Source organism: Vigna unguiculata, chromosome 11 (assembly GCF_004118075.2).
Source record: "Vigna unguiculata cultivar IT97K-499-35 chromosome 11, ASM411807v1, whole genome shotgun sequence".
NCBI classification, from domain to species: domain Eukaryota; kingdom Viridiplantae; phylum Streptophyta; class Magnoliopsida; order Fabales; family Fabaceae; genus Vigna; species Vigna unguiculata.
The window spans coordinates 31,056,456-31,174,472 of NC_040289.1; the positions used below are offsets into that span (position 1 = coordinate 31,056,456).

The 118,017-nt window shown below is 32.0% G+C and overlaps 12 protein-coding genes, 1 long non-coding RNA gene and 7 other non-coding genes across 20 annotated transcripts; 12 read left to right on the top strand and 8 right to left on the bottom strand.

Annotated features, from left to right (window-relative positions):
• The first annotated feature begins 293 nt into the window (after positions 1–293).
• LOC114170088 lies at positions 294–2,968 on the top strand. The gene is made up of 2 exons (XM_028055570.1): positions 294–843; positions 1,508–2,968. The coding sequence occupies exons 1-2, from the start codon at positions 475–477 to the stop codon at positions 2,771–2,773; spliced, it is 1,635 nt and encodes a 544-aa protein (XP_027911371.1). The 5' UTR covers positions 294–474; the 3' UTR covers positions 2,774–2,968.
• A 501-nt stretch (positions 2,969–3,469) lies between these two features.
• LOC114170089 lies at positions 3,470–6,087 on the bottom strand. The gene is made up of 4 exons (XM_028055571.1): positions 5,849–6,087; positions 4,982–5,052; positions 4,749–4,835; positions 3,470–3,723 (listed from the first exon to the last, which is right to left on the bottom strand). The coding sequence occupies exons 1-4, from the start codon at positions 5,952–5,954 to the stop codon at positions 3,697–3,699; spliced, it is 291 nt and encodes a 96-aa protein (XP_027911372.1). The 5' UTR covers positions 5,955–6,087; the 3' UTR covers positions 3,470–3,696.
• A 6,489-nt stretch (positions 6,088–12,576) lies between these two features.
• LOC114170359 lies at positions 12,577–14,769 on the top strand. Its single transcript, XM_028055834.1, has 5 exons — positions 12,577–13,395; positions 13,475–13,698; positions 13,809–14,047; positions 14,125–14,493; positions 14,552–14,769. Exons 1-5 carry the CDS (start codon positions 12,577–12,579, stop codon positions 14,767–14,769), a joined length of 1,869 nt encoding a protein of 622 aa, XP_027911635.1.
• Positions 14,770–19,135: 4,366 nt separating this feature from the next.
• LOC114170360 (QWRF motif-containing protein 3-like) lies at positions 19,136–20,797 on the bottom strand. The gene is made up of 6 exons (XM_028055835.1): positions 20,234–20,797; positions 19,965–20,084; positions 19,701–19,817; positions 19,539–19,628; positions 19,353–19,460; positions 19,136–19,183 (listed from the first exon to the last, which is right to left on the bottom strand). Exons 1-6 carry the CDS (start codon positions 20,795–20,797, stop codon positions 19,136–19,138), a joined length of 1,047 nt encoding a protein of 348 aa, XP_027911636.1.
• Positions 20,798–27,290: 6,493 nt separating this feature from the next.
• LOC114170361 (QWRF motif-containing protein 3-like) lies at positions 27,291–29,215 on the bottom strand. Its single transcript, XM_028055836.1, has 4 exons — positions 28,202–29,215; positions 27,718–27,837; positions 27,481–27,597; positions 27,291–27,401 (listed from the first exon to the last, which is right to left on the bottom strand). The coding sequence occupies exons 1-4, from the start codon at positions 29,213–29,215 to the stop codon at positions 27,291–27,293; spliced, it is 1,362 nt and encodes a 453-aa protein (XP_027911637.1).
• Positions 29,216–32,059: 2,844 nt separating this feature from the next.
• LOC114170461 (probable galacturonosyltransferase 10) lies at positions 32,060–34,809 on the bottom strand. Its single transcript, XM_028055941.1, has 2 exons — positions 34,434–34,809; positions 32,060–33,722 (listed from the first exon to the last, which is right to left on the bottom strand). Exons 1-2 carry the CDS (start codon positions 34,584–34,586, stop codon positions 32,271–32,273), a joined length of 1,605 nt encoding a protein of 534 aa, XP_027911742.1. The 5' UTR covers positions 34,587–34,809; the 3' UTR covers positions 32,060–32,270.
• Positions 34,810–39,418: 4,609 nt separating this feature from the next.
• LOC114168164 lies at positions 39,419–41,707 on the top strand. Its single transcript, XM_028052900.1, has 2 exons — positions 39,419–39,867; positions 40,755–41,707. The coding sequence occupies exons 1-2, from the start codon at positions 39,564–39,566 to the stop codon at positions 41,450–41,452; spliced, it is 1,002 nt and encodes a 333-aa protein (XP_027908701.1). The 5' UTR covers positions 39,419–39,563; the 3' UTR covers positions 41,453–41,707.
• Positions 41,708–53,855: 12,148 nt separating this feature from the next.
• Positions 53,856–53,928, bottom strand: TRNAA-AGC. The gene has a single exon. It is a non-coding gene; the product is annotated as a tRNA-Ala (tRNA).
• Positions 53,929–55,174: 1,246 nt separating this feature from the next.
• LOC114168429 lies at positions 55,175–55,839 on the top strand. The gene is made up of 3 exons (XR_003600672.1): positions 55,175–55,419; positions 55,559–55,661; positions 55,735–55,839. It is a non-coding gene; the product is annotated as an uncharacterized LOC114168429 (long non-coding RNA).
• Positions 55,840–63,762: 7,923 nt separating this feature from the next.
• LOC114170965 lies at positions 63,763–63,899 on the top strand. Its single transcript, XR_003601315.1, has one exon. It is a non-coding gene; the product is annotated as a small nucleolar RNA snoR134 (small nucleolar RNA).
• A 239-nt stretch (positions 63,900–64,138) lies between these two features.
• Positions 64,139–64,226, top strand: LOC114170962. The gene has a single exon (XR_003601312.1). It is a non-coding gene; the product is annotated as a small nucleolar RNA U36a (small nucleolar RNA).
• Positions 64,227–64,312: 86 nt separating this feature from the next.
• Positions 64,313–64,404, top strand: LOC114170925. The gene has a single exon (XR_003601278.1). It is a non-coding gene; the product is annotated as a small nucleolar RNA Z223 (small nucleolar RNA).
• Positions 64,405–64,472: 68 nt separating this feature from the next.
• Positions 64,473–64,587, top strand: LOC114170943. Its single transcript, XR_003601294.1, has one exon. It is a non-coding gene; the product is annotated as a small nucleolar RNA Z278 (small nucleolar RNA).
• Positions 64,588–64,673: 86 nt separating this feature from the next.
• On the top strand, positions 64,674–64,789 carry LOC114170944. The gene has a single exon (XR_003601295.1). It is a non-coding gene; the product is annotated as a small nucleolar RNA Z278 (small nucleolar RNA).
• A 63-nt stretch (positions 64,790–64,852) lies between these two features.
• On the top strand, positions 64,853–64,957 carry LOC114170957. Its single transcript, XR_003601308.1, has one exon. It is a non-coding gene; the product is annotated as a small nucleolar RNA snoR97 (small nucleolar RNA).
• Positions 64,958–69,027: 4,070 nt separating this feature from the next.
• LOC114169881 (external alternative NAD(P)H-ubiquinone oxidoreductase B1, mitochondrial) lies at positions 69,028–74,813 on the top strand. Its single transcript, XM_028055259.1, has 10 exons — positions 69,028–69,323; positions 70,124–70,394; positions 70,673–70,876; positions 71,030–71,280; positions 71,404–71,623; positions 71,792–71,896; positions 72,165–72,428; positions 72,619–72,740; positions 74,201–74,320; positions 74,597–74,813. Exons 1-10 carry the CDS (start codon positions 69,247–69,249, stop codon positions 74,682–74,684), a joined length of 1,722 nt encoding a protein of 573 aa, XP_027911060.1. The 5' UTR covers positions 69,028–69,246; the 3' UTR covers positions 74,685–74,813.
• A 1,160-nt stretch (positions 74,814–75,973) lies between these two features.
• On the top strand, positions 75,974–84,790 carry LOC114170040 (external alternative NAD(P)H-ubiquinone oxidoreductase B3, mitochondrial-like). Its single transcript, XM_028055507.1, has 10 exons — positions 75,974–76,068; positions 76,175–76,427; positions 76,566–76,772; positions 76,942–77,192; positions 77,461–77,680; positions 77,753–77,857; positions 83,087–83,347; positions 83,471–83,592; positions 83,906–84,025; positions 84,282–84,790. Exons 1-10 carry the CDS (start codon positions 75,974–75,976, stop codon positions 84,367–84,369), a joined length of 1,722 nt encoding a protein of 573 aa, XP_027911308.1. The 3' UTR covers positions 84,370–84,790.
• A 3,331-nt stretch (positions 84,791–88,121) lies between these two features.
• LOC114170362 (protein MAIN-LIKE 2-like) lies at positions 88,122–88,970 on the bottom strand. Its single transcript, XM_028055837.1, has 3 exons — positions 88,686–88,970; positions 88,209–88,609; positions 88,122–88,140 (listed from the first exon to the last, which is right to left on the bottom strand). Exons 1-3 carry the CDS (start codon positions 88,968–88,970, stop codon positions 88,122–88,124), a joined length of 705 nt encoding a protein of 234 aa, XP_027911638.1.
• An 8,116-nt stretch (positions 88,971–97,086) lies between these two features.
• On the bottom strand, positions 97,087–99,711 carry LOC114168672 (vesicle-associated protein 4-2-like). The gene is made up of 7 exons (XM_028053573.1): positions 99,219–99,711; positions 98,590–98,660; positions 98,290–98,371; positions 98,076–98,194; positions 97,888–97,965; positions 97,513–97,632; positions 97,087–97,418 (listed from the first exon to the last, which is right to left on the bottom strand). Exons 1-7 carry the CDS (start codon positions 99,478–99,480, stop codon positions 97,359–97,361), a joined length of 792 nt encoding a protein of 263 aa, XP_027909374.1. The 5' UTR covers positions 99,481–99,711; the 3' UTR covers positions 97,087–97,358.
• A 6,721-nt stretch (positions 99,712–106,432) lies between these two features.
• On the bottom strand, positions 106,433–107,046 carry LOC114168906. Its single transcript, XM_028053879.1, has one exon. It carries the CDS (start codon positions 107,017–107,019, stop codon positions 106,753–106,755), a length of 267 nt encoding a protein of 88 aa, XP_027909680.1. The 5' UTR covers positions 107,020–107,046; the 3' UTR covers positions 106,433–106,752.
• Between the last annotated feature and the right edge of the window lie 10,971 nt (positions 107,047–118,017).

Sequence of the window (118,017 nt, forward strand, 5' to 3'; positions counted from 1 at the left end):
AACATCAAAGTTATACTCTCACATCAACCAAAAAGAGATCTTAAAGGTTTAAGGAAGTCAATCAGTAGTAACTTACAATCAGGAAAACACTTTTAAACTAAATAACAAAATAGCTGGACACACATCATCCCATTTGACACACATGTAGTACCTTTAACTGGAAGTAACTCAGTTTGTTTGTGCTAATTTGTGCATTGGAACACATTAAGTAACTTGTAGAATAAATTTATCAATTAGTGGTTCTAATTATGAACATAATGTTGATAACATATCATAAACACAATGTTAGAAGGAGTCATGGATAACAAATACCAAGGTAGTATTTTATGTAAGAGGGTGTAATAGTCAAAACGAGGAGAGCATGGGAAAGAGAAAGAGGTTGTCACAGATGAAATGCCTGACACAATTTCCATGCACACTCAACTTTGTGAACTCCGCAACAACAGATATGAGTAGGTGGCACTTTCTTTTTGCATGACAAGCAATCCAAAATCTGAACTCTTCAGGAAGAGAGAGAAGAGAGAGAGAGAGAAAGACCCCACTTCATTCTTCATTGTTCCTTTCCAAGGACAGAAGAACTTAGTTGATGGTGTTGCTGAATATACATTCTTCATCTTCGTCTTCATCATCATCACTGTGAGAGAGATGGCTTACAACAAGGGTGTGCATAGCAGCAGCGGAGGAAGTCACAGAGGAAGACCTTATGCTTTGATATTGTTGATCACTTTTGGGGCTGCACTGCTTGGGGTTATGGTGCTTCACAAGCTCAGAGAGAGGCGCATCTATACCCTTCTTGTCAAAGAGAAAGATCATCAGATTCTTGCTCTTCAGCTTCTCTTGCAGGTCACTAACTTTTCTTTTCTCAGTTTCTCTCTTCCATCAACCCCTTCCACCCTCTCTCTCTCTCTTGGTTTCTCTTCCTTACTTTTGCGTGTCATTCTCTTGTCACGACACGCAAGGTGCCACATGCAATAAAGAATATTAAAGCTTCCTTAAGAACACAAACTCTCTTTTTATCAATGCACTTGTTGACAATGAAATTGCTTGTGAATCATGTAACTTGTGAGTTTTAACAGCTTCAATGCATGTCTGGAAAATAGATATAAAATTCAAAAGAGGTTGTATTGGGATTGTTTTAGGTGGATTGTCAAAAATTTATGTCTAGGATGAAATATGGTAAAGATGTTTGGATTTTCAAGATTCTTTTGATTCAATTCTGCAAAATGTTTGGTGGGTTGTAAAGTGGATTAAATTCCTGTTGAGATAAACTTCTATACAGGAGAGAAGAAAAAAAGAGAGACAAAAAGAGTTCTTCTTAGCTTCTTAGCGTGATGAGAAATGTTAAATAAAAATAAATTATATACAAAAAGAAGTGCCTAGATTGCTTATAGCTTATGGAGAAGTTAAATATATTTTATTTTCTAATTTTTCTTCTTCTGGAAGTACTTAAGGAGAAGTTAATCCAAAAAGTTTTAATGTAGAATAACACTGTTACCTAATCATACAGAAGGAAAGAGATCGCAGCAAGGAGCTGAGAGGGAAAAACGAAGAGATTAAGGGGAAGATATACACTCTGAGAAGTCAAAAGATGGAGTTGTCTAGAACAGTTGTGGAGATGCAATCCACATTGGATTCACTGAAAGATGAACAGAAACTGATGGAAACAGCATTTGAGGAGCAGCAGAATGAGCTGAGACTGATGCAAGAAAAGGTGGGCGATGTGGGACAGGGAGGCTCTGAGATAGTAGCATTAAGAGAGAATCTTAAGCATAAGGAAGCAGAGATAGAAGACTTGAAGCGCCGTCTTGAAAGCCCAGTTAATGATCAGCCAACAACCATTCCTGAGATTGTGACAGCAAATGGAACAAAGCAAGCCCAAGATGAATCTGAGAAGGAGGAAGATTCCGGTGAATCTGTCAAACATGAAAGTGAATTAACCAAGTCCAAAGATGGAGATGTTGCAACTGAGATAAAAGATGAAATTTTGACTGATGGGGAGATTGGAAAGGCAAACAGAAACTCACAAAGCGATGGTGATGGTGTGGTAAAATATATTGATGATGCCGAAGTGGTGGACGGGGGAGAGAAGAAAACAATGAGCGAAGAACATGTTGGAGAAGTAGAGAACATTACAGATAGTGGAGGTCAGGTGAAGCAATTGGCAGGGATGAAGAGGAAACATGGCCATGCAAGAAGAACAAAGGGGAAGCGCTGGAGAACCAATGTCAATAGTAGTTTAATGGAGCACAATGTGGTTTCTGATAATCGCATTGGCAATAGAAAGGTTTATAAAGATGAGGCTAAAGGTAGAAGAGTTGGGAAAGTCTATGATGAGGAAAGTTTTCTAAGGAACAAAAATAGCCCAAGAAAAGACAAGTCACAGGCCAATTTCTTAAAGCCTGACCGAGGAGAGCCCAATGTCACAAGCAGTGGTACTAACATATACCCAGAGAAGAATCAGAATCTGGACGAGATGAGAGGGTCAGAAGTGCATGAACAGAGTCTTGCGCAACAAAACTGGAGCAAGAGACATATCAACAAAGCTGACAAGAATGCAGGACAAACAAAAACTAAAGTGTTAATTGAACGCCCAGAAGAATTAGAGGATATTTTGCATGTACAAAAGCAACATAAAGATGGTATTGACACTAGCCATGATGATGATGAGGATGGTGATGAAGATAATTTTCAGAAGTCGCATTCTGAATTTCAAGATGAAAACAATGATTACAAGGAAGAACTAAACGAGTCAGAGTATCAGTCTGGTTTGTAATTAAGCTATATTCTATATTTTCTCTACCCATCTAGTGTGTCTGCGAGATGTCCTCAGAAATATTCCAACTCATGAAAGTCTGCATCGAAGTCAGGAAGATGTCTAGTAGTAATATATCAGATTTCTTATTTTTCTTATTTGTAGTTAATATATCAAACATTTTGTTTTACGACAACTAATCTCTTTAAAGTTTGTTCAAATAAAAATGGTCTTTTAACATATCAACAACAGCGCATAATCACCCCTACCTCTGCATAATTTGTATGACCTATGATGTCTCTTCATTTAACATGGACAACGAGATTGAAAACAGAATTCCATTGTCTACTGAAATTGAATGACCTATAAGATTTGCGCAGCTAATTAATTTAGAAAAGATGACTATTTCGCTCGAACTAAATGAGCTAGGCGTTGCTTTCGAGTTGCAATGGAAGAAACACATTTTCCAACATAGTTTTAGTCAAAACATAAGTATTTCAACTCGTTAACTGATTCAAATAAGTGAACATTAGTTGAAAGTACATTGGCAGATCCAAACATATAGGCGCTTACACGATCTGAGAACTAACTTTCGATGTCAATAAAAGTGTTAGGCTCATTAAGATCATTCAAGTATTCAAAATTCGTGAGGCAGGAACGTGGCATAGCTTCCTCAGTAGTTAAGGCAATGTCAGTAAAAGTGTATGTTTGCAAATGTAAAGGAAAGCAGAAATTTGCATAGACGGGTAAATAAAACTTAAATGTAACACATTGTTCTGGAAAAGATCATCTACCGATTTTCAATGTAGCGTAGCCATAAATCAATGGATAACAGACCAAAATATTTGTTTGCCATCAAACAAGACCGAGTCAAAAAAACTCGGGAAAGTCAGGTCGCTAGATTATTACCAAGAACATTTTGCATTGTAAATATTCTCCAAAGCTCAGTGTGATGCTTCTTTTACCAAATTCTGCACATATTGAGAGCATTCAGTGAAGGAGAACTAAAATTTTAACACAGTATAAATAAGATACAGATGAGACTAAAATGAAAGTACACAAATTTTCTGAACACCAAACTGGCCATCTAATATAATTAGAGGATTAAATTTCATTTGAAGTGCTTCAAAGAAAACTGTTGTATAGCGGTATATTTTTTTGGCCAATATGACAAAACTCACTATCAGATCCAGAACCATGCTAAAACAATTTTTATAGCTATAAATTAAATTTTTATATGCTAAAACAATTTTTATAGCTACAAATAACACTTCATCTGATCCATTGAAGTATTACACCATCTGAACACAATATTGCTTACAAAAAACAAACAGCCTTCAGTGACAACAAAGTAGAAATACCAAACTTTCAAATGAAAAATGCTAGAGTTTATTCGGATTGAATAGAAATCCTGACCAAAGCTGAAGTTTTATAATTGAATTAAAATTTCTCCATTCCAACTTTCTGTGTAGGAAGAATTTTCCCAAACTATGGATATATTGAGTAGAACAAGAGCACTGAACTAAAACAATGCAAAAAAATTTCAATGGTATACAATTGGAAAGAACTCTTCTGACAGATGGCAGAACAGTATTGCATAATGGAGTTATAGCAAACAATGTCATACAGATCCTTAATCAACCACAAGCACAGGAACTTCAAAATAATATCAGCACATAGTAGTTGCGCAATGTCATACCCATGTCACATACATACCCACTCATGTTAGATATTTGACAAACATTTTGAAAACGACTACCTGCATGTAGTAATTCTTTTATTATTATGTATCATTATAATTACGTAATCTGGAGCATTTTATCAAGTCTTCAATAACCTGTCCTCAATTTTAAAATCAATAACTTTTTTAATTAAAGATTTTTGTCTTACGTCAAATGTTATTTCTATAAATTTTACAATTTCCCACAATTCATGTTAGTGTGGCATTGCACCCAATAAACTGCTTCTAAGCAGCATCAAATAAACAGGAAAGTACCTCTTCTTTCTTTCCCTTGCCTCCTGTGAAGAGCTTATATCCTCCATAGACGAGTAGTCCCCAGCCAGCTAAAGAGATAATTACAAACTGCAGACATAAAACAACCATCCCAGAGAATGTTCACACGTTATTTTCAAATTCCAAAACAGCAAACCAATCATCACATGGCGAAAATTAACAATTCAACTCCACTGAGCGCAGTGGAAATTCAAAACACAAAACAAGAGACTCACGTGCTCTTCCTTCCATTTAGACGGGCTCATTGGGTCTTTCCAGAAGTTAACTTTGGGAGGTCCATGGTGATCTACAACAATCAAAACATTAAATGATTAAATCCATTCCACATATGGCACTATACACAGACCTATAACACACAAAACTGATCCCAATGGCAGAATACAAAAAATAAAAGAAACAACAAATATCAGTTGATTGAACAATATCAACTTGGGTTCACTAAGTCACATTACACTATCAAAACTAAATGGTCCTTGTTTTTTTGGATTATCATGTTATTGGTGTGAAGAATTTATCAGTTTTATTGGCGACTAATCTTCGACACGAAACATCCTTAATGCAGATTTGTCAGTTTTTCCCACAATGTTCAACCCTAAGATCTTAGTTAAGGATCCAGCTCAGTACCACTCATACCACAGACAAATCGAAAATAAAAAAAGAAAAAAATCACTGTTTTACTCCACCATCATGAGACATATAACCAAGATGGAAGACCTAGATTAGTTTTAACAAAGTTTGATTTATTTAAATATTTTCCATACCATTCCTCATCGTGAATACTCCTTGTACAAGCCACATTTAAAAATTAATCAAAGCCGTACTTTTCAAATCAGATGCAACATATTCCCATCAGATGACATTTCCCAAACAGTGTTTTTCACAGCACATCCGAGTCCTAGGTTTTCGAAAAAAGTAGCGGAGGAACAAGAGAAAGCGAAACGAACAGTCCAGAGATTTTGAATTCGATCATCGAGAATGCAAAAAGAGGGAATAAACCGAATCGCGGGAATTTGAAAAAAAAAATGAAAAGAGAATAATGGGAAGGGGTGAATTGAGGGAGAGAATTGGATGGGGAAAATTACCAGCTGCTCCGGCGAGACCACGGCGGTGGATGAGTTGAATGGGTGTCTTGGAAGAGGAAAGACCGACGCGAGTTAGGGATGCGGCTCCACGAGCAAATGAGGCCATGGTTTGAGGTTGGTGGCGAGAGACAGAGAGAAAAGGCAGTGTTGTGGTGCTGTGGAAGCAATTATAGGTCGGGAATGCCCAAAAGGGTGTTATTAAAACGGCAGCGTATTTTTCTCATCTCCATTTTTTTACTTTTGACTCTACCAAGGTCCTAAACTTCTCATAGGAAAAACAAATATAATACAACTAACAAATTGGTTCTATTTTCTCAAAGTAAGAGAACATTTGAATCATATTAAATTAATGTTTTAAATCTAAATTATTTATTAATAATTTATTAAATGATCAATTAATTAAAAGTTATAAAAAATTACAAATAAAAAATAGTATAAACAAAAATGTGAGACCGACTAAGATATAGAGTCTGCTAGCCTTAAAAGTCTGATCCGTATAATCCGCAGTCCGTGCGTACTGGACTATGGCCTGCATTAAAACAAAAAAAGAAGAAAAAAAATCATGCACTTATGTATATTGATTACTTCCCTTTTTGACTTTTACATGAGCGTTCCAAATTATTGTATGAGTGAAAAACACTAATGTTATGTATTTTTTAATGTACTACAATCTTGAAGAATACATCGTGTATGTTAAAGTATGAATATGAATATGATAAAAATGTTGAATTATCAATTTATCATTCAACTTCTCAAAGTCTTTACTTAAATTTATGAACTTGTTAAAGTTTCCGAATTTGTTAAACATTGAAAGTTTTATCATAAGAATTTTTTATTTACAAAAGAACGGATCGGCAAGTAGGCCCATAACGTATGCAAAGCGGGCCAGAATTTTCAACCTACATTTTTAATGCGAGGTGGGCTAACTCGACCCACATTTTACATACCAAGTGCGGCCTAAACAGGTCGAACTTACCTGCAATGCCACCCCTACTTGTCAACAAAATAAACATAAATAATTAAATAAATTTTTTAAGATATTATTTTCTTATATTATTCTTATTTCTTATATTATTTTTATATTATACCTCGTAACTTCTTTTATTTTATTATAATAGATAATATATTATATTACAAGTTTTTGCATACAAAACCTTATTCAGTTTGTGAGATATCATCAACTAGATTTCAAAAAACAAGAAAATTTTAATAAATACCTTACATTGTGTCTAGATATAGAAATTCACAATTTAAATATATTAATTTTGAATTTATCTAATTTTAAATTGCTTTATTTTTTAAAATATTTTGTATAGATAAAAGATTTAAATTTAATGAATTTTCATTTTCTTATTTGGATAAAATGTTTTAATTAATATTGAATATAAAAAATATTTAAATATTAAATAATTATTAAAAATTTAAAAATATTAAAATTGATTATTATTTTTTAATTGATTCTTGTTTATGTTATTTTTTTGTTAAAGTTTGTCAATATATTTTTAGCTAATATTTGCAACATTTTTTTTCTACTAATGTTAATCCATATTGTTTTTAGTTAATGCTAAGCACAATTATTTAGGTTAATATCGATCTACGATGTTGATAGTTGATAATTTTTTTTTTCAAGACATCATGGCCAATACATAATAATAATGGTAAATTGTGATTAAGTTAAGGTAATGACTAAAACATATTAGTATATATTAGTATAGTATTAGGCAAAGTTAATCAAGTTATTTAAGTATGTGGAGGACTCATTATGTAAAAGCTCATAAACATAATATAAATAACGAGGTAAATTGATTACATTTTATTATTACATCATTTATTATCATATGAGCACTTAATTAACTTGAGCATCAGAATGTCCTCTGTATAGGTACATCACATCTCGATCTTAAAGAGTCTTGGACCTAGGACATCTGCACCTAAAGGTGCAACATTGAAAATTGAAGCACATGAGAAGAGTTACTCGTGAAGGTCTTTGCATGATATATTCAGTTTTACAATAACAAATAGTAATCTACAAAAAGAATTTAACAACTTAAGTCACCAAAAAAGTAATTACTTGGACAATATCTTGATCTAAGTTATCAAAACCAAAAGTTGAGAGGAAAATATGAGAAGCAAAATGTGAATTGAGGAATATGAATAATTTCAAATTCTTACCTTTAAATCAAATTTATTTTTGTAAATTTTAATCAATCCAATTACTTTAATGAAATTATAGAATTTCAATTTCTTTTTAAATTTTTTACCAACATAACATACTTTATCAAAAAACATTGAAATTCTCTAAAAGAAATAACTATCTCATTAAAGTTTCGTATCATATAGCAAATTTTATATATCAGATAGGAATAAAAATAAAAACTAGGGTCATTACCCTATGTAATCAACTTTTATAAAACCCCATCATCCACTCCCCTCTTCCTCTTTATGTTTCATTTTTTTCCATTTTCCCTTCTTCTAACACTTTCTCCCCTCCACATCTTCACACAACAGCACCTTAGAGGAGAAGAGCTCCTTTCTTTGCAAATTTCTTCAATCAACTCTACATCAAAAGAAGGAGAGCTTCATTTTCACCTTCCCTTTCTACAAAAGAGTAAGTTTTCCTTCTTCATCTTCTCTTGAGTCAAAAATTGATCCTCATGCTTGTGCGGTATAGGGTTGTGCATGCGCTCTTAGAGTGTCTTATAAGATTTCTTAGTCTGTAGCGAAACTAATAGCATGTTAGATTTTGAAATTGAGCACTTTCTTGTTTTATTTAGAACTTTCGTGGCATCTAGCGATTAAGGGTTGTAAGAGATCAAGAGAAATTCCTACACCAAGTGAGAGAAGCTAATTTATAGTTTTGCATGTTGAGTTGTTCAATTGTTGTTGGAAATTGCAAATTTTTTGTTTTAGAATTGTAAGTTTGTCAATTTCTAAATCTTGATGATGAACTGTGTGATTAAGACGTTAAAATGATGATTGAATTGTGTATTAGTTTGAATTTGTGTAGAAGCATATTGAGTATGCATTGTAATTATGAAAAGCATAAAAAATTGAATTATATGTTATTGATGTATTTGTGTGATCTTTGAATTGAGTATTTTGACACTCGTGAGTTAAGAAGTTTGAAATTTTTAATCATTAAGAGGTTTGTTAAGTCGGGATTAGCTCAAAGAGTGTCAAATTACTCAATCAAAGATCAAAATGGTAAATCTCAGTTTTTTGATACCGTCGGGCATCGTCGTAATCCCGCTGAGAGCCACTTCAATAGTGGCCACTGACTTGGGGGCATTGGATGCCACTTTTGGACTATTAGGCATTCTCAAATCAATGGGTTATGAGGGTCGTAGGGTCGAGCGCCCATTTTCCAGTGCTAGGTGCCTTCAAACAAACATTTAAAAAAAAAATCAAACACCACTCATTACATGACAAATCCATCAAAAGACATGTCTAGAAAACTAATAGGAAGATAATCTAGTGCCCATGTGAGGAATCAAAATAAAAAATAAGGTATAAAGAAAAGTTGTAAAATCAAATAGAGAAGCCAAAGGATAAAAAATAAATTGAAAAGAAAAGAACTTGACATGTTAAAGATGGAAGAAATTGTAAGAGAACCTATAGGAAATCTTGAGAGCTTCATTAGTGAGTGATGGTTGAGGAGCTTGCATTATAGCTAGTTACAAAGATAAAAAAACAAAAACGCAAAATGAGGGAAAAATCACATAGAAATAACACATAAATGAATAAAGTGTCAGTTTAACAGAATAAAGAGAGAAGAATAACCCAAAAATTCTACTAAATACAAAATGTGAGAGAGCAGACTCACAGAGTGTAGAAAGTGAGAGACTGTTGGAAAAGGGAGAATAATATCTGGAAGCATATTTCAATTTGAAGGGTTGGAGAGTGAAATTGAATTTAAAGATGCAACAAAATTTAATCAAGTACACGTGTTAGTCATTCAAACTACCACTTGTTCAATTCCCAAACTCCGGATGTAGTTTCCCATTTAGCTTAAAATGTTTTAATTTTTATTTTCATTTTCTTTTTAAAAACTTGAAATTCCATTTGTGTTACCTTATTTTGTAGTATTTATAGATGTGGACGTTGATATTTTTCATTTTTTGAAATTTTATAATTTTTTTAATATTTTGGAAAAAAGGAAAGGCACAAAGTATTATGCTGACAAGGACGACCACACGAGTACTTAGATCTTTATTGGGAATATAAAACTACGTGAGTGACCATACAAGTACTCAAGAAAAGAAGTGAAAACATATTTTGAATTATTGAGTATAGAGTACTAAGACAACATGAACGGTTACACGAATACCCATATGTTTAAAGTACGTATTTTAATTTTGACAAAGAAATATATTAAGTATTAGGACAACACAAACAGTCACACGAGGACTCTTACCTTTATTTTAAAGATGTCTGCACAAACGACCATACAAACATCCAAAAGAGAAACATATTTTTTAATTATTTTAAAAAAAGAAAGATACAAAATACTAGGACACTGTGTTAACGAAAATTATCAAATTGAATTATTGATTTAGTCCTCTAATTTGTTAGTTTGTTTTATTTTGGTCCTCTTATTATTTTTTGGTTTAGTTTGGTCCTTTAAGTCTTTAAAAGGGTTCAATTTGATCTATTTTGTTAAATTGACGTTAACATTGTGTTTGTCCATGTCATGTGTCATTTTGTGGAATTTTTTGTTTTTTTTTTATTTTTTAAAATTAAACTGTCACTTGTCACGTCATGATCGCGACACATGTCAATTCGTGAAATTTTTAACTTTTTTTATCTTTTTTTAATTTAAAAAAACTGCCACCTAAATATTTAAAATACTTTATTCTTTGCAAGTGTAAAAAATTCTAAGTGAAAATTTTAAGAAATAAAATAACATGAGTATTAAGAGAGAGATTTAATGTATAAATGATAAAAAAATTATTTTAACATGAAAATATAAGTTGTAATTAAACTTAATTACTAATTTTGTATCAGATTACAAAGGAGAAAATTGAATCATTTTAAAAATAGGGGGACTAAATTGAATCAAAATTGTACATAGAGGGACTAAATTGAAAACTGTCATTGTTAGTCTCACATGTAGCACAACCATGACTTTCCACGTGGCAGTTTTTTTTAACTAAAAAAATCAAAAATTTAAAAATTAAAAATTCCAAGAATGAACACGTGGCACGACCATGACATGACACATGGAAGTTTAATTTTAAAAAAAAATGAAAATTCCACATAAATGACACATGGCATGTACAAACAGAGTGTTAACGTCAACTTAACGAAAATGATCAAATCAAACCTTTGTAAGGAATTAGAAGATCAAGTTGAACCATAAAATAATAAGATGATCAAAATGAACCAAACCAAAAAATTAGAGGACTAAACCACTAATTAAGCCAATAACTAAAAGCTCAATATATTTTTGGAACACGTGTCAACAGAATAAACATGAGTATTTAAGTAAATTTCTTAATATATTTTTTTATATATTATTCTTACTTCTTTTCTTATACTATTCTTATTTCTTACATATGTGAATTTTAATAAGAGCCTTACTACATGGTATTTGGATAGAGAATTCTACGATTTAAATAGGCTTAAATACCTTTTTCGTCCTCATTTTCATAGTGTTTGTTGCGGATGATCCTCAATTTGACAGAATGTTTAAAATGGTCCTCATTTTCGCATTTCGTGTTTTATTTGGTCCTTTTTTGTTACGCCGTTTAAATGAGTAACAGAGCACTGTACGGGTGACATTGTTTCTATTACGTTGCATTGAGGTGTGTTACGTGTACTGTACATATGGCTAATTAACGTTAACTTTTCAATTTGGGGAAAATTTTGCAATTAGGGAAATTTCTTCATCTTCGTCTTTCTTGAGCTCGGATTTGCAGAGGAAGCAACTAATACTTGTCATTTCATCGTTGGATTGCAGTTGCGCTCTTCATTTCAATTTTCTAGTTAATCATCATCAACGAGGTAAGTGGGTTTAGGGTTTTTTGGGTTGTGTTTGCTCGTGGGTTAAGGTTTTCGTAATTCTATTTTGTAGTTTGTTTGTGTTTGGATTGTTGTGATGTTCTGCATGGTTTCTAAATTACTTCCATGATTTTGTGTTGTTTGTGTCTGTAGGTGGGGTTCAATGGGGTATTATTTTAGTTGGTTTGTTTGTCGGTTGTCGGTGTTGGTGTAATGGTCCCCATTATTTTATTTGTAATTGATTGTAGCAGTGGTCCCTCATTGTGTTAAAGTAGGCTTAATAATACATCTTTTTTATCTGTTTAATTTACTTTAGGGTAATGAGTGATGATATGTTCGATGTTGTTGTCCACCACGGTGGTGAAGTAGAGGCCCATGAAGAGGCTGTTGAAGTAGAGGTTAGGGATGTCAATGGTCTGAATAGGGACAGTGTTGAGGATCCAAGGCTTGTGGACGTGGATTTGAATGTAGCTAGTGATGTTGAAGTGGAAGGTGAAATTGAAGTGGAAGGTGATATTGAAGTGGAAGCTATGTATGAAAGTGATGATTCTAGCAGAGGTAAATTTGAAAATAGAGCACGTCATTTAACCGAGTTATCTGATGATGAATGACATTTAGAAGAATTACTCAGTGGGCCAGATAGCGAGAGTGAAACAGCTGGGGATGAAGAAAACAATGATGAAAGGACAGGATGTGGTCCATTCTAGACATTTGTAATGCCAAAAAGTATGACGGATTACAAATGGGAAGTAGGAACTGTTTTTCTAGACAACAACCACTTCAAGGATGCCATTAGGACTTATGCTATTCATGCAGGGAGAAATATGAAATTCTTGAAAAATGATAGTAAGCGAGTTAGGGTTGGTTGTTTGGGTGCACAAAATAAATGTCAATGGTTCGCATATTGTTCCTATGTTCGTAGCCGTAAGATTTGGCAATTAAGGAAACTACTTGATGTTCATTCTTGTAGCAGGGAGTTCAAGATTAATATCATTAAAGCAAAGTGGCTTAGTGAAACCTTGGATCAAACTCTAATAGAGAATCCAAAGCTAAAGATAAATGACGTAACACAAAGGGCTTTAAGAAAATGGAATACACATGTGTCAATATCAACAACTCGTAAAGCAAGGGCAATGGTTGCAGATATAGTAGATGGGTCATTTAAAGAGCAATATAAAAGAATCTACGACTATGCAGATGAATTACTAAAATGTAATCCTGGATCAACTATAAAAATCAAAGTGGAAAATGATAATGATGAAGCAATTTTTCAGAGGTTTTACTTCTATTTAAAAGCATGTAAAGATTCCTTTGTCTTTTGTAGACCCATCATAGGTTTGGATGGTTGTTTTTTAAAAGGAAAATACGGAGGTGAGTTGTTGAGTGTTGTGGGTAGGGATGCTAATGATCAGTTACTGCCCTTAGCGTATGCTGTTGTGGAAGTTGAAAACAAAGAAACTTGGACATGGTTCTTAGAATTGCTTATTGGTGATCTTGGAGGTATTGACGTGTGTGAGACAATGACCTTTATGTCTGACCAACAAAATGTATGTTTAATATATGTTTGGGACGATGATCTTGCTTTTGTTTACTGTTGTAAATACTAATAATCTTATCATTTCACAGGGATTAGTACTTGTCATTCAGGACCTATTACCAACTGCTGAGCACAGGTTTTGCATGAGGCATCTGTATGCAAATTTCAGAAAAAGATTCTCTGGACAAAAATTAAAGATACTCATGTGGAAGGCTGCTAGGAGCACACACCCAACAGCTTGGGAAAGAGTGATGTTAACAATTAAAGAGTTCAATATTGATGCTTACAGATACCTTATTGATATACCTCCAAGGTATCTCTACTGTACAAATACCTGATTTATGTACAAATACCTAATTTTTGTACAAATACTTGATATCAATACTGACGCTATCATTCATGCAGGTTCTAGTCCAAGTCTAGATTTAGTGGTCGAGGCATATGCGACACAATTGTCAACAATATGAGTGAAGCTTTTAATAGTGTCATAGTGGATGCAAGAGGCAAACCCATAATCACCGTGCTCGAGGAAATCATAGTTTATTTAATGGAAAGGTGGGCCACCAAGAGAAAAAAGGTTACAACTTTTGAAGGAAACATCTGTCCCAAGGTCCTTAACAAACTACATAAGGAAAAGGAGTTAACCAAATATTGGACCCAAGGTTAGGTTTTTGTCTTTTTTTAACACAATCAATTTATTCGTGTACTGATATGTGTAATGATATTTGCAACTGGTCAGGAGAAAAGCTATTTGAAGTGAGGCACATATCCATGGTTGGAAATAAGTACACAGTGAATGTGGATGCTCAACATTGCAGCTGTAGAAAATGGCTTTTGACTGATATCCCTTGTTGCCATGTTATTGCAGCAATGAATTTCATCAATGTCAATGCTGAGGACTTCATACCAATCTACTTTAGGAGATCCATCTACGAAGAAATATATCAATCCATCATTTTTCCAATCAATAGTGAAGTCTTATGGGAAAGAACTCCCTACCTTGACGTCCATCCACCACATAAGAGGATCTTACCAGGAAGACCCAAGAAAAAAAGAAGGTTGGAAGAGTGGGAGTTGAGAAAGGATAACACACAAATCAGCAAAGGAGGTCATAGAAAAAATGTAGCATATGTCGTTAGATTGGACATAAAGGAGATATTGCTTAGATAAGCCTGTGGATGAGCAAACTACAACACCTGCTGAGACTGCACCAGATGCCCAAACTACTGAGAATGCATCAACTACTGAAATTGCTGAGAATGCACCAACTACTAAAACTGCTGAGAATGCACTAACTACTAAAACTCAAACAACTCAACCACCAAGGAATGAAGTGAAGAGTCAAGCAACATCACTACCAGCACCAAACGAACCATCTCAGTAGTTTAGGATGAAATTACAGATTAGGAGGAGGCCATGATAGCAGCTACAAATGTCTTAATTATTTGTTGGAATTTCTGATGCAGAATTCATTATTGATGTACTGCATTTTTTGAGGAGGCCATGTAGGCAATTATATGTATTTTCACTTTCCTTAAACTTTGTTTAATATCACTTTTGTCAAACATTGATGTATTGCATTTTGATGAGGATGAATTAATGTTATGAATTTAAATTCTTCCAGACCTAGATCAATTTAATCTCACCCAAGCTTAGATCAATATCACTTACTTCAATGCTTATACTAAGATGTCATTTTGAACAGGTTGGGACTAATATCAACATAATCAAACTAATTCATTTCTTCATTTACAATAGTACAAAACAAATTGGACTTTAAAAGATTACACACAATAACAGTACGAATAATACAATAACAACACAAGTGAACCCTATTACTAATTGCAGCCTCTTCTCAGCAACCTTCAATGACTTCTCCAAATCATTAATCTGCCTCATTTGTGTCGTGATGATGACATCCTTTTCATCAACATCACCATTTCAAAAAGTTGCAGCCCACATTATTGGAACCACCACTCTGTAAATCAATAAACCAAAAATTAAAACCAATTTATTATTAGCACAAAAATAAAATAAAATTGTATCCAAAATTTTCTACCAATATTCTTTGGAGTTCTTGCCATCCTCAGAGCTACCATCTCTTCGCAGCTACAAATTGAGGTTAATCCATTTCTCGTTGAACCACCAACAGTGCATGAAGTGATACAACACGGTTGCCTCCAACGATTACAACCAGAGGTAAAGGAGAAAGATTTGGACCGTGACATACCTATATAATGGGATTGCATGAAGAAGATTGCAACAACACCAATTGGGAATGGAGGAACAAGATTGCCAAAACTCATCAATTGCTCAAACATTCCTTACCAAAACCCTAGCTGACTTATTTATCCCCAAATATCTAATTATCACACTTGTACAATACACGTAACACACCATAATACAAACAGTGCCACATGTACAGTGCTCCATTACTGATTTAAACAGCGTCACAGAAAAGGACCAAATAAAACACGAATTGCGAAAATGAGGATCATTTTAAACGTTCGGTAAAAATGAGGACCATTTTAAATATTTTGTTCAAAATGAGGATCATCCGCAACAAACACAACAAAAATGAGGACGAAAAAGGTATTTAACATCACCTTAACAAAAATTATCAAATTTATCCTTTGTAAGGAATTAGAAGACCAAGTTGAACCATAAAATAATAAGATGACCAAAATGAACCAAACCAAAAAATTAGAGAACTAAATCACTAATTAAGCCAATAACTAAAAGCTCAATATATTTTTGGAACACGTGTCAAAAGAATAAACATGAGTATTTAAGTAAATTTCTTAATATATTTTTTTATATATTATTCTTACTTCTTTTCTTATACTATTCTTATTTTTTATATATGTGAATTTTAATAAGAGCCATGGTATTTGGATAGAGAATTCTACAATTTAAATATATTAATTTTGAATTTATCTAATTTTAAATTGCATTATTTTTTTAAAGATTTTGTATAGATAAAATTTAAATTTAATGAATTTTCATTTTGTTATTTGGATAAAATGTTTTAATTAATACTTAATATAAAAAATCATTTAAATATTAAATAATTATTAAAAATTTAAAAAATTTAAAAAAATTAAAATTGATTATTTTTTTAATTGATTCTTGCTTATGTTATTTTTTGTTAAAGTTTGTCAATATTTTTTTAGCTAATATTTGTAACATTTCTTTTTCTACTAATGTTAATTGATATTGCTTTTAATTAATGTTGAGCACAATTATTTAGGTTAATATGGATCAACCATGTTGATAGTTGAGAGTTTTTTGTCAAGACATCATGTTGGCCAAGAAATAGGAACAATGGTAAATTGTGATTTAGTTAAGGTAATAATTAATAATAGCAAAGTATTAGACAATGTTAATTAAGGTGATTAAATATGTGAACCAAACTCGTTTGGGTACAAGTCCATAAACATAATATAAATAACATAGTACATGATATAAATTGATTACATTCCGTTATTACAACATTTATTATCATTTGATGCACTTGACTAATTTAAGCATCAAAGTGTCTTTTGCATACACATCTCATCTCGGCCTTGAAGAGACTTAGACCTAAGACATCTAAACCTAAATTGCAAGATTGAAGGTTGAAACACGTTAGAAGAGCTACATTGAAGGTCTTTGCAAGGTATAGTCCGGCTTATAAAAACAAATAGTAATTTACAAAAAAGATTTTAACAACTTAAACCATCAAAAAAGTAATTATTTGTATAATGACTCAACCTAAGTTAAGATGTCCAAAACTAAAAGTTGAGAGGAAAATATGAAAAACAATATGTGAATTTAGGAATATGAATAATTTCAAATTCTTACTCTTGGATCAAATTTATTTTTTAAAATTTTAATCAATCCAAATACTTTAATAAAATTATAGAATTTCATTTTTTTTTAATTCTTTATCAACATAACATACTTTATCACAACAAATTTGAAATTCTCTTAAAGAAATAATTATCCTATTAAAATTCTATATCATATAACAATTTTATATATCAAATAGGAAAAAATAAATAAAAACTAGGGTAATTACCATATGTAACCAATTTTTTAAAACCTCGTAACCCATTCCCATCTTCCTCTTTATCTCTTTCATTTCTTTCCCCTTTCCCATTCTTTTAAAAAAAATTCTCCCCCTCTTCATCTTTGCGCAACAACACCCTAGGGGGAGAAGAGCTCATCGTTTTGCAATTTTCTTCCACCCATCTTTGTTCAACCCGACATCAAAAAGGGGAAGGCTTCATTTTCACCAAGCCTTTTTCCAAAAGAGTAAGCTTTCCTTCTTACTCTTCTCTTTTATCGAGAATCAATTGTCATGCCTGTGTGGTGGGAGGGTTGTGCATGTGCTCTTGGAGTTTCTTCTAAGATTTCTTAGTCTGTATTGAATCTAATAGTATGTTAGATTTTGAAATCAATCTCTTTCTTGTTTTGTTTAGAACTTTCATGGAATCTAGCAGTTAGAAGTTGTGAGAGATCAAGAGGAAGTCCTACATTAGGTGAGGGAAGCTAATTTCTAGTTTTGCATGTTGAGTTGCTCAATTATTATTGGAAATTGCAAATTTTGGGTTCTAGAACTGTAAGTCTGTGAATTTCTAAATTTGTGATGATGAATTGTGTGATTAAGACGTTAAAATGATGATTGAATTGTGTATTTGTTTGAATTTATGTAGAAGCATGTTGAGTATGCATTGTATATACAAAAAGCATAAAAACTTGAATTATATGTTATTAATAGTGTCTTTGTGTGATCTTTGAATTAGGTATTTTAACACTATGAGTTAAGAAGTTTGAAAATTTTAACCGATAAAAGGTTTATTAAGTGAGGATTAGCTCAAAGAGTGTCAAAGTACTCAATCAAATATAAAAATGGTAATTCTTAGTTTTATGATATTGCCAGACGCTATTATAGTGTCACCGAGAGCCACTTAGACAATGACCACTGATGTAGGGGCATTAGAGGTCACTTTTGGACCGTTGGACGCTCTTAAATCAGTGGGTTCCAGGGTCGTATCGTCAAGCTCTAATCTGTTTTGTTAATCGTCAGATCGAGCTAAAATTTTTACTGGTCCTAGATAGATAATTTTGTTCTTTGACCACTCGTATCTTCAATTGGAGGTCTATAGTAAAAACAACTTTTCATGTAACTTTCCATAGTTTAAGTTGTTGATAACTTTGACCTTTGTTACTTGTTTGGTGCATAATTTTTTCCACAGTTACCCAATTGAGTTTATTCTCTTTGAATTGCATTTTTTTATTCAATTATTTTTAATTTGAATGTAAGAACATAATTTTCCGAGTTTTATGGAAACTGCAATTTTATTTGGAACAGAGACGAATTTCAATTTTACATTAAAAGTTAGGGAAAAACATATTAAACCGAATAAAATATTATGACATGATGTAGATCATAACAGGTTTTGAGATGATAATGGAGATGAAATTTCTAATGAAATGAGTGATGAACACAAATTGAAATTGGAGAACGGTGTGAAAATGAATATAAATTAGTTACGATAATTGAATAGATAATTTTGTATAAAAAAATTGAAAAATAAATTTTAAATAAAATACCTCTCTTAAAGGACTTACTTCCCATTCAATTTTGTTTGTTGTTTATAGTTTACATGTTGATGATAGGTATTTCTTAATTTTGCTATCTACTATTTACATCAATACCTTTCAATTCATCTCTCATAATATTTGCAGCTTTAACATTTACCTTTTCAAGAATTATGTTGAATAAGACTGCACCTTAGGCTGCTTTCTTCAAGCTGTCACCCCATAATGAAAATTAATAAAAAAATATGCATATACATATATATATATATATATATATATATATATATAATATAATATAATATAATATAATATCTCATAAGGTAATGAAAACATCATTAAAAAGGATTATAAAAAAGAATAGCTAAAAGAATATCTAGTTACCTGAAGGAGACATATGGTGTGGAACATGTCATTGAATTCCTGTAAGAGAAACTTCTCCTGTACAACAACTTTTGCTAATTCTGATAGCAATCCAGCAATCTCGTCAGCCTGATTGTGAAAAAATTTTAACTTTATTTCAATTTTGAGTCCTCACCAGATAATGACTAATACACTTATCAAACATACCAAGGGTAAATAAGTAGACAAAAGTGAATTCATGGAATTTGTTAGATTCAATGCACGCTTTTCATAACCAGATGCTAATTTCAAATCCACCTGTAAACAACACAATAACACGAAGTCTGTAAATGCGATTTTTTTATATTGAATGTCTTTAATTTAACTTACCTTTGCACCTTCTAAAAGATGAACTCTGCATGCAACAGAATACAAACATTCTTGCAATAAGGTGATTGCAGCTACATATGGCTTTTTCATAGATCTCCATGTTTTCAATAGCTTCATCTACAAACATATATCACACACCAACGATGAGAAAATTGAATCTCTAAAACAACAACAATGGCATTGTGCAAATGCACATCTCAATTAGAATTCATTTCAACCAATTCAATCATAACTAAATGAGACACACGTACACTATAAACTCACTTGAGATTGCAGTATACCCTCCAGTTTCATCTCAAGCTTCTCTCTCTCTATCTCTATTTTCGTTAGTACTAGTGAATATCGCAATTTGGCTTGACTATTCAAAGCACATATGAAAGTGCCCTAAACACAAAACAATTGACAACAAAATTGTTAATCTCACTATAGGTGAAATATAAAACCATTTCAGAAATAAACAACCCAAAAACCTTAAACAAATGAACATAATAGTCTGTGTCTAAACAGTCTATTTTCTTTTATCGAATCATTACCCAAACTTTGAGGAAAATGGTGTGATTCACAGCACAAGCTCTTGCATTTGCAAATCGCCATTGAATGAAATGATTATCAAGCAAACGTAGTTGATGAACCAACTCAATATTTAAAGGTTTCTTGTGTCTGAAGAGATCAATGCCCTTGCTCACAATCTTCTCCACACTTTTGGGTTGTGGTGCCCTCAGGCTAATATGGCTATGAGACAATGCCCAGTGAGACTTGGAACTCACATACCCAAGAACAGAATTGTTAGCTTTCTTCACCGCTTTGTGCGTCTTCGCCACCCATGAGTCATGAGAATCTCCCCCTTTTGTTCCCATGTATTTAGAAAAAACCTTATCACCCTCTTCTCTCGAAATCCATGTTCTTGCCAGAGAATGTGGTATCTGATTCTTAATCAATTCAATTCTTACAATAATGAAAGTTTCTTTAAATGATGCTTTATTTTCGTTCAAGGTGAGTCTTTTAGGAACAATATGGGAATCAAGTTTCTTCATTTCATCGTCTCCTTCGAAGCCATTAACGTTGCTTCTTAACTCCTTGCAACTTCTTTGTTTCATGCGATTAGAGAAAACAAAAACATGTTATGATTCTGATGATGGATGATTTATTCTCTCTTTCTCAACCTTTCGTTATCTTTGTGATCGTCCAAGAGTGACGGAAATTTAGTTCTCAATTTTAAATAAAATCTCACCTTTAACTCTCATCATCATTCATTATAATTTTTTTTATTTCTATATAATATTTTGTAAAATGGGTATTGTGGAATTCACCGTTTATCTTAAGTTATTATTAGGATAGTCGTAATTTATTTTTATACATATATTTCCTTTTTCACATAAAAATATATTTAATTAAATAGTCTTATATTATTTAAAATTACTGTTATGTTATAAGAGAAAAACAATTATTTCAATTCTTCCCTTCCTAGTTTCTTCTTTTGGATAATTTGAGAGGCTTTTTCTTCTTGTTTTGTTTTCTTGTTCTCACAAGAGTCTTGCTTGATCTTTCGTAATCTATTAACTCTACAAATTATCTCATCTCAAAGCTGGTTAAAACTAAAATAAAATAAAGAAACCAATTGAAAAATAGGAAAATGATATAATAAAAAAACTATTGCAAAAAGTTTATTTGGGCCAATACTTTTCAAAAAACTCAATTTTCTAAATTTGTTTAATTCAATCTAAGAAGCTTTTAAGATAAATAAAATGCACATTTAAGAATTATGTACCTATAAATCACTATAAGAAAAAACCAATTTTGCTAGAGAAATTAGCGAGGAAATAGGAAAAGAATGAAATTGTAGCATGTATGTAACAAAATAGCTACAAATTTATCATAATATATATTTGTAACTAACCCCTCTCTAATTAACGAGGGAATAGTGAAGGAAATAAGGTGTAGCTTCTTTGTAGCAAAATAGCTACAAATTAACTAGAACATATATTTGTAGCTAATTTCTTACTAATTTGTGATGAAATAGCAAAGAAATAAAATTGTAACTAGTTCGTAGTAAAATAGCTATAGATTTACTTGAAAATATTTATAGTTAACCTTCTCAATTAAAATCATACTAAATTTATTTTTAATTTTAGTATATATATATATATATATATATATATATATATATATATATATTAGTTTAAATATTTAAATATTATTTTTAGCTTAAATATTTTAAAATTATTTTTAATTTAAATATAATTATACATTGAAATATAAATGATAAATATAAATATTAATAAATTAATTAAAATATATAATAAAATAAGATAGGATTTTTTCGGTAACTAACAAATATAATTTATATTTAAAAAATAAAAATATTCTAAGGAAAATAAAATTATTAAAAAAATTTAAAAACTATCAATATATTAACACATTATAAAAATATACTTTATTATTATATATGAATTAATTTTTTATTTATAAATTATATTTATTATATATTTTTTAAATGGTAAATAATATTTACAATATTTTTTATTTTCCATTTAAATGTTATAAAAGTATTGAAACAATTCTTTTTAGTTATATTTAAAATGAAATGATTAATTATTTCTTTTAATTATTTATCATCTCTTATGCTGTTTTTTTCATATGTTAATTGATTTGAAATAAAATAATTATTAATTAATTTATATTATTACAAATTTATTATATTTAAGGTATAATTTTTATATGTTTATTTTTTTTTAAATTTTAAATATAAAATAAATTATTTATGATACATTATAAGTAAAGGTAAATTGTAAGTAAATATTTTATTTTTAAAATATAAATATTTAACTTAATTTAGTTATACACTTAAAAATAATCTAATGTTTAATTAATTTTAGTAAAAAAAATAAATTTTTCATAAATAATTATCGATATTATTATGTATTCTTTTATATATAAGAGGATAAAATTGAATATTTTAAAATTTGTTGTCTAAAATTTTCAGAAGTTTGTGGAATTTCTGAAAGCATCCGGTGTGTGAAGCTCAATCTTGGTAAGTTTTTCAAATTTCAGCTTAAACAACTCAAACTCTAGACTCTTTCTTCAACCTCATTTCTACTGAAATTGGGAAAGGATTTGATGTCGTAAACGAAGTCAGATTCAAATCTCCGTTTGTTTTGACAGAAACACGAGTTCGCCAGCTATGGTCGACTTCGAGTTCGCGGATAAAGCTCCTCCTTAGTTCGATCAAGTGGTACACTTTAAATTACTGGTTCAAACCTTCAACTTGAGCATCTTCATTACTTTACATCTCATCTTAATCGATTCCTGCACAATATTCTTCATTGCACATTTTTCACAGATTAATTAGGATTTAAAGTTATCGATCGAACCTTTCTTGTTGTTCTGTCGTGTTTTATTCTCAGATCTTTGGAATTGTGGAATCATTAGCATTTTGCTTGATTTTTTTTTCTTCGTGTTTGACCTTTTCAATGTTCCCAATTATCAGTCAATTATTAGTGATTTTAAAGTTACAGATTTAGTGAAGAAAATTAAATTAGGATTTCTTTTCATATATATATATATATATATATATATATATATATATATATATATATATATATATATATATATATATATCAATTCTATATATCAATGTTCATAAGGGATTTTCATTTTATATCAGTTTTATATATCAATCAGTAGTTGAATTTTGGTCCAATCAATTCAGAACGATTTTGCAAGGGAAAGGTAGTTTGGGATTTTATCTTAGTGGGCTTGGGTGTTTTGGATAATGTGGAGGATATTAATATTTTGTTTGAAGTTTTATTAATATGCAGTTACAGTGTATCATATTTTATGATTCAATTCCATCAGAATTTTATCTCGAGAGTGCATCAATCCCCATCATCTTCTCTCTTGTTGTTCCACTCCCATTAATAATTCATTTCAAACACTCTTTTCTTCTTTAAGCAAGGTTAGACCAAAATTATTTATGGTTGAAACATCAAAAAATGATGAGGATTTTTCAAATGAGAAAAGTTGTTAATGATTATTTTCAAGATGGTGGATCAATGGGAGTCACAAATATTGCTCTTGATGATGAGAAAATACAATTGTTTTATGACAATGCCCCAATGGAAGAGGTAAACATGGATGATGTAAATTATCCGATACACAATGTGCATCGGATAAAATATTTCAATTATTTGAGCTAATCCAAAAAAAAATTCAAGATAACTTAAGGTGTGTTTTGCATCTGTTTGTTGTTTCTTGATATTATAATACTCAAACACATGCAAAATGCCCTGAGGAAGAGGAAGAGGGCGAGGTCGAGGTTTTATTACTCCATTTCATCCTACTCAATCTCTCATTAACTCTTTAGACCCGAATCCTTTTTTGCACTCACCAGGTATAGTACAAATATTTTAATGATGTCTTATATATTAACTTTTTTTAAGTTTTTTAACTACAAGGTATTATTTCATTATCTTTTTCTTAGGTGCTACTTCCATCCATGAACCATGAGTTGATGTTGGCCATTCAACCAATGGTGATCAATCAACAGACACCACCTCAACAATCTTTTAAGAGAGAATTATTGTCTACTTTAAAGAAACGAGAATGAAGACATGCCTCAAAGAATCCAAAACTTTGTTTGTGTTTTAATTGTTGATGCGTTACTTTTTGTTGATACCCTCTGATGCTTTTGTGTCCTAAAACTATTATACATTAGTGGAAACTGAAAACTTTTATGTTGTTTTGTATTATTTGATGGATATACTTTGATCATTGTAGGATCCTTTGTAAACAGGTATTTCAAATATTGGAAGTATTTATACACTTTTTGTGAATCATTTATTTTCTTTGTCTTCCTTTTTTATCATGGGCATAGGTTCATGGACATGACTCATAATAGAGAGTGAATAACAATAAAGTAAGTGCAATTAACAAAATAATATTTGTAGGAGAATAATAGAATTGCAATAAATTAGCTAATCAATTGTGATACAGATTAGTGATAAACGAATTGTGACAAATTAACTATGAAATAGCAAGAATAAAATTGCAATAGATTATCGACAGATTAGCTACGGATTAGCGAAAAAATAATAGCTACATATTAGCTACTGATTAGAGATAAAAGAATTGCGACAGATTAGCTACGGATTAGAGAGAAAAGAATTGTGATAGATTAGCTATGGATTAGCGAGAAGATAATCGCGACAGATTAACTACAAATTAGCGAGAAGAGAATTGCGGCAGATTAGCTATGAATTAGCGAGAACAAAATTGTGACAAATTAGCTACGGATTAGCGAGAACAAAATTGCGACAGATTAGCTACGAACTAGCGACAACAGAATTGCAACAGATTAGCTACGAATTAGCTAGAAATTTTAAAACTTTATCACTTCAAATAGAGAGGAAATAATAGAGAGGGATTAGCTATGAATTAGCTACAAATTAGCTACGAATAATATTCCTCTCTAACTAACTACTTGTATTTAGTTACGAAAAATTTCTTAGCAATTTGGTAAGTAATCTGTCGTAAAATGTTTTAGCTACGGATAAACTACAAAATTTTTCGTAACTAATTTATAAAATTTTTGTAGTGAATTATTTACCATTTATTTATTAATTTCATCTTATAAAACATATAATATTGTTACTTGTACTAATTTATTATTTAAAAAACTTAAATATATATTTCCAAATCATAAAACATATAACCTTTTTATTTAACCCCCAAATTAAAATTATCTGTTTAGATTCTAAGTTATAGAAAATGTTTTTTTTTTGTCTTTCAGTATTAACATGGTATACTTGGAGTTGAAATCAGTAACAACTTCCACATCACCAATTAAATATCTAATTAAAATAATGACATGAATTTTTTTAGTTAAAGTGTCTTTTTAGTTCTTTTCATTTAGGTCAGTTTTATTTTAATTCATCCCATTTAAAATTATTTTAGTCTCTCTAATTTAAAACTACTTTTTGTTAATCTTTCAAATTGATTTTCTTGAAATTGAAGATCTAAAAATGTAGTTTTTTTAGAAAACTAAAAGAAGAAATTAAAAAAATGGAGGGATATATATATATATAAACCTATTTGAAAATACAAAGGTAATTACTATTCATTCTAATTCAGATGAAGTGGAACTAAAGTAATAAACTATGGAGTAGTTTTTTCATCGATGTTACTTATAAAACATTAGTTTGAATCTACAGTCTTCTGTATTTCAAAATTTTTTTAAAGACTTCTTTGAGTTGTTTTTTTTTTCCGTTAAATTATTGTTTGTTCAACATTCTATTTATCAAATTATTTGCTTGACGTGACTAGCTTGAGGAATATTTGAAATTGTTCAACGAAATACAACACCACACATCAGTATAAAATAAAAAGTTTGAAATATAGAGATTCATTTCATGCATAATAGAGTCAAAAGTTTGATTCTTCATGTGCCAACCAAAACTCAGAATACTGAGATTCATTTCATGCAGAATCAACTTTTGATTCTATTATGCATCGTATTGGTTTAAATGACTATTAACCTTTTACTATCAACTAGTAGAGCTTTCATGAAGATTAAAATGAACAACATCAACAACTATTGCACTTCTTACGAGTAAAAATTAAGATTAGAGATCGTTTTCTTGAAGGAATGCGCTCAAAGTGTAAAGAATTGAATTAGTTAAACATAATTATTTTCATAAACTCCAGCATAAGATTTCGTAGTAGTTTTCAGTTCTAACCCAAGATTAGTGTAGCCTAAATTTCAAGTAAAATGAGCAATTTTTCTCTAATCTGATATACGATCATTGTACTCGAGGAGAAAAAGAAAAAATAGCACAACTATCAAAAGAAGCTGACACCAGTAAATTGCATATAACGAAGTTCAAACTTTTACTGAGAAATTTATTGCAGCTAAAGAGAAACTAATCATGCATGGTGAGCCAAAAAAGAATCTAATCATTGTATGAACAAATGTTAATTCTATGTTAACAGTCTCTATATACAAATACTTCTTAGTTTGTTACCATTAAATTTCATATCTAGTTTTTACATTTGATAATTTTGCTGATCAACTATGTACTTGAATACCTACCAAGTCAACTAAGTAATTGCAGCTTTGATATTTTTCTTTTCAACATTCAAGTTGAATGAGACTGCAGACTAGGCTCCTTTCTTTAAGCTGACAACACATGGTGAAGATCAATCAATAAATGAGTAGAATATTTTGTCTAAGTAATAAATAAAAGTTTTCTAGTTTGCTACAAAATTAACTAAAACACATATCTTCAATGATATTATGGTAAAATCCTAATGAAGTAGAACATTTTTTTGCTTCTTATTTGCTCCATCAAAAGGATAAATGTCATGAAAAAGATTAAAAGCACATGGTAATATGAAGAGAAGAGAGAAACAGTTACCTCAAGAACACATATGTCATGGAAGACATCATTAAATTCTTGTAAGAGCAATCTCTCTTCTGCAACAATTCTTGCTAACTTTGATATCAATTCAGATGTTGTATAAGCCTGGTTACAAAGAAATTTCAACTTCAATTTCAATTTTAAATTTTCAATAGATAATATGAATAGTAGTAGTTCAGTGTGTTACCAAACATACCAAAGGTGAAAAACCAGATAAAACTGACATAATAGAATCTGTTAGATCAGATGCATAACGCTGAGCAATTGATGCCAATTGTATATCCACCTGAAAATACAAGGTAACATCTCTAAAAAGATGTCTTTTTATAGTCAAATAACATCTATATGTCTTTAGTTGAACTTACCTTTGCCCCTTCCAATAGAGGAACTTTGCATATAACATAATGCAAACACTCTTTCAGTGTGGTAATTGCACCTAGATGTTGTCTCTCCATACATACCCACGTTTCCAACAACTTCATCTACCAACCCATAAACAGAAATGACCACAAAATTAAACTTCTAAAACAATACAAATATCTCAGTTGGAATCTCTTTTAATCAATTCAATCTTAATCATTGATATACACTGCTACACTCACCTGAGAATGCAATACAAAATTTAGCTTCATCTTGAGTTTTTCTCTCTCAACCTGTATCTTCTTTTGCATCACCGAATGCCGCAACTTGGTTAAACCATCCGAAACATTTATCAAATTGCTCTATATACATAGATAACAATTCACAACAACATTAACCTCATTATATATTCAATATAAAACCATTCCATAACACAAAAATTCCAAATCTTTTCCCAAAGAATGATAATTGTTTAGGCTAAATATAAAACAAATAATGACTTAATTAATTGTTTAATCAGATGTAGCCATATATAGCAAAATGTAAATTTACATTCATAATAGCTATCTTAAATCATTTACCATCATTTTACATTATTGTAAGGATGATTTTGATTGATCCATTAAAACTTTTAAAACTCTTCAAAATGAACTGAATCAACCAACAGATCTATGTATACTTCATATGAGTGGCAAACTATACAAAATTCAAGAGTGTGAACAATACCTCAGCCTGAAGAGACATGGACTGATTCACAGTATGAGCTCTAGCATTTGCGAACCGCCATTGAATCAAACGGTTATGAAGCAAACGCAACTGATGAACCACCTCAGTAGTAGAAAAGGATTTCTTAGTCCTAAAGAGATCCAAACCCATGCTCAGAATCTTCTCCACTCTCTTGTGTGGAGGTTTCAAGCTGGAAAACGACAATGGCTTATCCTTGCTTTCGAAAGACAAAGGTGGTGATCCTGATCTTCCCGGAGACAGTGCCCACTGAGACTTGGAACTCATGTACCCAATAAGCGAATTAGCCTTCTTCACCGCTTTCTGTGTGATATACTTCTTCATCATCCATGAATCATCAAAAGACAAAGGGTCAGAATCAGAAGCTTCCCCTCTTCTGCCACACGCTGCCATGTACTTAGAAGAAACCTCCCTACCCAATTTCCTCGAACTCAGTGTTCTCTGCAGAGGAACAGAATCCAAACTCGTATTTTCAGATTCTGAATCAATTGAGTTCTTAGCACAGAGAAAATTTCCCTTAAAGGTATTTTCATCCAGAGAGTGTCTCGCAGGATCAAGATAAGAACTTGCTTTCTTCACCACAGGAGAAGGAGAAGGAGAAGATTTTCCTGATACACCATTCTTCGTGGTCCTACCAACAACGTCTCGATCTCGATCTTGATTGTTTTCTTCTAAGCCATAGCCATTGGTGTTGTTTCTGAACTCCCTGCAACTTCTCTGTTTCGTGAGAGCAGAAAAAACAGAGCCTGTTCTGTTTGTGGGTTTCTGATTCTGATGGTGGTGCTGTTCTTCCCTTTCTTTGAGCCTCTCGTTGCCAATGTGATCCGCGAGAGTGGTGGAGTCTTTCCTCGCCAAGCGGTTGAACCGGCCGAGCGGGGAGCCTGAACCAGGTTCAGGCGAAGCAGTCGAGTTTGAAGACATGAACCGGGAACTGACAAAACGGGTTCTGGGTTTGGGAGAATAAGGAGAGACAGAGCCATTGGAATCGCTCTTCATTGAAAGAAGAAACTGAAAGAACAAACAAAAATTACTGATGAAAAAATGGGTTTGAAACAGAACAGAAAGAAAAAAGAACAGAGAACAGGTAGGAGAAAACAGATGAAACAGGTAGCAGAGAACAGATGAAGTTTTAACGTGTGAGTGCAACAACGTTGGTAACAGTGAACGCATGAAAAATGGCGCGGCAAAATATTAATACAGAGAAATGCGCCGGCACAAGTGGAAGGGGTTACTCTGTTTTCTCTCGTCAGTTTTAAATTATTCATTTAATCATCTTCTCTGTTCTTGACGAAAGAGCGAAAAAAAACAAATTTACACAAGGAAAGTTTATCATCTCTTATAATTTAATTAATTGTTTGTTCCAAACAATCATTAAGATAAGAGTTCATTTCGAAAATTATAAAACAGGAAAAAAATGTCCCACTTGGATATTGAAGCGTGTAATTTTGGTAATGGATTCTTTTTAATGTTTGTAATTAGTTTTATGAATGAATTGCATATAAACTTTTCCTATATAAATTAAAAAATATTTTTATTGATATATATTTTTTAAGTTGAAATTAATACTAATTACCTTTTATCAATTATGCTTTACTTTTTGCATAATTATTAACTAATTAACACTTTCATATTCATAATGAAGTAAATTAAAAAAAAATAAAAAAATCGCATAAATTAAGTTATGTAAATAAAAAAAAAATACACTATAATTTGAGAAATGAGCATAGTAATTATGATTAAATGTGAATCTATTATACCGAAATGGAATCATAGATAATATCGATGAGCACAGCTGATATTGTAGCATTTATGGGATAATAAAGGAACATATTTAAAAGGTGCAGTATGTTAGTATGTGGTGGTTGATTGGAGGCAAAAAAATGGAAAGTGATGTTTTGTTTTGAACAAAGTGGTGAAACTGTGAAAGCATGGAGCCAAATATTAAGCCAACAAAGAACTGCAAGTTTTTGTAAAGCCTGCTCTTCTTTCTAACTTTGGAATTTTAAGAAACTTTTCTAATTTTCAATTTCTATTTCCCTACATAAATTATAAGCAAAACAAAATATCTGTATATGATGCCTAAAATTTGAATATATGTAGAGTAGTTGGCAGTACTATAAATTAAGATAATAAAAATCAATAATTATTTTCCATTTTAATAAATTAATTGAATCTATTAAAGAAGAAAAGAGTGAAAAAATACATGTTAAGAGTGTTGATAATCAATTCAATGCAGAAACAAACCAATTCAAATCAAACTAAAGTGCATTTGTTTTTATAAAAAGGAAAAAAAAAACTACATTTTGTTTTAAACTTTGGATTTGAGGAAGAAGTTACACTAAAATCTATCCTTATACATCTACAAAAAGTTCATGTATCTGTTAAGAGGAAACTTTAAAGAAAAAAATAAATAAATGAAAAATACTTGCTTGATGGGAATGTTTATAATCAGTTTTTTTTTTTTTAAAGTCAAATCTAACAGAATATTAAATTTGTTTTAAACTTTGGATTTGGCGACAATTGTACAAAGAATTAATTCAATCATATTCGCAAACACTTCCAAGGGTTGATTAAGGGAGAAGTGTAGTTAACCATTGCTTGATGGAAGAATACTTAAACAATAGAATGTGAGAGTGAAGTGATTGTCTCACTCAGTAAAAGAACAAATCAACAAAAATATCAAATACTATATAAAGATTTTAACATTTTTTTTAATAATGTCATGGTTGGGTGAAATTAGTTCTAATCATAACGTGCATATTAAACTCTTCATCGCCATATTAGTACACACTAATTCTCATATAACCTAAAAGTAATTATTTGTTAGAGTTTTTTTTTTTTCACTTGTTAGAATTATTTGTTGTTGTAAACTACTACTATTTCTCACTTCATATTAGTTAGAGTTTTATTAAACAATCCCAAACAGACTATTTGTTTGTAACTGCAGTAATTTTTTTTTTTAACATTGACATCAATATTATTCTTTATCAATATTTTGTTAGGATTTTTTTTATATTATGTTAATGTCAATCAACAACTAGGATTTTTTTTTTTATATTAATGTTAATAAGAAAAACTTTTTTTGTGATCGATGTCAACCGAGAATTTTTCACCCGATATCAATTAACAAATAAAAAAAATCAATTAGCAACGGTACTAACCTTAACAATATCAATTTAAGTAATTGTAGTTGATATCAATTGATACCAACTTAAGTAATTGTAGTCACATCAACTGAAAACCATCTCGACTGACAATAATTAAGAAGAAACTTTGTTCATTTCAATTAAAAAAATATTAACTAATTTTGAGTGAAAAATAACATCATTAATCTGAAAAAAAATATAAATAGTAATATTTTTTAATTATTAACCATTATTTAATATTTAAATATTCTTTTGCACTTGATAATAATTCAAATTAAAATTTAATAAATCTAAAACAGATTAAATATATTGAATGTTTTAGAGATTATAAAATGTCATATCTAAATAATGCATTGAATTTACTTTAACACCTTTAAAATAAATCATTCAACACATTTTAAATTCTTCAAATATAAAAAATTGCCATATATTTTCATTTTTTTTAAAGAACCCTACTCAAAATATAAAATGGATGCTTTCAATACAGTTTTGTGGAGATTCGAGTTACAAATTTTGGAGAGTTAGAATAAGAGAATACGAGATACCCCTACCTATACCAAGAACTTCATGGCATCACCATTTTTTAGTTAAACATTATGAGATTAACGTGAGGAAAACAAAGTCTCGTTGAACAGAATAATTAACTAATCCCGTAACATTAATAGAACATTGAAATACTAAAACTCACCTGGGTTTTTCATGAAAAATGTAAGAACTGAGGAGAAATTGGCATAAATCTTTAAAACTTCGATGCCATGCTAAGGTGGATGTTCGACCTTTGGTTACAAACTCTCAAACTCTTAAAAACTAAAAAATGTATCAAGAACGATTGGTTACTTTACTATATGTATGTGTATGACTATTTTTGCTACTACCGTCATCATCATGACGCAGTGGGAAGAAAATCAATGAAAATTACACTGTTGCAATAATGGGTGAGAATAATCCACGTACTTTTCCCACAGAGGCTTGTACCTTTCCATTCCAATCTTCAACCACGGTTTAGAGTTCCCATTGAAGTGTAGAACAGCCCCTCTTTCTATCAACTGAGGATCAACATTTGTGTAGCCAAAACCCAGCACATGCCATGATGGATCCAATGGCTCAGTGAGCCCATAGAAGGTTAACAACCCAGGTGGCAAGGTACCAAGTTTCCACAATGTTCTGTCTGCATTCTTTTCTTGCCAATAGTGGTAGATTCCTGTCACGTTCCTTTTCCTCCATTGAACCAAATCAAACACGTTCATCCCAAATGCCCACCCACAAGCATCAGGGTCAAAATGTGTTCTTATCAGAGGGTGTGTGTAGTTCAAGTATTTATGGTATCTGTGAAATGTCTCCATGCATGTCTCAACCGCTCCATTCACATTCCCGTTCAAATCAATGGTGAAAAGATCAGAGAGATCCTTCTGAACCACAACATCATCATCCAGGAACACCACTTTCTTCAGCTCAGGAAAAACTTCAGGGATGTAGAACCTCAGGTGGTTAAGCATGGACAGATATTTCGGATTCCTGAACTTGATGGGAGTTTTGTTATCATCATTGTTGCCTTTGAAATAATAGTTCTGTATCTCTGAGTCTTGTAGCTGCTTAAGCACAGGAACGTATGAAGCATTCAGCCAGCTGAAGTCTTCGAACCTTTGAACTTCAACTGTCACCCCTCGAAAATCGTTCAAAGAAAACCATGCCTTCATTGCAGCATAATTTATTTCATCTGTGACAAGGTGAAAAACAATCTTATCTGGGTTTTTGGAATTTATCGAAGTGGAATTGATTACAACCGAGGTAGCGAGGATATTATCAGAAAAGACACAGAAGTGGTAAAGATCATTGTCCTTCAGTTTCATGTCCACTTGTCTTTGGTCCTTCAAATTCTTCTGCAGGCTCAGATTCGTGAACCATTGAGATGTCAACCTGACACCAAGGCAAAATAGGCTCTTTGGGACTTCTTCAGCAGCTATTTGTCCATATTTTGAACTCTTCTCACTTGCAGAACTCATCTGTTCTTCAAGACCTTGAATTTTTCCTTTCAGTCTCATGATCATGCTTGCACTGTCATAATGGAGCTGCTGGGCCTGAAACAGTAACAAGGCCATATCACGAATTGCATATTCTGATTCCTTGATTGTTAATGGAGTACGCCTCGTGGCAGCATTTGAGAGAAAAATCTGTGAAATGCGGATCTGAGAAGTTAACTCCCAAGCAAATTGGTGGTTGTTACTTTCTTTGGCAATTACAACAAAAGCTTTTGCCAGTGAGATTTGATCATTAATTTGTCTGGTCACAGACTCAGGACTTAACATCTCGTCCGTAACATTGAACCCTTCAATAACCCTGTCACGCCTGAAAGTTCTCTACACAACACCATACAATAACTTATCAGTAAACAAAGGACGGATTACCAAGAACTCAAATCAACCATGACATGGAAACTTAATCCTTATCATTATTCACCATAACAATTCAATATTAGAAACTAAAAAATAATAAACCTTTATAAGCAATGAACTTTTTATGCATTGTGAATATTTGACAAAGTTAAGGCAAACACAAAGTTGGAAACAACGTACGTTATTCTTGTCATTGAATGGAAAGGTTTTCCAATAAGATTGCTAGGAACTTGGAACTAAGAACTAAGAACACACCCCAATATAGTTACATACTGTATTTGATCATATCCACCCCTTAATCCTCCCCCCTCCCGAGCAATACATGAACAAAAATATTCTGGCATGGTTTAAACTAGTCATTTTACTCCACAGTGCACACAGATACATGCATGTACACCATTGATGAATCCAAGAAAACCAAGATGACCCTACGCATTAGAAAGACGATAAAGATACAGAAACAAACAAATCAATTATCCGTAACTCGCCATTATCATTATTCCTAAGTCACTTAAAACTAAATGGATTACTATTTTACACTTGAAGACCTCAAAAGTCTAGAAGTGAATCAATATGCATGATTTTCTCCAGAACAATACTAGAAATCTATAAACTGACAGAAGAAAAAAGAAACAATTAAAGAAAAAGAAATTGTGGTGATTAAATAATTCATACCCTTGAGAATTGGTGAGCGGAGTCGATTTTGGTGGAACCTTTGGCGAGAATATAAATAAAGAAAAGAATCAAAACGGAACTCGATATCCACCACACTACATCCTGGAGCCTCCTCTTCCCTGGTCTTCGAAAATCTGCGCTTCTTCGCCTCATAATTGGAGCTGAAGACAGAGATCCGCTGCTGGGTTTGGATCTTTTGGAAATAAAGAACGAAACTTTGAAGAAATCTTTAAGTTTCAGTTTACCCCCAAGGGCTTCTTGATCAGTGAGTGAGCACAGAGAAGAAGAGAAAGAGACAAATATGAAACCGTTGGGTTGGGAATGGGAGAGAAGTGGGTTTCTGTGATTCTGTTCGTTACAAACTGCTCTTCCTACTAACAAAAATGGTATATGCCACATGCACATTCATTTTTGGTAATCCTTTTTCTAAGAAAAATAATAATCATGATAGTAAACCTCATACCAGAAATTAAAATGTTTATTGATTTAGTATATATCATTTTTAAAAAATAAGTATTTTTAAATACATTTGATGTAACGCAGTACCATTGTATTTAGATTATAGATATCAGATTAGATATATTTATATTATTTTCCGGTAACATTAGGTTACATATTACTATTAAAAAGTGACATGCATGCAATAAAAATCTGACATTTCTCCAATAAAATGACTTGAAAAAAATATATTACCAACCATACAATTTTGATAAGCCCTTATGATTGTATGTCAGACTTTATTTCTTACCTTAACTGGAAATTTCAAGAATTGCATCACATACTATCACAATATTTTTTAAAAAAAAACTATAAAAAGATTGTTTGAATGTTATTATTTATCTTTCGATTAATATATAATTCTATAATAATCTTTACCTTTTCACATTTTTTTGCAAAATGCTAACTTTTTAACATTTTTATATCCAAAAACTATTTTTCTGAAGTCAATTTTAAGAAAAAAATGTTACACCAATAGGCTTTAAGAAGATAACATTCACAAGTTTAGAATAATTTAAGAGACTGTGACGGTCACATTCACAAATAACTTCAATGCTTAAATGCTTAATGCTTGGTTGCGCTTCTCACCTTCATAAACATTTGAATTCTCAGCTAGAAAATAAAGAATTATTTTGATGGTTATTTCACGTGAATAAATTGTATTTATTTTTTGTGGCTACATAGGTTTTAGAAAAGGAAGAATTTTGAAAATTTAGAGAAATATTTGAGAAAAATTTTTAAAAAATATATATGTGGATTGCACGTACATATAATAAAAAATGATAATGACAATTTTCTTCATTTTTTTTACATCCAAAACTCTCTCTTAATAAATGGAAATGAATTAAAAATTACTAATTTTGGTGGACTGCAAGTTGTTTCTAATAAATTTGAATGAGTACATGGCATTCTTAATAGATAATCACACGCACAGTTTTAATATATTCTTTTTAAGGGAGATTTAATAACATTTTATAAATTTCATTCTTAAAAAGCATTTTATAAATTTCATGGCAACATGTTTTTGGATATTTTTTTTACTTTTATCAGCATGAATATATTAAATTATAGTTACACATATTTATTAAATTATATTAAAACTAATTATATGTTTGTATAAAAAATTAAATTGGCGTACCTTAAGTCTTTCACGTTAGATATATATTTTTTTATTATCAACGCCTTTTTTTTTTAATTTTACATAAAACATTACCGACATTTGTATAAATATAAACATTAGGTGACATGAAATAAAACAAATTTGTTTACAAATTGAATGTTAAAATTTATTTATTAACATGTTAAACTTTGAAACCCTTAAACACATGGTATGAATATCTCGAAGACTTTTTCAAGAGTCTTCTCACCCGTAATTTTGTTTACAAACTTTATACTGTCTCTTATTTTACATCACCTTAAAATTGTGCTTAATATACGTGTTATTCTTTTTCCAACCTGTTTTATGTAGCAAATTTCTTATTATTTTACTTATGATGCATGAATCTTTTATTCCTAATTAATAATCAATTAAATTATATTATATTATATTATATATATATATATATATATATATATATAATTACAAAGTGTTTTTTGGACCGTTTTAACCCTATTTCAAAAGAATAATAAATCCATGTTTATGAAAAAACTATTCCTATTATAGATATCATACAACCAAACATAAGTGTAGTTATCTCTACATTTAGTAATCATTCTACTAACAGATCCAAAGTTTTCGGTTGTTATTAAGCATCATACTCTAATATATCTATAATATGTTGTTCAGTCCCCCACATCCATTTCTTATTACACTTTTGCTATATATATCTTATCTTATTGGTGCATCCAAGTTGCCTTTAAATATATTAAGAGTTGCAAGAGACAAAATTCTACCATGACTCCTTGGACAAACACAACTAAAAGTCTAACAGGGTTAGATTGTCTTGAAAAGATACAAAACACCAAACCCTCATTTCATACCTCTTGACAGACATTCATGATCCCTATCCAGTTCCTTATTTGTGATTATAGTTATATTTTCTAAGTGACCGAATGAATACACTAAATTGGACAAAGAATCTAGTTTGAATAAGAAAAATTAGTATTACCAATTTTATACTTCATCTAAGCCCAAACATTTAATTGTGTCAAAGTAAATATTTCTTCTACATATGATCCCATATGTTTCTTATAATTGAAATCTATAACCCTTACATAACTTATTTCCTCTTTATTATTAAGGGTCAATATCAAATTGTTGGAAATGAGCTTTTGGTTGATTATCATGCATTATTTTCACGAAATGAGCTTTTAGTTGTTGCACATTTTTCAAATATTTGTTGCTATATTGTAAGTGAGAAATAAGTGTGTATTAGTCTCTCCACCCACATAATACACGGAAAACATCACTTAGTTATACACCTTTCCTCGTAACATTTGTCTTTGTAAGCACCTTATTCATGACTAACTTCAACCATCTTCGTGGCACTTGATCAACTTGACCTTCCTCTCATTCGTTCATCTCTCCATGCATCAATCTCATCATCTTGATCTACAAATTGCCTCCAATCATCATGAATCAACCTTAGGCCCTCTCTCAGATCAGATCTTGCGCTCTTGATCACGCTTTAGCCTCGATATTTTCCTCGCTTGATCGTGTATCAACCTTGCTCTTATACATAGGCGGCAACATCAAGTTTGATTCTCGATTGAATGCTCTCGTGCCTCCTTTGATTAGCATCCAACGGATCTAGCCACTCTCTTTAACAAAATTGTGTGTTTTGGGATAAGGACTTAGTCAACACTTCAATTGACTAAAACAAGATGCTATGCAAAAAGAGATAATTGGAGTTAAGGACTCACATGAAATTCAGTAAAAATAAAGAACTTCCTGACAAACAAAGTTTTATTAAAAAGATTGTTCTAAAAAGAACAAAACTAAGTACATTAAAATACTCTTAAAATCAACTATTTTGTAAATTTTTCTAAAAACTTTATTTTTTCTATACCATCTACAAAAATAATTAATTAAAGACAAAAACATATTTATTTAGCCAAAAAATTTAAAAAAAAAAATTGGAGTGCTAACAGTACGCGAGATCCAATTGCGCTGCGAGCAGACTTTTGATTTTTCTTACGCTTAATCAGCTAATGTAAATCATGCAATCAGTATTAATTCTGCGGTGACCAAATAAAAGCCAACTTGAGCAGAGAACCAACCATTTTCGGACAGAAACTTTATCCCAAATTCAACCATTAATATAATATTAACAACCTACGCAAGAACATATTTGCCAAAACCATGTACCGTTGAAAGAACTAATACGAGCACCTCGTGAATGGAATCGTTAACAAAAGAAGCTCACAATGTAGACATAACCATTTATAATGGAATATCATTAGTTTGTTTGCTTCGATTTTTTCTTTCGCTATCTTTTTGAGATGTTTTGAAAGAAAAAAATGGTTAGTTTTCTTCAAAAAGAAAAAAAAAATGGGTGGGATGGGTTGTATTTTTTAGACTGTGTTATATAAAATGGCTGACCTGTCCCAGTTCATTTGCAATGAGCCAAAAACGGGTCGGATAAAAATGGGTGGGACTGGACCATTTTGTTGTTCCCAACTTGAAGAAGAACTTTAAAAGTCCAAGTAAAAATGAAAATATTTTTGGTGGTGTTTAAAGATTATGATTTTAAGTTTTGACTTAAAATTAGCTTTATTTATTTATGTTTGATTCATTCTCACTAAGTATTAAAGGAAGATTTTCTAATTCAGCATACACCCTATTCTAAAAAAAAGAGAAAATGCTTTTTGAAAGTTAAAATCAAACTTAAGAAGATTTATAAGTTTTTTCCAAACTTTCAATAAAATTTGGTTTAACATATTAATAATACATTAAAAACTGGTCCAACACACTAAAATTAGTTTTGACAAATTAATAAAAAAAAAATGATATTGAACTTGAGAGGTTTTAAGAACATAATAATCAACTAATAATAGATTAAAATAGAGTGCTCTTTCAAGATTTAATGCTTTTAGCAAAAATAATTATTAGGAATTTTTTTAATCGATTAAAATTATTTCATAACTAATGATGAACCTATTTAAATGGTTAAAATGAATAATAATCATCATTTCATAGAAAACGCTGCAAAATTTTCAAAATTCAATTAGAATAATTGATTAGGAGCCTAATTTAATCAATTAAAAGCGTTAGAAGATATTTTTAATCAGTAATTTGAAAAAACTATAAATAGAGACTTACTCTAAAATCTTTTGAACAACTTTTGCAATTAAATAGAGTGAATCAAAATGAGTTTTTTTTTTTAATTGTATAGATAATTTTTTTAAAATAAAAATATATATGATATGATATAATTCCATTGTTATTTTAAACCAATAATGTTGTAACAAAATTTCTAAAAATACTTTCTCAATTTAGAAATACAATTAGAAGAGCTAAATTAATTGATACGAGTACTTTTGTGCTTGATAGTTACAGGAAAAGGCAAATAGGGTAGGGGCAGCGAGGTTTATCTTCCACTGCAGCATATGCAAGTTTTGGTTCCCCTGTGATTCCAACACAATGGGTTACCCTCAATAGTCTCTAATCGAACACGAAGGAACCCAAGAGCCATGTCCACAACAATCCCAACCCTCTTATCTCCCACACTCTCTCTCAAACCCGCATTCCCTTCTACCCAATTCCAACCCTTAAGGCCCCAATTCAGACGAAAACTCATCGGCTTTTCCGTCAAATCCCCCACCTTTTCTCTCGGGAGGATTTTCGCGCTAAACGACAAGGCCAGTAACGGCGACGTTTTGAATGGATTGGATGAAGCAGAGAAAGAGGCGCGAGGGAATAGCACCATGCCCGAACGCTTTAGATACCTCACCAAAGAAGTTCCAAGTCCTCCTGTTCGCTGGCCATGGTTTGTGGGTCAGTTTCATTTCCCCCTCTTTCTCTCGTACAGGACAAACAGGATAAATTAAATAAATTTAACTTTTTTATTTTCAGCTGAACAATTGTGTTAATATTTTTTTTTTGTGGAATTATAAAGAATGATGCTTGGGTTGTTGTGAAGGTTTTGTTTGGTTGTAGGATCGATGGGCAAATAAGAATTGGGGAAATTTAATGTTTTTAAAGTTGTTGCGTTTCATGTCATGGTTAAACGTTTTGGCATGCACAATTATTCAGGGCTGAGACTTTGTTTGACATACCAGTTGAGGTTCAGCCCCAAATTTAGAGTTTTTTTTAGTGATTTTGTCATTCTATACGTTTTGATGGAGTTATTACTAATTAGTGATTATATAAAATCAGTAGGAAGAGATTATCACTTGTCATGCACTATGTGGGTGATGTGTGTGTATATACGGTTTTCTTTTGCTATGAGGTGTTCAAAACTAAACTTGACTGAATCACCAAACTCAATCGTTGTAAACCGTCGAATCTATCCCAAAAAATCTGAAATCTGATGAAACTAGAAAAACTACATTTTTTTTATTGCGGTTAAGTTTTTTTTTTTCGGCTTCTTTTGGTAATCATGCGGAATCTCATTTTTAATGCAGTCGTATTGATTTGTAACATTGTGTAGTAACATTTTGAATTTCTATAATGTTATGGTGTGATTCCATGTGTTTTGGATACGTTGAACTATGAGTTTATGACATTAACAATATATAGACTCAAAATTTAACTTGAATGGTCTGTAGTGCACTCTTTTACCAAAGGTTTTTAGCGTGTATTGCATTTATTGCTCTTTTGCTTATGCTGTATGAATTCATTTTGTGTGATAATGTAACCATTTGATTCCATGTTATGTACAGTGATGGCTTTTCTCATCTATGCTTGGAGAGCTGTTCTATTTGAACTTTCAAACTGGAAGAATGCTGCATTCGCAATTGCTCGTTTTATAGGATATATCTTGAAATACGCATTTGCTGTAGTGTACCATTTCATAGGAAGCCCAATCACGTTTTCAATTAGATGCATGGAGGATTTATTTTACACAGTTCGGGCTTGTTACTCTTGGATAATTGGCAATGCCCCTGTACCAGACCTGACCCTCATCATCGTGCTAGCATCAATTGTTTTAGCCATTGGTGAAGCTACTGTGCCAAACTGCATCAACAGCCAACCTTATGTTTTGACCATATCTGGTGTTATTGGCTATGCTGCTGTTAGAGGATATGTTTCTGAACCTTTGTTCTGGACCCTTCTGGTTGGGGTGTATGCCTTTTCAAAATTTGTGAAGAAGAGAGATGATGTTTCAGCTGCAATGCCAGTGGCAGCCGTTCTTGCTGGTGTTGGGGAGCCTTGGGTTAGAGTTTTGGTGATTATTTCATACACGGCCTTAGCCATATATCAGTATTCCAAAATGGGTTTAGAAGGGAAAGAAGGTGGAGAAGATGAAACAAGTGAGATGAGGCTTCCAATTCCACTTGTTCTTGCAGCTTTTGCTATTGGTTTGCGAGTTGCTGCTAAGTGGGCTGGGTACAGGCACTTGACATGGATGATTGTATGAGTGCAAAGAAGAATGCATTTTGGTGATCTATAAAGTTGAGGTAGGTTATGATATAGATGTTCTACTTGATGCTGTTATTGTAGTGTTCTTTGCATGCTTTATAATGAGTAGTGAATCCTTAGGTTGTGCCTGTGCGTATAAGCTTCTTGTCAGATTTTCAGAAAATGTACTGTCAGATTTTATGTTTGAATTCTTTTAGGGAATTAATGGAATGAAATGCAAGAAGAAAATGAAAGGATTTTGGATTATTGCCAAGACATGTATTTTATTAGGTCAATTATAAGTAATTCTTCATCTTTTTTTTTTTTTTATTCAATGATACTTTAATTTGCATGATTTATGAAACTCACATGTTTTATGCATTGTTTGATAAGAAAATAAAAGGTAGGGATGATTCTTAAGTTATGTAGTAAGAAAAAATTGAAAGGAGAAAGGTAAAAGATTTTTTTTTTCTCACTTTGTATGTACAGAAAGTTGAAGAAAATAAAATATATGCATGCAATGACATAAATACCCCCAATTTGTAAAAGTAGGGACTGTTTGTTATTTAATTTTAGGTTTTATTATGATTTTAAGTGTCTTAATATTGGGATAATATTGCTTCTAGTCCACTAAGTTTGAAAAACGTTTTCTTAAATTATTCAAAGCTAAAAGAAATATGATTTTAGTTTCTGTATACTAAATTTAAAGAATTAAAATGTTATTTTAGGTATAGAATGATGTAACGTTTAAAGTTTAGAGTGTAAGATTTAAAGTTTATAAATGTTTTGTAGTCTTTTAAATTTAATATTTATATATATTGTAATTCAAAGTACTAAATAAATACTTTTTAAAATTTAGAAAATTGAAATTAAAATATTTTACATTTTCCCTTCCTTCTTCCTCATCTCCACTCCGTCTACTGCACTAAAAAAAAACTTTAGTTATAGTTGCTCTACTAAAAATGATATTTTACCCTCTCCTTTATTAAATATATTTTTAGATAAATAATACCATTACGCATGATGATTATATAATATATAAAATATTATCTATTAAATGATAATATATATATATATATATATATATATAAGTTTAAAAATTAGAATTTATCAAAAAAAATTGGGCAAAAATAGATTGGAGAACAAAAATACAAGGATACTTGATGAATTCTTTAAAATCAAGTGATATCAATTCATGGAAGAGATCACATTAAGGGGTTAAATACGTAAATATAATAATTAAATTATTAATTAATTCTAAATTTATATTTTTAGGATGGATAATGATATTTACTTAATTTTTTTTTCCACTTTTAACTCATCACTCCTCAACTCTTAAATCATCAAAATAAATGATTGATTATTAAAATGATGAGTTAAAAATGGATAAAAAAGTGGATCAAAATATGATTATCCATATATCTAACTTATCCTTTTCATGTGGGATTGGGGTCGAATAATAAGGACAAACTAAGTGTATAAGTTGTTTTCTCATGCTTATTGTTTGAACTACATTGTTCATTTTAATATTTTTCAAGTCTTCAATTTGTATGAGAGTTTCTAAGTCTAAGAGTATCAATTTATTTTGTTTATTTTTTTCGACATTTTTAACCTTTCTCTTGAGCTTTAAGTAGCATTGTTGTTTTACTTAGTTTTATTGATTTTCCAAGGTCTTCTTGCATTTGTTTTTTTTATTTCTTGTCGATATCACATGCTTTTGGAAAATTTTACTCGTTTTTCCCCGGGCATGTCAAATATTCTTACAAAAAGTTGAGATGATTTTCCGAAAAATTTAATTTTACTTTTTTCTTCTTGTTTGAAAGTTATCATTTTGATAAAGCTTGAACTGACATGGCAGTGTGTGTGCAACGACACTTCAATACCAAAATTAAACAATAAATAACTAAGCTAATAATGTATAATCAATTAAGAATATATACCTTAATAGCACAGCCTATTTATATTATTTTAATAAGTTTTAATTGGATAAATCTTATTGATTTATCTCAATTTTCTAATAATGACTTATCCATCTTATTATTAGTTTAAATGTTCAAAAGCATTACACCACTACAAGAAAATTTTATTTTTGCTAGAAAAATTAGTGAGGGAAAACATTTGTAGCTAATCTCTAGTTAATTTACGAGGGAATAGAGAAGGAATAAAATTGTAGCTGGTTCGCAGCAAAATAGCTACAAATTCACCATAACATATATTTGTAGCTAATTCCTCACTAATTTGTTAGGAAATAGTGAATGAATAAATTTGTAGCCGGTTCGTAGCAAAATAGCTACAAATTTACCAGAAAATGTATTTATAGCTAATCTCTCACTAATTTGCGAGTAAATAGTGAAGAAATAAAATTGTAACTTATTCATAGCAAAATATATAACATGTATTTGTAGCTATTTCTTCTCAATTAAAATTATACTAAATTAAAAATTAAAATAATTTTTAATTGAAATATCTATTTTTTAAAATTTAAATATTTTAAAATTATATTTAATTTATATATTCTAAATTAATTTTAATTTAAATATATAAAATTGTTATTTTAAAGCATAATTGTATATATTGAAATATAGAATATAAACATAAACATAAATATAAATATAAATATCAATAAATAGATTAGAATATATTTATCTCACAAAAATATAAAAGAATTCATAACAATCGAGTTATAATAAATATTTAGTAATATAACAAATCTTAATAATATAAACCTTAATCATTAACTAAAACTAAACAATAAAATAACACAAAAAAAATTAGATATATAAACTTTAATTGTAGTAAAAGAATTATAAATTTAAGAAAATATAAACTAAAACAAGAAAAAATATACTTGATACTTTAACTAAAAAATTATCATATTTATAGTTTACAAAATTTTTAAAAATTTTCAATGTTTTATTTAAATTTGGTTATTTAGGAAAAATAGTTTTTATTTGTTTAATAAAAAAAAATTATTTTTATTGGCGATTGATTTGGAAGGGTTATATGAAACCGTTAGAAAGAGAGATTGTGTTAGGATTTTTTAACAGCTAACCACATCTATATTATTTTAATATTTTTAATCTTTTATACTTCTTTCTTCGTGGTTATTTTTTTTCATAGATATGTTTCAGTGACCTTTCAAAGGATGAAAGAGAAACGCATTCGAGTGTGCGTGAAGATTAAACCATGGACGACGAACTGCTCGAGCTGTAGCGACAAATCGAGTATACACAGTAAGCCAAGTCGATCATTCGATTATCAGAGCGAAATGTTGTCGAATTGGTCCAAAAAATGCTCCAACTATTTCGAACTTCTTCACACCGTCTCCGGCAAAGAGTACATCATCCTCATACGCCCTATCTACTTCTTCTGTCGATTAGGTTTCATCGCTCGCAATTTTCGTTTTCGATGGATTCAGTCACCGGTAATTGATTATATTCCCTCGCTTCATTCACTGAGTTGCGATAATGCTTAATCTTAATCAAACGTTTATTAAAGCACTTGCGCATGTTGTTAGGATCAACTGAGGAATGAGATGGTGGCTGAGGTGAAGAGATTAGGGCACGTTTCTTTGATGATCTCACTTACTCTACTGGAGTTGACTTGTACTACATGAAGAAGCATGCGCAGGAAAATATGTAATGCTTTTCATGTTTCTTTTCCTTTCTTTGTTTCATTATTGCCTTGGTAATGTCCGTTTGTGATCTGATTTATTTTCTTGTACTTATGCTTCAATCAGTACATCCCCTTCTGGTCAAACTCAGGCCAAGAAATCAATACATCAAGTAGTTACATTTGCTATTGCTGCCTTATGAAGGGAACCTGAAGAATGAACCACTGAATAAGATCCTTTATTGTGTTTTGTTTTATTCCTGTCACAATGAGTACTAGAGTCTTTTCCAGTAAAAGTTTATTGAAATAAAGGTTTCTTATTTACCATATCGAGCAGGGTATATTTTCAAGTATGGATTACCACTCTTGCTTTTGTCACCGTTGAATTCATAATTCTAACATAACTATCATCATCGCCTTTTGAACATAACTAGTTGGGGAAATTCAACTAGTTTTGGTGATGTTCTGTTTCAGTATTTGATGGTATAGGAAGTTTATTGAGTAGTTTCAGTAGCACAGTTTTCCTTTTTACCTTAGTCCTGTTTTTACTAACCTGACTTTGACTAACCTGACTAACCAGATTCCCTTTTGTTGACCAGTTTACACTAACTATTTGTTAAATAGTTCTAGCTTTTCATTTTGATTTTTAGTTCTGACTTAGTCTTGAATTTCTATTTTGCAGGTACCTATTAGAATTACATAGAGCCACGCTAGTTCTATATTATTTACTTGGCTAGTTTTAATTTTTAGCTTTACTAGTGTTCAATTTAGCTTGATAATCATAGGTAGTATTATAGTACTTTTTAATTCTAGTAATTAGTTTGTTATTGTTACTTTTAACATGTAAGAATAGTTAAATAGAATTTTAATTCACTGTTTTCAGTTTCAGCTTTAAATTTGTTTTGTTATATTAAGTTGTCCTAAGTAGTTGAAAATTGTTAGATGTTTAATGGAAATCCTACCCACACTCTAATAGAGAGGTAAATTCGAGATTGGTGAAGAGATGACCAAGTTGTGTCCAATACGGTACTAACTATTTGATTGACTAAGATATGAGTAGAAAACTTTACGTAAACAAAGAGATAGACTCAAATTAAATGTAAACCTCAATTTATCAAGAAATATAGTTAAATTATAATATATATAACTCATTTCATCATGTCAGTTTTATAAATTATTTATAGTTTTTTAATGTTGGCATTTGGGAATTAAAGTTTTTTTAATGAAAAATTAGGATTAGTTAACTTATTTAAGGAATCTTAAAATTATTTTATATTTTCATAACTTGTTTAACTAATTTGTTAGTAATATATTTAACATATAAAATACTTGATTCTGTTTGTTTATTTTAAGAACTAATTTTCATAATTTATTTCTTTAAGTATTACTATTAGTAAAATTAATAAATTATTTACAAATTGTTTTGTAATTTAAAAATAATGTAAAACAAAATTATATTAAGATTTTATTATAAATTTTATTTGTGATATTTCTTGTTATTGTAATTAACAAAACAATATTCGTGAGGGATTAGTTATAGATTAGCGACACCATAATTACGATAAATTAACTACAAATTAGCGATAACAAAATTGCGACAAATTAGCTACGGATTAGCGATAAAAATTGCGAAAAATTAGTTACGGATTAGCGACAAAAAAATTGCAATAATTAGCTACAAATTTATAAGAGCAAAGTTGCGAGAAAATAGCTACGGATTAGTGAGACCAAAGTAGCTACAAATTAGCTACGGATTTGTGAGAACAAAGTTGCGACAAATTCGCTACGAATTAGTGAAAGAAAATTTGTGACAAATTAGCTACGAATTAGTGAGAGAAAAATTGTGACAAATTAGCTAAGGATTAGTGAGAGAAACATTGCGACAAATTAGCTACGAATTAGCGAGAGAAAAGTTGCGACAAATTAGCTACGGATTAGTGATAGAAAAGTTGCGACAAATTAGATACGGATTAGCGAGAGAAAAGTTGTGACAAATTAGCTATGGATTAACGAGAGAAAAGTTGCGACAAATTAGCTACGGATTAGTGAGAGAAAAGTTGCGACTAATTAGCTACAAATTAGCTAGAAATTCTAAAACTTTATCATTTAATTTTAGTGAGGGATTAGCTAGGAATTAGAGACAAATTAGCTACGGAATAGCGAGGGATTATATCCCTCTCTAATTAGCTACCTAGATTTAGCTACGGAGCATTTCCTAGCAATTTCATAGTTAATTTGTAGCAAAAGTTGTTAGCGAGGGATTAGCTACGGATTAGCTAAGAAATTTTTTGTAGCTAATATGCAATTTTTTTGTTGTACTTCAATTGTCAAATTAATCCTAGTATTGCGTCCATACATTGCCCCATAAATAAATAAAAATCTATGGCTAATAACATGCTCATACTATACCATACCATATCATGCTTTATAAAAAGTGAAAAATCTATTTGTATGGCTAATAACATGCTCATATTATACCATTCTTGTTACAGAAAAAAAATCATATAATATTAATAATTTAAATGAGTTATTTTACATAATGAAAACTGGCTTGATAAAGTAGAAAACAATTATGTTTTCGTTCTAATAAATCAATGCTCACTAAAAAATAGTATTGTAATTATATTTGTATAATGGAATCTTAGAGTTATTTCTCCGCCAGAACAAAATGCATTTATTGTTATAAACACTTTCACACATGTTAAAGTTAGAATTACTGCATTAATTTTTTATTGCAATATTATTTTAATTTAAATATATTTCAGTCCATAATTTCTTCCTACACCATATTTTTCAAACTACCTATTTTTCTTGTTGTGTTTTATATGTGTATCAATATCCCATAACTCCATTTTTGTTGCATCTTCTCCATTGTTGTTATTTAGGAAATCAAGATTTTAGAAAGGAATTATTTGAATATCAAGGTTTTGTCTGAAGGTAGATATCTCATTTGAAAAGCATTGGTAGATTACTTTTTTTATGGTTTCCATGGTATAGTTTTCGATTTATTTCAAAATATCACTTGAATGATTCGTAAGAAAACATTTAAATTTGATGTTTTCTTTTGGATCACACAATTTAGAACTTGAAAATAATATTATGGAATACAAAATCCAAACACATTTTACTTCAAAAACTTTATTTTGGACTAAGAAATATGAAATATTATTTTTATGTTTTAAATTGCACAATCTAGAAGATGTATTTTGTATTGTGGATTGTAAAATCCACAATACTTTCCAATTTGTATATTTGGAAAGTGAAATTTGTATTTTGAATGGTATAATTGGGAACATCAATTTTATTTTCCAGAATATGTAATAAGGAACTTGAAATTTATGATTGAAAATGGTATATGTGATTAAAATTGGTATTGTTTATTGTCTCATATGGATGAAATTCCTAATATTATGAAATTTTATTCAATTAAAGGTGAATTAATTAGAGGTAAGTAAAATATGTTATTATTTGTTGAAAAATGTGAAAAAAGATGCATCTTATGTTGTAATTATTTATGTGGGTATTTGGAATGCAAGATGGCTTACTTCATGTTGTATGGGATAGAATTTAAACTTGGATTTTTCATTGTGATATTGAGGTCTGTCTGATACATCAAATAGGAAACAAAGAAGGAAGACACATACGTTATTAGTTTTGGGGAAAAGTGAGAAATATAGGAGCTCTAAAAAGGATTTTTAGTTCACTGTTACAAGAACAAGAAAATGTGATTTACATTTAAATTGTGTATGTGATTGTACATTTAAATTGTGTGGTTACAAGAGGGTGGATTTGAAGGTAATATGCGAAAATTATAATTTTGAGATGGTTGATACATTAGTAGGTCACTTATATGCTGATAGATTAAAACCTAATAAGCAGTCCTTGTTGGTTGGTATAACTAAGAGTTTAGTAAAGCTTATAAACATTTTATTATAGAACAATTAAGGCAATGTGACCACTATAAATCAAGTCTACAATATGAGCTAAACATACTAAGTTCTTTCAAATAAGTTGCAAATAAACTCTTTCAAATGCACCTTGAATCCATTTGAGTTGTCTTGCCAGTAACCTAGTGTGATACATATTCAACTACCATAATGGTGAGTGTGTATATATGATCCATCATAAATCTAATGCCACTTTGGGCTAAATTATAAATTATAAATGTTTAGGATCCTCTTGATAAAAGTAATTCTTTGTAATTAGAAAATAAATTTTATGATTGGAGTAAGAAGTTCAAATGCTTGTGTTTCGGGTATAGGGATCAAACACCTATCTCCAACACTCGAATTGTCCTTTAAATCCTTTAAGTCCTTTTTTGTCCAACACTCCACCGTTCGTTGCTTCGTTTTTTCCTCGTTCGATTTCTGTCTTCTCTTGTTCGGTGTCCTAGACGATCGGAGTATCTGTCTAAAAGGCTCTGATGCTTAAGTCAGTTCAAGTCTGATCGAGAGATTGCAATTAATGTTGTAATAAATGCGAGTGAAAAGTTCTTACCAACTTACCTTGGGCTCCTATTTATAGTTTTTGGTATGGGTTGTGATTAGTGTTTTCTTAATCATGGCCTAATTGCTTTTTAAACTTGATTACTGACTTGTATTACTTTAATATACTTTTAACTTACTAATTGGCTGCCCGACCGGAGGACCGTGCATCCTGATTGTTGTCTCCATAAATGTGGAGACAAAGTTCAACTAGAATGAAATGTAGAGGATGTTCGATTGCGAGCTCCCTTAAAGCACTCCGGAGAGATTGCCACATCAACAGCCCAAGGAATGGTCCGCCTGTAGCGGGCGGCCTGCGGCTGCTTGTCCTTGGGCCGCCTGACCGATGGTTTTGCTAGGGATGGTGGTCAGTCATACAGTACAGCTTGGTTAGATTAAACTTATTATTGGTATTTTTATTATTATAAATTTATTTTATTATTCTTTTCACTTGTAAGCAAGCCGAATGACATTTTTATCTCCTGCCCGTCATCTATTTTGATGTCAACCTTTCTTTTCTTTTCTATTACATAACATCTTGTTGGTCTGTATATTTTTAAGTTTAGATAAAGTTTTGCCTAGTCTCATGCCAGGTTTTGAAGGAATGAAGCTAATAGACAAATTTTCTCCCTCTTGAAAAATAAATAGTGGGAAATGAACACATAGATGTAGAATGTTAGGTTGCATGTCATATGTAATATTTCAGGATTAATAACTTTTGACAATACTCAAATCCATTTGCTCAAATTTTGAAATATAAAACTCAATTTCTTATTTCTAAGTTGTTTAGGTTTTCTTTAAAGTGGTATAAGTTCATAAATTTAATAATGATTGTTATGACAATTAAGTGTCTTGTGAATCAGGACGAGTATTGTATTTATCTTGTGTGCTCATTCCATAAATATGAAGTTCATAACTAGGTATTGTAACATCCCTACTAGATATTACTTATTTAAAATAAACAATTAAGAAAAGAACATCAAACCTTTATTACTGAAAATTCATATTGCATTCGAGCGCTAAAACAACAATTAAGGCTATATAAAAGAAATAGTCTTATTACAATTTCCAAAATCAAATAAAAATAACAGAAAACATAAATAGATTCCTAGCTCAAATCCCAAGCTAGTCCCTATCTCTGTCTCAGGTGTTAGCAGCATCATCTGTATCATCAACTGCTCCCGTGTAAAGAATTACACGATCATCGCTAAGCACAAACAGAAAGAGTGAGCTTATAAAAGATTAAACAACATATAATATATCAGAAATAATAATCGTACACCCATTCATTCTATTCTAGATAGTTCTTGGCCAAGTTCCTATTTCCCCAAGGCTTTTCAACCTTCAATTCACATAGCATAATTAGCCTTTGATTCAAGATTTATGATGCTCACACGAACCTACCCGTTTGTGATCCTGCTTCTACGAACCTCTCCGCTCGTAGTCGTACTCTACGAACATACCCGCCCGTAGTCCAACACATGTGATCCACCAGCTACGTACCTCCCTGCACACAACATCTCTCGACTATGAGCACGGAACATACGAACCTACCTCGCTCCTATCCCCACAGGAGAGTAACTGAGTATGAACCTCCTCGCTCATACCATCACATGTTAACCATCATCCATGAACCTACCCGCTCATGGCACAACATCCCCTTATCCAAATTTCTCATCAATGAGTACAAACAACGCACACAAACTGCATTATGCTCGATTGGGCTAGAAGCCTTAGCTTGAGCAACCAGGCCTATCTCGCTTAAGCTAAACTTCTTCGCCTGAGCGAGAGTGCTTGAGCGAAATCCTCCCTCGTCCAACAAAAAGTCCCTCACCTAGGCAGCGAGATAGCAACATCACACTCATCCTATCACGATCTCTCGCTTAGGTAAGTACATCTCGCCGGAGCAAAATGATCAGTCGCCCAAACCATGGATTCCTCGCCTGAGCGAGACCCTCAAGCACAACCACACAACTACTCGATTTCTCGCTTAGGCAAGCTGCTCTCGCCTGAGCGAGATGCTCGAATCCAAACTAGGTTTTGTGTTTCTGATATTCTCGCCAAGGTGAGCATCGTTAGCTTGGGCGAGAATAGCAGACATTCTCCTTGTCATGCACGCAGAAACCAAACCAATTGCCCAAAACCACATTCAACTTTACCAAACAATTCATCATAGAATACAAGCATTATGAACATGATTTGAACACCAAATTGACCACCAAAATTCAAAAATGAACCTTAAACCACAAACAATACAGGAAAACCCCATTATTTTCATTTAATCTCATAAGGTTTAATCATACCACATCAAAACAATCAACCCCCAAATTCACACCACAATGAGCACGAAATTTCATGGCAAAGATACATTTATTCATGCATATTTCAGAATAGATGAAATTATTAACAATTAAAAATATTTATGCCAAAGAGCTCCCCTAACCTGGTTTTTTTCTGCTTAAAATAGTGAAGGTGATAGCTCTTCTTGCCCCAAAAATTGACTTCCCTTGATGCCCTCCAAATTCAGCTCTCTTGACTACCTCTAACTTACTTTTCACTCCAAAACTCGTGCTCTCTCTTTACTCTAGGTTTCAGCCTCCAAAAACCCTCCTAATTACCTAATTTTCCCTTTTGATATCCTTCCTAATTGTGGTAAATGGCAAAAAAAAAAAACAAGAATTGGTCTTTTTAATGTCTATAATTACCATTATGGGTTGTTTTTCCCAGCTCCCTTGGCTGCTCATTGCCTTTAGGGTTTTCCTACCCTTTCACATTCAAGTCACCATTATATTAGCAAAAATAAAGAAATCAATTTCATTCTCAACAAGGTTTGAACACACAACCATGGAATCATAAAGCAAGTGCACAACCAATTCAACCAATCCTTGAACTTTATGAGCATTAGGCACAACTTGAGAGTATTTGCTAACCTTGTTTCATAATTCCACTTTCTCTTTGCCTTCTTATGAATTTTCAAAATAAAATTTCCAAAACTTATAAAATTTTGATATGATACTATTAGACATGGTAAGAACATAAGTACCCCAGTCACTCCTCATATGAGGTATTGTCCGCTTTGAGGGTGATGCCCCGTCACGATTTTATCCTTAAAAGACACTTCATGGGTGGAAGGATGGGTATTTAAACCATCTTAGGCATTGACTTCAAAGAAATGTGAAACTATTAGGTGGTAGGAACAACTATGTTAATGTCCTCTCAAAGTTTTGGGATGGTGGTAATACATGTTTTAGATTATTTTAAACGATTTAATAGCTTGAATATGTGTGACTTTGTTTAATTTTTTGGAGATTATATTATTAATTATCATCATGATATTATTTATTATCATCAAAATTATGTCTTAACAAAACAATATTAACTAATAAAATTTCTCTTTGCCTTCTTCTGAATTTTCAAAATAAAATTTCAAAACTTATAAAATTTTGATATGAGACTATTAGGAGTGGTAGAAACATAAGTATCCTAGTCACTCCTCATCTGATGTATTGTCCACTTTGAAGTGTGGTGCTCTGTCACGGTTTTGTCCTTAAAAGGTGCCTCATGGGTGGAAGGAGATGGGGTATTTAAACCGTCTTAGGCCTCGACTCTTAGGCGATGTGAAACTATTAGGTGTGGTAGGAACAACTATGTTCATGTCCTCTCAAAGTTGTGGGATGGTGGTAATACATCTTTTAGATTATTTTAAACGATTTAATAGCTTGAATATGTGTGACTTTGTTTAATTTATTGGAAATTATATTATTAATTATCATCATAATATTATTTGTTATCATCAAAATTATGTCTTAAAAAACAATATTAACTAATAAAGATTATATTGTTCATAAGAGATTGTGTATTAACATATGAAATTGTGTTTATGTTTTAACAAGTTACATCTATGTAATCATGTTATTGCATAAAAATACAAGATGATACATTTGACAACATTGTAAAAAGTTTGAGATCATTTATTTATTTATATATATATATATATATATATATATATATATATATATATATATATATATTATTAGTTTTTAGTGATGTTTTCATTTCAAACTATAGAAGATTACAAATAGATCCACATAACAAACTATATTATTATGAAATTCGTTTGGCGAGCGCGCTCTACCATCTGAGCTACATCCCCATTTTGTTTTTTGAATTTACACATTTGTTTACAAAGTAGATCAGGTAACAAAGTATATGCTTTTTGTTCTCCAATAAGAAATTTCTCTTGATTTTTATAAATTTTACTTCAGAGGTTTCATAATGTTCAAAAAATATTCTTTATTTTTCTTATATGCAAAATTTAATTATGTTTGGAGATACAGGGTATCGATCCCCGTACCTCTCGCATGCTAAGCGAGCGCTCTACCATCTGAGCTACATCCCCATTTTATGTAATTCTTTTATCCTCTCTTTTTCCCATTCACAATTTTAACCCAAATTTGAAGCATTTGTTAGTTACCTAAATTTAAAGCTTCATCTTGAGCAGTGAGAATTGGATCTCAGAATTGGATTGAGTGCTATTAAATTAGAGCTCTTTTGTGCACTCTCTAGCAGGTATCCAAATTTTCTAGCAACCTACTATTAGATAAATATATAACATGTTATTGTATTAAATCATTACTATTAGATAAATATATAACATGCTATTGTATTAAATCTTTGAACCTTGAACTGTAGTGGTTACAGTACATCGAATTTGTTGGCAATATGGCAATATTTATTTAGCTATAAATAATGTCACAATTATATTTCCATGACAGGAACTGAAATGACTATTCGAGGAAGAGGTAGAGGTCAAGGTAGTCACACTCTAAGTCAACTTAAGCCTATTCAATGTCATGTTGGTCCTTCAGAACTAGATCCTATTTTGCAATCACCAGGTATAATTGTTGAAAGCACTCTAAATTTTTGTATGTATTTAAGCGAATCTAACTACCATTTATATGTAAAAAGAATCAAATTTTGTTATGTATTTAACAACATTTATCTTCATGAAAAACAAATGACAATTCATTTTGTTTAGATTAAGAGAAAAAAGAAGAAAAAAGGCAATAAATTAGCTTTGTCAACAATTTCTAGTTTCAATGTTTTTTTAGGTGCTACTTCAATTGATGGTAATCAATCACCACCTACCACTCCAGTGTTTGATGGTGGTCAATCAAATGTCAATCCAACATCTAATGACGTACCTACTCAAGATCCTTCAAGTGTATATTCTCATAATGAAGTTGATAGAAGACTTGTCATATTTGTACAAAAAGTTAGCAGACCGTAAGTACATCCAATCAAATATTCAATTCAATGTTGCTAATTTTTGGTTTGTAAAATGATTATTTGAACATGCAGAAGAAGGTTTGTTCCTGATTCTGTGACTCGAGATATCATATGAAGTATTGATGAGAATGCCTAATCCAGCTGAGAAATGGAAAACTTATTCTGCTGATATGAAAGAAATCTTATTCAATGATTTTAAGGCAAGTTACTATAATCTTTTATCTTTATATTACATTTACTTATTATCATTAATTTTGATAAATTTGTATTGGTGTAGAATAAGTACCGATTTGCATCAGATTATGATCGTAGCACGGTAAGAAAGGTTTGGAATTTAACATGCATGGATCGTTATTCTGACTCTTTAGCTAAGGCAAGAAAAAAGGCAAGAGTAAGAGCAAATTCAGATAATATAGAAGACTTAAAAGGTTTTGGGCCAAGAGGAATAAGGACTGAGATGTGGGACGCTTTAATTGACATATGGATGACATAAGACTGGAAAAAGAAATCTATTGCTGGTAAAAACAATAGGGCTGCCAAGCCAGAGGCTATGGTGCACACTGGAGGGTCAATAAGCTTTGGACAACACTTGAAAAAGATGGTATTCATTTTCTTATTTTGTAGAAATATCTATGACTTTCTAATAATACTTATATATTGTATACATTTGGTGGATATGATTAGTGCATCAATCATATACATAAACATACTTATTATATATTTTGATATATATTTTACAGGAGGCGGAACGTAATGGGTCTGTTTCTTATGGTGAACTATACAACAAAGTTCATAAAAGAAAAGACGGTCAATATGTCTCCAATAAAGCAAAAAAATTTCATTGTAAGTATACATGTAAGATAATTTATTTACTTATTTAATCTTATATACAAAATGATTGATTTACTATATATAGGAATCATATGAAAGTGCTATGGTAGAAATATATGGAGAAGATGTATCAAAGCATCCTAAAGTTGATTCTGAAGTATGGATGAAAATGGGAGGTGAAAATAAGAAAGGTAGAATTCACGGTATTGGTCGTAGCTTGGAACTTGCCATCATCAGTGTGAATGGTTCATGTTCATCAGTTGTAGGTCCTTCCACAAATCCAAATCATGCACCTCCAACAGAAGAAATCACGACAATAGCTACACAAATGTCTCAAATGTAACAAGAAATGCACACACAGTTACATTTACAAACTGAATCTCAAAAGCAACTACAGATAAAGTTACAAGCACAAATAGAGGCACATGCACAACAGGTACAAGCTCAGTTGAAAGCACAAGCAGATATGCATGCACAATTTCAAGCATAAAGCACAAATACAAGCACAAATGCAAGCACAAGTAGAAATGCAAAAGCTTTTACAACAACAAATGCATACACAAATGCAAACACAGATGGAGTTTTTCAAGACACAAATATTTCCTGCATTAAAGATATCTTCACCACCGTCTGTCATGAAACATGGCGAGAAGAAAATATGAAGATGATGATTTTTTTTTTTTGTTTCTAAACACATATTTTAATGATGTATGTTGACAATTGTGAAGACTACTTTCATTATGTTCATCAATTTGCTAGGAATTAGCTAGGATTTAGCTACAACCAATTTGCTAGAGATTAGCTAAGGTTTAGCTACAACCAATTTGCTAGGGATTAGCTATGAATTAGCTACAATCGATTTGCTAGGGATTAGCCAAGGATTAGCTACAACCAATTTGCTAGGGATTAGCTACAACCGATTTGCTAAGGATTAGATCGGGATTAGCTACAATTAATTTGCTAGGGATTAGCTAGGGTCTAGCTACAACCGATTTGCTAGGGATTAGCTAGGGATTAGCGACAAAGTGGTTCTCTAGCTACTTAGCTACCTATATTTTAGCTACGGCATAGTGTCTTCGCTATTTCCTCGCTAATCCCTCGCTGAATCGTTTTGCGAGAGATTAGCTAGGGATTCGCTAGGGATTATTCCCTCGCTAATATGCAATTTTCTTGTAGTGTAAATTGTAATGATATTTTGTTGTTTTGCAATATATATAAGAGAAAATATGAAGTATGCAGTTGTTGAGCCACAGTACTAGAGTTAAGCCATGGAAGTAGAAAAGACAGGACAACATATTTTGACTTTCTAACTGAGCACAACAAATGGAGCCAAGCCTCATGAGGAAACCTTCTTTGCATTGAAATATGGAGCACATATCCATGAGGCTAAGCAGCAAGGAAAACCCTCCCAAGAGGGAAAGGTCACGTGCTAAGCACCAAGACAAGGGCCTGAGCTGAGAAGAAAACCCACCTGTGAAGAAACCCCTATGGTTGAGCACTGCCGAAAAATTCTTTTAAATAAAGACCTTGGCTCCTCATTAGAAGCATTGAGTGGAGGCTAAAAAAATGTAGCAGTAGGGTAGAATAGGGTCTGTGAGGCATAAAGGAGATCCTTTTAGTGTAGATCTTATGTGTAGATGTTGCTAGAATTGTATTGTAATATTCTATGAGTAGTTGAACTCCCTCGTGTTTAGGTTTGATGTAATCAATTCTGATTATATTCACTTCTACTTCTTAGATGTTTATCTTTGTTTTCATTTAATTCTTTGTGGTTTGATTTATGCTTAATGATGACTTTATCACTCATATATTTAACTGGTTTGGATTGCATTGGGAAACCGATCTCAAACTATGGTCCAATCAAATCATCATACATGTATTAGTGCTTATTCAAGTAGCCAGAAGGGATGCTAGATGAAAGGGTCCTGCATATGGCAAGGATTCATTCAAAGAGTCTTGCACATTAAAGCAAGGATTCATTTTACCAGGAGTTGAGGAATCACACTAGGTTTGAAGTCCTTAGGTTCTAGTGTATCAGGGATGAACCTAGATTTATATAGAAAGAATACTTCCACAATATTGAATGATTTGCATAGTAAGTAAACAAGATGGTAGTGGTGTAGTAGAAGATGAGATGAAATCAATTAATAGGCCCTATTACACTCAATTTATCTAATTACTACCATCTATTTTTACTTGCACTCTTTATCAAACCTAAAAATCAAACTACCGATATACTTGTTAAATCCTTGTGGATACGACACTTGTTGATACTACTACGTACCAATACACTTGCTGGAAAATGATTGTTGAGAAACAGTCATCAATTGCCCTTGTAGTTTGGTTTTTGGTTGAAAATTTGGGTTTAACATGAATAATAGATGGAGTTACGAATTTTCACACCTCATCTTGGTATGTCAATTGTACCTAAAAGGAATAATCATCACGAGTTTGGAGGGGTAATTTTCTACTATGGATTAAAAGTTTTTAATGATTTTGACATTCTTGTTGGAATCCTCAAGTGCTTGGTTTTCCATTCTTATCAGCTAGTGTTTTTGTCAGTTATGCTTTGTGTCATGCAGTATTTACCTTCTTACTGTCAAATTCTATAGCAATATTGAAAACATGGGCCTATAATCTTTAGTTGCTTTCCAATGATTGATATATAGGGAAATGATTGTGAATATTATACGAAAAACATGTGAATATTCAATTTTCCATACTCCTTCGTTGAGGCAATATGATCTTTAGATACATGGGAGAATCTTCTAATTTTTTACATAGTGTGTTTGAAAATTCCATGATGTTGAATAATTTTTTTCCTTAGTGAATGAAAAATTTCTTTGCTTAGATGGAAAAGTTTAATGATTGTTTTTGCACTTTCTTTTGATTATTCTTTATAATACTTTTAAGCTAATTAGGGCAAATAAAGGTGGGGAGAAAATTCCTCATTTATATGAACTTTAAAGGGAATCAAAACCTTATGCTTTTACTTGCAAATTCAACCTTGCTTTGATAATGCTCAAGTTTCTAAGTGTTGAATTCCATGGTATTATGTATCATCTCATAGTGTAAAAAAGAACTTATATCAAGTACTTATAACTAGTGAGTTGGCTTGATTTTATGCATTTCTTCAATTGATTATATTGCATTTTCTACTGATTAATACATCTGAAAAGAAATAAAACCTTTATTGGACTATCATACATAATAAGATGTTAATTATCCCTATTTAAAAGATTTATCTTCTCATTGTGGACAATGTAAGAACTTATCAATTTATATGTGTTAATATGTATGCAATACTATTATATTTACATTTCATTAAGTACTATAATACTTTGATTGATATGTAGTAGTTTATCATTTATATACAAACTTAACTTTGTATAACGCGAATTTATCATGATATATTTAGGATTGTCATCATTAAAAAGTAAATCTATAAATAAACTACACATGTCCACGTTTAGGATTGTTAATTATGTAATAATTTGAAATCATAAGAAAATAATGAAATAAATATCATAACCATACAATAAATATTTATAAATAATTTTAAACGTAGTTGTTCATAATTCTTCTCAATTGCAATTTCCAAAAACATAATAATGTACCACACCAAACAAAATATTGTTCCATCATATTACAAATGTATATCTACTATATATTTAAGAAAATGTTAGTATAATGAAGTTATTGAATTAGACATTGTCATTCATTAACATCTGTCCAAAATTGAGGTCTTTTTGGTTTTTTTGTTGTTGTTTGTGTTTTATTACGTTATAACTTTGCATTAATTGGTGATTGACGTTGACAGACATAAATTAGTATTCTTCTTCTCCAAGCCAAGCTATTTTAAATGTGGGTTGCTGCCCGAAGCATAATTGTGGTTATTTTCTTCGTGCATCCTTCTTCTTCTTGATGAAGGTTTGAATTTTTCTTACTATTGCTTCTTTTCCTTCATGAATCGTTCTTCTTCTTCTTCTCCAAGAAAAGTTATTTCCGTTCTTCTTCCTCCACAAAAAGGCAATTTTACAGAACCAGAACAAAACCTTTCGGCCTCAAGGTTAGTTCTCCTTCTTGGCTTTTTTTATTATTTTTTTTTCTTACTTTTTGAAAGCCATTTTCATACTTGCTCTTACTTTTTCTTCATGAAAGCTTTAATTTTTTTGAGGTTTTTTATGTTGAAGATGGTTTCTCTGTCCATCTTCTTCTTCTTCATGAAGGTTTGAATTTGTTTTATTTTGTTGTTCTTCTTCTTCATGCATCCTTCTTCTTTGTGTATCCTTCTCCTTCTTTGTGAAGGTTCTATTTTTATTTTTTTTTACTTTTTTTCTGTTGAAGATGATATCTCCGTGTGTTAGTATTTTTTGAAAGTCGAGTTCATATTTCTCTTCTTCTTCGTGAAAGGTTGGATTTTTTTACTTCTTTTGAGTTGACATTGTGTCATCGTGGGTTTGTAGTTGTTGAAAGTTAGTAGGTTGAGTTTTCTTTGTTCTTCTTCATGGTCTTCTTTACTTTTTTACTTCTTCATGGTCTTCCTTTTCTGTGGGTTGTTGTTCATTGTGTTATTTATTTTTTTACTTCTTATGCGGCTTTCTTGTCATGAAAGGTTATGTTTGTAACTTTTTTTCTGTTGAACATGTTGTAGTCGTGACTTACTATTTATTGAAAGCCATGTTCAGATTTCTCTATTGTTTTTTATGGTGTTATTTATTTTTCTTTTGTTTCTTTTGTGCTCCTTCTTTTTCTTCAATAAAAGTTTAATTATTTTGAGGGTTTTTGTGTTGAAGATGGTGTCCCGTGGATTAGTACATTTTAGTGTTGAAAGTCAATAGCTTGAGTTTTCTTTCTTCTTCTTCATGGTCTTTTTCTACTTTTTTTTTTCAGGGTAATGATGAAGTATGGGAAACTACAAACGACAATTATTGAAATAGCAACTTTATCGCTCCTATTGTATAGTGATAGAAGCTCAAAAGTTGGAGAGCTATGTGCCCTCTTGGATGGAGAAGATCTCCAATAAACCAAGGTATTCAATAGGCCAAGGAATCGAACAAAAATTCAAGTAAGAAATCACGTCTCCACATAGTCGAGGTCAATGCATGAATCCAGAAGGATGTCTCTACAAAGCCAAGGTCATTGCAAGAAGCCAAAAGGATGTCTCCCTAGGTCCGATGCCACTAAGGGTAGTTGGTTGATGGTTCAAGATTTGCAAGGATGTCACCCTAGGATAGACCTCCTTGTAGCAAGCTAAGATTGAGAGGAGAATATTCCTCCCTGTAGGAAGCTAAGATTGAGATGATAATATTCGAGAATATAAAGGAGAATCTTGGAGAAAAATCTCATTACATTTGATGAATATAAACTAGATTAGGAGATATTATTGTTGTTATTTACTAATTATCTTTTGATTAGATTATTTGAGAGTATTTGATTATGTATATCTACAAAAATTGTACTTGACTTGCTTATAAATAAAAGTGTTACTCCCACGGTCAAGGGACAAAATTATTTTGACTTAAGTGAGTCATTAACTAAGGTTAAAATACTTCTTTCTTTTTGTCTTTGGTCTAAGATTATTTTACACATTTTTTGACCAGAACAATATATGTTATTTATTTATTGAGAGATATAAATATCATATTTATATATTAAATTAGATGTATTTTTGATTCATTTGACAAAGTTTGGATTTTATTTTATTTTATTTTTTACATTTCTTAATTCTGAAACATGACTTTGAAACACACATGTAATATAAACATAATATGAAAACAAAATCATTTAAGAGATTGCATCCTGGCACTCTAAAGAGTTAGTTAGTCTCACGTAGAGCGTACTGACTCAAGTGGTGAGAGTAGCAGGAGGTCTGGGACACTTTGACAATTAGCTCGGTAGAGTAATAGAGGTCACCACAAGTGCAAACATCTAATGAATCCGACTAATTATATGTATTTGGATAAGTCGTGTCTTGAGTCTTAGTGTATTGGTTGCGAGTCATCACATGATTGATTGATGTATGTATCTTGGACTATTAAAACGTATGCAATTGTATGATGAAATCATTTTCTACTCTAGCTTACCTTTCTGCTTGTGGTATGTTCTGTGTGTGTAGTTTTCTCTTTTGCGATGATCATCAATTTATTGATGTGAGCAAATGCGAGAACTCCTCATGGTCAATAGGGTAATGAAGATTCCACTGCCTAGTTCATCTTGGATCAGATCCTGCTTCTCTAAGTTTTCTTTAGGGCTGTAGCCCATGTACTGCCATGTTCTTTGGCCATTTATTTTAACTATTGTTCAACTTCTATCTGGTTTAGTCTAAGACATCATTGTGTGCCTCAATATTTTATTTTTAGTACCTTGGATATTGTAAGGAGTAGTGTTTATACTCCACGACTTTGCTTCTTACATTAATCTGTGTGACATTTCATTTAATTAAGTTTATCTATTAAATGGGACATTACATATTGAGTTATAGAGTTATCGAGTTATAAATAGAATTGTAGGATTATAAAGTTATATAGTTATAGATACAATTATAGCATTTAGAATTGGACGTTCAACTTCATGTCCCTGTATTATCATATGGACTATATGTTGTAGTTTCTGGAGTGGAAACAAAAAATTATTGAAAATACTAATTCTTTATGAAGATGGAAATATAATCACTATAACTACAAATATGGTTTGTAAAGAAATATTTGAAAATCTTTAGTGAGAGGTGTATACAAATTAATCTTTTATTTTTTGAATCTATTTTGAATGTAGTAAGTTTATATGTGTTCTATATGTGCAAATGATAATGAAGTTCTCTATAATAAGATTCGAAACATATATGTATATTGATGTTTATAATAGGTATATTGATGTTTATAATAGGTACATACACACATAAGGATTACAAATGTAATAAAACAAATATTACTATTATTAATGTTATCACCATGGTTAATGGTTGAAATTTCATATTGTTGCATTGAACATGAACATTATTAAATTACTCTTATTTTAAATAATATTTATCATCATTATTTAAAGGAAAATGATATTTTAACCCACTTTTTTTGACCCACTTTTAACCCATTGCTTTAATCACCATTAGATCATTTTTTTTATTCTTTTTAGTGATGTGATGTATGATCTAATGGTGATTGAAGTGGTGGGTTAAAAGTGGGTCAAAAAAAGTGGGTTAAAGTATCATTGTCCTTATTTAAAATATAATATTTATTTTTAACTTCTTGATTTAGTTCTAATTATATCAATAAAAACAAAATTTTGTTATCTTAAAAATAGTCATTTGCGTTGCAAGGGTAAAAAGGGTAAAAATACTAGTTATTTTAATCTTGGTTCTATATTTTTTTCATTCTTATAAACCACCTCTTCAACCTTTATAAAAAAATATGTAAATTTTGGTTTTGGTTTCTATAAGATATTTTTATTGCCTTTTGAATCCTATAATATCAATTTTAAGATAAATATAAATAGAATTTATTTTATATATTTTTTGAAGTTACACATATTGAAATTGTATTACAATACTACTATTCATAAATTGACATACTCATTCAACATTTTTTTAATATATAATAAGTAGTTAATTAATGTAATATAATATTATAGATAAGAAAATGATAATTTTCAAATTAAGACGAACTGAAAATAAAAAATAAAAAAAGTTCTTTAAATATCATTAACTTTATGGACTAAAATTATATTTAAGTTTATATATTTTTGTTCCATTTCCCTTCATCACATCTACTATCTTATTTGCTCAGCAATTTTCTTGTTATTATTCCGAGAGTGTAACTTTTTTACATGATTATAACTTTGTTTTTTGAAATTGTACATGTTCAAACCACGTAACCATTAACAGCTGGACTAAACCAAGCCCAAACCCAACCCAAATACTTTTAATCAGATCGGGTCGGGTAAGTCTCATTCACAGCAATAGTACCGTTAGGCGAGAGAGAAATTTAGGGTTTTGGTACGCCTATATATTCCTGGCAGCGAATAGAGCTTTGAAGCACCGATTCAGAGTTCTTCATCTTCTTAGGGAAATTAGTTTTCAGCCTATAGTTTCCTTCAATTTTTGTGATCTATATTAGATCTGCATGGTGCCTCCCGGGCATCTCTGAATCCACATGACGTGAACGCCCCGATGCACGTGCGAAATCGTTGCCGTTCGTGTTGCAGTTCAGCCCCAATTTTCCACGGTTGATCTGTGTCAAAGTAACGGCGAAATTCCTATTTTCAATTCTCTCTCTTATTTACGATTATTGTGTTGAATGCTCAATTTGCCTTGCTATACCTTCAGCTTCTTTTCGAACACGTGTTCTCTGAATTCGAAGCTAGTCCTAAAGGCGCAAATCTAAACGCGGTCGTTTCTACTTGGTGCGAGGGTTATTCCTTTGTGCCTTCGGAAATGATCGTTAAATGACCATTTCGATCGTAGATTTATTTGTTTGATTTTTTTATTATTTCCCCGGCCATGATTATACATTATCCGCGCTTCTGAGTTTTCTCGATGAAGTCAAATTGGTTAAATATGGTTGAATTTCTTTATATGAGCCATGTTCTTTTTTTGAAGAAAAATACTTATTGCTTTTATTTTCAAAATATTATTATTCGGCATATTGAAATTATGATTCTTTTTCAATTATTGGCTATGAGGATATCTATTCAGCTTTATGCCAGTTCTGCTTCTGAAAATTTGTGATTGATAGAGCTGTTGTATGTCTCTGAGCCTACAGCAATATTCTGTATTTTTATTTTGTTTATAATTTTTTTTTCATGGATTAGTTTTCTTTTATTGAGATTGCTGATGATGATTTAATCCAACTTCATGAGGTGCTGTGAAGCCAAGACCCTGTTTTCAGGGAGAACCTACTTGGTGAAGCTTCATTCATATGATATCCTCGGATTTTACTGAGGCATTTTACTATGAGGATATTTCTAGACTTTAATGTTTTGTATAATTTTCTTTTTTGTCCCTTAGAAATGTAAAATTCGACTACAATAACCAATGATTTTCCAATCCAACTTGCTAGAGGTTGTGGTTGATCCAAGACCCTGCTTCAGGGAGAACCTACTTGGTGTTACTACATTTCCTATGACAGCAACTACTTATCTGAGGTTGCTTATGTAGTTCAAAGTTAATTTATGTTAGTTGTTTAAATTGAGTTTCACTATACCCCGTTCTTATTTAACTGGTTCTGGGTCTGAAAAGCTCATAGATTGAGTGTTGTCATCAGCTTCATCTCTTGTAACTTACGAGATAGGAGTTAAATAACAGCACTAAATTTTTTTACTCATTTTCTAATTTCTTATGAGTGGTGATTATATATAGTCACTTGCAGTTTCTAATTTTTGTATTCTAATCCTGCCGTTCGTTATTTTAGTTTTGGAAAATTTGGTCAATTTTGTTATCCTTCACAATGAGAGACATTACGACACCGGTGTTTTAGGAGGACTCAACATTTTACTCCTCGAAACCATTGCCTCCAGAGCGGTGTAACTAAATTATAATTATAAATTCTTAAATTATTTAATTAAATTGGTATATACTATAAATAATTAAAACTTAATTCAAATGAAATACAGAATATGTATAAAAATTTAATACGAAGTTATGTTTTTTTTCCTTTAATTATACTTAATTTAAGTATATTATGATTTCCATATGTTTTAATACCTTAATGAAATTAAATTACTAAACCCTTATTTAGTAAATACAATAATAATTCCATTATTTAGTAAATAGAGTTTAACTTGAAGGTTGCTCATGTAGTTGAATAGAGTTTAACTTAATTATTTTTAATCTTATAAAAAATGGATTACAAAAATATTTTAATTATTAAAAAAAATTAGGACAAAATTGAATCAGATACAAAATCGAAATCAACACAATGATGACATCTGATAGTGACACTATGTATTGCAATGCCACGTGGTATTGACAATGTCACGTGTCACAGGACTTGACACGTGACATTTTTTTTTTTTTCAAAAAATTTAAAAAAAATTAAAAATTTTAAAAAAATTCAAAAAAACCACAGACTGCCACGTGACACGTTGACTAATAGCGTTAGTCAACTCTGTTTGAAAAGAACCTAATTGAAACATTCAAAAGTTGGGATGCAATTGACACTTTTTTTAAACCGGGTACCTATTTGATACCCTAACCCCAAACTGGGTACTATACAACTAATTATACCTTTTCTTTAAATGAACTTTTAAAATCGACAAAGAGATTTATCATTTAAGGTAGGAGCCCCTAATCTTGGCACATAATTACTTATAATCAAACCCTTTGCCAATAATATATGCACAATAAAAAAAAATATAAGAAGAAGTTCTTATAACTCTTAGAGAATACTTCTTTTTGAATATTGACATGCTTTGTACTAGTAAGGCATTAATACCATGAGAAGAATTGAAAAATTAAGAAGAATTTAAACTTATGATTAGAAAACAAGCCAAACTTAACAATGGAAAAAGTTTTTCTTTTTCTTACCAAATGGGTCATTTTGACACATTTATTACATAAATAGGTCAATTGACTAATTAATTACATCACAAGGAAAAGGTCGTGCAAACTCAATACAACTTCTATGTTGGAGTTGTATGAAATTACGACGATTTATTCTCAAATTTAAAAAAACGTGAAGTTGTCATAAAATGTAACGACTTCTGCAATTTTGTTTTTAACTAAAATCGTTATGATGAGTAACGACATTCAATTATTACATTATTTTAATATTTATTTTTTAAATTTTACAAAAAGATCGTTAACAAGATCACACTTCTCTCTTTATTTTTTCCTAACTTTTTTATAATTTCTAAAATTAATTATATATATATTTTAAAATAATTTGATTAAAAATATTCTAAATGAAATGTTATTAAAATTTTGCTATTTTAAAATTTAATATTTTAAATTTGTTATTACATTTTATTACTAGATATTAAATTCGTGATCTTGTTAATGATTTCTCTATAAAATTTCAAAAGAAAAAAATACCCACATGTTAATGGATCGGGTACAGATATCATAGTATCCGTACCCGTGAATATTCGTACTCGCTAAATTTTACAAAAATACTCTCATATATATATTAGTAAAAAACATTGTGACCTAATTTTTTCTAAGTTGCACATCTTGTCTTGTCTTCTGTCTTCATTTTTCCAGCTTCAAGTATTGGTACATTGTCTTCTTCTAGGTACAACCCCTTGACATTTTTCTCTTTATTTTCTTTGAAATTGGACATATACATCATACTCTACATAGACAATGACGTTTATGGTATGCTTGTTGTCAAATGATGGAATCAAAATAAGAATACTTGACATTATTGTTTATTTTGTTTATTTTTGTAGGAATCAATCGAAGAAAGTAAGTTTGTTGATCAAAGCACTAATTAAAGAATTTTCATTGTGTTGAACATCATTTTATATTTACTTTTATAATTATTTGGACTTGTATGAACTTGAGTTTATTTGAACTTTATTTAAAATTTATGACACTGATGTATTTTATTTTATTTGAATTTATGATTAAATATTTGTTTTTTAAATAATTTTTGTAAATACCCGTGGGTACTCGCGGATATGAAAAAAATAGGTGGGTACCCGCATGACGGATACCCGACAGATATGGATATGGGTACGAAATAGATATTTATCCAACAGGTAGGATACGAGGGAGCTATTACCACTACAAGAAAATGTCTTATTAGTAGCCAATTTTAGTGACTAAAAGTTGTTAGTCACTATAGTGACCAATTTAGATACCAATTTACAAAATTAAAATTTATTGGTTACTAAAATAGTCACTAATATAAATAAAAAATTATAATTGATCACTAAATTTGTCACTAATTAATTAGAGAGAAATTTAGTAACTAAGTTATTTTGGTAGCCAAAATTTAGGTAGCTAATTTTTAGTGACCAGTTTTCTTTGGTAGCCAAAACTATGATAGCTAATTTTAAAAACCAATTTAGTGACCAATTATAATTTTTTATTCATAATAATAACTATTTTAGTAACCAATGATTTTTTTACTTTGTAAACTTGTATCTAAATTAGTAATTATAGTAACTAACAACTTTTGGTCACTAAAATTGGTTACTAATGAAGCATTTTCTTGTGGTGTACCCGTACCCTACCCGCCCATTGACATCCCTACTCGCATGACATGTCCCTTGCTATGTAATTAATTAGTAAACTGACATTTTTTGTAATAAATGGGTCAAAATGACCAATTTTATTAAAAAACCATGGAAAAGGTAAACCAAAGAAATCAAAACATAGTTTAACTTGCATAATAACATGCATGAAAATCCAATAATGCTTGAGTGAAATAATAAAGTGAGTCTAAGAGAGAAAAAAAAAATGAACAAAAACTCTTTAAATAAGAAATATTTTTTATGCTTTATTCAGACTAATGTCTTCTTAAAATGTCACTTCTAAGTATTCTAAGTATTTTGTGTTAGGGAAGAATAAAGTGTTTACTAACCAAATGTTATAATGTTTCCAAATTATAAAAACTCTCACCAGTAAACATAAAAAAAACATACATAACTACTACTAAATATAAACATCAAATACATAATTTTTCAATAATTACTTATAAATATACAAACTTATAAAGAGGAGCATTAAAATACTCACAAAAGTCTACCCTTATTAAAATAGTTACAAAAGGTTAATCTTTATTAAAATACTCATAAATAAATCGACATCATTACACCCATTTATCTTCCAAACGAATAACTACCAATCAAATTAGTGTAGTGTAATGACCAAAATATGTTGATTATATATCTCTTTTAGTATACTTAAATTTATAATTGATTCCTATAGCATAAATATTAAGACGAAATACAATTTTTTATTATTTAATAATTCAACAGTTGAATTGAGGACTATATATATATATATATAATATGTGACATTCAACTCTATATTTTATTTACTATCATTATCTTAACTTTTTATTCACTTTAAGATAGAAAAAGCTTTCAAAAGTAAAATTTTATTCGGTATTCCACGACGTAACGACAACTTCTATTCTAGCCGCCCTCCAGGTATTTAAAAACTGAATTTTTATTTTTGGACGGCTCGTCCAAATGACATTTTTTGGGTACAACAGTGTTAACATTATTAGTTCCGAAATATGCATAACAGTATTACTTTAATATCATATATTTTTAAATTTAAACTGTTGGATACTGTCAATCTACATTTCAGATTTTTCATAATTTTCTTTAATTTAAAAAATAACTTTCATGATGCCATGTTACTTCTAGTCACTTGAGTGAAAAGTAAAGTAATTGATTTTTCTTAACAGTATGTTCCGATCCTTTTTCGAAAGATTTATCTTTTGAACTACGCTTTCGATGATGTTCGAAAACCAAGGGACATAGCAATGTTCCAGCTACGAACTCTGATGGTAGACAATAATATTCTATCCACACGTCAACGCCACGTGTTGAGATCTAAGAGCTCTTTGTCTGAAGTTCAAATAGTGACACTCCAGATTTCAGAGTTCAGAGTTCTGCAGTTGAAGCTTTTAATCCCAATTTTGCAACCATGACGGTTTCTTCCTTCTTCAACAGGGCCTCCAGGGTTCTGGGCTCCTCCAATTTTCTGTTGCTCTGCACTCTCAGGTGCTTTTATTTATCAATTTTTCGTGTATATAATGTGCTGTAGGAAGATAAGAAGGGTACTTTTAACAGTATTGTCTATTTTAAGATTTCAGTGGTTGTTGTTGGTTGAAGTTCTCACTTAAGAGTGTGTGGATTTACTTACATTCATATACATGTGCAAGAACCAGTAAGTTATTTTTGGGGTATTATTACATTATTTCACTTGATCCACTTGCTAGTGTTAATCAAGTTCATTCAATGAGTGTCCTTCTTGATGTTGGGTTAGTGTTGCAAATGGATCCAAGCAATTTTACTTCATTCAATGCATCCCTATACTTCCGTTGTTCTTAGAAAGAGAACTTAAATAGATAGAAAAAAATATGTATGAAACCAGAAACAGAGATCATAGGAGAAAATTCTCCCTCTATCTATGGGGTTCTTCTTCAGCAAAGGGTATCCCTTTTTGCAATGAACTATTTCCTTGACTCACCAAATCTTTCATGGTTAGTTAATCTTTCTTCTACACCTTGTATCATGTAAGTTAAGGTCTGCTCTCAACAATTTTAACTGCCAAACCAATTCTGTAATGTAACTACTCCAACTGCTTTGCTCTCATTATTTTTTTCTGTCATTCCTTTTTCCAAGGGTAGTAGTCTATACATGTTTTCTTTAGGAAATGATCTATGAATTTCCTAGACGATCCTTAGGAAATCATATAAAAATATTTAAGGAGACAAATTAATTTCTGATTGACATAGTCAACTGATCTCAACGTATGTGTTTTCTATTTCACTAAGTTTGCATGCCCTTTGAAATTGCAGTGGTGGTGGTGTGGTTGCATACTCAGAATCACAAACAGGAGCTGAACGTCCTAGTATTCATGCCGATGAGCCTTCCAAAAAGAAAGTGGTGGTTCTTGGAACAGGATGGGCTGCTACTAGTTTCCTTAAGGATCTGGATGCATCATTATATGATGTTCAGGTTGTTTCACCTCGTAACTACTTTGCATTTACTCCCTTATTACCGAGTGTCACTTGTGGGACAGTTGAAGCGCGGAGCATCGTAGAGCCAGTCCGAAACATCATTAAAAAGGTGGAGTCAACAAAACTGAGCTCTAGGAATAATTGATGCCTTTCTAGTCAGCAATTCACATGATGAATGAACATGTAACATAGTGATAAATCAAGTGTTCTTTGAGGCTTATCTTATTATAAAACAAGAATGTTCGATGCTTCACTTTGTTATGTGTATTGTTGATGTCAGTATCACCTTCTGGTCATGTCTGGGAATTTTTCTCCCTTTCATTTCTTGTTCTTAAGGTGTTTTGACTTGATAATTAATAAGGAAGCCCCCCACTTTACCATTTGCAGAGAAAAGGAGAAATAAACTTTTGGGAAGCAGAATGCACCAAAATTGATTCTTCAAACAAAAAGGTTTTCTGTCGGTCCAATATCGACAACTTGGTGGGAAGTGGCGAATTTTCCTTGGACTATGACTTCTTGGTTGTAGCGGTGGGAGCACAAGTAAATACATTTAACACTCCTGGTGTCAAGGAGAACTGTCATTTTCTGAAGGTATTTTTTTTCTCTTGTTTATGACTGTTGGTTTAGCAGGAGATTCATTGAATCTTTGAACTTCTTGGTGAGGAAAAATTACCATAATCAAACACTTGTATTTTGATCTGTTTGTAACTAATTCAAAATGCACCCTATGATGATGACTCACAGGATGTTGAGGATGCTCAGAGGATTAGACTGTCTGTGATTGATTGCTTTGAGAAGGCTGTTCTTCCTAGTATAACTGATGAAGAGCAAAGGTCAATTCTTCATTTTGTTGTAGTGGGAGGAGGTCCAACTGGTGTGGAATTTGCTGCAGAATTGCATGATTATGTCCTAGAAGATTTAACCAAATTATATCCAACTGTTAAAGATAAAGTGAAAATAACAGTGATTCAATCAGGAGATCACATCTTGAACATGTAAGAACAGCATTAAGCATCAACTGTCTTAAGTATATTAGTATGATTTCAAATCTTTCACATTCTTAACTCATCTTAAATAAGAAAGCACACCTAGGATAAATGTCATCTTCAATCTTGTAGGTTTGATGAAAGAATAAGTTCATTTGCTGAGCAAAAATTTACAAGAGATGGGATAGAAGTTCAAACAGGATGCCGGGTTGTCGGTGTTGATGACAAGGTTATTACAATGAAGGAAAAATCAACTGGAGAGGTTTGCTCAGTACCCCATGGATTGGTTGTCTGGTCAACTGGCATTTCAACTCTTCCAGTTATAAGGGACTTTATGAAAGAAATTGGTCAGGTGAACATTCATTCCATGCATTTCTTCTGAATGCTATTTGCTTCACCCTTTCTTCTTCTCACTTGTGTATGTGCATGTGCACATGGTGAGGAAGGTGTTCCTGCTTTTTTAGTATATTACATTAAATCAGATCCATAATATATAGTGCTTTCCCTTCACCATGTGCAGGCTGAAAGGCATGTACTAGCAACTAATGAATGGTTGCGTGTGAAGGGATGTGAAGAGGTGTATGCGCTTGGTGATTGTTCTAGCATAACTCAACGTAAAATCATGGTATCTCTTCAGACTTTAAGAGACCTTTTTTAAACTTCTAAACTTATTTAATACAACAAAATGTTGTATCCTCTCTGAATGAATAAAGATGTGAACAACTTGATTGGGTTTTGATGATGAAATTAAGCTCATTGTCCCTTTCATTTGATTATTTCTGATAAATTGAATAAGCTTGTTGCATGTACTCTATGCAGGAACCAAATACATGTTATGTAAATCACAATTGAATTGATCTATGTCATAATTAACTTGTTACCTTGGTTTCTAGGATGATATCACAACCATATTTGAGGCTGCAGACAAAAATAAGTCAGGCACCTTAACTATTGAAGAATTCCAGGAGGTGATGGATGACATTGTCTTAAGATATCCGCAAGTTGAACACTATCTAAAGCAAAAACATCTTCGTGATTTTAGCACTCTGTGGAAAGATTTGCAAGGGAATGAAAGCAAGGAAATAGGCATAGAAGCATTTAAGCTGGCCCTTTCTCATGCAGATTCACAGGTGAAGAGTCTGCCAGCAACGGCACAGGTATATATTCCACCAGTAACTACTCTTACTTGTGCTGATACCTTTTGCTGTCAGTTATGATGTTCGGATACGATACATGTATCAGATACGGTAAGTGTCAGACACGGATACGTGACCCCCAAATTAAAGTATCGGTGCATCATAGGCTGTCAAATGTCTTGTACATTTTTTAATGTGTTGCTATATCCAGGTTGCTGCTCAACAGGGTGCATATCTAGCTAGATGCTTCAACCACAGGGATCATGCTGAAGAGCATCCTGAAGGTCCTCGACGATTTAGTGGATCTGGACGCCATAAGTTTCTGCCTTTCCGGTAAACTGTGTACTTCATGTTCTTATTGTGCTTCCTGTATTTCTTGTATGTGGAGTGGAAATTTCAAAGTTGTCCACTGAATGAATAAAATGCCAGGGAAATCTAGTATGGCTGTTAAGTTAGTTCTCATGCGTTATGTAGTGATTGCTTCAAATTTGAAAGCAGAAGTTGATAAGAAACACTGCAGGGATTAGATGTCCAATTAGGCAGAGTGTGTTCTCTATGGTCTACTCCATGCCATTATGTAATTGCTTTGGTTGATATTTTATGTCTGATAATCACTATGGAGGGCCTTCTTCCACTTTTTTAGATGAAGCATTTTTGTTTCTACTTGAAACCATGCTCCAATACCTTCTATGTGGGACGTTAAGGTCCAATATACTGCTCGACTTGTCAGGGGATTTTTTTTAATGCCTTTGTTATTGAAAAAACTTCAAATTTAGATCAAGAAAATATATCTAAGTAAAACAGCTATAATCGTTGATAAACGTAAGAAAATATTTATAGTGAACATGAGAAGTCACAAGAGACAAACCCCAAACATTACTATGAATCATTTCAAAACAATAGAAATCATGATGAGTACAGTATGGAGAATAGAGTAGTTTACTTTTAGCCAATTTGCAAGCAGAACAAGACAAATGCACCAATACCAATTACTTGATATCCCAACAAACTAAATTTAAATGAGTGAGATAAAACAATAGAGCAGGATGACCCATTTTTCTATGTTTATGATTGAAAACATTATTATAAGCAAAAGAGAAGTGATGGGAAATATTATGGAGAGGAAACAACCTTCCCCCTTTAGGCCCCCTTCATGACCATTTTCCTCGATACCTACTCCAACACAAGATAGATTGAGAAAAGTTAACATTACATTTGTTGTCTACTAAGTGACCAACACACAATAAGTTGGAAGCAATAGTACAGGATGTTAGGCTTTTAGAGAGGAAGGTTTATTGGGGAGTCACAATACAATGAGACTTGAGTTCAACCACACAAGGGATTGACATCACTTTTAACCAAAAACCTTAAGACAATAGATTTATGAGTCTTCATCCTTATACAGTATTTTACTTTCACATTTCTACTAAATGTAGGACTTAGACTCACATTTGGATTCCTAACATCGAAAAAGTAAGAGGTATGAACATCTCTTACTTCCCATGCATCTAAGGCTATTTTTCAGTTCCTGACCCCACAATCTTTTCAATACATCTTGAATTGATATTTCCAAGTAGTATAACTCTTGCCGTGGAATTGAACACAAAAATTGCCAACGATACACCACATTATGTTTACAAAAGAGTTGGCCACTAATTAGGTAGAAAAAGATGTTTTGATAACCATTTTAGGTTAGTTTTTTTTTTTTCTAATCAAAGACATAATATAACACGTAATTGTGTTTATGCTGCATCATTGACTAATTAGTGAGATTGTTTGCATGTTAACAAAAGGTATAGACATCTGGGTCAATTTGCTCCACTAGGTGGGGAGCAGGCAGCTGCAGAACTTCCTGGAGACTGGGTTTCCATGGGTCACAGCACCCAATGGCTTTGGTATTCTGTATATGCAAGGTGAGTCATTATCTATTATGTAAAGTACACACGTGGCAACCAAGTTATTTGCATAGCTAGTTTTATATAGGGACACTGTTATTTTATTTTCACACTAAAATTTTTTTTACATTCATTTCATATTACCCTCACTACGTTTTGCTCTATTCTTTTTTAAAAATATAAAAATTATTTTTTGTTAATATTATTTTATCTTTATAAAAATTGTCAAATGAAAATCAAATAGTGTTAAGGAATCTTTTTCTTTTATCTAATAACTTTGTGTTCAACATTCAGCAAGCAAGTGAGCTGGCGAACAAGGGTCTTGGTCGTGTCTGATTGGACAAGAAGATTCATATTTGGCAGGGATTCAAGTCGAGTTTAATTTCACACCTTGTTACCTCTGTTGATTTTTGTATCTAATGTAAAGTGATATCACTGTTGATGGAACAACATCTCCATTGGAAACAATCTTATGAACTGTTATTGCATTTTCGTTGAGTGTTTCTGTTTACTGCTTCCATTTTACGTAAGTATGTATGTGGATTTGGATCGGATCCTTTTCAAGCCTTTTCTTCGTACATAATGAGAAGGAAACACAGATCTAATGGAAGTGTACTATTTCCTTTTGATTTAAACATAAAAAAATGAATTTTCATGCAGTAACAATTTGACCGTGGACTAATAAATAAAAAAAATCTATAAATTTATTATTGTTATAAAATAAAGTTAATAATAGAAAAGAGAAGGAAAGGAAGAATAGAAAAATGAAAAAATGAGGAATAATTTTTCTGTATGTCTTATTATTGATAGTAAAAGTTTTATTTATAAATATAACATGTAATCATAAATAATCATAAAGGATATAAATCAAATTAATATAAATATTCATATAAAAAGTAATTAATAATTAATGATATGAGTATTAATCATAATAATCATATAAATAATTGTATTAAATCAATAAATAACTATTAATTCATAATAATAATTTTATATTTTAAGTTAATAGTTATTTATTGATATAAATGTATTCGTAAAAACTATATAAGAAATATAAAAAACAATGACTCATCTTGATAATATAATCGTTTACGTGTACTGTCATCGAGAATCATACAAATTTAGCATTGTCATGATATTTCCCCACTTCGTATCATCTTCACAAGGAAAAAAACAGTTTTTAATTCATAGCTTTAAAACAAATAATTCCATTTCAAAATTAAATCAATCACTTGTACACGTTGAAAAATGTATGGCAAAAAGACAGAAAGATGATGTGTAAAAATGAGTGAACAATAACAATGAGATTATGAGAACTTTGGTTTGACAGCATAATTCGCGGATCATTTTGTAATTCAACTATAATGATTGGCCATACATTTTTTCAAAGTGCAGATCTATTCCTCGAACAACATGGCAGGTGTATTATTTCCCTTGATTTAACCAGTCAACATAAGAAAATGCAATTTCATGCAGCAACAACAACTTTGATCATGGGCTAGTGTTCAAAACCGTACCTGAAAAATCTGTCACTCTACCCATTTTCTAGCACATGTTTTTCTCATTTTTCTTACAAACATAGCATGCAGAAGTAACCAAAAAAGAAAACAAAATTGACATAGAAACAAGCACTTAAGAAGACAAATTAACTCTCTAGCTAGGAGTTTCACAATGCGTTGGTCTTCCAGATTCTTTCACACAGCCTCGAGGGTTTTCAATGAGTATCCATCATGGTCCAAGTCTATTCTTGTTTGCACTGTCATCAGGTTTAACTCATAAAATCTCATACTTTACGTTCTTGCCATTTTTTCACAATGTGTTTGATTTATTAATTAATTTTTTATGTTAATCACTTTCTGCATTGCGTTGCAGTGGAGGAGGAGCAGTGGCATTTTGCGATGCAAAACCAGAATATGGCAATGAACCTCCAAAGAAGAAGGTGGTGGTGCTTGGAACTGGTTGGGCTGGAACCAGTTTTCTGAAAAATATGAAGAGCAACTCCTATGATATTCATGTGGTTTCACCACGTAACTATTTTGCATTCACTCCATTGCTACCAAGTGTAACCTGTGGCACAGTGGAAGCAAGGAGCGTCGTTGAACCCATTCGCAGTATCACTCGCACTGTACCTTCTCCATCAACTATCTTCTCTCTTATTTAAACAAGAACAAAATTTACATGTTATTATAACTAGTAGTGCGTAATGTTTCAGCTTTCGAATTATATTTGTATGTACACTTACAAGGAAAACACTGTTCAACAGAGCGGTGTAAATATTAATTTTAGTGAAGCTGAATGCTACAAGATCGATCAAAAGAACAACAAAGTTTTTTGTCGTGCTGTTAAAGAAAAAAATTCTGGTGAACGAGAAGAATTTTCCATTGATTATGATTACCTGGTAATAGCTATGGGAGGTCGTTCTAATACCTTCAACACACCTGGTGTTGAAGAACACGCCCATTTCCTTAAGGTATATATCTTTTAAACATCCAATTTATGTCATAATTATATTATTAAGTAGAAGTTTCACCAAGGTAATCTTTTATTAATGTTGGACTTAAACCAGTCACAAAAGTATCTGAGAAATGTATATTAATTAGAAGATATGCAAACTGAACTACTCCTGATTCTCTTTGAAGGAAGTGGATGAAGCTCTAAAAATCCGTCGGAAAGTGGTTGAACTTTTTGAAAGGGCTAGCCTTCCTTCTTTACCGGTGGAAGAGAAGAAAAAGCTTCTGAGTTTTGTAGTTGTTGGTGGTGGTCCAACAGGGGTAGAATTTTCTGCTGAACTTCATGACTTTGTTCATGAAGATCTGGCTTATTTATATCCTGAACTTGAACAGTATGTGAATATTACTCTCTTGGAGGCAGGCGATCATATTCTAAACATGTAATGTATTTTTTTTCTTTATTAGCATATGAAGAAAAGGTTAAAACCTAGATACAATTTTAAAAATTCTTCTAGAGTTTTCCTTCTATCAGAATAAGAATTTTGCCTTAGTAATCTGTGCTGAACTTTAATGTAAATCATTCATCAGGTAAATGATGGAAGTGCAACTTCAATTCTACCTTTAAGAATAACACTAAAGTCACTTTTAAGAGCATCCCCTTTTGTTTTTGAATGTGAGACTGTGATGTAATTTCTTGGTTCATTGCAGGTTTGACCAGAGAATTACTGAATTTGCTGAACATAAGTTTGCCAGAGATGGCATTAATGTGAAGTTGGGATCTATGGTTGTGAAAGTTGGTGAAAACGAAATCACTTCCAAAGAAAGGTCAACTGGTGAAATTGTTACCATGCCTCACGGAATGGTAGTTTGGTCAACTGGTATTGGTGCTCGCCCTGAAATAGTTGAATTTATGAAACAGCTTGGCCAGGTTTGTTTCTTTGTTTCTCACAAAATTTGCTACTGTTCAATTTTTGCAAGCTTTGAATTATTTCTGTGACAGATTAACAGACGTGCATTGGTCACTGATGAATGGCTAAGGGTGGAAGGATCTGACAACATCTATGCTCTTGGTGATTGTGCCACTATAAATCAACGTATGGTTATGGTAGGTGTAATCTATGCATTCTTCATTCTACAAGTTTTCTAGTTTGTGCTCTTTCATTCCTATAATATGATGTGATTGTAGTAGCTACCACATTTTGTTTCTCGTATGCAAGTGCAAGTAAAAATGTTTCATATCAGATAAGATCACCGGTTAGGAACCAAAGTGTGAGTCTAAGTTTTATATGAAGTAAAAATGAGAAAGTTGAGCATTATATGAAGATGAAAATTCATAAATCTATTGTCTTAAGGTTTTGCAGTATTATTGATATCAACCATTGCATACTACTTCTGCTGAAAATCATTGACATTTTAACAACACATTATATGGTGCTGCAGTGATCTTGTTAGTATTTTAAGGTTGTTAAAGTGATAGTTGAAGGGATAGAGAAAATGTGTGGATAGTAGAGTGTGAAAGTAGTAGTTGGAGAAGTGTATTTTGTAGTTGAGAGTAGTTGTATTGGATATTGTGTTAGTTGTTCTTCATATTACAAAATGGTAGGATACATGGGTATTTATAGACCCATAGATTATTCTAGAAACTTCTAGCTAGAACTAATGCAAATACTTCTAGATTTTTCTACATAGTTGAATGTTCTTGATTTTTCTTTCTATCCTAGGCTTTTCTCCAATACTCTAGAAGTTTCTTTACATTTCAATTACTCTATCTTATATTTTTCTAGATTGTTCTAGAATTTGCATTCTACTTCAATACTCCTCCTTGATGCAAATTCGGTAATTCCAAGCATAGCGCGTAGTAGTTCAAATCTTGGTCTTGGTAAGGCCTTTGTGAAGATATCTGCAATTTGATCTTCTGTCGGGAAGTACTCAAGTCGTATCTTCATATTTGTTTCTGCTTCTCTGATGAAGTGGTATTTAATTGCTATATGTTTTGTTCTATTGTGATGCACAGGATTCTTTGTCATTGCAATGGTTGATTTATTGTCATAATTAATTGTAGTAGGGCCACTTTGTTTTTCTCCCATATCTTTGAGTATTCTTCGAAGCCATATAGCCTGACTTGTTGCTTCAGCGGCTGCCACATATTCTGCTTCAGCGGTTGATTGGGCAATTGTGGCTTGCTTCTTTGACGCCCAAGAGAATATTCCTGATCCAAGTGAGAAAGCATAGCCTAACGTGCTCTTCATGTCGTCCACTGACCCTGCCCAATCACTATCAGTATAACCAAGCAATGTTGGATTGCCTGTGGATTTGTACCATATACCGTGCTCTTTGGTTCCTTGTAGATATCTTAAAATTCTTTTGCCTACGCCAAGATGTATTTGGCTTGGATTTTGCATGAATCTTGATAAGAGACATGTAGCGAACATGATATCTGGTCGTGTAGCCGTCAGATAAAGTAGACTTCCAACTAGACTCCTGTATCGAGATGCATCGGCTTCTGGTGCTCCATCCAACTTTTGTAGTTTCTCATTCGTCACTAGTGGTGTGCTTACAGGTTTGCACCCGTACATCTTAAATTTCTTCAACAAATATTCTGTATATTTCTTTTGTGAGATGAATATTCCATCATCTCTTTGACTTACCTCTATGCCGAGGAAATAACTCATCAAGCCAAGATCAGTCATCTCAAAGGTCTTCATCATATCTTCTTTAAACTCCATCAACATCTTTGTGTTGGTTCCGGTATAAATAAGATCATCTACATATAGAGAGAGTAAAAGAGTATGCTGACCTTGTGTCTTGATGTATAGTGTAAGCTCACTCTTGCTCCTCCTGAATCCTTGATTGGTGAAATATTAATCGATTCTGTTGTACCATGCACGAGGAGCTTGTTTCAGGCCATATAAAGCTTTCTTTAATCTCAACACTTTGGCTTCTTGGCCTTTAACCACAAATCCTGGTGGTTGCTCTATATAGATCTCTTCTTCAAGAACACCATTGAGGAATGCAGACTTGACGTCTAATTGGTAGATGCTCCATCCTTTTTGTGCTGCAAGGGCTATTAGAGTTCTTATTGTGTCTAGTCGAGCAACTGGAGCAAATGTCTCATTGTAGTCTACTCCAGGTTGTTGTGAATAACCCTTAGCTACCAACCTTGCCTTGTGTTTGTGTATGGTACCATTAGGGTTTAACTTTGTCTTGAAGACCCACTTAACTCCGATGATATCTTTATCTTTTGGACAGTCTGCTAGCTCCCAAGTGTTATTTTTCTCTATTGTCTTTATCTCTTCTTTCATTGCCTTGACCCATTCTTCTTGTTTTGCGGCCTCTTCAAAGGTTCTAGGCTCTAGTATGGCCAAGTTGCAAGATTCATAGATGTCTGTTAGAGATCTGATTCGTCTCGGAGTGGATTCAGGCGATGATTCTTCTTGATCTTGAATTGATGTTGGAGTTGCAGGAGATTCTGAAGTTATAATGGTATCTTGATTGTTATCTTCTTGGCTTGTAGTTGGTTGATTGTTGGGCATGTATATTGTCTTCCTCTCAATTTGTTCCTCTTCCCAGTTCCAAGTAGCACTTTCATCTACTTCAATGTCTCTGCTAATAGTTAGCTTCTTTGTTTGAAGATTATAGACTCTGTAGCCTTTGGATTGTGTACTATAACCCAAGAAGATGCCTCGTATGGTCTTGTCTTCTAGTTTGTGTCTCTTTTGGTCTGGAACATGAATATAGCAAACAGATCCAAATACTCTTAGATGTTTAGCTGATGGTTTCTTACCGCTCCAGGCTTCGATTGGAGTTTTGTCTTGGACTGCTTTAGTAGGACATCTATTGAGTAGGTAGACAGCAGTGTAGACTGCTTCTGCCCAGAATGTATTTGGTAGTCCTTTCTCCTTCAACATTGATCTCGCCATCTCCATGACTGTGTAATTCTTTCTCTCTGAAACACCATTTTGTTGTGGAGTATATGCGACTGTAAGTTGTCGTTCTATGCCTTCATCTTCGCAGAATTTGTCAAACTCACGAGATGTGTACTCTTTTCCACGATCACTTCTAAGTACTTTTATCTGTTTTCCACTTTGTTTCTCGACAAGAGCCTTGAATTTCTTGAATATTCCGAAGACTTCTGACTTTGCCTTTAAGAAATAGACCCATGTCATTCTAGAGAAGTCATCAATGAAGAGGATGAAGTACCTGTTGTTGTGATGTGAAGGCGTCCTCATCGGTCCACAAACATCGGTGTGGATTAATTCTAGTAAGTCTTTTGCTCTCCATGCTTTGTCTGTTGAGAATGGTAATCGGTGTTGCTTATCGAGAAGACATCCTTCGCATGATTCATTGTTCTCCTTCAAGTAAGGAAGATCCCTCATCATGTTTTTCTGATATAGAAGCTTTAAGGCATGTGTGTTGAAGTGGCCAAATCTTCTATGCCAAAGCCATGAGTCATCAACTTCCGCCTTCATGGCAATATTAGTTCCAGGTTTGAAGCTTATGGGAAAACTTCTATTTCTCTTCTCCATTTTTACTTCACCAATTTCTAACCTTCTACTGTCATAAATTTTGCATGTATCTTTCTCAAAGTGAAGAGAATACCCATTCTCCATCATTTGGCCAATACTTAAAAGATTTTCTTTAAGATTGGGAACTAGTAAAACATCCTTGATGAATTTCGTACCTTTCTTTCTCCACCATGACAGTTCCTTTGCCTTGAGACTCCACTGTGGCACCATTTCCAAGACGAACTTTGACATTGACAGATTTATCAATGTCTTTGAAAATATTTTGATCTTTGGCCATGTGATTGCTGTATCCACTGTCCAAGTACCAGTTTCCTTCTCCACTATGAGATTCTTGATTGGCATAGAATAAATGTTACTCCTGATTATGTTCTTTAGCAAAGTTTGCTTGATGCTTATTTTTATTACGACAATATTTCTCCACATGTCCAGGCTGCTTGCAATAATGACATATTGGCTTCCCACGATGCCAACAGTCTTTTTCTGCATGACTTGACTTATTGCAAATGCCACACGGAGGATATTTATCTTTCTTGCTTCCAGAGAAATTTCTAGAATCTTTGCTTCTAGAATATTCTTCAATATTTTTCTTTTCTTCTTCTTCTCTCCTTTTGGGTTGTAATTTGAGCTTTGATTGGAAGGCATTTTCGACTGAATTTGTATCAGCACGATTATTTAATCTTGCTTCGTGCGCTCCAAGGAGACCAACTAGTTTACTTATCGATAGAGAAGATGGATCCGAGGAAGTTTCTATGGAAGCTACTATGGAATCATATTTTTCTGTGAGAGTGATAAGAATTTTTTCTACCACTCTTTTTTTCTTAATTTCTTTTCCATATAACTTCATTTTATTCACTATTTCTTTTATTCTTCCATAGTATTCTTCAATGGTCTCAGATTCCTTCATTCTGATGGTCTCAAATTCTTTTCTTAGATAGTGCAGTTTAACGAAGCGTACATGTTCATTGCCTTCAAATTCTTCCTCCAAAATATCCCATGCCCTTTTTGCAGTTTCTGCATCCATGATCCTCCTGGCAATAGTTTCTCCAACAGCTTGTTGAAGAACAAACAATGCTTGGGCATCCTTTTGTTCAGAATCTTCTAGCTTTTTTCGTTCCTCCTCAGATAGAGTCTCAATATTATCTGGTTTTGTATAACCAGATTGAACAATATCCCACAATTTTTGTGAGATAAAATATGTCTTTAGTTTGAGTTTCCAGAGGTCAAAATTTTCACCGGTAAAAATTGGTAGGGGGACTGAAGAAAAGTGAACAATGTTAGAAGCCATAGGTTAAGAGAAAAAACTCTCTTCTTTTGGAAGTATAGAAGGAAGGTTTTGGAAGTAATAGAATAATTTTTCTACGCCCAATAAATGATCGAACGTAGCTCTGGTACCACTGTTAGTATTTTAAGGTTGTTAAAGGGATAGAGAAAATGTGTGGATAGTAGAGTGTGAAAGTAATAGTTGGAGAAGTGTATTTTGTAGTTGAGAGTAGTTGTATTGGATATTGTGTTAGTTGTTCTTCATATTACAAAATGGTAGGATACATGGGTATTTTTAGACCCATAGATTATTCTAGAAACTTCTAGCTAGAACTAATGCAAATACTTCTAGATTTTTCTACATAGTTGAATGTTCTTGATTTTTCTCTCTATCCTAGGCTTTTCTCCAATACTCTAGAAGTTTCTTTACATTTCAATTACTCTATCTTATATTTTTTTAGGTTGTTCTAGAATATGCATTCTACTTCAATAGATCTGTTACTTCTTTAAGTTGTAGCATAACAGTTTTGCGTGGCATGGTTTTACAGGAAGATATAGCCGTGATATTTAGCAAGGCTGACAAGAACAATTCTGGAAAATTAGATCTTAAAGAATTTAAAGACGTTGTTGATGACATTATTGAAAGGTACCCTCAAGTGGAAATTTATTTAAAGAAGAACCAAATGAAAGACATGGCCAGCTTGCTAAAGAAATCTCAAGAAAGCGGCATTACAGTGGACATTGAATACTTCAAAGAAGCCCTTTCCAAAGTAGACTCTCAGATGAAAAATCTTCCTGCCACAGCTCAGGTACAAGTGCATACAGCAAACACTACTTCTCAATAATGCTTCATAAGTTGAAACTTTTCCTTTTCAGAAGGGTTATCTTATTACTTGTGCTTTGTGATGACTTCCAACTTTGAATCACTATAGGTAGCTGCACAGCAAGGAGTGTATCTTGCAGACTGTTTCAACCGCATGGAGTTGTGTGAGAGGTATCCTGAAGGCCCTCTCAGGTTCAGAGGAGTTGGTCGCCATCGATTCCGTCCCTTCAGGTATGGAAGAAATTATTACATGGTTTAAGATCATTATGGTTTCTACCTGGTGAAAATAATTTAAGTGTGAGTCTAAGTTCTACATTGATTACAACATTTGAAGTTTTAAGTTAAAGTGATATCAATTATTTTATGAGTCGAACAAGTTACATATATATAATCTCTTAATGAAACTAATGTGTCTGTAATTCTACCACAAAATAAACAATGGTTAATCAGTTAGTTAATTTTTCCTGGTGTAACCAAAATGGTGCATTTGTAACTAAAAGCTTCAGGGCTAATTCTTCATTTCCCATGATTTATTTATTGAAAGGTACAAGCATTTAGGACAATTTGCTCCACTAGGAGGAGAACAAACTGCAGCTCAGCTTCCAGGAGATTGGATTTCAATTGGTCAGAGCACCCAGTGGCTCTGGTATTCAGTGTATACAAGGTAATTTTTCAAGGTTTAAACTAAAAGAAATTGTGATTGAGTTTTGGTGTTGTAAAGTTTTTACAATTAAGTATCCACTCTTAGTTTATAATAGCTTGAAACCACCACCACATAAAAAAGATTACAGAAAATCAAAGACTCAGTTACACTTTTCTTTACTTTTTAGAAGCTTAATTAAAATTTTGAAAACAAGCTGAGGAAACATTCTGATGTATTAGCATGCTTTCATCCTCTAACTATTCTCAAAAACATGCAGCAAACAAGTGAGCTGGAGAACAAGGTTTTTGGTGGTTGGTGACTGGGGAAGAAGATTCATGTTTGGTAGGGATTCAAGTCAAATCTAAGATCTCATTCAATGCTAGAGGCACAGCAGAGCAAATGATCCCAACCTTACCACAGAGGACTAAAAAATATAGAAAAAACAGGATTTTAATTTCATGTTTCCATGTCCTTATCTTATTGTATGCTAATTTTGTTGATAAACAACCTTATTTTGACCACATTGACTGCAGTAAATCAATTTGGACTTCTGAAAAGCCTATTTGCTGCTACTTTGCCAGACATACTGAAACTCTATCCACAAAATAAAATAAGGAATCTCTCATTACAACTATGCATTATTGAATCATCTCATGAAATGCAATAGATATTCCTAGGTTGCTGTTCTTGTTAAGAATCAAATGTATATTTTATCAAGAGATGTCAAAGGAGAGTGTATCCAAAAGTTGAAGTGTGATTCTTATTGATATGACAACTTTAGTTTAATTTATCTTATTTTCTTCTTCTGAGAATTGTATTTGATTACCTAGTTTTCCGTTTGAGTGCAAATTACAGTGCATCCAAATTGAGAGGAATTACACAAAACGCTTGAAAACACATCAAACATATGTAACTATGACTATGAAGAATGATGTTTTATCAAACCATACGTAAAATGCATATTGATTCTTATTAAAAGGAAAAAAAAGAAGACAAATTTCAATGTAAATCACTTTATTTTGAAAATCATGGTTAATTTAATTTAGACCCATCTTTGAATCTAGGTTCAACAACACTTTGAAACATTCAATACTCAACTTATTATAGTGAAATTTTAGTTTCTCTTTCTCAATGTCAAGAAATGCCCTTTATTTACTCAGCAAAGTTAGCTTAGGAATGAAATAGAAGACAGTTACACTCAAACGTAATCCTTTCAAAAAGAAAAAATATAAAATCACATCTGTCTATTTTCTATAATCACATCTACTAGTTTTTTATTCAATTTTTCTTTATTTACAGTGCATCCAACATAGATTTCTTTAATATATGAATTAATAAAATTTTATAAAAATAAAAATAAAAATAAAAATAAAAAATCCTAACACTTTTCAATAATATAAATGTATTTAATTTAGAATCCGTTATGTGGTAAAGAGAGACAAAAACATTGTTTAAGATATATATAAAAAAACAATATAAGTAGGAAAGAATTAAAATAAACAAAAAAGTACAATTAAAGCTATTCTTATGTGTGCCAATAATAAATACTCTGATCCCAAAATGTTGACAGTGATATCAATTCTGAGATGTCATGTTTTCAATATCATGTTAATCCATAGAAAATCCACATTATAATTAATTTGAAATGAAACAAATATACCTGATCTTGGAGTTACATTAGTGATTCCTAATTTTATTTTGGTTATTTGTTTTTTGTGATTATTTATAATTTTAATTCTGTAAAGTTTCACATAGTATAATTGGAAAGTTAAATTCCATTAAATTGCTGCACAACTCAGAATTTACAAGATGAGAAAGTAGAAAGAGATGCAAATACATTTGGCGAGATGCGAAACAGAGATGCTATCCCTGACTCCAGCAACTGAAATACATAACTATTCTGAGAGACTCATCTGCTTGAACTCGTCGAGCCGCCACGTCACTCTCTCCGGCACCTCTGGAACAGTCTCCACCGGAGAATAAGCTTCTGCAACTCTTGGCGGTGGGTTCTTCCATTGCGGTGGCCGCGGTGGTGGACATCCAGATGCGGAGCAAGTAACTCATGTCTTAAGTTGTTGGACTAGGAAACTAATCTGTGTGTCTATATAGAGGAAACAAGGGGCAGAGCGGTAAAACATGTGAGTAAGGTAGTTTTGGGTGATGGAATACCATACAGCTAAACCCATGAGTGGTTTTGATTGTGGTGGGACCCTCTCATTGTTTGGATAAGAACACATATAGATATAGGGGCCTTCTCCCTCCCCGCACCTCCAACGATTCTTCAGTATCCCCAAAAATTACTCTAATACCCTTATTTACAAGCGAATGAGAGAGTGGGTGAAAGTGGTTACGATGCAGTAAATTTCATTTACTGCGTCACCAATCTGCACTCCCAAAACGTTACTTCTTCAAATCCGTTTCGTTTCTTCTCCATGCTGTGTTCACTTTCATTTAAATTTTTGCTCTCTCAGTGGTTCGTGGTGCCTCAGAGTTTTAATTTCTTTGTCATTCGTCTGTCCTTCGTTCGTTCATTCTCTCTACTGTTTCCATCCAGGTTAGCCCCAGCTTAAATAAAAAAATCAAAATGCATGCGAAACGGAATACAGAATCCGTTTCATACTGTTTTGAAACGGAATCTGTATTCCGTTTCATACAGTTTTGAAACGGATTCTGTATTCCGTTTCGCATGCATTTTGATTTTCGTATGATTGCATATGTATCACAATTGAATAACTTTTTCCGCTCCTTATTTGTATGGATATAGATGCATTGGGTATGGTTGAAATTTTCGCTCCTTATTTCCGCTCCTTATTTGTATTTGTTACCCAAACGCAAAAGGTGGGCATCATTTTATAGAGATAGGATATATTTTGGCCTCATTGCTAACATTAAATAACTTAATATAAAATACCATATATAGATGAAATATGTTAATATAAAATACCATATATAGATGAAATATCTTAATATAAAATCCAAAAGAAATGTCAATCCTAACATCAAATACAAATAAATCGACTAGCCAGACGTAGATGGTCGTCGACCTCGAACTCTACGTCCTCCTCTAGTCTCTTCCTCTTCAAGCCCATCTTGAGCCATCTGCAATAACTCATGAGTGCGATCCCAGGCAACTGTGCCCTCAGTAACATCTCTACAGTCTATCATCCGCTGAAGACCACCTACAATGCGTTTCACGAGACCCTGTGATAATAACAAGTTAATGTCAAATATTAATAGTTATTAATAATATGAACAACTAAATATGTTACATACCAATAAACCACTGGAAGATGATGACGGTGACGTCCTCTGAACTGTTATGTCATCTGGCAAATTCCGACGAAGTCGGGGCACAAGCACAAGGCTAGGTCGGTCGGCCTCAGCTCCACGTAAAATGTATGGATGGGAGACTCTCCTAAACCACTGCAAATATCCATCCGAACATGAAAAAGGAGCTGGTGCTTGGACCACTTGATGTACAACAAACTGCTCGTGCTTTTTCCACCGATCATCAATAGCCTCAAAGTCCATCATGGGAACCGAACTGGGCGGTCGTGGAATAGGCTGGATGAAGCCAAATTGTCGCAACACACGCTCCGGCAAATGACGTTGTACGACGGTCCCAACCCTCAGGAAGCCAGAAAACATGCCATGTGTTACCAGTTGTCGAGCAGCTCTGTGTGCTACATATGGGTTCCAAATCATCCCATCATATGTCAAGCCATCCAACTGGACTCTAACATCAGCTATAGCGGAAATGGCGCATCCAGTGACATAACGTAGAGCACGGGGTTCGGTCTCCATATATGTATCCCGTACTTGCTTCCTTCCCAATGTAGGGAAGTGCTCGTATATCCAAGCCTGTATCAAATAATATTTCATTTAACCATTGTCATATAAAACTAAAAACAAGTCAAATAAAGAATAAAATGTTATATAAATGGGTACCTGCAGAAGAGGTAGATATCCAGCTAATTGCTTTGTATTTGCAAAGCTGGCATCTCCTAGCTGCTCATATAAGTGGACAAGAGCAGCAACTCCCCAACCATATGCACGACATGTGGAGAGATCTCTAAATAGCTCCAGATAATGTGTACGAACATAGGTGGCGCTTTTGTTAGCAAATATCGTGCACCCTACAAGGTGCAAAAGATATGCACGTGCACCAAACTCCCATTGCTCGTTTTCACAACAGCTGTGATACAAGTCTCTCAGCCAACTCAGTCGGACCTGTGCACCCCGACTTTGATTCAGCTCCACACATGCCATGGCCCGGTCAACACCAAGAAGTGTCGTCAAAATCTGAACAGAATCTTCATATTCAAGATTTTCAGTCGAGCAAAAGTTTCCACTGATGGAAAGATGGAGAAGTGACGATACGTCATCCAAAGTGATGGTCATCTCCCCAATGGGTAAATGAAAAGTATTAGTCTCGGGATGCCATCTCTCCACGAAACCCAATACTAACCCAAGGTCGATATACTCATATAAAATGTCGCACAAAGGCGATAATCCCGAAGCTAACACAAAAGGTGCAACAGCAGGGTGAGGACGTCCTAATTTCTTAACTTTTTTAATATGGGAGACCACTTTCACAGCTCGATCCTAAGAGAAGAAACAAACAACAATAAAAATACTTAACAACAACAAAATTAAACCTATATAAAAACTTCTTACTCACCTGACCATCCCATATCATGCGTGCAACATGATCCTGGTACTGCGTCAATAAAGATGTATCATACGGCCCACCAGGAAATCCTCCACCATCGTTATCAATGACCTGCTCGTCCTCCCGAGGAACGTCAGGAACCTCATTCTCAGCAATGTCATCCTCAACAACATTAGCCTCTTGACCCCTTCTACGAGCCGATGCTGTCGGTCTTTTCCGTGCAGTCCCCTGTCTGGAACTCTCAGGTGCATCATTTGAACCACGTCTAGATATATTACCTCGTGTCCTAACCATATCTGTAACTCAAATTTTGAAACATTAGAATTCAATATAAATTTCCTCAGAAAAAACTAAATTAAATAAACAACATGACACCGATACCACTCTAAGTATTCTTGTTTTTTCCATTTCACACTCCAACACTCACTCCTTAATTACATTAATTACGTAAACGAATTTCACACTCTGAAAAACCAACAAAACCACCAAAACGGATTCCATTTCACCTTCCTCCGACACGGATTACACAATCCGTTTCGCTGCAAATAAAAAAAAAATGAAACGGAATGTGTCTTCCGTCTCCCAAATCTCTCTCTCCCATGGCCCATCAATCATGCACACACGCCATTCCTTTACCAATTCAAATTCAATCATTAATACTCTTCTCTCCACCACTCCTACCAGTTTAAAACACGCTCCACCCCTCCAACCACTTTAAAACACGCCAAAACGGGTTTCAGAAAAACCAAAAAAAACACCAAACGGAATACACATTCCGTTTCAGCACGAAAAACCTAAATACGAAACGGATTCCACAATTCGTTTCGTTTAAAAAAAAAAACAGCTGAAACGGATTCCACGTGCCGTTTCATTAAAAAAAAAAAAAAACGGAATTGGAATTCCGTTTCACCTTTGTAGGAAACGGATTCCAGATTCCGTTTCCTGAAGAAAAAAAAAAAGGTTTCAGTTGCCTCTTTCAAACCAACACAATCTGGTAAAATGAAAAATGTGGTTGGACATGTACTAAATTAAACTACCATTACTCAACTGTAAAAGATGGAGAAGAGGAGAAAAGGGACCTGGACCAAGGGGAGAAGAAGGGTGTGTTGATGCGCGGCTTCGGAACGCTTTGGAGGAGAAAAGGATGCTGGGAGAACAATGGTGTGTGGAGGCTGTGTAGGAGAAGAGGAAGAAGAACGAGACTGTGTGTGGGAGAAGAGGAAGAAGAACGAGAGTTTGTGAGGCTGCGTGGGAGAACACCAGGGAGAAGAGGGAGGAGGGACGGTCCTTACGCGCACCTAGGTTAGGTCAAGATTCTTCTGATATGGGGTGCAGGGAATCTCATTTTTTACTTTATTGTGGTGCGTTTTGGGGTGCAGAGGAGAGTGTGTGCTTTTTGGGGGTGCAAACACGCGGTAAAAAAGAGATGGAGTTACTCTTCATTTTTACCAGGAGCAAACATGGGAATAAAATTAGTTTTGGGGATACTGAAGATTTTATTGGAGGTGTAGGAAGAAGCCCCCTAGATATATAGATGATAACGGATAGTAACTCTTGTTGAATAAATATAGTTTCGTATTTATATTTATATTTGTACAGATATTTATTATGTAAATATATACATATTTTTTTAATATTCACATATTTTTATGAATATTCTGTATATTTTTGAAAGATTAATATTTAATAAAAATATATATATATATATATATATATATATATATATATATATATTTATAAATACGAATTCTTTTAACATTTCTAAGATAATTTACCAAAATTCAATTTAACAAATCTCAACTGTTTTATTTTTGTAGTGTTTAATATTTCCTTACATGTATGAAGTATTAAGAAAGTAGTAAATAAAATACTTTTATATTCTTTTATAATTATTGCATATTTAAATAGATAATAATAATTTGTTAAAATATATTCATAAATATATGTGATGTTAAGGAGTGTTTCCTTTTGCGTACAGTTCGCAATGTCCCATTGGGTTATGTTTCCCTTACTACAGTAAAATAACAAATAAATGATAATTAATTTAAAAATTTACAAAAAAAATTAAACAATATAAAAGAGTGAAATGAAAGAAGTATTAAATATAACTATTGGAATAAAAAAAATAGAACTATGAAAGATAATGAGATAAAATAAGTCTGTTTTAATAATATAATAGATTGACTATTGTTTTAGAATATATAATTAAGCAATAAATACAATAAGATAATAAATTTTACTCTACAGCAATTTGTTTTCCTGTTAATAGTGGATAGAAATGATTCAATTCTACATTATCAATTAGAAATAATTTTAAGGTCACCAATTAAAAAACTGTCAAAAATAAGTAAAAAATTTAAACAAATTTTGGTTTAACTGAAATTATATATTTTAAAATAATTAATATTTAAAACTTTTTTTTATATTTAATGATACTTAAAATGTTGTATTCAAGTAAAAAAATTAAAATTTAATAAACTTAAATTACTTTATCAATATAACATGCTTAAAAAGTAAAATAGTTTAAAATGCAATAAATTAATGTTACATGAAAAATCAACCATAGATGAAGTTATTTAATTCCTTCCAAAACTAGTTTATTCTTCTTTTCCTATTTGGTCAATATTTCATCTTTTCCTTAGTCACTTTACTCTCACCATACAATTAATCAAAAATCAAAATTCTTCATCGGTCAATTTCTTTTACATGATATGAACCTTACATCCTTTCTTATGTCAAAATGAAATGTGTGTAAGATTTACACAGAAGAAGACACTTGATTCTCCCTATATAATTATATTTTACTTTTATTTATATTTAATTTTAAATGTTTTTTATGTTTTTTATAAACACAAAAAATAATAATTCCCACCAAACTAAAAAGTTTTATATATATATATATATATTCTAATGCACACAAAAAAAATATATTAGACATCTTTATCAAACAACAAATGAAAAACATAAAATGTTAAAAAATTTGTTCTATGACTCTTGACTTACCAATAATTACAAATTCTAATCCAACAAATATAATAATATAAAAAATTTATAGTATTTTAAAATTAGTTTTTACTTTAATAACTGAAATAACAGAAAATGATATTAAAAAACTTACTGTACATATTGGGAGGAAGGGATACTTCTAAGTGGGCATCTTGAAGTCGTGAAATGACGAATATGTCCCAGCATGCGAAGTATACCAATATAAGGTCCGGATATACTTCGGCGCAGGAGATTGTACAACACACGAATAATAAAGGAGCCGTAATAACCTCGGCATTTAGGGGAGAAGACACCTCTACCAAGTGAACTACGGTAAGTACTGGAGAAATTAGGAATGATAAGTTATTAATAGTAATTAAGCGCAATTAGTGAAACCTAAGTCTACTAGGCAGCGAAAACCCTAGGCTCATAAGGTTTGGCCCATTAAAGTAGTATAAAAGGCACTGTTCACGAGGTAAAATGGGTATGCTATTTTCTTACTATTGTAGTCATTATTACTCTGACACTGACTTGAGCGTCGGAGTGACTTTACAGGCCCCCCGCCAGTAGATCCTTCATCGGAAGAAGACACTCAGGCATCAGGGAGAGGACACTCAGGTACCAGGGAGAGGACACTCATGCGTTTGGGAGAAGACACTTAGGTTCTAATAAGTGGACGCGTGCATTCAGTTAGTCATTGGTCCTAGTTGACTTATGTCCCTCAAATATATCAGTGTTCAGCAGAAACACTTACTATAAGTTATCAAAACCAAATTAAAGTTTTGATTAAAAAAATAATAAAAAGACATATAAAATATTATAATTGTACATTTTTATTGTAGTTTTGTGTTAGAGTCCAAAAGTTCTATTTAAATATTTTTTTCCCGAGAAAAATAATAAAATATTATAATAATTTTCATCCACTCTAATTTAATATTCAAAGAAGCTCATATACTCTAAATAGCCACAAATCTAATATTGTCTTCAAGAAATAACAAATATATGTGTGTGTTTTATAAATATATTTTGTTTTCAAAATTAATGTATTAGATGTGTATATATGGTAAAAACCAACAAATCTTGCTATTTAGAATAATCATAAACAACTTTATAGTATTTTAGAATGAAAAACACTTTAAATGTTAGCAAACGAAACAATGAAAACTTGTTAATAATAAATGCATTACACCAAATATCACATTGACACATGAACTAAGGATTGATTTGTCAGCATATAAATTAATTAGTTGATAAGATATTTAATTTTACACTTTAGTTAATAATTTTAAATTTAATTGGTAAAAATAGAGTACTCTTTTAATTTATTAGAAAAAAATTATTGGAAAACATTAACAGGTGGCAGACTTATCCACAGTGATATGATATGGATGAGTCATACATAGCGAACTGATGTTAAATCCGACAACTTACAATGTTTACGTCATTTCTCTTTCTTCTCGTCTGATAATTTTTTATTTTATTTTGTTTATTTTCTATGCTTAAATGTTAACATGTAAAATTTTCTTATGATTTAACCACATCATTTTAGTTTTCCACAGTCAATCAATAAAGAAAGTAGATATAATTGCTAAAATAGTTATACTATGTGTATAATAATTTATGATTAAATAATAATTAAATGTATTATTGTTGTTGCTGCATGTGTATAACAATTTATGATTAAATAATAACTAAATACAGTTTTATATTTCCACTACTTTTATTTAAGACAAATCCTCACTTTTTGAAAACAAACATCTCTTGATGTTCCCATACCTGTCTAAACGATTCATATTTGTAATTTGTAGTAATCATATCCAACCTTAGATCTAGTATTTTTATTTCAATTAAATAAATTATCAGAAAAACTTTAAATAATAATTAAATTTAATAATAAAAAATAATTAATTATTATAGTAATCAATTTAAATATTAATTTATAAACTAAAAGTTATTAGTGATTAAATTAGTTTCAAAAATTATAATTAGTCTATAAATTAGTAATTAAATTAGTTTCTATTATGAATTGATCTCTAAATTGATCACTAACATGAGTTACTTAGATTTTGTTTATCCCAAAAGAATTTGTTTCTAGATTAATCTCTAAATAATTAATTAAAACTAATTTAGTGACCAATTTATTTAGTAACCAAAATCTAGGTAGGTAATATTAGTGACCAATTTAGAGACCAATTCATAATAAAAACTATTTTAGTTACCAATTTAGAAATAAATTATAATTTCTTGAAACTAGTTTATTTACCGATAAATTAATATCTAAATTGGTCATTATAATAACTTTTGATCACTAAAGTTGTTGTCGGTAAAAGTTATTCATAAAAACGTTAACCAACAAATTAACACACATATCAGAAGGATATTATTGATTGATAGTTACAACTATCAAATTAGTGACCATATATATTCATCGTTAAAATAAGTGTTTCAATCTTTAAGTAAAATTCGTTAATAATAATTTTGATCAACAAATTAGTATTTGTCGGTAATTTTTATTGGTAATAACCATATTTCTTGTAGTGACTATGAGCGAGTTTACACAATGGAGGTGTCTATAGTAGATTAAAGTAACTCTTTCTTCTTCAAAAATAGTCAAATTATTTTTTTCTTTTTCTATTCATATCTATTTGATTCTTCCATGATCTCTATGAAAACATCAAAGACCAAATATGTTTTCACTCTCACAAAGTTGTTTTATCAACTTTTCTATGGACTTTATATTTCTACATCTCTTTTGTATGTAAACACAATATTTTCTTTTTGAATAATAATTTCTCTTTTATTCTCTCTCCCTAGAAAAATGATACATGCAATAACCTTAATAGATGTAGATTTCAAAGCCATTGATCAATAAGAGAATTATCCTATGGTCATCTCAATAGAAATAAAAAATGTTGTCATGATGAAAACACTAGTTGACCATGGTAGCTCGGTTGATATTTTGTATGGAGGACCACCAAGAAACTCAAGATTTCGGAGAACGAGATACAACACTTTTGCGATCAAATTTTTAGTTTCACAATGGAACAAGTTGATACCCACTGGTATATAGATCCTTACACAAAGTTTGGAGAAGGGAGAAGCACACATATTATCCATATACAATATGTTATCGTAGATATGAATACCTCATATAGCATATTGTTAGGATGACCATCCGTAAATGCACTAGGAGTAATAATGTCTAATGACCCTCTCGCCATAAAGTTCCCCTCACAAGAGAATGTTGCGACAAAAGCCTATGCCTTCACCCAACATTGCCCCTGCCCAAAACACATAAACATAGAAAGAGCCTGAACAATGGAAATGACAGATCTTGACCCAAGAATTGATGATAATACCTGAGTGGAGCCAATTGGTGATACTCGACCTTTCCAACTAGGACTCCAAGGACAAAACACAAAAAAAAAAGGATATTCCTCAAGGAAGAAGACGAGAAGGCAATAACAAAGGTTCTTCCGGAGAACTCGCACTTGTTCGCATGGACAACAACTAACACCCCGAGGATATATCCCAATATAGCATGTCACTGATTGTTTATATATAAGGAAGTTAAATTGACATCACTGAAAAAGAGAAAGCTCGAGGAAGAGAAGAGAAGCAACCAAGGATAAAGTGGAAAAACTGCTTGAAGCATGCTTCATATGTGAAGCAAAGTACACCACCTGGTTATCTAATGTGGTTTTGGTGAAAAAGATGAGCGAAAAATGATTCATGTGTACAAATTACACAAAATTGAACAAAGTGTGTTCGAAAGACACTTATCCATTGTCAAGCATTGATTGACTTGTAAAGACAAAACTAGTCACTAGATGTCCAGTTTTTTAGATGTCTACTTCAGATAAATTCAGATAAAGATGCACCAACATGATAAGCAGAAAACCATATTTATCATGGAAGATGCCAATTATTACACAAAGATTATGCCTTTCGGCTTAAAAAATGTTGGTGCAACATATCAAAGACTAATGGATCAAATCTTCCATAAGCTACCAGGAAAAAATATTGAGATATATATGGATGACATGGTGGTTAAGTTGGACTCAACACAACTTGTTGGAGACTTAAAGGAGGTGCTCTCGAACTTGACACTATATAACATAAGGTTAAACCCGAAAAAATGTGTCTTTGAAGTGGATAAGGGAAACTTTCTCAGTGTCATGCTTACACATAAGGGGATCGAGGTCAATTCAGACAAATTCCGAGCACTAATAAAAATGAAATGTTTGAAGAACTTGAAAGAGGTACAACAATTTGTAGGAAGACTAACGTATCTGTCGAGGTTCATGCCAAAATTAGATCCATGCCAAAGTTGACTAAAAAGACTAAATCAATCATTCGATTCATGAAGAAAACTGCTAACTTTGAATGGAATGCCATTTGTGAAAAAGCATTCTCAAATCTGAAACATTTCCTCGCTTCATCTTTGATCCCATAGAAGCATGAAAGTGTTCGACTCCTAATCATACACCTAACCATATCAGAAGACGTAATCAGTGTTGCACTAGTTTAGAAACAACATAAGAAACATATACCCGTGTACTTCATCCATCAAATCCTTCAAGATGCATAAACGAGATATTAAATGATTGAAAAATGTGGTTTTAGCACTTATGGTCAAGTTTGGGAGGTTGAGGCTTTATTTCTAGAGCCATGAAATTGTAATAAAAACTGATTACCAAGTACACAAAATTCCCAAAAGACCAGAACTGATGGACAAATGATAGGGTGATTGACTCTATTTATTGTGTCTAACAAATTGCTAAGTTGAGCATCAATATGTCTTTATAGACACCTACCTTAACATACCATAGAAGAGGAAGAGATCATCTAAAACCTTACAAGGACATCTCGGTCCTTGAAAAAACAATGTAGGTATTAAGCATAATATATATATATATATATATATATATATATATATATATATATATATATATATATATATATATAAAATTTTAATTTTAAATATATAGTAACACCAATTTATTAACTTTTTAGAAATGGTTTTGCAAGTTTACTTTAAAAAGTAAATTTAATTTATTCTATAATGGATGAAAAAGTAAAAAGTCTGCCAGCTAAATAGCCCATTAATTCCCTAGTTTAATCCAATGCCAAAAATATGACCATTATCTCACAACTTTAGAGTTATAAATTTAAAATGATTTATTTTTCAAAATTGGTTTTAATTTATACATGAAAATTAGTTTAAATTTATACAAAGAATTGTTTCATTTTCCAGGAATATTCACCAAAACATTTATCCAACAAATAAAAGAAAAATAGTTTATTTATTACTCCCCCGCACCCACATTTGTATGTCTCTGCATCATGTTTGGTTAGAACATCAACATACAATCTAAAGTATAAAGCTATCATCCACATCAATAGTTGCGTGAAACTATGAAACTGAAACATCAATGATGCTAAGACCCATTTTATTTGTAGATATCTATCTACAAATTATAAGAGCTGATGCAGCAATACAAAATCACTGGTTCAAACGCATCTTACACCACAAACATGCTACCTAAATAGAACAAAGAAATGGTTTCACAGTATCTACTTAGTGTAACTCAACCACGTTAGACACATAAGTGACTAAGGAATTCAACTTTCGATATTACAAATTGGAGAAAATTAAGGAAAACCAAAAAAAGAAAAACAAAGAAAAGAGATATTTTACACTGAATCTACCACTTCAACCTGCTGCTTGGCCAGGTATCTTTCTCTTCTTTCTTTCTGCACAAAAACCAATGACAATGAATGAGATCATGAAATTCCAACACAAACTTAACCAAAATGAGAGAAAAAAAAAATGATTAACATGTCTGACCCATTCATCTATAACAAGTCCTTCTCCAGCTACCCTAGGACCTGTCTCCTCTTGGGGCTTCTTTCTTGCTTCCAATGCAGCCTCTGCCTCAGCTAATTGCCGTTTAAGCTTATCCAAAGCCTTTGAGAAACCATGTTTCAAATTGGAGCAAGTAATTAGTACTAAAAGAGTAAAAACTTCATTTCACAAACAGTATGAATATGTGATGTAACTGATTCTTACTGCATAATGTATTTTTTTCCCTAGGTAAAACTATATCAGTTCTCACAGTTGACATTTTACACCAATAACTAGTAACATGAAAATTTGTTTTCCCTTTCTAATTTTTGGGGTCACCAAACTTAAATGATTATTTTTTCTAATTATTAGTCTTACAGGGCTAGGGCGTTCAGGGTCCAGAAAAATGACACGCAAAATTTGCTCCACTGCAACATGATCCCTTTGCTCATCAAACTGCATGAAGGATTACATGATAAAACTGTGATATAAGTACTTACAAGCATTGTGGATGATGCATGGAGAGTGATGCTAGACATCATGCAAGAGGGGCAATAATACATTACCAGTTCTGGTACATAGTCCATTTCGCCTTTCACTTTTAAGCTCATGATTTTGAACTTAACCCTGCTTTTCTGATCAATTGGTTTCTCATTGTTCTCTGGTGGCTCCACAAACTTAAACACTGCCAAACACATGATAAAATTGTAAGGTAATTCCTCAACTTGCAAGCATTCACCTATTTTTTTCGTTTAAAACTAGTTTAGAAGGATAAATTACCAGTTGCAATTATACTTTCACCAGGTGCAAGTATACCACCCGGAGGGCGCATATAGCAACTCTTAGGTGCAGTTGTTTGAAACTAAGACAAAAGAAGACAACACTATTAGAAGTAACCTTAACAAAGGATAAATAGAGCAAGCAAAAGTAGGCAACATTCCAAATTTCCAACAGGACCAACCTAAGCACAATTTGTGTCCAATTTTATCCTATGTGTAACAAGAAAATACTATTTGTCAAATACCACTTTCTGAATCCAACAGCACAAAAATAAAACCACAATAGCAATATGCAGCGCACCTTGAAAGCTACATGAGACTTGCAAGTGTTTTTAATTGCGATGGCGCTCCTAACTTGCTTACCAGGTTCATCTTCAAAACAAAGTCACACATCATATCAGACAGGAGACAAAACTAAGTAACATGCAGTGTGTAATATGGTATTTCAATAGACTCCACACCACATCCCTGTTCCTACACTCACTACAAGATAATATTGAACTATTAACCTTGTCCTTATACTTTTATCCTCGTTTTAGTCTCTATAGGATAAAACTATTCGTTTTAGTCTTCTTATCACTTCAGAAAGTTTTTGCAAGGGTTTTACATTGACAGAAATTCTACTCTGGTCTTAACACTGGATATGAAAACTCAGCTTTTATGAAGTGTAGAGACTAAGACAGAATTATTGGAAAAGGACTAAAACTTAAATCGAAGATAATTATAAGGACTAAAACTTAAAATGAAGACAATTATAAGTACCAAATGAATAATTTAACCGAAACTAAACTCAATGGGCACATTAGTCATGAACAATCCACTCACAAGAAATCAGATGGGAACTAGATACAACAACCACAACCACACATTGAATTAGTTAGTGTAAGAAAAAACAAAGTTAAAAGATTAATAATGAGAAAAGAAGCATACAAGGAAAGTAGAGCTTGTTGGGAGGATCAAGACGGAGTCTTCTCCTTGTGGGGAGCAAAGACTTAGCCACAGAAGAAACATTGGTGGAAGGTTGATGAGTGGATCTATCAAGAGATTGAAGAATCTGGCTCTGATGATGAACACTGTTATGCATAGAGGAAGTTGAAGAAGATGAAGAAGGATGAGTTGTTTGCCAAAATGGCATACTACAAAAGCTCCAAACTTTCCCATCAGAACCCGTTTTGACACTCTCCACCGCCATTATTGGCCGGGAAATGAGACTTCCGGCAAGTGGGCCGGTGAATTGGAGGCAAAGTTTGAAGCTTTAGTTTTGTTTGTTTTGTGGGTGAAGATGGATTTTGGCACTAGTATATGTATCAGATCAGATACCCTTGTTGGGTTGTCTTTGCTTATGAAAGCTCTATAACGTAGTTTGCCTCAGGAAAACGAGGATAGAACGTGACCTTTCGTTGTTTGTGACTTATAACTTTTTCATGTTTTGTCCAAAATGGTGGTTTTTAGTACCTTTATGATTGAGGTAATTTGGCAGCACAGGGAAATTGGGAAATTTTTTTATAATTATAAAAGTCCTTGGAATTTAATTAGAATGAGATGCTAATATAATCAATCAGGTCGAGTTTAACAGAAAAGGTAGTTTCCATAAATAACGAATTAATATTGAGATGTTTTTTAAAGTTAAAATTATGACAAAATGATAAAAGAAAACGTATTTATTTATCTTTGAACTTAATTTCTAAGTAATAAAAGACTATTTATCGTATTAGAACAAATAATATTATGATAATTCGATTGTGGGAACAAATAATTATATTAAAATCCAAGAGTGTTTACTAGATATAATAATCGGTGTGGAAAGGCAATTAAAGCATGAGAATATGGAATTTACTAAATGCCATCTAATCTCCTATATCTGAATATCCGAATTTTGGGTATATAGCATAGCATCTCACTTTCCATGATTTAGCTAAACTCTTTACAAAAGAAAAATGATAATGTTTTCATATTTCTAATTTCATTTTCATTCTTAAACACTTCTTGAAGAACTCGGATTTGAGTGATGTGAGTTTTGTGAATTTGATATATGCCTTTGAGATCCAACGTCTTTACAGTTGGTTTGATTCTACTCTCGATGCAATCATTTGCACTTCTTTTTTAGATTTCACACAAGATTTGCCATTCCACCTTTTCATTTCCCAACTAGTTAATTACTCATGTTACTAAAATTCATTAATTAATGTCAATTTGAGAAAATAAATAGATATAATATAACTTTCTTATATAGGTTGGTTCATTGATTACATAAAGTGGTACCTTAAATTGTGATTATGAAACTGAGGGAGAAAATATTTTGAGAAGAAAGAATTATTTATTGCTTGAGAATCTGTGTTTTGTTTATTTTATTCTGCATTACTGAAATTGATCTGTAACTGTCCACAAAATGATTCTACTATTGCACCAGCAAAGTAGCATCTATTTTTTTTTTTTTTTGTTTTCCATTAACAGAACAGTGACATGGAAAAAGGTTGTTTGTTTTATGGTTTGGAGGCTTTTAGCGGAAAGCAATATAGATAAGAACAAAACGAAAATCAGTGTCGATAATGGACTTGGCTTGAAATGTAAACCACAAAAGGTGAAGAAATACGGGGAAAATGGAAAAAGTATTGGATATATGCTTTTACCAAATTCACATCTCATTCTTCTTCTTTTTCTTATCCTCGATTTGATCGAATCACACACTGTGTTTGAAAAGAATAGATGGATTGAAGAAGAAGAAGAAGAAGGGATTAAAAACAATTTGAAAATGGCATGATAAGCTATGATGTTAGAGCATTACAAGTTGGTGGTGTCATTAAGAATGACAACACGAAAAAACAAACTGGTCCTCCCATGTGGCCCTCTTGCACAACGGCATCTTTATTTATCTTTTTTTTTCTTCTTCTTCTGCATATAAAATTCATTATCCACTGCTAATTATTTCATCCTCTACCAATTATCTGCCATGGAATAATCCAACAGTTCTTGCTATCAAAAGTTACTATGTTCGGAAGATTTTTAGCCAAAAAGTTATATTCAAGTATTTTATTTTAACTTTGTGCCATTTAATGACTCCTTCAATTATGAGACTTCATAAACAAGACACATATGTAATTAGAATTAACATACGAAAAGAACAAAAGTTAAAACATCTTAAAAATATGGTCTGATAACCATTAATGTGATGACATATTCTTGTTAGGATACACTTAAGATCATTCTGATATGATTTTAAAAAGTTAGACTTGAAATTTAACTAAATCTTAACAAATCAGTTTGTAAGAAGAGATTAAGAACAGAATGGATCATTCATATCTTTAAATTTACTTTATTATCAATTGATTCCAATAAAAATGTGTTTTTTTTTTTTCAATTTCTATTTCTTGACTTACTATTGAAGAGTTACAGTGTGACATGATGAAGCAGGTCCTTGAAAGCTTGGACCTACCATCTGGTGGTTAGTATTAGACAATGAAGAGAGTGAGGAGGGAATCTTTTTTGCAAGGGCCACATCTGATACTGGGCTTGGCTAATAGCCAATCTGCCATGCCATCACTCTGTTTCATCATTACAAAGGAAATTTTGTTTTTTTGTTAAAAAAAATAGGTAAGAGGAAGCCCCTGTCCTTACAAGGTTAGGAAAAACAAACTTTAAGGGCAATTTAAGAATAAAAACCTACTCATAATTATTATGGGCCAAAAGTAATGGGAATATATATTATAATTGTGAAAATTTAATATTGTTACGTTTGTTTGTGTAATAATTTTTGTTTATAATTATATCAGTAATTAATGAATCATATGTGATGATGTATTTATACTTTTGAGTTGATCATTAGGAAGGTGAGATCTCTTAATATTATAAGAGAAATATATGTGGCAATTAATTGTGTATTTATATATAAATTCGTATATATTGGATTCAATGAATAAGACAATTGTATTTTAAGTGTGGATTTATTAGAGATAGATTATTATATAAATGGGACCAAGTCTAATTTACATATTATTTTCAATCAAAAATTTTAAACTAATTGATTTATAGATTTTTTTTATAAGATGTTTAACTTTATCATTTTTATCTAATATGAAATTTAAATTTATTTAAATTAGTTTTTACGAAATCTTCTCGTTTAGAAATATCTTTCATATAAGGATAAAAATATATTTTGTAATTATTTAAATTTAGAAATTTCAAATATTTAATATTCTATCACATTTAAGGTACATGAATACAATAAAATAACAAGCTCTTCCATATAATATATCTCTTATATTTCTAAAATTTCTAAAATTTCAACAATGGTATCAAGGTTCTTCTAAGACTTGTACAAATAGAAGAGAATTTCTCATAAGTTGTTATTCTACTTTTCGATGGTGAAAGTTACGACATATAAGCGGTAAGAATGAAAATTTATATAGAAGGGTTAAATTATTGGGAAGTCGTGGAAGAGGATGACATTGTTGATCCATTGTGTGAAAATCTGATCATGATCCAAATAAACATGAAAAAAAGAAAAAAAGACAAAGAAGAACAAAGTTATGTTTGTTTCAAATGTTTCACAAATTATCCCCACCAAGATCATGGCCCTAAATTCACTAAAAGAAATTAAGGATTATTTGAAAGGAGAATACGAAAAAATGAGAAGACTTGAGATGTAACGTCCTGCTCAAATATTACTAATTAAAATAAAATAAAAATATTCTATTTTGTAAAAAGTAGGCAGTAATTAAAGCTTCTCCCCAAAGGTTATCAGGTGCACTAGGAACTAATAAGCATGACTTTCATTATTTCATTAAGAGTTATATTCTTTCTTTTAACTACTCCATCGAACTCAGATGAATATGGTAAGGTTTGTAAGACCCGAAAAATTAAATAAATAAATATTTATTTATTTAATACAAATGCAATTAATGGGATCTTTATAATATTTAATGCGGGGAGTTATAATAAGGAATAGTACTAGCTTAAGTGGTTGAGAGTACTTGGTTGTTTTGAGAGGACTTAGGTTTGAGTCTTGTGTATGTCATTAATGTGTTAATTTAATTGTTTTATTATTTTTATGATATGTTTGACCATGGAGTGTGATAATAAAATCATAGATGTGTATGAATTATAATGAAACATGAATTGGTTGGTTGGTTGGTTGTGCATTGGCTTGGTAATTGTGTGGTTGTCTTCAAACCTTGATTGACGTTTGGAATCTTAGAAAGGTTGTTAGAGCACAGGTTAGGGGATACAATCTAACTAACCCAATTTTTGGGTTTTGGCATGAACCGCCTGGCGGCAATGAATATTCGTCAGGCGGCGCTAGCAGATTTGACTTGTTTTTTTGTGTTTTATGAGTTTTGGGACTTTTTTATCAAGGGAAAAGGGCTTCTTAACAGTTAGTCGAATGAGGGAGGGGATTAATTGTTGAAATATGATGTGGTTGGAGGTAATTGAACCTGTATTGGTATGTATGAATATTAGGGTTCGAAAAATTAGGGATTTTTGGTTTTAGAGATCATTGTGTAGAAAAAGGCAATAAAATTATGTGTGTTTGCAGCCTAATGGAATATATGTGAACTTAAGCACATGATTGGAGGAGATTGAGTGGAAATTGATGAAATGAGGGATAATTGAGATTTTAGGGTTCACAGGTGCAGGGAAATTCTGGGTAGAATATCACTTAGATGTGTATGGTGAAATTATATGGCAAGGTGGTGAGGTTTGATGTTAGAATTACAAAAGGGTGGTTGGATAAGGTGACTAAGGTTCTAGAAGGAATAAGACTTGGAAATTGGACCGAGATATGTGTTGTTGGTCGTTGGAATTTGAGTTGTTATGGGTAATCATAGCTTGTGATAGAGTTTAAATGTGGGTATAGTGCTAATTGGAAATGGTATGAGTAAACTATTCATAATTTGGCATAGGTTTTGTGGAGATGCAATATGGGTCATGGTAATTTGTAAGATTACTTAATTGGTGATCTAAGGTGATGCTGCAATGATTTGGAGAGTGTGAGACTTGGTGCTGCAGGGTTTTAAACTAGTAAAACTCATTTACTATCAGACGAGAGTTACAAACTATGGAGGTTCTGGAGCGTGTAGTGTCTAGCGGTGAGGTTGATTCCGCTAGGCGAGAGTTGTGTGGGCAATGGCCACTAGAACAAGTGACGCTTGGTAGTGAGGATGATCCCGCCAAGCAATACCTGCAAAGCCAGAAACCTTTGGTCGTGTTGTGCCTGGCGGCGTATGGGTTCCACTAGGCGGTTTGTAACTAAATTTCGCCTAGCGGCGCTTAGGCAATGTTAGGCGATTGCTTAGGGGATAGGGGTTGTTCCGTTGGAATTGTGCGTGGTCTACATCACTTTGAATGAAACCTTAAGTATGGAACTTGTTGAGGACATTCCTGGAATTGTGGCTCAGAATGGAGGGTAAACACGTGGTAATCCCGAGTTATGGCCTAGTAATATGAAAAATCTGGTTTGAGCATGCGAGTTGTACCTCGTATGGTTTGGCTCCATTTGATTGACAATCACGGGTGGTGGCCAATGATGTTATGAATCTTAGAGAAGAACTAGCATGGGAAACTTTTATGGATCATTGTTACTATTTTTGTAAACAGTTATTTTAACTTGATCTTGAATTTTGTAATAGTTGTTTTGAACTTATGTATTTGAATTATGACACTTTAAATAAAGTTTAAATTTTTCGCATTTTGGAAAAAAGATTTTATTAAATTGGTATTATTATTATTATTATTATTATTATTTTATTTAAATTAGTAATATCGACTAAGATGTTACAAGGTTATCTCATAGATAATACCTTTTTTAACACCATATTCATAAACAATACATACTTACCACCTCTATTTGATTTAATGCTCTTAATTTTTTATTCAATTAATTTTCTAGTTTCGCTTTATAAGTTAAAAGCACAGTTTCACTTTATAAATTAAAAGCACAACAAAAACTTTATTTCTATGATTATGTGCACTTTAGTATATTTAATATAATTATCTTAAAAAATAATTTTTATCATCTCATGATTTGATTTAAACATGATTTGTTTTAAATCAGTATGAATTAATCTAACAATTCAAGACGGTGTACTTAATAACAAACTTTCTTTATAATTTTAGATTCACATATATTATATTTACTACTTTACTTATCATACATATTAATTAATTTTAATCATTATAATTTTTATAATATATAAAGAATTACATATTAATTAATTTTAATCATTATAATTTTTATTATAATTTTTATAATATATGAAGAATTAACATATCCTAAGCATATGTCATACATTATGTGAATCAATAATATAAGTATAAGATTTATTAATAATTTCACAAATATTAAATATAAATTAATAATTTCATAAATATTGAATATAAAGGATTCACCACAAACACTCTATTAAGCAAACACTCTATTTTTTTATCAAAGCAATCTTATTGTCATAAGAATCTTATGATATTTAAATAAGACTTTAATCCCAATTTTTTTTTCTAATAATAAGACAAAGAGATTAGATTAGATTAATATTAATTGATAGCACATGGAACACTTCCCTCTAAGAGGTAACTCTAATAATAAGACTAGAGAGATTAGATTAATATTGATTGATAAGGTAACTCTAATAATAAGACTAGAGAGATTAGATTAATATTGATTGATAGCACATGGAACATATCACTCAAGAGGTCAGAGTCTTCTTTCCAAATGTGAGTTCTCCCTTTTCCAGAGAGTTGTCATGGAATCACCTTTCTGCCCGTATTTATAGGCGGAGGAAGAAGGTTATGATGGGCCAAAACCCATGGCTTGTGGGTTGTAACAGCCCAAAGTTCACAACTGTGCAACGGGAATAGGGGTTGCAAATATCTGCAACTACCGTATATTTTACAATATACTTTATCCAGTCTTTATTTTATAACAGAGACTTCAGTAGCCTTTAGCTAGATTTTAAGCAATGCAATATAAGAGATTCTCATAGTCTTGATCTAATTGACCTTCCTCTAATTTAGTACAGAATACTTGTTTAATAATGAGTTTGGAAGCTCATCGAGGATGGAAAAATCACGATTGATATAGCTTCTGAAAATCAGGTTCATATGTGAACAATCACATATCTAAACTGAAATCAAAATACACTCAAGTTAACTAAAAACAAGGAAATAGGTGCTACCACCATCTCTGTTATCTTTTTGTCTTTTCAAGTCACAAAAGTTTGAGCAAACAAAATTACTTGCAAGTTGCAACCTTCTTAGAAGATTAGACATACGGAAGTGGAAATGGCAATTGTCAACAATGTGATTAATCAAAGTTTACAAAATGATTGCCACAGCAACAAGTAATGTTCCAGTACTACTATACACAATATGGTCACAGAAATCTCAGCCCTCATCTTCCATTGAGACTAAGCTTGATTTCTTCAATCGAAAGGAAAAAAAAAAATAAACGTTCTTGTCGGTTTATGTATATCTAATTAGGCCCCCAACAACTTAAGTACATGACTTTCCTCAATGACTCTTCTGATTGTTTTGTGTTGTCTTCTTTCAGTCTTGTGGAGACCATGGTAGAAGAAGTGGAAGAAAGCTTCCTAGCCTGAGAGAACGAACCAACACGGGTTTTGAGATGCTGTTGAGCTGATCTCAAACCATGGTTCCACCTGCAGATACCCTGGTCTTTCAAGGCCTCCACAACTCCGACACTAGCTGCCACACTCCATGCTCTAATTGCTGAACTCATTTTGTGACGATGATGTTGTAATTCTTCTTAGACTGTGGTTGGTTTTTGGTTGAATGAATGAGGATATGTAACGAAGGTGGTGATGTTTATATAGTAAGAAAGAAGCACATGGAAATGGCCATGGTTTTTGGAAAACCAGGGGAAGTAAAGCGGTGGTTTCAGCAAACACAGTGGGCTATGACTCATATGTATCCTGGATTATAGGGAACACGTGTGTTTGCGAATGAAGTTGATGTGACACGTGTTGATGAAAACTAAATGATAAGTTCCACCATGTTTGCTGTTGTTTGTTTTTATCAATATTTAATGTTCACATTAAATAAAACTATGTCACGCCTTTTCCCCCTAATAATTTAAGTTTTGTCTCCTGTTTTAAATCTTCCTATTTATTCCTTATGCTACCAGATTTCATGTTATAATAATATACTTGATGGTTTTACGGGCCGAATAGAAACCATAAAGCTTGTGCTATTATAAAATTCTATCCACTATAACGTTTAAACTTTGCAGATGAGTATTTTGGTTATTGGTCACTTTATACTTGTCGATAAAATTTATATAATGTGAATTTGCCTCAATATATTCACGTGTTCACAATATAAGTATTTTATGAATTTGTCTTTAATTAACTTTATTTTTGGAAAATGACGGTCTTTCATCAATTTTTACATTTTTTTTCACAACTTTAGTTACTTGAAATTTTTTTTTTTTTTAATGTCATAGTTCTCTGCAAAGTGTGTGTAATTTAATTTGTTTTTAATGTCATAGTTATTTGCAAAGTGTGTGTTATGAATTAAAATACATTTTAATCCAATTAAGTTAACTCTTTTACACGTCAAACGTATTTTACGGTAAAATTTGAGTTGTTCGTACTATTCCACGATAACATTTGAGTTGTTCACATTATATGTGTTTTCACTTCAAAATAGTTGGGAAATACATTTTACACATCAACAAAAATTAACTACGTGATTGGGTTAAAATGACTATATCCATTCATTTATTTAAATTTGGAGACCAAAATGTACCAAAATTTCAAAAACAATTTTTAATTTTGTGTTAAATTTTAAGAACTAAAAACATATTTAAATATATATATATATATATATATATATATATATATATATATATATATATATATATATAATTACAAACACTTTTAGAATTATAAGGGTTTAGTTGATTAATTTATCATACGAGACATGATAGGTAGGAATTTGAATTTTTTGTTGAATTTTTAATATTATTCTTTTATCGTATCTTTAAAATATAGTGATGAATACTGATTTTGATATTTATAAATATATTAAAAAAATTAAAATAGTGTATTGTTTATGCTTAACCGATAACAACACCAAAAATTCAATAAAAAAAATTTAGACCGGAGATATAGTTATGATGTATTAGTTACGATTCTAAACGAAGAGGACACGGACGTGAAGGCTCGAAGCATTCTCTACCTAACAAAGTCATTGGGCAATTAATAAGTGTACATGTTATGGAATAATAGGATTTGTAAGAACTAAGAAGTTTGCATTTGAATATTGCTGCTCTGTTTCCTTTGCAAGCTTAAGCATTAGCTATAATGGCATTTATAAGGGTTGATTTTGTAACTATGTAGAAACAAAATGCCAAATGCCATTTATAAGGGTTGATTTTGTAACTATGTACAAACAAAGTAGGTGATTGGCAGGTAAAGCCAGTGGTTTTTGCTTTGGTAGGGACTAAAGAAAGTAGGAGTAGTAGGTAATTATTTATTGATATTGTGAAAGGATCGTTCTCATTTGATGGGACCACACGTCGGTGTGAATTATGTGACCTAGTTGCATTGCAAAGAGCAACAAAGGCTCTGGTTTCTGTAATCACTGGTAGACAAGTCCAGCACACGGTTTACATCTTATGATATGAAATCAAGGGCACATATTTTAATCGTTTGTGACAAAATCAATCAGATTTATACCTGCTTATTGGGAGGGAATCATTGAATTGCTTCTTTTGTGCTTAACATTTTCTTAAAGCATTAAAGTAACTCCACTCTATAGTATAGTCTGTGTTCAAAGAATGAACTCAACTAGAGATATATTATAAAATTTTATAAAAGAAATCTTTTACCGGATTATACCTGTATTTGAACAATATTTTTTACTATGCTGTTAGACAGAGATAATTGTAGACTTCTAACATTTATTCAATTTACACAAGAAAAATTTAACTAAGAAGAGTGATTAAATAATTGTTTTTGAAATAACTCTTAGATTTCTAAAGTGAAGTTCCGGAGCATTAAAATGGTGTATTTCTTTTTTCAAAATTATCGAAATGGACTTATTTAGAAAAAAAAAAGAAGAATAAAAATAGGTAAGTCACATGAGTCTTGGTATAAATTTATCGTGAAGAAGTCATGTTAGCTTGAACGATTTTTTTAGTTACTAAAGTTGGTTAGGGTTGAAGTCAAAACTAATTGATTCAGGTCCAACTCGAGAAAAGTTACTCAAATCTAATTCAAATTGACTTAGTCAGGGTCTAGGTTGAGCAAGCCAATATGGTTCCTGATCGAGCCAAAGTGGTCAGTCCAAGTTCAAGTCAAGCCAAATCACTTTGCACTTAGGTCAAGGTGAGTAGACCTCATTCGATCGAGTTGATATAGGTCCACATTCATTCTAGTTGGACCCGATCCATGTTCAAACAAGTTGGGCTAGGCCTAATCAAAATCACGATCAGTCCAAGCCAATCAAAATCAAGTCGAGTCAAACCCAAGTCAAGCAGAATTGACCTAGGTCTAGGTAGACCTGAAATGATAGAGCTAAGGTTGGACTGAATTGGCTTGCACCTTGTTCGAGTCAAGTCAGCTCAGGCCCAGATCGAGCCAAGTCTAGTTTGTTTAGATTGAGTTAGACTTAAGTAGGATCAAGACAGTTAGACTTAGATGAGATCAAGATAGACAACACCAAATCAACATCAAATGAAGTTGGATCATGACTGATACATAAGATCTACATTGATTTGAAACTATTGAATTAGGTTGATCCCATATTTGATTAATTAGATTAATCCCATATTTATTATAATTGACAAAGTAAATTTAATAATAAATTTTATTAGGATTGAACGGTTACCACTAGGCCAAAAGCTATAGTTATTAGTTAGGGCACAACTCTTTTTACTTAAGAGTGTACACACAAGCCCAAGTGCCACGATTTGATTGTGACTCGACCCACTTAGCCTCCGCCACGAGACAATTGATGGCACATGCAACAATCTCCCCCTCAACAATTGTCCTACTAGGAATCAAACTTGATTGTAACTTGGCCCACTTACCTCCGTCACAGGACAATTGTGTCACAAGACAATTGTGCAACCCGGAACAAATTTAATCCAACTTAAATTAGATTAGAAAAATATCTAAACTAATGTGATTTAATTAAAATAGATTTAAACTTTAAATCCACTCGGATTTTGAAAAATCTAATCTATCATCACCCCCTAAAGTAAACCAAGTCGAGTTTGAATTTTGCCTTTAAAAATGTTGGCTTGTTGATCTTCTTTGCATTTACAGTGATATTCCAATATCCACACAGACCAAATATTGTTCTTCTCTGAGCATCAACTCAGATACTGAAGTGTATGAAGAGAATTCAATTGAATCCAGTTCGATGTTCAGCAATGCTCTCACGAGGTATTTTATATAGCCATGCATATACACTTCAACCGTCATTACATTGATCTTCCTTCCAGTAATATAGTAGTAGCTCTTTCATATTCAAATTGGATTGAAAACAAAGGAAATATGAGTTACCCCATTTCATTCTTTTCCCCTGTTGAAATCAATTAAGTTTTAAGTTTTAGTTAACAAATTTCAATACAAACAGATTCCTAACCTCACAGAAAGAATTAGGCACATGGAAGAAGAGGGGGAAAACTAAAGAACACATGAAGTTTGGCAAATTTCAACCGTCAAAAAAATATGATTATATTTATCATCATAATTTACATACTGATTGTCACATCAGATAAGCAAATCTTTAAAAAATTTACAATACGAGCCAAGAAATCACAACCCTCAAGTTGCTTTGAGGCGAAGATTGCTTGATTCCAAGAACTGAAAGAAGAAAAAGGTTTTATCTAGTTGGGACCCCATGAGCTTAAGTACATGACGGTTCTGATGGAATCCTCCGACTGTTTTAGCTTGTCGCGTTTTGGTGTTGTGAAAATGGTAGCAGAAGAAGAAGAAGAAGAAGAAAGGTTTTGTGCTTGAGTGAGCGAACTAACATGAATTTTGAGACGTTGTTGAACAGATTTCAAAGCATGGTTCCACCTGCAGATGCCTTGGTCTTTCAAGGCTTCCACAACTCCAACACTGGTTGCCACACTCCATGCTCTAATTGTTGAACTCATCTTTGATGATCTTTTGTAAATCTTCTTGCACTATATTTGATGACAGAAGAAAACCAAGTTTAATCTATGAATGAATGAATGAATGACGGTGCTCCTTTTATAATAGACATGAGAATAGTGAAGTTGCAAACAAAAGCAAATGACCACAGGTTTTGGGAAAAACCAGAGGAAGTAAACCGGTGGTTTTAGCAAACACAATGGGCTATGTTTCAGAACAAGTTACTGTCAAGTTACATGCATACAAATTCATCACAACACGTGTTTTTGTTAATAATAAAATAGTTGTTGTATACGAAGCAAACTTTTTAACACTTACGCCAGAAAGAAAATAAAAATTCTTTAAGAAAAATAAAGATTTTTTTCCTATTTGTTTGGATCAGTGAAATCGTAATTTAAATATATATATATATATATATATATATATATATATTAAAGAAAGTTAATCTTTTTCCCATTAAGTTTTTAAGATAAAGTTGCATATTACTAAAGAGAATATAATGATAATTCAATGGTTAGTGGTTAGGAAGAAAGGTGAGATAAATTATGGGTTGTGGATTCAACTATTCCTGCTTACGGTTTAAATTATCTTTCCTAATTTTCTCCGTCTCTTCTTCCTCCTTCTTCAACTCTTTTCTCTCCTACTTTTGAAGTCCAAAATCCTTCTCTCACAATGCAACTTTGTTTTTTTTTCCTTCCTCTTCGTCTTCCTTCTCACAATAACTATCCTATATTTGAATTTTTATTCTTCTCTAAGCGATTAGGACGTAGCTATGTTCAACATCGTTGGTTTGCTTGCCACCGTTGGTCTTCTCGCCAGCAGTGGTTTGCTCGTCACACCCGCTAAGGTCGTCACATTCGCTAAGGTCATCGTCATCATGGTCTCGACCTGTTTGGTTGTTTTCCAAACTAGTGCAGAAATTGCATATTACATCGGTTAATTCAGGCGTATTACATCGGTTTGACAATCGATGTGGTATGTAGATGTGATATATTACATCGGTGATATAACCGTTGTAATAGGTTTACCATATAACCTCGGTGGACCAAGAACCGTTTTAAAATTAGGAGATCAGAGCATGAAAAAACGCGAAATATTACATCGATTAATGCTTAAATCGATGTAATACATTGGAGTTATTACATCGGTTAGTGTCACAACCGATGTAATAGGGGTATGTTTTTTTTATATAGCAGATTGGTTTTGGGAACTATATCCAATAACCTGCAAAAACCACAATTATCCAGATTCTAGACAATTTAAACTTTCGTTTCCTAAGCTACAATAAGTTGCCAAAGCCTATCAAAACTATTAGGCTAAATGTTAAGGCTACAAAATACCTTAAATATCCAAAATAAAACATTTTTAATGGCTATCAAAACTAATATTTTAGCCTCAAAAAATATCTTGCCCATTCCTTACGAATTTCTTCAACTTTATCTTTGCCCAATGGCTCGACTCCGTCAAAAACCTGAAATATGGAATATATTAATTATGGTATATCATAGAAAGCAAAGTTAAACATCAATAATTGAATTAACTCTTACATCGGCCCATGAATCAACAATGGTAGCCCGAGCTATGGTCCACATCCAATGCATAACGTAGTGTGTACACTCAAAGCTTCCACGTTGCCTATTGCACTAATATATGAAGAACTAAGAAATTTTAGTTGATAATATGTAGATTCAATGCAAAGTACATACCTTAGGATAAATCCAATCAAGATGAGATGAAGATGTAATGGATTTACCATCCAAGATACCACTCACATTGATAACACTAAAATAAAAGTCATTAGTAATTTACAATATAATCATAAAATACATTACTTTAGTAATTAACACTTACTTCTGTATTAAAGTTTTCATTTCTTTGCTTGGCTTCTTGTGCAATGAACAAAACTATACGACAATACAGTCTATGGGGAAAATAATAATCAATTGCCAATGACACCTGCCAAATAAGAATTTTAGTTAGTGATATGGAATTAGTTAGATAATAAGTAAAGTGAGATTCCAACTTACCCTTCAATATAAGGGGCAATGTAAATTCTTTTCTTGGATTCATGAATCCATCGTTGAATATATCTTTGAGTGTGCATTGATCTATTCCCAGACTTTTGTATAATTTGAGGCTCAAAGAAACCATAAATATCAATGTGCCTCACATTGAGAATTAATTCATTTAGATACCTACATTTATACAAATTCAGAAGGATAATGTTGATTTCACAAAACATAAGATAAATGCAAAATCTAAATTTAGAGTGCACTCACATAATCCAAAGTTGAATGACTGCAATGTTCAACATCTGATTACCCTGGATTATTTCCCACAAATCTGACATAATCACATACAAAGGTATATTGCCATTGTCAACGCCAAATATTGTTACATCCCAAGGAATGGGAAAAGGTTATTGATACAAATCAGAAGAAGCCACAATCAACCCCTGAATTGGATTACCATTCTGGTGAGATAGGGGCCCGAGCTTGGGCTCATCCTCGGGCTCATATATGGGCTCATCCTCGGGCTTAGGGCTTGCATGAGATGCAATTGGGGACTTTTGTTTAATCCTAGGGTCTTGTAAAACATACTAACAAACTTAAATACGATGTGTTAAAAGTTATGTACAAATGTAATTAAGAAAAACATACCTTCTTTGTTGAAAATATAAGAATATAAGAAATTAAAGTTATATAAAATTTTAAAAAACTAAATGTTATAGGAGATGAAAATATTTGCTTGTGAAAGTGTTTGGACCTTCAGACCACCAAATGCAAGTAAAGGAACACTTAGAGAGCCCTGAAGAACCCAACAGAGGGCGGCAGCAACAGATGGATGGAGGGACAAGCCGCGGCAGCGGGGTTTTTCACGAAATAACCTCCTCCCAAAAAGCCCACACCAAGCGGCAACAACGTGAGACCCCACGACGACGCAATGCTGCGGTGGAGGGAGAGTGGCCGTGCAAGGGTAAGCAGCGACGACAAGGGGCACGACACTCTAACCAAACCACAACCTTAGAGAACCGGTGACAAGAGGCACGAGTGGTTTGACTACGGGAGGCGACTAACGACAGACAGAGCTCCAGCGGTGTGGCCGTGCGGTGGAAGTAGAGTTCCAAAACAGAGAAGCGACGTGGCCGAACGAAGGGTTGCGCGAACGATGGTGGTTGCACGAACGACGGTGGTAATGGCTGCTTGGATGGCGACAAAAGAACCTTAATGTGGAGGAGGAGTTCACATTTCAGTGGTGGGGTGGAGTAGAGGAAGAAGAAGCGTATAGTGAAGTGCGAAGAAGAAAATAAGAAATTAGGGGGAAACCCAACTGGCTGCATTTATTAGGGTACTATATCGATTAAATGTTGTAACCTATGTAGTATTGTTTAAATCTGTGTAAAAAATAGGTTTTTCCAATTTATTTTCTTTAAAAAGTAAATGTTACATCGGTTATTAGAGTAACCGATGTAATAAATGTCCCAGTATTTTCAAAAATGCCACCACGCACTATACTACATCAATTTTCGTGTAACTGCTGTAAAATCTTGTTGTAGTATGTCATTTATGCACTAGTGAAGCGTTGTTGCTGTGGTTGTTACTGCATGTTATGCTCTGCTGGATATACTCTACTCGTCATCGATGTTGCTCCACTCTGCTAGATTTGCTTTGTTTACCACCGGTGTTGCTCCACTAATCGTGTTGGGATTTTTAGGGCTTTTGATAATATGAGAGATATAAAAGATATATGAGAGATATATGTGATATGTTATACGGAGGAACATATTTTTGTATTTTATTGATATACTCTATATATAGAGCAAAATATAACGAATATCAAGTATAAAATATTTAGAATATCTCACTCCTAATCTAAAATAATAACAAATTTCTAAAACTGACACATATATCTAAAAATGAAATATTTTCTAAAAACTAATTTAAATAAAAAAGATATTAAGTAATATTCTCAACATTCCTCCTTGCTTAATATCTGTTTATTTTATTTCTTCAGATTTGATTCTCCATCTTTTGATGCTTGATTTTCTCCTCTTTTTGTGCTTGCAATATTTGTTTTTTTCCTTCTTCCATGGCATCACATCTTTCTTCAATTTGGCATCATCCTTTATATTGACATTATCTTCTTTTTCTTTGTCCGGTGTGGATTTCATTGGAGTGGCATTGGACCTTTTGTGAATATTAAAATGTGAACCTCTATCTACTTTCTTCACTTGGACATCTACTTTCTTCCAAAGATATTTATCTTCTAATTTTGATCCTTCTTTCATGCTTACTTTCTTTTTATCAAATTCCTCCTTCATAAAATCCAGCGCAAATCTTCTGTCTTTCATGTGAACTTTGAATACCTCTATGTTGTTAGTATTTTTGATCACACATACTTTATTTTCAAAGGAGACCTTATAACATTTCTCTAACAATTGAGCAACACTTAACAAATTCTGGGTAATCTCAGGAACATATAAGACATCAAAAATTAATTTGATACCTGAATGAGTTTTAATTGAAACCATTCTTGTACCTTTCACAACAAGTTGTTCTCCATTCCCAATTCTTACCTTGGAAATATTTGATTTATTCAGCTCCTTGAAAATTTCTCTATCATGAGTCATATGGTTTGTGCAACCACTATCTATAATCCAATTTTTTGAAGATTCGTTGGTTGTGACACATGATGTTGCAACAAGTAGATCCTCCTCTGATTTATCCTCATCTGATTTATTCTCCACAATTTGAACATCTTCTTGAGAATCTTTAGATTTGCATACCTTTTCCACATGTCCCAATTGACCGCATTTGTGACATTTGACATCTGGCCTCCACCAACACCAATTGGGTTGATGACCTTTTCTCTTGCAATGGGGACAAGATGGAAAAACTTGTGTGTTGTTGTATTTGCTCCTTCTATTTTTCTTGACTGAGAGCATTCTCTTAAGTATAATTTAAATTACCTTCAACCGCTTCATGATCTTCTCTCATCAATCTTCGTTGTTCTTGTGCTTGCAAGGCATGTATCACCTCTGTAAAGGTAATTATAGACAAATCTTTTGTATTTTCTAAGGAAGCAATAGATGCCTCATATCTTTCTAGCACCGTCACCAGAATTTTCTCAACAAGTCTGGAATCTGAAAACTCTTTTCCCAACAATTTTATCTTGTTGGCAATACCCAACAATTTGTTTGAGTATTCTTTAATCGTCTCTGACTCTTTCATTCTTTGCATCTCAAACTCCCTTATCAAGTTCAAAACTTTCATGCCTCGAATCTTCTCGTTCCCTTCATATTCTGCTTTCAAGTATTCCCATATTTCTTTAGGAGACTTTAAAGTCATGATCCTGGTCATAATCATTTGTGAAAAACCTGCGAACAAGCATGATTTTGCCTTTGCCTTTCTTGTTTTCTTTTCTTTATGCGCTTTCATTTGAGCCATGGTGGGATTTTCAGACAAGGGAACATCATCTTCCTCCACAACTTCCCATAGATCTAGCCCCTCTAGATATGTTTGCATTCTTACCGCCCATAGATCATAGCTTTCACCATCAAAGAGTGGAATAGCGACATGTGACATATTTCCTTCCATTCTATCGGCAATAAGAACAATGGCTCTGATACCAGTTGTTGGGATTTTTAGGGCTTTTGATAATATGAGAGATATAAAAGATATATGAGAGATATATGTGATATGTTATACGGAGGAACATATTGTTGTATTTTATTGATATACTTTATATATAGAGCAAAATATAACAAATATCAAGTATAAAATATTTAGAATATCTCACTCCTAATCTAAAATAATAACAAATTTCTAAAACTGACACATATCTCTAAAACTGAAATATTTTCTAAAAACTAATTTAAATAAAAAAGATATTAAGTAATATTCTCAACAAATCGCCAGTGCAACTCCGCTCTCTTGGGTCTACTCCACTCATGTTGCTTCTGTTGGGTTATATATTTCATATTTTTTTGTTATATATGGATTATGGTTATAGTCATTGAGAGATTGTGGTCGACATATATATGACATTAGTATTACACATATAAGGCCTTTGACACCACTTTTAACCTCAAAACCTTAAGGCAATGGTGTTATGGGTCTTTATTCTTATATAATGTTTAACTTTATTTATTCTATCCAATGTGACCCAACAATCTCCCCTCAAGGGTGAGTCCCTTGTTTTTTTTTTTTTTATTTTCATATGGATATATTTCCCTTCAGGTATATGAGTAACTCCTTTTTGGTTATGGTTATGCGGTCAGTCACTTCGGTGACCCCTTTTTGTTATGATTATGTTGCCAGTCACCCCAAACCATCGACTCTGATACTATTGATGAGTTATATTATTTCATATATGGGTTATATATGGATTATGATTATAGTCATTGAGAGATTGTCATCAACATATATATGACATTAGTATTACACACATAAGGCCATTGACACCACTTTTAATCTCAAAACCTTAAGGCAATGGTGTTATGAGTCTTTATTCTTATATAATGTTTAACTTTGTTTATTCTATCCAATGTGAGACTTTGACTACAATGAAACTTTTCATATCCAATAGTGACACATGGCACTACCACT

Bases quoted from the DNA above. Each gene is read 5' to 3' on its own strand.
- LOC114170088 (XM_028055570.1), top strand. From the start codon at position 475: ATGACAAGCAATCCAAAATCTGAACTCTTCAGGAAGAGAGAGAAGAGA. The intron at 844-1,507 runs GTCACTAACTTT...CTAATCATACAG, and splicing joins CTCTTCAGCTTCTCTTGCAG to AAGGAAAGAGATCGCAGCAA.
- LOC114170089 (XM_028055571.1), bottom strand. From the start codon at position 5,954: ATGGCCTCATTTGCTCGTGGAGCCGCATCCCTAACTCGCGTCGGTCTT. The intron at 5,053-5,848 runs GTAATTTTCCCC...TGATTGTTGTAG, and splicing joins TGGTCTCGCCGGAGCAGCTG to ATCACCATGGACCTCCCAAA. The intron at 3,724-4,748 runs GTACTTTCCTGT...CAATATGTGCAG, and splicing joins GCAAGGGAAAGAAAGAAGAG to AATTTGGTAAAAGAAGCATC.
- LOC114170359 (XM_028055834.1), top strand. From the start codon at position 12,577: ATGACGGATTACAAATGGGAAGTAGGAACTGTTTTTCTAGACAACAAC. The intron at 13,396-13,474 runs GTATGTTTAATA...ATCATTTCACAG, and splicing joins TTATGTCTGACCAACAAAAT to GGATTAGTACTTGTCATTCA. The intron at 13,699-13,808 runs GTATCTCTACTG...GTCCAAGTCTAG, and splicing joins CTTATTGATATACCTCCAAG to ATTTAGTGGTCGAGGCATAT.
- LOC114170360 (XM_028055835.1), bottom strand. From the start codon at position 20,797: ATGAAACAAAGAAGTTGCAAGGAGTTAAGAAGCAACGTTAATGGCTTC. The intron at 20,085-20,233 runs GTAATGATTCGA...TTTTGTGTTTAG, and splicing joins CCATTTTCCTCAAAGTTTGG to GGCACTTTCATATGTGCTTT. The intron at 19,461-19,538 runs GTATGTTTGATA...TTTCACAATCAG, and splicing joins TGTCTACTTATTTACCCTTG to GCTGACGAGATTGCTGGATT.
- LOC114170361 (XM_028055836.1), bottom strand. From the start codon at position 29,215: ATGAAGAGCGATTCCAATGGCTCTGTCTCTCCTTATTCTCCCAAACCC. The intron at 27,838-28,201 runs GTATTGTTCACA...CTATGTATATAG, and splicing joins CCATGTCTCTTCAGGCTGAG to AGCAATTTGATAAATGTTTC. The intron at 27,402-27,480 runs GTAAGTTCAACT...TTGTATTTTCAG, and splicing joins CTCTATTGGAAGGGGCAAAG to GTGGATATACAATTGGCATC.
- LOC114170461 (XM_028055941.1), bottom strand. From the start codon at position 34,586: ATGAGGCGAAGAAGCGCAGATTTTCGAAGACCAGGGAAGAGGAGGCTC. The intron at 33,723-34,433 runs GTATGAATTATT...GGTGTTGTGTAG, and splicing joins CCGCTCACCAATTCTCAAGG to AGAACTTTCAGGCGTGACAG.
- LOC114168164 (XM_028052900.1), top strand. From the start codon at position 39,564: ATGTCCACAACAATCCCAACCCTCTTATCTCCCACACTCTCTCTCAAA. The intron at 39,868-40,754 runs GTCAGTTTCATT...TGTTATGTACAG, and splicing joins TCGCTGGCCATGGTTTGTGG to TGATGGCTTTTCTCATCTAT.
- LOC114169881 (XM_028055259.1), top strand. From the start codon at position 69,247: ATGACGGTTTCTTCCTTCTTCAACAGGGCCTCCAGGGTTCTGGGCTCC. The intron at 70,395-70,672 runs GTGGAGTCAACA...TACCATTTGCAG, and splicing joins TCCGAAACATCATTAAAAAG to AGAAAAGGAGAAATAAACTT. The intron at 74,321-74,596 runs GTGAGTCATTAT...TTCAACATTCAG, and splicing joins TGGTATTCTGTATATGCAAG to CAAGCAAGTGAGCTGGCGAA.
- LOC114170040 (XM_028055507.1), top strand. From the start codon at position 75,974: ATGCGTTGGTCTTCCAGATTCTTTCACACAGCCTCGAGGGTTTTCAAT. The intron at 77,858-83,086 runs GTAGGTGTAATC...ATGGTTTTACAG, and splicing joins TAAATCAACGTATGGTTATG to GAAGATATAGCCGTGATATT. The intron at 84,026-84,281 runs GTAATTTTTCAA...AAAAACATGCAG, and splicing joins TGGTATTCAGTGTATACAAG to CAAACAAGTGAGCTGGAGAA.
- LOC114170362 (XM_028055837.1), bottom strand. From the start codon at position 88,970: ATGGTTAGGACACGAGGTAATATATCTAGACGTGGTTCAAATGATGCA. The intron at 88,610-88,685 runs GTGAGTAAGAAG...TTCTTCTCTTAG, and splicing joins GCATGATATGGGATGGTCAG to GATCGAGCTGTGAAAGTGGT.
- LOC114168672 (XM_028053573.1), bottom strand. From the start codon at position 99,480: ATGGCGGTGGAGAGTGTCAAAACGGGTTCTGATGGGAAAGTTTGGAGC. The intron at 98,661-99,218 runs GTATGCTTCTTT...TTTGTTTTGAAG, and splicing joins CAACAAGCTCTACTTTCCTT to ATGAACCTGGTAAGCAAGTT. The intron at 97,419-97,512 runs GTCAGACATGTT...GTTTTTGTGCAG, and splicing joins GACTTGTTATAGATGAATGG to AAAGAAAGAAGAGAAAGATA.
- LOC114168906 (XM_028053879.1), bottom strand. From the start codon at position 107,019: ATGAGTTCAGCAATTAGAGCATGGAGTGTGGCAGCTAGTGTCGGAGTT.